Genomic DNA, 144,179 nt, shown 5'->3' on the forward strand with positions numbered 1-144,179 from the left:
TTTGATTAATTTGAATTATATTTACTTTGATTTAAAGATTAAGTTAAACTTAAACTTTAATTAACTAATTTTAAACCTAAATGCATATCATCCTTTTTCTAGATTGTTAATTAGAAAACCTTATCTAGTTTGTGAGACGGTTAATTTTATCTTTAATTTTGATTAAAATTTAATGATTGATTTATATTTGAGTTAGACTAAGGTTTAACAGTTAGTCAATTAAATATGCATTTCAATAACTGCTTTCAGGCTGTAGCGAGGCAGTAGACCTTCTTAGGTATTGGAGCAACAACCACTTCTAAACAAAGCCTTTTAAAGAAACTGAATATTTAATTTTCTTTCTGAAAATCCTAGGTCTAACTAGTCAAGTGTCAATCAAGTCTAAGTCCTTATTTACCCTAATCTAATCATAAATAAGAAAAAGCAGTAAATCAAACATCAAACGAGTCTTATTTAATAATAGAAATAGTCTTTTTCTTGACTCTCCCTAGATTATAGCCTCGATGAGGTCTATCAAGGTAATGGATTTGATCCTTGAGGATCCAATATTGATCAAGTCCAACTTGATTAGTCAAGTTAGACTTGGGGACCCATGCTTGGACTAGTTTTATTTTTGGTTGATTCACTAAGGATAAGTAAGATTTAAATTTATATTTTGCCTTATATCCAAGTCTGGATCGATTGTATACGACTCTTTATTTTCCAGGAATCAAATCAAGATTCTTGAAATCCAAAGTGAATCATTCCAACGAGTCCCTAAGTTCCTTGACTTGACTTTTCAAGTTGAAATTTTCTTCCTCAAGTTGTTGGACTTAAGTTGAAGTTCCAGTTTGAATAGATTTGATCAAGGAGCTTGAGTTAGTCAGTTCTTTGAGGGCTTTGACCTTCTCTTGGAGTGACTTGACCTAGAGGTTAGATTTAGCCAACTTTCTATATAAGTAGGAAATTAAATTTTATGATCTAATTAAAGAAATGCTTGCAGTGGATTGGGAACCTTCTGAACCGGATACAAATTTATGGCTTCACTTAGACCCAGTTTTCGATTCTGTCTCAGACTTGGATTCAATCTCGGCAACATGAGCTTGTATCGGTAGAGAAAAGAAGCTTGCTTGTTCGTGTTCTTCATCAGAGCATGTTGGGGCAATTTCCCTAGGTCAAGTTTGATCAGTTTGACTAAGCTTGAGTTGAGTCAAGCTTGAGTCAGGATTTGAGTTTTGATGTTTGACAATATAAGGAGATTGCTGGAGCAATCGTCTGGTTGTGGAAATGGTCAAAGGATTGACTAGGTTGATGAGAATACAAGTCAAGTAGGTCAAGGTTGACAGGAGACTTGACTGGAAAAGTCCTAACTGGATGTTAGGCATTTGGGAAGTCCTAGTGAGGAGTTCGGCAGGGGAAAGTCCTGGTGAGGAGCCAGGCAACGAGAAAGTCTTAGTGAGGAGCTAGGCAGGAGAAAGTCTTAGTGAGGAGCCAGGCAATTGGAAAGTCCTGGAGAGGAGCCAAGCTAGTGGAAAGTCCTGGTGAGGAGCCAGGCAGTTGGAAATTCCAAGTGTGATCTTGGCAAAGGAGAAAGTCCTGGTGAGGAGCCAGGCAATTGGAAAGTCCAAGTGTGATCTTGGCAAGGGGTGTAAGTCCAAGCATGTGATCTTGACAAGATAAGTCCTAGTGTAACATGGCGAGGAGAAGCCGACAACTAGGATGAGGCCGAAGGAAGCTCCTGAAGGCAAGGCGTGAAGGATGGGGAGATATCCGAGGGACGCAAGGCTGATGGAGGAGGCTAGAAGGCTAGTTCGAGGTTGGTCGGGCTGGCCAAATGCTAGGCATAGAGACCAAACATGTCACGGTTGACTGGGAGTTAGGTTGGAGACTTTGGACTTGAGATTGAGTCAAGTCCAGGTTGGTCAATCGATAAGGCGATCAATTGAACAGGGTCCGATCGGTCGATCGATTTAGACTGTGTTGCGATTGTGGGAAGGCCCAATCGATCGGTCGATCGATTGGGATGTGAAATCGCGAGCACAGAGACTTTCCCAATCGATCGGGCGATCGATTGGGCAGCAGAAGCTCTCACACGGACACGAGAGCACAAAAAGGCGCTGAATCGATCGGGTGATCAATTCAAGCAGTCCCAATCGATCGAGCGATCAATTAGGAAGTGTCCGTTGTGCAGGATGCAGGCGATGGACGACTGCGATGGAGTGGTGCTGACGTGACAATCGATTAGGGTTGATGTCTATCGATTAGAGACACTGTATATAGTCTGGGCGAAGCGTTTTCTTCGCTAGTTCTTTGCGAACTTCTCCTTCGATCTTCAGTGATTTCTTCAGCACTCACGCCAGTTCTTGAAGGCACTTGGGGAGCATCTCCAAGGTTCAAGAGGCAACAACAAGTAGCAAGAAGAAAGGTGTATTCACTTGTATTCTTAGGGTTTCTTCTTGTATTTGTATTTGTGTTGTGTGTGAGTTTGTACGAGGCTTCTCCGCCTCCGGCTGCGACCGAGAAGGAGTTGTTCTTAGTGGAGATAGCGTGTCGTGTGTGGATCCTTGGATTAGTCACCTCTTCTTGAGGTGGATACCAAGTAAATCCTAGGTGTTAGCGTTTTGGTTTGTTGTGTATTTCTTTCCGCTGCATATCATCAAGACTACACAAGCACGACGAAACGCTATTCACCCCGCCCCCTCTCTAGCGGGCACATTGGTCCCAACAATTGGTATCAAAACGAGGTCACTCTTCTACGGACTAACCGCCAAGAGAGCAAGAAGCTAGAGGAAGAAGAAGATGGAGTCTGAAGGACCGCTCGGATGGGATATCCGAATTCCACCTCCGTACGACAAAGAAGACTTCAATTATTGGAGGACGCGGTTGGAGACATGGTTTCAAATGGATTGGAACCAATGGGTTGCATTGGAAGACCCATTTGAAGCTCCTAAAGATAAAAAGGGGAAGCGCCTCCGACCTCGATATTGGAGCGAGGAGCAACGGGAGCAAGCGGAGGCGGATAAGGATGTAACAAAAATCTTGTTTAATTTATTACCTTCTAATATAATTTTGAGTGTAGGTGAATGCACGAGTGCAAGTGATCTTTGAAAAAAGGTCATTTCCTATCATGAGAACCCCACTCAATTTCAAGGAGTGGATATTGAGTCTAAGGAGAATGGCTCATTGGTCCAAGAAGAGAAGGACCAATTAGATGTTGACATAAGGTCAACATTCGAGGAGAAGAAGGACGAGGAGGAGAAGGAAGAAGATGAGAGATCTTCTACATCTTCAAGAGAGGAAGAGGTGGAAGTATCAACATCCTCAAGAGTCGAAGAGGTGGAAGCACCCACATCCTCAAGAGGAGAAGAAGAAAAAGAAGATGCAACCTCCACAATTCAAGCTACATTAAATGGAGAATCAAGCATCATCCTTACAAGCAAAGGTATAGAAACTTCAATTGTAAATAACAAAAATCATATCATTTACTTTGAGTGTAGAGAATATGGGCACTACAAGAGCAAATGTCCCAAATTGGCCAAGAAGAAGAGCCAAGTAGTACCCAAGGGCAAGGAGAAGCCCAAGGAGACAATCCCCACAAAAAAGAAGAGCAAGGAACGCATTGTGTGTTTCTTGTGCAACTAAAATGGACATTATCGAAGCCAATGTCTAAAAGGGAAGAAAATAACTAAAGTCAAAGGAGGAAGCACAAGTCAAGGGGAGCTTTTAAGAGCAAACCCAAGGTAAACTTCAATAATGCAATTCCTCTTAGTCATGATAAAATGCATGCTAGAAATAATTCTTATCATTTTAATGCTAATTATCATGAAAGTAGGAAGCATGATGACACTAAGGATAAATATATTCCTCCTCATGCTAGATCTACCATACCTAAGTTTAGGAAGATAGATAGCTACTTAGGCAATAATTCTAAGGATTATAGATATATGCTTAAATATAGAAATGCTCATAGGAATCAAGAAAATTTCAAGTCTACAGATTTAAGAGTGGACAATCAAGTCTTAAGGTCAAGAATTGATAATTTAGAAAGGACCCTAGCAAGAATGGAAAATATGCTTAGGGGTTAAAATAAGCATAACCTAGGAAAAATTAGACAAGAGCCATCCAATGGCTATAGGGGTTTGGGCTACAAACCTAAAGCCAAGAAAGATGTGACTTCCTTTCATAGGGTTCCATATAGCTATGGGACCAACCCTAGGTGTAGAGGTCAAGTCAAAGATACTAGGGAAGGAATCCCTAAGAGTACTTTTCACAAGACCAATGTGACTAAGACTTCTAAGAAGTCTAACAAAGTCACAAAGAAGGTCGTAAGGGAGGTCATCCCTAAAGTTGATCTAGTAAAAATGACTAAGTCTCCAAAAAGGCCTAATAAAGTCACAAAGAATGTTACAAGGGAAGTTATTCCTAGAAGTGATCTAGTAGAGGTGACCAAGGCTTCTAAGAAGCCTAAAAAGGTCCTTAGGAAGGTATCTAGGGAAGTCATCCCTAGTGAGTACCTAGAGCATCCAAGGAGTACCAATAGGTTTTGGGTTCCTAAGAGCATATTCTCTACACCCTAGATGGGTTTAGAGAGTGTCAACTCTAATTGGAAGGGTAGTCAACCCAACCTTGATGAAGTTGGCACTTAGGGAGCATTTTCAAGGTTTTACTAACCTTTGAAAATGAGAAGGATTATTAGTGTTATTCTTTGAAAGAGTAAAATGTGTCAAAATTTGAGGAGTTGAACCTAATTTAAATTAATACACTTGAGAGAAGCAAAAGAAATGCCAAATTGGGAATTTGACATTTTCTTATGGAATTAAGAGAAATGTAAACCTTAATCCAAATTGTCACTCTTGGAAAGAGTAACATGTGCCAAATCTTAAGAAATTATGTTTAAATTAAATTGGCACAATTTGGAGAATCATATGAACTACTAAGTTGAGATTTTGGTATGTTCTTAGGGAGTCAAGGGCAAATCCGGGTTTAAAATATAAGGTGATTACTCCGTTGGAAGGATAAATATGCCAAAATTTGAGGAATGTGCATAATTTTAATTGGCATAAATAAATCAAGAGATTAAAGAAATGTCAAGTTGGGGTTTGACACTTTCTTGATGAAATTGGGCAATCTAGGATTTAATTTTAAGATTAGCTAAGGTTTAAAGACACTTAGATAGGTAATCTGGGTATTTTATTTATGATAATTTGCCATGCTTTGTTTGCCCATCATATGTCATGACATCATATTTATTTTTGCATTCATGATTATTATGAAAAATATAAAAAAAAATATCATGTCATGTCATACATACATCATGTAGTTATAGGAAATTTTCTTTTGAAAATTATTTCTTTTTGATGTATGTCATAACATATCATGCATTATGTTTAATTCCTTACAATTAAGGACCAATGACATTCACTAACAAGTAACATCCTTGGCGGATCTTCATAACCATCAAAATGCCTAGGTAGATATGCATGATCCCTTAGTTTAGGGCAAAACTAAATATACATCTCACAAAGAATCATAAGGTAACTTGTATGTATTTTAGTACACATTAGATACAAGTGAGATGTTAGGATGGTGAACAAAAATCAAGATGTTGATTTAGTCTTGTTGAGTTTTAGGTTCATCAAAACACATAGTTATGTGTTTTCCAATCATTGGGAAAGCTAATGTACAAGTCATGTGCATTGAGCCCAAGGAACATGGTTGGATATTGGTGTTGAAAATGATTGTAAAAGGCTTTTGGAAAACTTTGGTGAAGACTATCTTTTGATAGTAATCATCATTGAATAGTTAAACACAAACTTGGGAGAAAACACTAAAATTTTTACAATGTCTCAAGTTTGTGTCAATTTTTGAAAATAAGAAGTATTTTCATAGAAAACTATTTTTCCTTGATAGAATATATCCTAAATAATGTCTACATGAGTTTTCATGATTTTTAGAGGTTTGTAGAATTTTTGGGGAATTTCTGAAGTTTGCTTAAATTGAATTTCAGAGAAATCAGAAACTCAATCGATCAGCCGATCGATTGGAATGGTTTTAATCGATCAGCCGATCGATTGGGAAGCTAATTCCCATAAACAGAGAGTCAGTGGATCGATCAGCCGATCGATTGACCCAGGCTGGATCGATCAGCTGATCGATTCAAAGGGAGTTTCTACAAGCAGAAGCTTACAGAATTGATCAATGGATCGATTAAAGTAGCATCAATCGATTGAGTCCCAACTTCAATCGATTGGGAAGTCTGATTATGACTGGAAAAGCCTGATTTTAGCACATTAAGTCACTTCAAATTCCAATAACCATTCCAAAATCCCTTGAAATACATTTGTATATATTTAGGGGGAGTTTTCTTGATGAAAACAGGTATGGATTGGTTAAGATAAATCAAAGTGAAGTTTAGGATGGGGTTTAGTTTCAATTTCAAATTTTGGAACCTCAAAACTTCAAGTTTTGGTGTTCAAGGGTCATTAACCATTCCTAACCCTTTGGAATACACTTGCATACATTTAGGGGGAATTTTCATGATAAAAGCAAGTATGGATTAGTTAAGGTAGACTTAGGTGAAGTTTAGGTTGGGGTTTAGTTTCATTATTAAATTTTGAACCTCAAAACTTCAAGTTTTGGTTTTCATAACTGTTTAGGAACTCCAAGTTATTGTTGGTGCAATGACAGAAGTTTGACCATGTTTTTAGGGGGAGTTACTCCTTGAATGCATAAAAATTTATCTTCAAGGACCTTGAAACGAGGTTAAACCTTCGTGATGGACAATACTCAGGGTCGAGTATTGGGGAACAATGGAAGATTGGTTATCGTCATTGCTAGGATGATAAGTGCTCTCGGATGAGCATTGTGGAGTAGGTTACTGCTCAAGGGGGAGCATTGGATTAATGAAGGGGATCAGACCTTCATTGGTAAAGTGAAAAATGCTCTTGGATGAGCATTGAGAAGAAGATTACTACTCAAGGGGGAGCATTGAATACAATGAATGAGAGTTTCATTGGGAAGTTGATGCATGCTCTAGGATAAGCATTGTGAAGTGAAGTAGAGCTCAAGGGGGAGCTTAGGCGGCAATGAAGAATATGAGATCTTCATTGTGGAGTTGTTAACAATATATGAGGTTGTAAACAACGTAGCATTAACTCTTATGGAGAAGAGTTCATTTTTAGTTTTTGATGTGTGACAAAGGGGGAGAATGGAAGGTTAAGTTAGGTATTCATCCCAAGTAGAGGGAGTTTGCCCTCTAGGAAAGGGAGAGAATGAAGGAAACCTTCATTCATGCCTTGTCATGAAAAGGTTAAGGCTATGAGATTTAGCCTAGTAATAAAGAAGATGTTAAGACTATGAGATTTAGCCTTGTGATAAAGAAGAGGTTAAGGCTATGAAATTTAGCTTTGGTATAAAGAAGAGGTTAAGGTTATGAGATTTAGCCTTGGTATAAAGAAGAGGTTAAGGCTATGGGATTTAGCCTAACATAGAGGTATTATCAAACATCAAAAAGGGAGAGATTGTAGGGGCAATTTCCCTAGGTCAAGTTTTACCAATTTGACTAAGCTTGAGTTAAGTCAAGCTTGAGTCAGGATTTGAGTTTTGATATTTAAAAATATAAGGAGATTGCTCCGCAATCGTCCGGTTGTGGCGATGGTCAAAGGATTGACTAGGTTGATGAGAATATAAGTCAAGTAGGTCAAGGTTGACAGGAGACTTGACTGGAAAAGTCCTAACTGGATGTTAGGCATTTGGGAAGTCCTAGTGAGGAGTTCGGCAGGGGAAAGTCCTGGTGAGGAGCCAGGCAACGAGAAAGTCTTAGTGAGGAGCTAGGCAGGAGAAAGTCTTGGTGAGGAGCCAGGCAATTGGAAAGTCCTGGAGAGGAGCCAAGCTAGTGGAAAGTCCTGGTGAGGAGCCAGGCAGTTGGAAATTCCAAGTGTGATCTTGGCAAGGGGTGTAAGTCCAAGCATGTGGTCTTGACAAGATAAGTCCTAGTGTAACATGGCGAGGAGAAGCCGACAACTAGGATGAGGCCGAAGGAAGCTCCTGAAGGCAAGGCGTGAAGGATGGGGAGATATCCGAGGGACGCAAGGCTGATGGAGGAGGCTAGAAGGCTAGTTCGAGGTTGGTCGGGTGTGGCCAAATGCTAGGCATAGAGACCAAACATGTCACGGTTGACTGGGAGTTGGGTTTGAGACTTTGGATTTGAGATTGAGTCAAGTCTAGGTTGGTCAATCGATCAGGCGATCGATTGAACAGGGTCCAAATCAATCGATCGATCGATTTGGACTGTGCTGCGATTATGGGAAGGCCCAATCTATCGGCCGATCAATTGGGATGTGAAATCATGAGCACAAAAACTTTCCTAATCGATCGGGCGATCGATTGGGAGCTGCCAATCGATCGGTCGATCGATTGGGCAGCAGAAGCTCTCACGCGGACGCGAGAGCACAGAAAGGCGCTGAATCGATCGGACGATCAATTCAGCGAGTCCCAATCGATTGGGAAGTGACCGTTGCGCAGGATGCAGGTGATGGGCGGTTGCGATGGAGCGGTGCTGACGTGGCAATCGATTGGGGTTGATTTCAATCGATTGGAGACACTGTATATAGCCTGGGCGGAGCGTTTTCTTCGCCAGTTCTTTGCAAACTTCTCCTGCGATCTTCAGCGATTTCCACAATGATTTCTTCAGCACTCACGCCAGTTCTTGAAGGCACTTGGGGAGTATCTCCAAGGTTCAAGAGGCAACAACAAGTAGCAAGAAGAAAGGTGTATTCACTTGTATTCTTAGGGTTTCTTCTTGTATTTGTATTTGTGTTGTGTGTGAGTTGTACGAGGCTTCTCCGCCTCTGGCTGCGACCGAGAAGGAGTTGTTCTTAGTGGAGATAGTGTGTCGTGTGTGGATCCTTGGATTAGTCACTTCTTCTTGAGGTGGATACCAAGTAAATCCTAGGTGTTAGCATTTTGGTTTGTTGTGTCTTTCTTTCCGCTGCATATCATCAAGACTACACAAGCGCGACGAAACTCTATTCACCCCGCCCCCTCTAGCGGGCACATCGGTCCCAATAGAGCCTTCCGAGGATTCAGACCACGTTGCTTTCAAAGCCTTCCATCTTCTTTGCTTCTGGTTTGGACATTCTGGATTTAACTTCTTATTTGTGAGTTTTCCCACAAGCAGTGTGATACCTTTCTTAACCCGAGTAGTATTAGTTTGTTTGTGAAGTTTGAATTCGGTAAACAACTCATTTAATCTAATTAAGGAAAGGTCCTTAGATACCTTGTAAGCATCTACCATTAATGCCCACAATGTATTTCTCGGAAGGGCGTTTAACGCATACTTGATAACATCACGGTTCTCCACTTTTTGACCAATTACATGGAGACAATTGAGTATATCTTGAATTCGAGCATGGAGTTGACTCGCTAATTCACCATCCTGTATTTTTATATTATATAATTTATTTAGAATTAGATCTCGTTTATTTACCTTAGTGTCGGAGGAGCCCTTGTGCAGCTCAATTAAGTTTTTCCATAACTCCTTAGCGATGTTGAAGGGGTCAACCCGGTTCAACTCTTCTTTGGTTAAGCCACATTGGAGAGTATATGCCGCTTTTGCATCCGCCTCGATCTTCCTCTTTGTTGATGTGTCCCACTTGTCGCAAGCAATGAGTACTCCTTTTGTGGGAAATGTGAATCTGGTTTAGATTATGATCCACATTTCCACTTAGATCTTGAGATGGTACTCCATCTGGCTTTTCCAATATCTAAAGTCCTAACCAAAGAAAAGAGACAAGCGAGCAATATTGAGCCTTCTTAGTGGGCCATTGATAGAAAATCTCGCACAAAAAAAATAACGAATGTTCCAAGACTGAGTCTTGGATTAGTAGTGCGAGAAAAAGAAAACTGAAGAACTTGAGTAGTGTTGTGCCAACTTCGAGAAACAATAACTTGATCGAGAAAATTATCAGAAGGGATAATAGCACTGATTTTGATTGACTCCAAAAATCTCAAGATACAAAAATTGGGAAAAAAGACGTAAGAATATATTTACTAGTGAAAAAACATAGAAAAATTTGCTCGAACGATGATTTCATCAATTTAGAGCGACCCCTCTCTAATACTAATTATAGGATCAAAAATGTTTGAGGGGGGTGAATAACGCTTGTGAATTTTTCACGTTTTTCACAAAACACAGAATGCACAATAGAAATAAAGAAACACAATCACAAACACAAGTAATTTTACTTAGTTCGGAGGTTATGATGATTCCTACTACAATGCCCACACGTGAGAGTACTTTCGTTGGGCAATCACTATAGTCTCAGAAAATCTTTACAAATAGAATACATAAATGACAAGTACAAGTATTGCAATGAAACAATGTTTACCAACGACTTGGAAAGTTGGATCTTTTGCATAGTCGTCGTCGGAGTAGTGTTACGGCGTTTGTAGAATCATCTTTTAAACAGCGCATACAAGAGAAGATCGTACTAAATTACTATTTTGAAGTGCTGGTCGAGACCTCCTTGTATAGACAAGTTGAATTTAATCCGATCCACTGATCTTGGGATCATTGTTTGTGACTTGACTTTTATCGGTTGATTGATCCACTTGTTCGGTTGACTGATCCTTTTGTATTAGCTTGACTTTCCATCTAGATGTTGTTGAATGCTATCACATACTCTATCTTCATTCATGTGAGGGATTGTTGGATATATGTGAATGGAGAAGAGGTGGAAGAGGAAAGAGGCTCCATTATGAATAGAATTTTAGTCCCACATTGGAAGTTTCAAGGCATATGGTTGGTTTAAATTGATTCACATGCATTGATGATGTGAACAAATGCATGGGGAGAGATTCTCTCTCACATGTGAGTGTGCAGAAGGGTGTAAATATAGGGCCCGGATTGCATTGAATGAAGTCGGACTGGTCGGGGTAAAATTTGTCCAAGTGGAACAATGAATGCATTAAATTAGAGATTAATGCAGAAGACCCGAGTAAACTTTGGTGGGAATCACGGTTAACCATTGTATCTTGGGAAACAGACGACCCGAGTAAACCTTGAAGCACGGTCGGAGGTGGGGCGAATATGTTTCAAGGAAACTGTGACCATCACAGGCCTCGGTCCATTTGCCCTCTTGGTCGTTCACTCGGTTGCTCGACTTCGCTCGGTTGCACGCCCGTCCGTCTTTTCGGTCACTCTGCTGCTCTGTCCGACCAACCTTTTTTCTCTGCTTTACTCATCCGGTCGCACGTTCGCCCGACCACTCGATTTTTTGCCCAGCCGACCGAATACTCACTCGGCCGCTCACTCGCTCGGTCGTTCACTCGCTCGACAACTCGACCGCACACTCACTCGGCCTCTTGGACTGCTCAGCTTCTCAATCCGCTCGGCTGCACCACCCGGTCGGTTGCTCTACTTTCCCCGATCAGTGGCTCTGCTTGCTTGGCTGATTTACCACTCGGTCGACTCTGCCTGATTTGCTACATAACCCGATCGGATATACTGCCTGCTTAGCCAATCTGCTCGCTCAGTCTCTCTGCTTGTTCAACCAGTCGGTACTCAGCACTTGGCAGAAACCAGCTCCCGCTGGCAACTTGAGATTATCAGCTCAGGTCATTTTAACAAATAAGTTGAATTTAATTTTGTGTATTTAAATTCGGCTAATTCCTCATAATCACCGGTAGATTATTTGTCCAACATTTTTTTGTTTAATAAAAACCTTTTTACGATGAACTAAACTTGTTACTAGATTAGAGAAGGTTTCATCTTGTTCTTTCCCACCTTCTACTTAATCTTATAAAACTTCCTTAGTCCTTATCAAGTAATCAGAAGGTGAAGAACAACTGTATAAGGAAGATCAAAATTCTAGCTAAATAAGTCTTGTGTATACTAAGTTAGACAGACATACTGTCTGGATTCTTGAACAATAGTCGGAGCATTGATTCCCTTGTGAGGTCCTTTATAGGTAAGGTTCATCGGAAAAAAACTGATTAAAAATTAGAGCAAAAAAATAGGATAACCTATCTCTTGCTTCAATGACCCAGAACAATTCCTAACTACCTCAAACCAGGGGCGGATCCAGAGGGGGGGCGGCATCGGCGGTCGCCCCCCCTTGCCGGTAATGGAACCCCTAGTAGTATGAGGTTCCACCGGTGGAGATAAAAGATACTGCCCCTTGTTCCACGTAAATATCGCCCCTCCATGCATGAATTCCTGGATCCGCCACTGCCTCAAACCAACCTCTGAGCACCTCAACTCACTCACTGGTTTTTATAAACCACTCAGAAACTTCATAGCTCCTCAAAAACATACACCCTTTCAAATCCTTTAAATAACATCAGAATTGAAGCATACATCCTTTTAATTAAATCTTTATATATATATATATATATATATATATATATATATATATATATGGGGCACCTAACACTCGGCGACGAATGCGCTGACGCTTTATCTACTCAACACCGAAATTCATTATGCATACGTCATCTTCAAAAATCAATGTGACGTTGATTTTTAAAAATCATAACTACCTTTTAAAAATCAACACTATTTTAGTAATGCTTAAATATTAAAATCAACGTTATGTTAATTTATAAAGTAAAGCATCAGAATGATTTTATTCTTTGAATAGAGTATGTAGTGATGAATGAAAAAGAATAAAATAATAAACAAATACTTCTTTGAAAAGTTTAAAAATTAGGTGAATTCCGCAACTTTAAATCTTTGTTCAGTTACCGTTAATTGCTGTCTTTGGTCAATTACGGTAGAAGATTAATTAATTCTCGTTGTGGGTTTGTTTCTTCCGATCATTTGGCATGCCGTTCATATCTCAGCCATTCATTTAATTGTGGAGACCCTGCGTCCGCTTGTTATGTTTCCTTGCCATGGGCCCATGAGAAAGAATTAATGGATCGTACGTTAAGTAGATCCCAAGCAGTTTAATATCAGAGATATTTTATATGTTAAATGCTTTTGAGTCGTACTATATTTTTATTTTTTATAACATTTTGACAAAAATATTATATAATCATAAAGAAGTTAAAAAAAAAGACATTAGGAGGGTCAAAATCCACTTCTTTATTTATTTATTTATTTATTTTATAAGTATTAATGACCTTTCGCATAAGTGACGTAACAAACTTGAATACATAAAAACAGAAGGAAAAAAAATACTCATAAGGGCTAACAAGCGCTTGCAATGTTAACAGGCTATGTTTGCAACAAAAATGTGCAATGGTCTAATAAAATTTAAAGTCTATCAATATTTGGTGGCTTCGGATGCCCCATGCGATGTAGAGGTAAATCATGAGTAATTTTTTTTATCTTTTGAATAGTGACATTGCATGGAAATTGCATGGAAGAGAATACAAACCTAACAAGTATTTTGCTGTCCATAATTGACCTCTAAATTTTTTTGATGGTGACGTCCCATAAGGTCTATCAATATTTGGGTGGATGTTAGGTGGTGTAGGTAAGATAGGTACAAATTTATTTATTTGATTGTTTAAGATGGGAAGATAAAGGTACTATATTTTAAAGGAGACCTGACTTAGGGAATCGAGGATATCTATAGTAGTGAGAATTTTCTAATAATTTTCTTAGGGTGTGTTTGATTTAAGTCATCATGTATAATCTTGGTTATGTGATTACCAGGTAATCACATAACCAAGGTTATGGGGAATAAAACATAACCAAATGTTGTTTGGTTCAACATAGGTAATGCAATAAAAACTTGTTTGTTTGAAGGTTTTAATGAATACCCTAGTTTAATATTTTATCGTATTACCCTCAATTACAAAACCAACTATATATAATGTTATTATTATTATTATTTATTTATTTTTTAATGTTTTTTACTTTTCTTTTTCTTGTATATTTTTTACTTTTTTATGTGTTTTTTTGTTTTTTTAATGTTTTTATATTTTTATATTATTTATATTTATATTTCTTTATTTTTTTACATTTTTTTAATTTTAATTTTAATTATTTTATTTTAATTTTAATTTTTTTTATTTTATTTTTAATTTTTTTATTTTAAATTTTTTATAAATTTTTTATTTTTTTAACATTTTTAAAATTTTTAAATTTTTTATTTTTAAAATTTATATTTTTTTTATTTTTTTAAAAAAATAAATTTTTTAATTTTAAATTTTTTAAAACATTTTTTTTTTTTTTACATTTTTTTTCTTTTTTTTTCATAATTTTTCTTATCGGAGGGTTTTTTTGGTAAAAAAAATTCGTTAACCCCGGAATCAAGAAAAACCTTAGTTTTCTAAGGTTTTCCGATTCCGGGCTACATGACCCTTTTGCTGACGTGTCGGGAATGGAACATTACTTGGGAATCATCGAATACCTAAATCAAACAAGGTTTTTGTTGATAACCTTGGATGGATAATCAAAGTTATCAAAATAACCCTGAACCAAACACACCCTTAATATCATATTAATATAACATCAAAAGTAAAAAAAATTTACACATCTCTTAGTTATAAAAAAATCTATCAATAACTATTTTACGAGTCCCACACTTTTAGAAAAGTCTCACTCTCTTATTATTTTAATTTTTAAAACAAAACTAAAATAAAAAATCATTTTAACTAAAAAAAATATATATCAAGGAGAGGCTCCTTTTGGAAAAACAAGGAGCTTCCTCACCCAATCCATAAGGAACTCCAAAGGATACTCCAAGAATAATCTTGAACCTAAACAGAAAGTCATCCTTTTTCCCACTAGATACAGTACAATAATAGAATATATAGGAGTATTCCATTTAGAATTCCGTCTAAAAAGTAATTGTCTATAGTGGAATTATCATTCACGAATATCCGATGTCAGGTATATGATATGAGTATTTTTTAAATTTATCTGAATGATCGATAAAAATTTTTTATCGGATTTAATCAATCACCTCTAGAATTAATCCGTTCGAAAAATTATATATCTTAATTATAAAGAAAAAGTGACGTTTTTTTTTTCATGATAACTTCAAACTCATACAAAATTTGGTAAGAAAGAAACCATCCTTTAAGTTTTACTCATGTATATATGATTTTTTTGTTTAGCTTATCAGATATCTCATTCTTACTATTCGACTAATCATAGTGGTCATCGGCTCAATCTTACAAAAGTTTTCCACTGACCATTAGGATAAATCGAGAATAGATGGTTCATGGCGGACAATTCAGTCTCACAAGTAATTCGAATTCTTCATATGTAATCAGATATAATTTATCTTGGATGAAATTCGAACCCTCATAACCTATAAAGTCCATCCCACCATTTAGTCTAGGGGAGTATTTATTATTTTTTTAACTAGCACCCAATATCCTGTCTTTTGAAAAAAAAAATGATAAACTCATTTAGTAGAAAAATTTCTACAAATTCATTATAGCTAGGGGATTGAACCGCATGCCTAGGTAACAACCTAAATATCTTGTCGATGCACCATAGCCCCAAGATAGATATCTCGTCTTTCGAGTTGATTAATTATAGGGATAATTAGATTGATCCACAGAAATTTTCATTAGCTAATTAAGATAAATTAGAAAATATTTTATAGTATATCATAGCTAAAAACGTGGATAGTTTCCTATTGCTGCACCATAGCCCGGGCACCAACATTCCCGGTAACCCTTTCCAAGATTAACACGGAGGAAGTAAATCACGGGTGACTACTAACCTTTGTAATAGTGACTAGCGCATGAGGGGGAAGGGGGGCATTTACCTCGACTATGTCAAGATTCAAACATCAGATCTCATGATGATAACATCTTATACACTAGCCACTAGATTATCCCGAGGGGACTGTGTCACTTTTGTTTATAGATCATTGGTATGGTAGCTAAGATTTTTAATTCAATAAATTTTAAAAATTAATACAATATAAAATTAAATTAGCTAACTTTAAAAACTCAAAAATATTTTTAAAAATAAATTAAAATTTTTAAAATTTCAAACATTATTATAGGTCAATTTTAATAATTCAAAAACCTAATTTTTAAATTTGAGGGGCTGAAACAAATTTAAATTTAAAATTTTTGACCTTAATCCTTAGTTCTAATTGAAATAATGATTCGTTGATTCCTATCTATAACTTAAAGTTATAGAATCATTTATAATTTTACTTTTTCATAATATTTAATATTATTAGAGACTTCCATTCAGATCTAAATAACCATTTTAACTAACAACCTAAAATATTTATACTTTTACAACCCTCTTGTGATTAATAAAACAAGAACAAAAGAAAGAAAAAACTTAAGTGGTTGGACAAAGGGGGAAAAGAAATACTTGTAAAAGGCTACTAGTTAGAAAAAATTTAAAAAAAACGTTGCTTTTGAGAAAAAAAAGATTAGGGAGAAAGAAGAAAAAAAGATTAGTAATCTCGATTAGTTTTAGTGAGCTCGGTAAAGACATAAAGAAAGCAAGGCAAGGTAAAATTAGGCTATCTTGTGGTACCACCAAAATTCTAGAGAACACGAGAAGAGGACGAAGGTGAGTCTTATTGCTATAAGAGGACAGTAGTTGATGCTACATTTCTTGTTTGCTGGAGAAGAGAAAGGAAAAGAAAAGAAAACTCATGTGTTTGAGAAGAGGAGAGGGAAAAAAAATACAAGTTCATTGTCATTGGTGAAGAAAAGGGGAAAAAGGAAATGAGGAAGAAGATGAATGAAAAAACGAAAAGAGGGATGAGCAATAGGCGGCGGTGTATCACGCAGGGCTATTGCGTGCATAAGGAGAAAAGAAAGAAGAAAGAGAAGACTTCCTCAAAAATACCCTTGATGTGACGATAAGGAGGAGCCTACTTGGCACGGGTCAATTACCACGGTGTAGGTCAAAGTTAAGGCGGTCAACACTAGGGCTTAAGCAAGACTCGTCTGCATGACCCGAGCGAGAAGTGGCTACATCGCCCGATCGGAGGAACCATTGTTTGGTCGGCCGTCTAGATGAACCAATGTCTGATTCGCCTGGTCGGGAGGAGAGTGGGCCGAACGAGACACCCATCAAACTCGGGGTATAACATTGACATTGTACATATTAGTAATGAACCGATAAAATAATAAAAGAGGAAAAGACTGAGATATTTAATAAGGGAAAGAGAAAACAAAGGAAAACACTCCTTCTATCATTGAATGTGAAGAAGCCAAGACAAAAATGCTTTCTTTCAATAATTAATATCATTAAATAGGGGAAGATGGAAGGTCACTAAGAAAGGTATAAAAGAGTATGCTAGGTATGAAAAAAGACAAGATTCATCTCTGTCTCTATTATTCTCGATTTCTCTTCTTATCATTGTTTCTAACTTGAGCATTGGAGGACCAACGTCAGGGACCCCTTCCTTGGTTTGGTTTATTTTGCAGCAAGAAGCGAGGTCTTCACCCAGTTAGTAGAGTCGTCACCTCCCTGGCTTTCCAGCTTCATACTTTCGGACATGATCAACCCTAATTCATTTTAAACCGATCGAATCAATTTAAACCTTAAACTTGGTTCGACTAGGCCAAATTAATTTCAAATCAATTCTAATTTGAATTAACGTAATCCTTATTTTCGCAACCTCACTTCGTGTTCTACGATTTAGTTCATCCATTTATTATTATATATTTTATTGTTAAAATTCAATACTTAACATTCTAAGTCATGATATTTTCTTATAAAAATGGTATCGATGGATAGTTTAGGTCGAGGACTTTCTAAATATGTGGTTAATTTTAAATTTTCGACGATAAGATGATGAATCGGCAAGTCAAAATGGCGGTAAAGATTTAGTATTAGATGGCGTTTGGTTTACGGGTTTGGGAATGAGGGAATGAATTCATTCCCAAACCTTATGTTTGGTTGATGAGAATGGAATTAAAATTTTGAAATGAAACCTAAAAACTTGGGTATTAATGAAACCCGCTTCATCCCTTGAGTTTTGATGAGAATGAGAATTAAATTTTGGACGAAAATACCATTAATATATTTGTTCAATTTTTCTTAATATCACTTTCTCTCTCCTTTTCTCTCTCATTATACTTTCTCTCTCCTCATTCTATCACCACACTTTCTCTCTCATTGTACTTTCTCTCTCCTTATTCTCTCCCATTATACTCTCTCTCCTTATTTTCTCTCATCACACTTTCTCTCTCTATATTCTCTCCCATCACATTTTCTCTCTCCTCATCCTCTCTCATCATGCTTTCTCTCACATCACACTATCTTTTCTTTTCTTTTTCTCATCATTTTTTTTTTCATCATACTTTCTCTCTCCTAAATCTCTCCCATCACACATTCTCTCTCTTTATTTTTTCTTATCGTCTCTCTTCATTCTCTCCCACTATATTTTCTCTTTCATCATAATTGATTTCTCCTCATCCTCTTTTATCATGCTCTCTCTATCACACTCTCTTTCTTCATTTTATCTCATCACACTTTTTTTCTTTTTATTCTTTTCCATCACATTTTCTCTTTCATGATACTTTCTCTCTCACATTCAACTTTCTCTCACATCTAATTTTTTTTCTTATTTTCCTTTAATGGTAATTTTTTTAGTTTATTCTAATAGAAAATATTAAACTAACCAAACATTGTGTTTAAGAGTGATATCCGTGCTCATACCTATTTCTATTCCATAATACTATGATTCTCATTCTCATTCCGATTTCTAGGAAAGAGCCAAACACCACTTTAATTTTTTTAAAAAAAAATCTCAAGAGACGGTCACCCCCTCCGATCCCCACATGGCTACCCCACTTAGTACAATTGTTATAATTGTGTGGTTACTTATGCTTGTATAAGATTAACACCTTTTTGTGGCATATAAGTGAACTACCAACTTTTATAGGGAATGTTATGATACGATGAAATTCAACCAATTATCAAATTATAGATCATCTAACATCTCACAAGCTTTGCAAATTGCAAACATATTTATCCTTCATGTTAGAGCAATTGTGCCGAAGATACTTGGTAAACAATTAAAAATACTTGGGAACAACTCAAAAGTAGAAAAAAAAAAAGTCTTAGTAAACAATTGAAAGAGTTGTGGTCTAGATCAAAGATAGTCGTTATGAAAAATTTATATAATGCAAAAGCAGAGACGGATACACCCAAGGGTTATCCTGGGCCATAGCCCAACCCTACTTATAACATAAAGGGCAAAAAAACTAATCAATCGATTCCTTAATGTAAAAAAATACAACTGTTTATACAAAAAGAAAAGGGGATTAGTATTTCTTCTCTAGTGAAGAGGAAAATGAGAGGAGCCTCAGTCAACTTTGACAATGTTCAACAGTGGTAGATCTTGTTACTTTGCTCAACAAGAAAACAAAGAAGAGAAGAATTAGTGCCAACTGTTATGGATTGGGAAAAAAATAAATGGAAGAAGACAAGAACACTATTGTTCTTGCTCTTGCTAAACAAAATGACAAGTGAAATCTGTTGCTTAAGCTGACCAGATGGCTGTTGCTACTGTTGAAAGAGGGCAGCAAGGTGCTGCCTTACTGCTTTTATTGTTGAGAAAGAGCAACAACGACTGTTATTTGAGAGGAAGGAGGAGAGAGCTGCAAGGGCTACTGCTACTGAGAAGAGGAGAGTTGGAGAGGGAAAGGATGCAGTTTGGTAGCGGAAGAAGAAGAGAGGAGAGGTTGCAGTCGGGAAAAATAGAGAAAATAAATGAGGAGGAAGAAAAGAAAGAGAGAAAAAGAGAAGAAAAGTAGGCATCGTGAGGCGATGAGAGTGCTGGTACGTGGAAAGAAAAGAGGAGATAAAAAAAATCTTGCCCAATTTATTTTAAATTGACCGAATGAATGCATATATTTGATTCGATTTTAATTTAATTAAATTAAATCCATCAAATCAACTTAATTTTTTTTTATCTTTACACCTATCTAATGAATTTAAATTTTAATCACTTAGTGTTTGATAATTTAATTCTCATCTACAATGAGATGATAACTTGCTCATGCAAAATGAACTCAAACTTTTTTTATAGTATTCCTAGAGACTCAACCAATTTAGAATCAGCCCTTCTTGGATCCGTCCCTGATGCAAAGGCTGAATTTAAAAGTCAATAGCAACTTAATAAGAAAAGCTTGAAAGACAATTCTTAAATTAAACTTATTTTGATTGCTTTATTTTTTTTATTCTACATATTCAGATCTTTTAATTTTGACATAGACGGTGTGAAAATTAAACCTTCGGACTCAGATTACTTTATCTGACTATCTTAAATGCCAATCTAAATCACATATAGGTACCCAATTATTTAATGGGCCAACTTCTGTAGATAAGTGGGCCGCAAGATGGCCCGTAACGACATTAGATGGAACCCTCTTCTTCTGCTCCAGTGGCGAAACGCTACCTCATGTCATCTTCGCCGCCGCTCGCTTTCTCCACCGGCATCCATTGCAGAGGCGCCACAGCCGCCGCCACCGCTCTACTAAGACTGTTCTCTCGCATGTCATCAGGCGGCACCTCTAGCCATGCTAGATTACCTTTCGCCGTGGCTGCGGAGGCTGAGAAAACCCTGAACCCTTACCTGCAGCACCACCACCACCTTAGCCTATCCAGCACTAGCCAATTTCTTCCTAATCCTAAGTTCTTCCAGATTTCAGCTCCTCGTATTACCGTGGGGGTTTCCGGGCGGAGCATGTCGAGGTCTGTTTCGAGCATCTCCTCTGAGGCGGCGGATGGTTCAGCTCCTCCTCTCGTTGTTCTTTCCTTTTATAAATTTGCAGATTTTCCGGATCATGCCACAATGCGGAAGCCGCTGAAAGAGCTTTGCGAGGATGTGGTGAGCGCAAAGATATCACCTTTTGGGCCATTTACTATTCTCGCATTGTTTGACTTCCACTGATTTGAGTGTTTGAAACTGTTTTATTTTTCATTTTTATGTGAACACAATTGATATTTGCCTGACTTTTACAGGAGACGGTGAGGATGCGATCTTATTTGTTTTGCATATATTTTCCACCATGATCCATCTTGAGCATATGCTACATGATCTTATTCGCCTGTATGCATGTTAATGGTAACTCTGGTGATAAGTCATGATTAGTAAATGGCTCAAGTGAATCTAGACTGTATTCCATATATTATTCCTGATTAGAACATTCGCCTACAATGGTGCATACACATCCCAAGCTCATTTGCAAAGATCCTAAGTTGATCACTTGAACATGTCTAGTCTATGAGGGTAAAAAAAACATAGATATATAGGACATGATTCTAAATAACCATATGGTGGTACAAAACTGAATCCATTGATAGTTAAATACAAGGAGTGAAAGAATGTTCTTGTAAAGGAAGGTAAGCTGAAGCTAAGTTTCCATGTTAACCCTTGAACACTGTTGAACTTAATGCGGGGTTAACAAATTCTAGATTGCTAGTTGTAATTTATTACTGAGAAGGGTATTGGTATTTATCGTTTAAGCTATCAATGACTTAGTTGATAATTTTGGTAATAGGAGTCCAACCATATGTCTGGATACTTAGTTTTCAAATTGCTTTGATGATGGTTGATATATGGTTTTAAACAGATAATACATCGCATAGTACTCAACTTTCAGGTGATGCTTAGTAGCATGATTCTTACCAACACTTCTATCTCAGAATATGTTTTTGTTCTTGACAACTATATCTTGGAATGTGATTTTAGCCTTGACAATCTCTTCATCCACGAGAGTGTTGACTGTAACGCCCGCCCTTCAGGTATGACGGGGTTACGGGAACATACATGCATATTAATCTATTTCTAAAGCAGCGGAAGTATTTATTTATATATTCTTTTATGTTTTTAATTTACTTTTCTTTTTAAACACCAATAACTATTTATCTAAACATTTATAATTATATGAGCATGTTAAGCATAATTTTAAATTTAAAAAGTCATGATATCAATTTCCAACATAAGCATGAATAAGTATTAAGTAATCATGCAAAACATTAACATAAGATAGGTATAGTTCATATCAAGCATAAATTAACATAAGCAGGTCTTTTTCCTTAGCAGAGCCACCACCACACATATCTCTTGCCCCTCCTGCTGTTCCCTTAGTTTATCCATCCTTTACCTTTATCTGCTATACAAGAAAAGTAAACTATAAGCACAGGCTTAGTAAGATTCTTTCCTACTCACAAAAATCATGTATCATAGCATAATCACATAAGCATATAGCATGGAGACATAATCATCTAAAACATCATATCATGTAAAAGAGCATCATAACATATCATATCATATCATTCTATATAAAAGCATCATGTCATACCTATCATATCATGGAAGAGCATCATGTCATATCATATCATATCATAAAAGAACATCATGTCATATCATATCATAAAGAAAGCATCATGTCATATCATATCATATCATAAGCTATCATATCATAAAAGTATATGCAAGATGTCTTTCAAAAACATGCGTCATGTCATGCGCAAGATGTCTTTTTTTTAAAAAAATATCATATAATACTTAAATATAATCTCAACATGAGGGCCCGGCTATGTACCACATAACATAAATGCGCGCAATCTCTAGGACGGGGTAGCTAGTCCCGAACCTGCTAGGGAAGTAGGTCCGTACTACGTCCGTTGACCTAGGGGCCAACTAAGGAGCCCATCCCTTGGACACTAAGGTCCGATACAAGCCACATAAAAAGTAAAGTAGCATATCATATTTACTTATCATATCATGAAGAGTGCTCTTAGTCCCAACTAATAGGGAAGCAACTCTTAGGCCTTTACTTGTCATATCATAAAGAGTGCTCTTAGTCCCAACTAATAGGGAAGCATCTCTTAGGCCTTTACTTGTCATATCATAAAGAGTGCTCTTAGTCCCAACTAATAGGGAAGCATCTCTTAGGCCTTTACTTGTCATATCATAAAACATGCATACTTGAGCATATAGCCCATCATAAGAGTCATTATCATGCATGATTCATAAGCATACATAAATGAGCATATGACATATCATAGGGAAACATAATCATGCATGGAAAACATTAACTAGCATCTCCTAATTCATATCATAGTATGTGAGACACATAGTAAATCATAATTGGGTCTCTAACCCTAATTCCATGGAGTGGCCGAAACATGCAAGGTATTGTCCTAGGCTACAAGTAACATAAAAGCATTTGAACCCTAAACCAACTTCATAACACTTATTATAAAGAACATCATGAGCATGTTTAGTTTAGGTCCTAGGTCCTTTAATCTTGTTATGGCCGAAACTTGCCAAGCATGAATCTAGGTTACAAGTAACATGAAAGCATATGAACCCTAAACCAACTTTATAACACTTATCATAAAGAACATCATAAACATGTTTAGTTTAGGTTCTAAGCTTCCTAGGTCTTTTAATCTTGTTATGGCCGAAACTTGCCAAGCATGAATCCAGGTTACAAACAACATGAAAGCATATGAACCCTAAACCAACTTCATAACACTTATCATAAGGAAATCATGAACATGTTTAGTTTAGGTTCTAAGCTTCCTAGGTCTTTTAATCTTGTTATGGCCGAAACTTGCCAAGCATGAATCTAGGTTACAAACGACATAAAAACATGTGAACCCTAAACCAATTTCATATCATATATCATAAGGAACATTATGAGCATGTTTAGTTTAGGTTCTATGCTTCCTAGGTATTTCAATTATGTTATGGCCGAATATTTAAGGAGCATGAAACTAAGTCTAAGCAACATACAAGCATAAGAATATCAAGCTAACTTCATATCATATCATAAGGAAAACCATGAGCATGTTAGATTTGATTTTTAAGTTTTCTTAGACCCTTAATCTCATCATGGCCGAACCCCTAAAGTGGGATGCATCTAGGTTCCAAGCAACATGCAAGCATGAAAACACTAAGAAATCTTCATACCATATCATAAGGAAAGTCATGAGCATGATAGATTAAATTTTACACTCTCTTAGGCCTTCATTTCTATCATGGCCGAAATCCTAAAACCCTAAAGTGGCATGGATTTAGGTTCCAAGCAACATACAAGTATAAAAACACTAAGAAATCTTCATACCAGATCATAAAGAAAGTCATGAGCATGATAGATTAAACTTTAAACTCTCCTAGGCCTTCATTTCTATCATGGCCGAAACCTACTAGGCATAGATCTAGGTTACAAGCAACATAAAGAAGAAAAAAAAAACATTAGAGTTCTAAACAGAACTCATATCCTAAGTTACATATCATAAGGGACATCGTGAGCATGTTTAGTTAGGTCTTAAGTTTTCCTAGGTCTTCTTTTCATACCTTGGCCGAAAGTTTAAAGAACATAAATCTAAGTTCTAAGCAACGTACAAGCATAAGAACACTAAACTAATCTCCTATCATAGGGCACATATCATAAGAAACATAGCGAGCATGCTTAGTTTAGGTCTTAAGCTTCCTTAAGTTTTTTTTTTATACTTTGGTGGCCGAAAGTTTCAAGAAGCAACCCTAGATTTTTAAGCAATCTAAACTCATGGAAAAACACATGAACTACTTGTACCATAGGTGAGGGTATACTTACTTCCTCTTGCTCGGTTTTTCTTAAAAGAAGGTACCCTTGTGAAGAGGAAGAAGGAAGCTTCTCCTTCTAATTTTCCCTTTTGCTTCTCCTCAAGATCTTGCTTGCAAGGAGTAGATCTTGAGGACTCCTTCTTGTGAATTAGTTTTCTTAGGGAGAAAACCTTAGCTTGGATTCGGAAATGGGAGAGGGGAGAGTTTTAGGTCTCGGTGGAGGAGGAAAAAGGAGAAAGAAGGAGGAGGAAGAAGAAGGAGGAAGAAGTAGCCAACCTTTCTTTCCCTTCTCTTCTCTCATTCCTATTTATTCTCAATGAGGAAAAAAAAAGGAAACATATCCCAATTCATCCCCTTGATTCCTCTATTCCCTCACCCTCATTCATTCTCACGAAAATAGAAAGAAGAAAGAAAAAAAACAACTTGTCTTTGTCTTTTGCTTGCTTCTTCTCTTAACCAAGAGAAAGAGGAGGAAAGCTACTTGACATTTTTTTGCTTCCTTACTTAATCATACTCTTACTTTAAACTACAATTTCCATTCCTTGCTAATCATATGTCATTCATGACTCTATTGGTTATCATACACCAATTTAGCTTTATCTATTGTGAGGGGTTCAAAGTTCAAGCCTTAACTTCTCTCTCTTTTTATTTATTTATTTATTTTTTTGTTCTATTTCCCTTTTCCTTTTATTCTAGAAGAGAATACCCCATATGTATAGCTAAAAATTTCGCGGGTGTTACATTGACACTGTTGAAATGAAATTTCATACATTTATCAATTTCAGGAATAGCCATTCTTCATAATTTCTTATGCATGGTATGGGAATATCTTGTGATCTATACTATCAGAAGCATTGACATCTCTATGGTATACCAAATATATGGAATAGAGAATGATGATATTATTTCCCATTCATGTAGTTACATGTTATTGTCTACAATTGTGCCATATTCATTCAAATATTCCATGTGACTATGCTACTGTATTGTGTATGTCAACATCACCAGGAAGATTTTTCTTTCTTCTTGTTGCAAGTTCCAATTTTGTGTAAGTCAATTTTTGTCTCACATGGCAGATTCTATTCAGCGTGTTTCAGGAGGTATCATACTTGCACCAGAAGGAATCAATGGCAGCATATGTGGCACTCCAGAATCTGTGGAGAAGGTTTTGAACTTTATTCAGGCTGATGAGCGGCTAAGAGGCCTTAGATTAGTAGAGTCACCTGTTAGCCCTGAGGATGAGGCTATCCACCATGGACACACTAGCGATTCCCCTCTCGGAGCAGGGGAAGATGCACCTTTTCGCTGGGACCATGTTAGAGTCAAGCTGAAGAAAGAGGTATTGCTAACTGATCTTGAGATTCCCCATTCATTCTTGTGTGAATTGAGGATAGCTACATAGTATTTGTTTGCTATATCAGGGATTTACTTGCAAAATTCATGGTGTGATGATTTGTTCCTTCAGATCGTAACTTTTGGAGATCCAAGAATAAGGCCTACTAAGATGGTGGGTCGGTATGTAAATCCACAGGATTGGAATGCTTTGATAAGTGATCCTGATATTGTGAGTTGTTCTTTCTATTGCTTAATTTCTTTGCAACTGTATGATTTGATGTTGCCTTGAGATGCTATGTGCGTTTATCTTGTCTTCAAATAACCATTTTGTTAATTGATTTACATATTTCTACATTATAGATGGAACAATTGGAAACAGAAAGAGGTCAATAGTAAGCACATTTTTCTGAATCACAGTTAAATAGAAAAATACTCCTGTGTGAATATGAAAAGGAAAAGAGAGGATTGAAACGAATAAGTAATTTTTTATACTTTTTGATTCTTGCCTAAGCGATCTTTGTTTGCATTCTCATTTTCATCAAAATTGAACCTAACAGAATTAATTAGAAAGTTTCATAGAGCTTTCTCTCGTTTCCCAAAAGAAAAATAAATAGATCTAAGGTCATGGTCAATATTTTTTATTATTCATATATTACAAATGGACAAACAATATTTTGTTGCTCCTTTTTTTTTGCTTTTTTGTATTGGATATACAATTGTAATGTTATTAGGCACATTGTATCGTTGAATATGGGTGCTCCTATATAGATCATGGTATTTGATAAATCCAATTTTGTTGTGAAATGGGTACAAATAAAATACTGAAATCCCTTTCTACTAGTATAGGGCAACTTGGATCGTATTTGACAAGGAATGTAGCAGGTGAATTCTAATCTTAGGATTGCATTTATTTATGAATGGGGGTTTGGGTTTTCATTATTGCAAACGCTAGGGCTAAGCAACAAGAATGGAATTAACTGCAACTAATAGAAAGGTAAACAACTAAACTATGAACACAAGCAATTCATGGAAATATGAACTATGCAATCTAATCAAACCTAATCTTCATGCAACATCTTATCTAACCAACAATGCTATGTAAACAAGATTTTAAGGAAATTAAACCAACTTGAATGCATGACTATTGTATCACAAACATAACCGAAATTGGATCAATCCTAGTGCAACAAATAAGAACTAATGAAAGAAATCAAGACACCTATGATATCCTAAACTACTGCAATATAGGAATCAAGAATTAATAGTAACATTAAGAACTTTTAAATGCAAATCAACACCACTATTACAAAATCTCCAACAGCAAGTTAAGCAAATACAAGAGGTAGCACGAGAAATAAAAAAGCAATTTGCATGAATTTGCCTCCATCAGCTACTTCAAAGGAATATCTGGAAGCACTTGAAAATACAGAGACTATTAGTAGTCCTGCTATCGGTTTTATCTTCGCTAAAGAAGCTGCAGTAAAAAATATAAATATGCAGAATAATACTATTATTGAATTATTACTGTCTATCAATACGAAGCTTGATCTAATTCTAAAAAAACCCGTTGAGACTAACAATCAGGTTGCAAATCTTGCCAAACAGCTTGAAGGATTAAATCTTGGAAAATCCAAAATCAAGAAATCAGAGCCTTTCTTCATTTATAAAGATCCGTTGAAAATATTAAAAGAAGAAAAGGAGAAATTAAGGAAGAAAGATTCTGAAGAAGCTAATGGCAAATAGCAGGAGGCCTAATATCACTGAAGCAGTAACTGAAGTTTCTCAACCAGTAGTATCATCCCAAGAAGATCAGATACGAAGCTATAGAAGAATGGCAAGACTAAGGCATGAAGCACAAAGAAGATTTTATGGGCGAAGAAATAATGTAAGAACGCTTGAAAGTCAACTTAATCCAGAAGCGGAACTTGAATTTTCTCAGGAGAGCATCTCTGGTACCTGCTGAGACACTCTATAGTACACAATGGTCTGAGCCAAGGCATAGAGTTTACCAACATTATTCAGAAACCAGAATCTTGGTTACAGAAGGGCAACAAAACCTACCATTAATCAATCCTGAAAGCTATTCAATTCTCAGACAAGAAGGTATGCAATTAATCCATCTAGGATTAGTAATGATTCGTATACATGCCCTTCATCGCAGAAATGCAGGCACTAATGCACTTGTGGTCTTACGAGACACAAGATGGATCGATGAAAGATCTATTATTGGAACAATGGAAATAGATCTATCAGAAGGATTTCGATATAACATTCAAAATGTAGCAGATTACCTTGCTAGTACAGGAATCAATGCGGTGCCAGCAACACCTAGAACAACAGCAGAGCTACAAGGAATGAGGTGGATACTTCAACCACCTCTAACACCACAAATTCGGAATCCACAGGCTGTGCGAACAACTACCCTGATGGATGGATCAATTTCATTAGCCTTTTTAGGATATCAATCCACAGGAAATCCTAAGGCTAGCAGGTTTAATGAAAAAGATATTCAAGACATTCATGATGAAGAATTTGCGAGTGTTCTTATTAATGAATTTCCTAAAGGCAAGAAATACAAGACTGGAAGATGGGATACCCTTGGGCAACCAAGTGGTAAGTTCGATTATTATGTTAATTATGACATTCCAAAGGGATTTGCAGATATTGAACTTCCCCCTCCAACTCGATGGGATGATGAGGAAGACAACAATGAGTTTGTTTTCCCAAGCATTTGGGAAGACACGCCCTGGGAGGAAGACCCAGAATTCGATCCAAATGACTTAACACCACCAGATCTTGCCCTCAAGATCTAAACATTGAAGAATACGAAGATGAAGAGGATGGACCGGAAACATATTTTCTGGGACTTTAAAAATCAAGAAACTGATTATCTAGTGCAAGCTCCACTGCACCCAGATCAACAACCAATAAATTGGGAAAATTCAGATGCAGAATCAGATTTATATTGGCAACAGGTTGTTCAGCATGTTGAACAGATAGAAGCTCAATTACCCCTGGCCAATGGTTGGTATGACCCTACACCACATGATGCAAATGTTGAAGAATTCCTAGACAGAATACAACAAGAAGGGCCTGAAAGCCTGTGGTATGAAATATATGAGTATCCAGAACAAAATGAAGAACAGCAAAATCCCAATTGGGTAAGTGAAACCTCCCAATTAACTGATAATATTGCAAATCTTAATATCTATCAGGATATAGAAGAACAAGAAGCAGCCCATGTTAATATAGCACAATTACAAGCACTGGAGCAATTGGAATATCCAATATTGCGAAGACTAATACAGAATACAAAGGAAAAGGCTTTTGCTTCAACTTCTGACTCGGCTATCTCAAATTACAAACAACCAAATGAACCATTGATGGGACAAATCAACTATCCGCCAGCACAAGGAACAACACCTCAATTTCCTGATAATGGGTAATATAAAGGCAAATTCAAAGGAAAACCTATGGAACACCAAACATGGACACTCCCTTCGGCACAACAAAATACTGGAGCTATGCTCGTCTTACTAGATGATATAGGTCAGTATCATGATATTATTTCCCGATGGGAATATATTACTAACAATTTGGTGAATGAACGTACCTGGCTGGATAATAAGCAAAAGGTACAGTATATTGAAAATCTTCTGGGAGAAAATGAAAAGAAGATGTGGATTCAATGGAGAATGATGTATGCGCAAGAACATGAAGAACTAATACAAATGGCAGGAGAAACCCAGAATGTATTATCAGCCATAAGACGATTTATTCTACTTGAGGATCCTTACCAAGGTACGACAGTAGAACAAGATCAAGCATATATTGATCTTGAAAGACTTACTTGCTCTAACATGAAGGATATATTCAATTTCTTAAATGATTATAAAGTGTTAGCACCAAAGTCAGGAAGGATGTTCATCAATCCAGAGCTATCAGATAAATTATTCAGAAAGCTTCCACCCTTAATAGCAAATGACGTCGAAGCAGCCTTTAAGGTACGTCATGCGGGTAATCAGATTGGAGTTATGCCTAGAATACACTTCATTTATCAATATTTAGCAGAAATATGCAAACGAGCTGCTATCCAAAGAAGTGTTAAAGATCTGGCTTTCTGTAGTAAAATATCCATTCCTGGTTATTATGAAGGAAAGCAAAAGAAATATGACCTACGAAAATCAAAGACATATAAAGGAAAACCACATGATACACATGTTCGGGTATTTAAAAAGAAGAAAGCTGAACAGCAACATAAATGTAAATGTTTTATCTATGGAGAACCAGGCCATTTTGCAAGGGATTGCAAAAGAAAAATAGGAAACATTGCTAGAGCAGCTATAATGGACCAACTAGATTTACCTTCTGATTATGATATTCTTTCTGTTGACTTAAATGAACCTGATTCTGATGCTATTTGCAGTCTTTCGGAAGGAGAAGTAGGTCCTATTAATTACGCTAAGTATGCTCTAGATGATCTACAATGGGAAGGAGTCTTTATGATGGGAGATGAAGAATGCGGATGGCGATCACGAATCTATGTTGGTGATCTAATGAAAAACTGCAAGCATACTTGGGAAGAAAATAATATTATTTCTGATACAAAGTATCTTTACTGCACTTTTTGCAAAATGATTACTACTGATTCTATGTGTATTCACTGTCTAACTTGCAAAATGACAGCATGCCCATCCTGTGCTAAGTATTACTTGCACAAAGTAATTTCTTATAAGGAACCCCCACTTATTCCTCCTTACCCAAAGCAAGAAGAAATAATTCAAGAATTACTGGATTATACGCAACATTTACAGGCAAGTCTCAATAAACAAAAGGGGAAATCTATTATGATTCATGACACAGATGATGATGAAGACTTTGAAGACAAGGAATTTATGCCGTCTTATCTGGTGAAGGAAAAGAAGGAGGTAACATTTAATTTTCTCAAGGTCAAAAAATTAACAGCAACGACAAAAATTCCGGAAAGGCAAACTGAAGGAGCAGCAGGATATGATCTCTTTATTGACCAAGACATAGAAATTCCTGCTAGAGATAGAAGATTGGCAAAAATCGGAATAAGTATTGAATTTCCAGAAGGACATTATGCAAGAGTTACCGCAAGATCCGGAGCAGCAATCCATTTAAAAATGGATATTGGAGCAGGAGTAATAGATGCTGACTATCGGGGTGAAATACAATTATTAGTTATTAATCATTCTAATAATGCAATTTCACTTGAAGCAGGTGATAGTATTGCTCAACTTATCATGGAGAAAATTATTACTCCTCAAATAGAAGAAGTGGATTTTTTATCAGCTACTACCCGAGGAGAAGGATCTTTTGGCTCTACAGACACCAAAAAAGAAGTAGCATTTTCAGCTCCAACAAAATCTTTGTTGAATAGACTATATAATATGGAAATTATTTTTCATATTCCTGGAATTCCGGATACCAAGGTGCAAGCTATCCTAGATACTGGAGCAACCAAGTGTTGTATTTGCAAGGATGCTTTTCCTGAAGGTGCTTTTGAAAAAATAAACTATAAAGTGGTATTTTCTGGGATAAACTCACAACAAGAGACAAAGAAAAAGGTTAAAGATGGTATGATGACCATAAGCACTCATAAATTTCGAATTCCTTTTACATTCTAGCTTCAAATGAAATTAAAGGATGGAATTCAGGTGCTGTTGGGATGTAACTTTATCAGAACAGTAGCAGGTGGATTAAGAATTGAGGGATCTGAAGTAACATTCTACAGAGGCATTACAACTATTAAAACTACTCCAGATGTCAATACCACAGCACATGCGATACCAGAGCTGGAAATGGAAGAAGAAGAGTTCATAACTCTAAATGAGGAACTCAATTCTAAGGTATGCTACGGGCTTAATATCAACTTCTCATTACAATTTACACCTGTCATACAAAGATTGAAAGATGCTGGATATATTGGTGATAATCTCATTTTGCATTGGTCAAAAAATAAAGTAATGTGTACTTTAGACATAATTAATCCGAACTTGACTATTCAAGATAAGCCACTGAAACATATTACACCTGCCATGGAAGCTAGTTTTAAAGTACATATTGATGCTTTATTATATCTCAAAGTTATCAGACCAAGCAACAGTCGGCACCGAACAATGACTTTCATTGTACAATCAGAAACAACAGTTGATCCAGTAACTGGTCAAGAGAAAAAGGGGAAAGAAAGGTTAGTATTCAACTACAAAACTTTAAATGACAATACTTATAAAGACCAATATTCGCTGCCAGACATTAATCTTATTCTGAAGAAGATAGGATCTTAAGTCATGCTTTCATCAAGTAATGATGAATCCAGATTCAATTCCCTGGACAACATTCCTGGTTCCACAAGGTCTTTATGAATGACTAGTAATGTCATTCGGTCTTAAAAATACTCCAGCTATTTTCCAAAGAAAAATGGACAATTGCTTCAAAGAATGTGAAGAATTCTTGTAGTATATATTGATAATATACTGGTGTTCTCTGCGACAGAAGAAGCTCATATCCAACATTTAACAAAAATGTTGGACATTTGTGCAAAGGAAGGATTAGTCCTATCACCTTCAAAAATGAAAATAGCTCAGCCAGAAATTGAATTTCTAGGAGCTACGGTGGGAAATCGTAAGATAAAATTACAGCAGCATATTATTCGAAAAATTATAGATTTTGATAAACAAAAGCTGCAAACTTTGAAGGGGTTTAGGTCTTGGCTTAGGATTCTAAATTATGCCAGACCATATATTCAAAATCTAAGTACTTTATTAGGCCCTCTATATTCCAAGACATCACCAAATGGAGATCGAAGATTTAAAAATTCAGATTGGGAAACTATAAGGAAAATCTGAAAGATTATCCAAGAACTCCCGGACTTAGAATTGCCTCCTATTAATTCTTATATTATCATTGAAACAGATGGTTCAATGGAAGGATGGGGAGGAATTTGTAAGTGGAAAAAATCAAAATATGATTTCAGAAGTACTGAAAGAATTTGTGCGTATGCAAGTGGCAAGTTTCCTTCTGTAAAAGCAGCCATAGATGCAGAAATACATGCGTGCATGGAAGCTTTATCCGCTATGAAAATACATTATCTGGATAAAAAGGAGATCATTCTTAGAACGGATTGCCACGCAATTATAAAATTCTTTAATAAGACCACCCAGAATAAACCTTCACGGCTGAGATGGATATCTTTTGTTGACTATATAACAGGAACAGGTGTGGACATTCAATTTGAGCATATTGAAGGATCAAATAATAAATTAGCAGACGCCTTGTCTCGCTTAGTTCATTATATGATAACTATTCAAGATATCCCTAATAATCAAGAGAATCTATTCATGATAATTGATGCAGCAGTTGATGAGACCAAATATGCCTCACTTTTTATCAGCACTCATCAATAAAGAAGGAAGCTATACATGCCTATGTTCAATTATTGCAGCACTCATCAATAAAGAAGGAAGCTATACATGCCTATGTTCAATTATTAAAGTTCATTCGGAAAAGGAAGGGACAACAATGCATGCTTTATCAAAGCACGAAGACAGCTGTAAACTTAATAAAGGCGGATTCATTCTGTAAAGTTTAATTATTAAGTTATGGATGAATGCTTAGGAATGGGTCACAGATAACCCGTTCATCATGTTGCCAATTACTTATCAAATTGATGTATGTCTTCTTAGCGGGTTAATGACATTATATATTAAGTAATAAAGATAACAAGTATTTTATTTTTTAAGAGGCTAATACCGGCCGAGGTTGTCGTTAAACAATCCAGTGACCGTTTAGAGTCTCGCCTTGGTAAGACAAGGTCTTTACCCTCGTGGGGTGATGGCTCGCTACCTCTTCTGTTAGGGGCCTTGATGATACTACAGGCCCAAGAAGAAAGAATTGATTATTATTTTGAAGTATTAAGTATAAGATTTTAAACAAGTGAAATAAGTTTCCATGGGTTTAAAATCAGCAGTTTGTTTTTATGCTAGCGTGATTGTATAGATTTGCTTTACGTATTTAGCATTCCAGTTATTGTTCTTTTGCTATTAGATGAGCATGTGTAGTATTTTCTTAGCATTGAGTTCTTGGATTGTATATACATACACATTCGAGTTTTGTGAGATAGATAAGCGCTTCTTAAGCAATTTTGCTTATAGATTGCATTTCCTCATCTGAGATAAAGGAAAGAAAAATAGTGAAGGAAGGCGACGATGATGTGTTGATGTGTGATCACTATGGGAGAGACTTGGGGGATTATTAAGTTTCCGTGTTTTAGTGGTTAAGAAACATTTGGGATTGTACCTTATATTCCATGTCAGAGATTATTCTTGTTTTAGATCGCGTGCCAAGATGAGTTTTGTTTAGTAAGTAGATACATTTGTGTTTGCGTTAAGATTTAATGTTTACATGCTATTATGAGTTATATGTATGTTCGAATTTAGAGTGTTGTATTGTATTTTAGTCCCTTGAGACAGCATATACTCTAAAATTTTAAGTTTTGGAAAAATTTAAAAGTTTGTTATACTAGTTAAGTAAGAATCTATAGTAGTTATATGTAGCACCTTTAGAGTAGTGAGAAAGGTGGTGGTTATAAGTTAATATCAGGCGGTTCTATTCTCTACAGCATCCATCATCGACCTTGCCGTCTTGAGTGAAAGTATTTAAGTTCTTTTATGTCTTTCCTTATTATTTGCAATTATAGTATGCGCTTTTATGTGCTTAAGTAAGATAGAAGTTCTTGTTTCTCTTTTATTTATATATACAGGAAGAATAGAGATGATTTAGTTTTCTCTTTTCATGCTAGATGTCGAGAGAAACGTCCCGTACTACTGCGTCTTGAAGATCGAGCGGCGAGCAGAAGAGTGGGCGAAGTCGAATCTCTTTGAAGTTGTTGCTCGACTCGAGACAGTGGCGGCTGACAGTGATGTCGACCGATGGCGAATCAATGTCCTCTCTACCCCTCCTTAAGCTGCTCGTGGCGCAATCTGGGTGTTTCCAGGTGGTCGATCGGGGCGAAGGGTTCGATGCACTCCAGCGTGAGCGTCAGCTCGCAGCCGGTGGGTCAGTTGCCGGAGCCGATAATCAGAGTTTCTCGATGTTGAGTCATGCTGGGGCTTAGTTGAGAACATTGGAGAAACACCATGGAGCTTCTTGGCGGCGAGAAGGTCAGTGTCTCTTTACGCTGTCTGGAGATGCTCGTATGTGGTGGGAGAGAGTTGAAAGCAAGCGGGTCGGATGGTGGGTGACTTTGAGGGCAGAAGATTCATGACGGATGGCAGCAAACATTATGAGGTTTATAGAATTCGAGACAATTGACGTGCGTGGAAAGCAGTTAAAAGATTGATAAGGTAGCTTGTCTTTGCTGGGCTTGTAAAGAAGACGAGTTAGATTGATGCTGGATCTTGAGACCAGATGATAGCACTTAATGTAGTGAGTGAATTCACCGTTTGGCGAAGAGTTGGTTGTGAGCATTAGTCGTGAGCCATCGGCATGGGCAACGAGCCGCACAGGCGGGTCGAGATCGATGCTTGCTAACGGCTCCTGGTCAAGATCGATGCATTGTTAATCCGGCCCCAACAAGTATCGATCTTGACTAGGAGCCGTAACAAGCGATCTTGATCGATCTTGATCGTTCGCTTCGCCAGCCTCTGTTGTCAGATAGTCTCACGACCAATGCCCGCTAACCAACTCTTCGCGGGCCGTGAGTTTCACTCCACATTGCTATCACGGCGTCTCAAAGATCATGCATGACTGCCCTTCTCCGCACTTACTAGCTCAGGCGCAGACAAGCTAGCTGTGGTCTTTAACCGCTTCTTCGGCACCACCTATGTCTGCAATTCTATAAATTCTCATGCTTGTGCGATCCGTCATAAGAATCCGGAAACTGCGTGCGAGTCCGACCATCCGGACGATCGCTTCTTGCTTTAACTCTCTCACTGAGCATCTCCAGAGAGCGTAAAGAGGCACTGACCTCTCGACTCGGCTCCATGGTGCTCCACCGTGTGTTCAATGAGTCCCAGACTCAACGTTCGATCGTCCTCTCGACTTCACCACCGTGTCGTACGCTTATTGTTTTCTAAGGCCGTGGCGACTCAGTATGGCCGGTGGAACCTCACCACCACCGGAGTCTCCACATCGATAGTCGGAGGAGTAGAGGGACCGATCACGATTCGCCATCGATCGACGATCACTGTGCCGCCCGCCACTTGCCTCCGGAGTGCAACAACTTCAGAGATTCGTTTACTGCTCGGCTCTTCGTCCCGTGCTCGATCTTGCACGGACGCCCTCGACATCTTGCAAGTAAAGAAAACTAAAATCATCTCTATTCTTCAGTATATATATAAATAAAAGAGACAAGAACTTATCTTACTTAAGCCATACGAGCAGATCATCTATATTGCAAATAATTAGGAAAGACATAAAAGAAGAACTTAAATACTTTCTTACTCAAGACCATATGTGATGTGTGTGTGATGCCAAAGAATAGCGCCTCGATATTAATCTGACCACCTTCTCACTACCCTCTAAAGGTGCCCGCTACATAACTACTATAGATTCTTACTTAACTAGTATAACAAACCTGTACTTAAATTTTTCCAAAACTTAAAATTTGGCAGAGTGGCGTGAGAGGACTAAAATAAAATACAAAGACTCCAAATTCGAACATACTTATTATATAACTCATAATAAAGGTAAACATATGAAACTATATCTTAATGCAAACACAAATGTATCTACTTACTAAACAAAACTCATCTTGGCATGCGATCTAAAACAAGAATAATCTCAAATGACATGGAATATAAGGTACAATCCCAAATGTTTCTTAACTACTAAAACACGGAAACTTAATAATGCCCCAAGTCTCTCCCATAGTCCTGGCATCACACATCATCGAACACCTCATTGTCGCCTTCCTTCACTATAGCTTTTTCTTTCCTTTATCTGCAGTATGAGGAAATGCAATCTATAAGCAAAATTGCTTAGTAAGCGCTATCTATCTCACAAAAACTCGAATGTGCATGTAAATATACTGAAATCCAAGAACTGAATGCTCAGAAGAAAATACTACACATGCTCATCTAATAGCAAAAGAACAAAGCATACTGGAATGCTAAACATGTAAAGCAAATCTATACAATCATGCTAGCATAAAAAACTAAACTTGCTGAATTTTAAACCTTTGTGAAACTTATTTCACTTGTTTAAAATCTTATACTTTAATACTTCAAAATAATAAACAACTCTTTATTCTTGGGCCCAGGTTTAGTACCATTGCGCGCTCCCTAATAGAAACTGAGGTAGCGAGTCATCAGTCCTACGAGGGTAAAGACCTCGGTCTTACCAAGGCCGAGACCTCGGAAACGGTCACCTGGATTTGTTTAACGACAACATCGGAAGTCGGGTATTAGCCTCTTAAAAAAAAATAAAATACTTGTTATCTTTTATTACTTCTAATATATAATGCCTCGGACTTCGAGTTTTTCTCGCTTGTCTTGCTAAGTCATATGCTGAGGTTTTTATACGCTAATTAAGGAGACAATATGATAAGACCGGGTGCACATTATGGGCCTATCGCATCTTATCGTAACACTCCTTTTACAGCTGCCTCTTATTCATGCAAACTTAATAATTAAACTTTTTACAAAGGAACGGCTCCCCGGGGCTCAGTTCCTATTAAGTTTACAGCTGTCTTCGTGCTTTGATAAAGCATGCATTGCTGTCCCTTCCTTTTCCCAATGAACTTTAATAATTGAACATATGCATGTATAACTTCCTTCTTTATTGATGAGTGCTGCAATAATATCATAAATCGTATTGGCCAGCTGACTTCTGATAAAAAGTGAGGCATCTTTGGTCTCATCAACTGCTGCATCAATTATCATGAATAGATTCTCTTGATTATTAGGGATATCTTGAATAGTTATCATATAATGAACTAAGCGAGACAAGGCGTCTGCTGATTTATTATTTGATCCTTCAATATGCTCAAATTGAATGTCCACACCTGTTCCTGTTATATAGTCAACAAAAGATATCCATCTCACCCGTGAAGGTTTATTCTGGGTGGTCTTATTAAAGAATTTTATAATTGCGTGACAATCCGTTCTAAGAATGATCTCCTTTTTATCCAGATAATGTATTTTCATAGCAGATAAAGCTTCCATGCACGCATGTATTTCTGCATCTATGGCTGCTTTTACAGAAGGAAACTTGCCACTTGCATACGCACAAATTCTTTCAGTACTTCTGGAATCATATTTTGATTTTTTTCACTTACAAATTCCTCCCCATCCTTCTATTGAACCATCTGTTTAAATGATAATATAAAAATTAATAGGAGACAATTCTAAGTTCGGGAGTTCTTGGATAATCTTTCAGATTTTCCTGATAGTTTCCCAATCTGAATTTTTAAATCTTCGATCTCCATTTGGTGATGTCTTGGAATATAGAGGGCCTAATAAAGTACTTAGATTTTGAATATATGGTCTGACATAATTTAGAATCCTAAGCCAAGACCTAAACCCCTTCAAAGTTTGCAGCTTTTGTTTATCAAAATCTATAATTTTTCGAATAATATGCTGCTGTAATTTTATCTTACGATTTCCCACCGTAGCTCCTAGAAATTCAATTTCTGGCTGAGCTATTTTCATTTTTGAAGGTGATAGGACTAATCCTTCCTTTGCACAAATGTCCAGCATTTTTGTTAAATGTTGGATATGAGCTTCTTCTGTCGCAGAGAACACCAGTATATCATCAATATATACTACTAAGAATTCTTCACATTCTTTGAAGCAATTGTCCATTTTTTTTTTGGAAAATAGCTGGAGGAATGACATTACTAGTCATTCATAAAGACCTTGTGGAACCAGGAATGTTGTCCAGGGAATTGAATTTGGATTCATCATTACTTGATGAAAGCATGACTTGAGATCAAATTTAGAAAATATTTTACTATTTCCTATCTTCTTCAGAATAAGATTAATGCGTGGCAGCGAATATTGGTCTTTATAAGTATTGTCATTTAAAGTTTTGTAGTTGAATACTAACCTTTCTTTCCCCTTTTTCTCTTGACCAATTACTGGATCAACTGTTGTTCTTGATTGTACAATGAAAGTCATTGTTCGGTGCCGACTGTTGCTTGGTCTGATAACTTTGAGAGATAATAAAGCATCAATATGTACTTTAAAACTAGCTTCCATGGCAGGTGTAATATGTTTCAGTGGCTTATCTTGAATAGTCAAGTCCAGATTAATTATGTCTAAAGTACACATTACTTTATTTTTGACCAATGCAAAATGAGATTATCACCAATATATCCAGCATCTTTCAATCTTTGTATGACAGGTGCAAATTGTAATGAGAAGTTGATATTAAGCCCGTAGCATACCTTAGAATTGAGTTCCTCATTTAGAGTTATGAACTCTTCTTCTTCCATTTCCAGCTCTGGTATCGCATGTGCTGTGGTATTGACATCTGGAGTAGTTTTAATAGTTGTAATGCCTCTGTAGAATGTTACTTCAGATCCCTCAATTCTTAATCCACCTGCTACTGTTCTGATAAAGTTACATCCCAACAGCATCTGAATTCTATCCTTTAATTTCATTTGAAGCTGGAATGTAAAAGGAATTCGAAAATTATGAGTGCTTATGGTCATCATACCATCTTTAACCAGAAAATACCACTTTATAGTTTATTTCTTCAAAAGCACCTTCGGGAAGAGCATCCTTGCAAATACAACACTTGGTTGCTCCAGTATCTAGGATAGCTTGCACCTTGGTATCCGGAATTCCAGGATTATGAAACATAATTTCCATATTATATAGTCTATTCAACAAAGATTTTGTTGGAGCTGAAAATGCTACTTCTTTTCTGGTGTCTGTAGAGTCAAAAGATCCTTCTCCTCGGGTAGTAGCTGATAAAAAATCCACTTCTTCTATTTGAGGAGTAATAATTTTCTCCATGATAAGTTGAGCAATACTATCACTTGCTTCAAGTGAAATTGCATTATTAGAATGATTAATAACTAATAATTGTATTTCACCTCGATAGTCAGCATCTATTACTCCTGCTCCAATATCTATTTTTAAGTGGATTGCTGCTCCGGATCTTGCGGTAACTCTTGCATAATGTCCTTCTGGAAATTCAATAGTTATTCCGGTTTTTGCCAATCTTCTATCTCTAGCAGGAATTTCTATGTCTTGGTCAATAAAGAGATCATATCCTGCTGCTCCTTCAGTTCGCCTTTCCGGAATTTTTGCCGTTGCTGTTAATTTTTTGACCTTGAGAAAATTAAATGTTACCTCCTTCTTTTCCTTCCCCAGATAAGAAGGCATAAATTCCTTGTCTTCAAAGTCTTCATCATCATCTGTGTCATGAATCATAATAGATTTCCCCTTTTGTTTATTGAGACTTGCCTGTAAATGTTGCGTATAATCCAGTAATTCTTGAATTATTTCTTCTTGCTTTGGGTAAGGAGGAATAAGTGGGGGTTCCTTATAAGAAATTACTTTGTGCAATTAATACTTAGCACAGGTTGGGCATGCTGTCATTTTGCAAGTTAGACAGTGAATACGCATAGAATCAGTAGTAATCATTTTGCAAAAAGTGCAGTAAAGATACTTTGTATCAGAAATAATATTATTTTCTTCCCAAGTATGCTTGCAGTTTTTCATTAGATCACCAACATAGATTCGTGATCGCCATCCGCATTCTTCATCTCCCATCATAAAGACTCCTTCCCATTGTAGATCATCTAGAGCATACTTAGCGTAATTAATAGGACCTACTTCTCCTTCCGAAAGACTGCAAATAGCATCAGAATCAGGTTCATTTAAGTTAACAGAAAGAATATCATAATCAGAAGGTAAATCTAGTTGGTCCATTATAGCTGCTCTAGCAATGTTTCCTGTTTTTCTTTTGCAATCCCTTGCAAAATGGCCTGGTTCTCCACAGATAAAACATTTACATTTATGTTGCTGTTCAGCTTTCTTCTTTTTAAATACCCGAACATGTGTATCATGTGGTTTTCCTTTATATGTCTTTGATTTTCGTAGGCCATATTTCTTTTGCTTTCCTTCATAATAACCAGGAATGAGTATTTTACTACAGAAAGTCAGATCTTTAACACTTCTTTGGGTAGCAGCTCGTTTGCATATTTCTGCTAAATATTGATAAATGAAGTGTATTCTAGGCATAACTCCAATCTGATTACCCGCATGACGTACCTTAAAGGCTGCTTCGACGTCATTTGCTATTAAGGGTGGAAGCTTTCTGAATAATTTATCTGATAGCTCTGGATTGATGAACATCCTTCCTGACTTTGCTGCTAACATTTTATAATCATTTAAGAAATTGAATATATCCTTCATGTTAGAGCAAGTAAGTCTTTCAAGATCAATATATGCTTGATCTTGTTCTACTGTCGTACCTTGGTAAGGATCCTCAAGTAGAATAAATCGTCTTATGGCTGATAATACATTCTGGGTTTCTCCTGCCATTTGTATTAGTTCTTCATATTCTTGCGCATACATCATTCTCAATTGAATCCACATCTTTTTTTCATTTTCTCCCAGAAGATTTTCAATATACTGTACCTTTTGCTTATTATCCAGCCAGGAACGTTCATTCACCAAATTGTTAGTAATAGATTCCCATCGGGAAATAACATCATGATATTGATCTATATCATCTGGTAAGACGAGCATAGCTCCAGTATTTTGTTGTGCCGAAGGGATTGTCCATTTTTGGTGTTCCATAGGTTTTCCTTTGAATTTGCCTTTATATTACCCATTATCAGGAAATTGAGGTGTTGTTCCTTGTGCTGGCGGATAGTTGATTTGTCCCATCAATGGTTCATTTGGTTGTTTGTAATTTGAGATAGCCGAGTCAGAAGTTGAAGCAAAAGCCTTTTCCTTTGTATTCTGTATTAGTCTTCGCAATATTGGATATTCCAATTGCTCCAGTGCTTGTAATTGTGCTATATTAACATGGGCTGCTTCTTGTTCTTCTGTATCCTGATAAATATTAAGATTTGCAATATTATTAGTTAATTGGGAGGTTTCACTTACCCAATTGGGATTTTGCTGTTCTTCATTTTGTTCTGGATACTCATATATTTCATACCACAGGCTTTCAGGCCCTTCTTGTGGTATTCTGTCTAGGAATTTTTCAACAGTTGCATCATGTGGTGTAGGGTCATACCAACCATTGGCCAAGGGTAATTGAGCTTCTATCTGTTCAACATGCTGAAAAACCTGTTGCCAATATAAATCTGATTCTGCATCTGAATTTTCCCAATTTATTGGTTGTTGATCTGGGTGTAGTGGAGCTTGCACTGGATAATCAGTTTCTTGATTTTGAAGTCCCAGAAAATATGTTTCCGGTCCATCCTCTTTATCTTCGTATTCTTCAATGTTTAGACCTTGTCCCTCAAGATCTGGTGGTGTTAAGTCATTTGGGTCGAATTCTGGGTCTTCCTCCCAGGGTGTGTCTTCCCAAATGCTTGGGAAAACAAGCTCATTGTTGTCTTCCTCATCATCCCATCCAGTTGGAGGGGGAAGTTCAATATCTTTAGGAAATTCATTAATAAGAACACCTGCAAATTCTTTATCATGAATGTCTTTAATATCTTTTTCATTAAACCTGCTAGCCTTAGGATTTCCTGTGGATTGATATCCTGAAAAGGCTAATGAAATTGATCCATCCATCAGGGTAGTTGTTCGTACAGCCTGTGGATTCCGAATTTGTGGTGTTAGAGGTGGTTGAAGTATCCACCTCATCCCTTGTAGCTCTGCTGTTGTTCTAGGTGTTGCTGGCACCGCATTGATTCTTGTACTAGCAAGGTAATCTGCTACATTTTGAATGTTATATCGAAATTCTGCATGACTAGTATTAGTCAATCTTCCTATTAGTCCCCTTGTTATTAATAGATTACTTTCAGCAGAGTTCCAATTTTCATATTCATGTGTTTGTATGGCAAGTTCTATATGATGAAAGAAATCTTCTATGCTGATTAACAAATTTGGAACAATATAAACTAACTGAGTACCTTCTGATAGATCTATTTCCATTGTTCCAATAATAGATTTGTCATCGCTCCATCTTGTGTCTCGTAAGACCACAAGTGCATTAATGCCTGCATTTCTGCGATGAAGGGCATGTATACGAATCATTACTAATCCCAGATGGATTAATTGCATACCTTCTTGTCTGAGAATTGAATAGCTTTCAGGATTGATTAATGGTAGGTTTTGTTGCCCTTCTGTAACCAAGATTCTGATTTTTGAATAATGTTGGTATACTCTATGCCTTGGTTCAGACCATTGTGTACTATAGAGTGTCTCAGCAGATACCAAAGATGCTCTCCTTTGCTGAGATAATTCAAGTTCCGCTTCTGGATTAAGTTGACTTTCAAGCGTCCTTGCATTATTTCTTCGCCCGAAAATCTTCTTTGTGCTTCATGCCTTAGTCTTGCCATTCTTCTATAGCTTCGTATCTGATCTTCTTGGGATGATACTACTGGTTGAGAAACTTCAGTTACTGCTTCAGTGATATTAGGCCTCCTGCTATTTGCCATTAGCTTCTTCAGAATCTTTCTTCCTTAATTTCTCCTTTTAATATTTTCAACGGATCTTTATAAACGAAGAAAGGCTTTGATTTCTTGATTTTGGATTTTTCAAAATTTAATCCTTCAAGCTGTTTGGCAAGATCTGCAACCTGATTGTTAGTCTCAACAGGTTTTTTGAGAATTAGATCAAGCTTCGTATTGATAGACAGTAATAATTCAATAATAGTATTATTCTGCCTATTTATATCTTTTACTGCAGCTTCTTTAGCGAAGATAAAACCGATAGCAGGACTACTAATAGTCTCTATATTTTCTGCTTCCCGATATTCCTTTGAAGTAGCTGATGGAGGCAAATTCATGCAAATTGCCTTTTTATTTCTCGTGCTACCTCTTGTATTTGCTTAACTTATTGTTGGAGATTTTGTAATAGTGCTACAGCTTGTTCTTCAATCAGCTTTGGTTGTTTTGTTATTTCAACAACTAATTCCTTTATATCCCTGGCTGTAAAAGGTTTACAAAGTAATAATTCTTTTTGTATTTCAAAAACAGCCTTTTGTAATCTCTGTTGAATCTTAAAAGATTCTTCCAGAGATCTTGTTAATTCACAATGATTTTCTTTGACAATTTTGAGAATCGTATGATACTCATTTCGAGATATTTTGGAGTGTAATATAAGACGATCATAGATTATATCTATATTATGAGAGATGTCTTTGAGTTTTACCTCAGTTGCAAGATTCAGGTACTCTAGATCAGCGGTTCTTGAGTTTTGATACCAATCCTTTATTGCCTGTTCAAATCTTTCAGACATGGCTAGTATAAAACTGTAAATTAAATATGTTAACTATGGTACCTTGTTCCAGGTCTTTTCTTGTGTCCCTGCACATAATGACCTTACTAAAGCCTACCATAATAACATATAATAATTTTATAGCTTTAAATAGCCATATCTAAAGTATTAGAACAAGACTGCAAAGTATTAGATCAATAACTCTTGATGCCTTTACCAGAGTACCTGCAAAGGATTTTAGCCAGACATCGCTCTGATACCAAAATTAAAAAGGTAATACTCACTTGATAGTCTTACTTAGTCTGGTTTTTAGCCTTCTCTTGAGTTCACGAGCTATCCTAGCCCATACTCAAGACGATCCCTATATCCACGCTTTGTAAAAATTTCCACTGGTATTGTAATAATATCAAGTGAGTATTACCAAAATTAAAAAGGTAATACTCACTTGATATTATTACAATACCAGTGGAAATTTTTACAAAGCGTGGATACAGGGATCGTCTTGAGTATGGGCTAGGATAGCTCGTGAACTCAAGAGAAGGCTAAAAACCAGACTAAGTAAGACTTCAAGTTTTTCTCGCTTGTCTTGCTAAGTCATATGCTGAGGTTTTTATAGGCTAATTAAGGAGGCAATATGATAAGACCTGGTGCACATTATGGGCCCCATCGCATTTTATCGTATTACTCCTTTTACAGCTGCCTCTTATTCATGCAGACTTAATAATTAAGCTTTTTACAAAGGAACAACTCCCCGGGGCTCAGTTCCTATTAAGTTTACAACTGTCTTCGTGCTTTGATAAAACATGCATTGCTGTCCCTTCCTTTTCCGAATGAACTTTAATAATTGAACATAGGCATGTATAGCTTCCTTCTTTATTGATGAGTGCTGCAATAATATCATAAATCGTACTGGCCAGCTGGCTTCTGATAAAAAGTGAGGTATCTTTGGTCTCATCAACTGCTGCATCAATTATCATGAATAGCTTCTCTTGATTATTAGGGATATCTTGAATAGTTATCATATAATGAACTAAGCGAGACAAGGCGTCTGCTAATTCATTATTTGATCCTTCAATATGCTCAAATTGAATGTCCACACCTGTTCCTGTTATATAGTCAACAAAAGATATCCATCTCACCAGTGAAGGTTTATTCTGGGTGGTCTTATTAAAGAATTTTATAATTGCGTGGCAATCCGTTCTAAGAATGATCTCCTTTTTATCCAGATAATGTATTTTCATAGCGGATAAAGCTTCCATGCACGCATGTATTTCTGCATCTATGACTGCTTTTACAGAAGGAAACTTGCCACTTGCATACGCACAAATTCTTTCAGTACTTCTGGAATCATATTTTGATTTTTTCCACTTACAAATTCTTCCCCATTCTTCCATTGAACCATCTGTTTCAATGATAATATAAGAATTAATAGGAGTCAATTCTAAGTCCGGAAGTTCTTGGATAATCTTTCTAATTTTCCTGATAATTTCCCAATCTGAATTTTTAAATCTTCGATCTCCATTTGGTGATGTCTTGGAATATAGAGGGCCTAATAAAGTACTTAGATTTTGAATATATGGTCTGGCATAATTTAGAATCCCAAGCCAAGACCTAAGCCCCTTCAGAGTTTGCAGCTTTTGTTCATCGAAATCTATAATTTTTCGAATAATATGCTGCTGTAATTTTATCTTACGATTTTCCACTGTAGCTCCTAGAAATTCAATTTCTGGCTGAGCTATTTTCATTTTTGAAGGTGATAGGACTAATCCTTCCTTTGCACAAATGTCCAGCATTTTTGTTAAATGTTGGATATGAGCTTCTTCTGTCGCAGAGAACACCAGTATATCATCAATATATACTACTAAGAATTCTTCACATTCTTTGAAGCAATTGTCCATTTTTCTTTGGAAAATAGTTGGAGCATTTTTAAGACCGAATGACATTACTAGCCATTCATAAAGACCTTGTGGAACCAGGAATGCTGTCCAGGGAATTGAATCTGGATTCATCATTACTTGATGAAAGCCTGACTTAAGATCAAATTTAGAAAATATTTTATTATTTCCTATCTTCTTCAGAATAAGATTAATGTCTGGCAGCGAATATTGGTCTTTATAAGTATTGTCATTTAAAGTTTTGTAGTTGAATACTAACTTTTCTTTCCCCTTTTTCTCTTGTTGTGAGTTTATTCCAGAAAATACCACTTTATAGTTTTTTTCTTCAAAAGCACCTTCGGGAAGAGCATCCTTGCAAATACAACACTTGGTTGCTCCAGTATCTAGGATAGCTTGCACCTTGGTATCCGGAATTCCAGGAATATGAAAAATAATTTCCATATTATATAGTCTATTCAGCAAAGATTTTGTTGGAGCTGAAAATGCTACTTCTTTTCTGGTGTCTGTAGAGCCAAAAGATCCTTCTCCTCGGGTAGTAGTTGATAAAAAATCCACTTCTTCTATTTGAGGAGTAATAATTTTCTCCAGGATAAATTGAGCAATACTATCACCTGCTTTAAGTGAAATTGCATTATTAGAATGATTAATAACTAATAATTGTATTTCACCTCGATAGTCAGCATCTATTACTCCTACTCCAATATCTATTTTTAAGTGGATTGCTGCTCCGGATCTTGCGGTAACTCTTGCATAATGTCCTTCTGGAAATTCAATACTTATTCCAGTTTTTGCCAATCTTCTATCTCTAGCAGGAATTTCTATGTCTTGGTCAATAAAGAGATTATATCCTGCTGCTCCTTCAGTTCGCCTTTCCGGAATTTTTGCCGTTGCTATTAATTTTTTGACCTTGAGAAAATTAAATGTTACCTCCTTCTTTTCCTTCCCCAATGCATGAAATTAAACCATCAATTCATCACATGAAAGGGAATCTACAACTCACCTAAAAGAATCTAAGAATTTGATGGTGCTTACGAACCAAACTAGGGCAGCTCAAATTGGATTGAGATTATAGGAAAATGACTTGGCGATGACGATTGATCGGAGATGCGAAGATAGCACTGCTGGACATCAAAGTTGTGAAGATGTGAAGTTAGGGTTTTGGTGATCTGGAAAATCCCAAGGAATCGTCGAATTTGGATCACTATTCTTCCTCTTCGTTCTATGTCGCACCTCGTTGATGGTGAAGATGATGCCAGAGCTTCAATGGACGCGGAAATGAAGATGGACAAGGTAGGAAAAGCCATAGACCTCAGTGGATGGGAAGGATCAGGCTCTGGTGGCTGGCGGACATGGTGCAATCGTGATATCCTCTTCCTTTGCTTCCTGTTTTGTGGACAGAAAATGCTGATCACCGGTGGATGAATGCGGAAAGTGATAGATCATCGGACGGAGGAAGGAAAAACCCTTGACCCTCACTGGTGATGATGGTGATGAGATCCAATGGAGGTGGTCAGCGATCGGCGATGGAAGAAGCTCTCTCTCGCGTGCCTCCCCCTGTTTGATGATGGATTACTATTGAAATTGACGATCTTTTACTACAACTTCCCTTTGTTATTTGAATTTGATTTAGATTTGAATTAATGGCTAGGGTTGCTCTAGTGGTCGAATTAAACCTTCGGATCCGATCTAGTGGTCGAAGTTGCTCTAAATCCGGTCCAAAGACTCCAGATCTTGATCAATGGTGATGATTTACTTCCTCTTAAGTTGGATGGACTGGATCATGATGGATGGCTTAGATCCCTTCGAATCTTGGATGGATGGTCTATAGGGATGCTAATTTCATCCGAATCCGATGGGTGATCTATCGTCCGACCCGAATAGAAGAGGATATGGAGAGAATTTTTATACTCGATTATAGTAAATGAGTATTCGGGTATGGATATTTTCTGGTGTGGGTATGGAGGTGGATGTCGTAAAATCCTACCCATACTCTACCCGATTATATATATATATATATGCCTCATTTTTTATTGGGAAAGAAAGAATTTAGCTTGTTTTCAATCTCGGGAAAAAAAGACTTAGTTTGTCTCTTTATCCGGTCGTTAGCACGTATCTCATCTTCTTTTCCACGAGAAATATTCACCCGGTCGAAGGAGCACGAGACGAGGAAGAGCGGACAAGTACATTGAAATATTTTTTTTTTAAAAGAACGAGAATGGTAGGGAGTAATAGGATGATGGGTAGAATATGGATACCTGAACCTCCGACCAGTATGGGGATGGGTATTAAAGTTAAATACTCGATGGGTATGGGGATAGATATAATAAATGAGGATGGGTAAGGAGGATATGAAATCCTACCCAAATCCTACTCGTTGCCATCCCTAACGGTCTAGATTTCTCTAGTGCTTGATCTCTTCCTTTAGCCCTAGTTTTGACTCCAAATTCGGTCCGACTTGAGTCCATGGTCCCTTGACAAAGAAGATCATATTCAAATATTTAGCAATAACTCCACCAATATAAGATAAATCACATCAAAACTCAAAATGAATCTAAACTCGTAAAATGTAATATAAATGCAAATTTAATACATGAGAAGATCAAAAATCATGAATATAAAAGACAAAATATCATTACAAAATGACGGTTATCAGGATTCTTACTAAGATGTATGAACTCATGTAAAATGTCATTGTTCCCTATCAATTTTCTTGTAATAATGTTGTGTTTGTTTATTCAAATTAATGATGCTATTAATTCTTTTTCAATTTACTCAGCAATAATTTTTTTTTGTAATTAGAATAAATGTATATTCAAGTCTTCATAGCTATAATGGGTTGATACAATGAAAATTAGACCACTTACCCTGCTAGTCTTCTCTACTTATGTATGTTATTAATCAACATAAATATTGTTAGGGTCAATTTGTTGCTAGACCGGGGGGGGGAGGGCGCGGGCTTGCTTCGTGATGATGATATACAGCGGATAGAACTCGAAGCAACACTCATAACGCTAACACAAAGGATTTACTTGGTATCCACCTCAAGAAGAGGTGACTAATCCAAGGATCTAGACACGACACACTCTCCACTATGAAAAACACTCTTTCTCGGTAATTACCGAAGACGGAGAAACCTCTCAATACAAGAAGAAGAAAAGAAGAAGCGAATACAAAGAAAATCTTACAAGATTTACACAAATGAAACCCTAGCTAGCTTCTTCTTCTTGTGTGGAATGCCTCTTGACCTTGTAAGTGCAACAACATTTTGCTTCAAGAAGCTTCAAGAACTGGCGAGATCACCTCAGAGAATCGTGAGAAGAGGAAGTGGAGAATCGCTAAGGAAGAAAGGCTCACCGCGGCTTTTTATGCGCTTTCTTCACAATGATCATATCCCAATCGATTGGTCAATTAATTGGGGAGACTTGAATCGATCGGCTGATCTATTCAGAGCGCCTCTGTGTTCCGCTGGAAAAGGCCTGAATCGATCGCCCGATCGATTCAGCCTTTCTCGCATCGCGTGAGATTTCCAGCCCTAATCGATCGATTGTCGATGCCCCAATCGATTGACCGATCGATTGGGGAGACTTCTGTGCTCGTGATAATGCTTTCCAATTGATCGCCCGATCGATTGGGCTGCTGTTTATTGCAGCGTTCTCCTAATCAATCTGCTGATCGATTGTGCTTCATTTCGATCGATCGGTTGATCGATTGACCTCCTTGACTTGTTTAACTCAAGCTCAAGGGTTTCTAAATCCAATATCCGGTCAACCATGACCTGTTGGAACTCTTCGTGCCTAACATCCGATCAACCTTGACCTGCTGAGATTTCTTTACCAAGTGTCCGATCAATCCTTTGACCCACTTGGACTTACCGTCTCATGCCAAGTGTCCAGTCCTCCATGACCTACTTGGACTTCCTTCCACCAGATGCCCGGTCCATCTGGATTTCCTTGTGCCAAGTATCCGGAGTGCCAAGTATCCGGTCACTCATTTGACCTACTTGGATTTCCCAATACCAGGTGTTCGGTCAACCTTGACCCACTTGGATTTCCAATGTCTGGCTTCACTCACAAGGTCTTTCCATTTATCTAGCTTCACTCACCAGGACTTTCCATCTGCCTAGTTTCACTCACTAGGACTTTTCGTCTGCCTGGCTTCACTCACCAGGACTTTCACCTGTCTGGCTTCACTCACCAGAATTTTTACCTGCCTGACTTCACTCACCAGGATTTTTATCTACCTGACTTCACTCACTAGGACTTTCACCTGACTTCACTCATTAAGATTTTCACTTGGCTTCATTCACCAAGATTTTCCCATTGCCCGACTTGACTCACCGGGACTTTCATCACCAAGTGTCCGATCCTCAATGACCCACTTGGATTTTTACTTCTGCCAACCTTCCTGTTGGATTTGCCTTTGTCTAACTTCCAGTTAGGACTTTCCCAGTCAAGTAACTAGTCAACCTTGACCTACTTGACTCTTCTTCACATCTAACTGGTCAAACCTTGACTAGAGGGGAATTGCACCAACAATCTCTCTAATCGGACGATTGCACCTGTAATCTCCGTATATTGTCAAATATCGAAACTCACACATCAAGACTCAAGTTTGAGCCAACTCAAGGTTAGTCAACTTGGTCAACTCTGACCTAGGAATATTGTACCAACGAATATCACAAGTGGGCCCTTGATATTTATATTGTTTACATTGAGGCATATGACATACATTCTTCTTAAGCTAGTTCAAATATATTATGACCACTTAAATTATTATAAAAATATTCAATTCTAGGATGGATTTGGTTAGGTGTTGATTATTCAAGCTAACAACTAATGATTTGGTAATCAATTTCTAAGCATTTTTGTTTTTTCATGAAATGTTGCAATAAAGGCTTTATACACGACAAACTAATTGTCATAATAGAGATTCGTTGGCTTTATATGAGCATGTACCAACTTAATCATCATCTCTTTGACATGGTAGAGCTCCCGTTGCTAGCGTCTTGACCCTTTACTTTACCTTTTGCCTTTGCACTGTCTTGTTTACAAAGTCTATTTCTTGCTCTTTTAGAAAATTAAGTAACCTCAAACCAAACAAAAAGGTTTGATGTGGATTATCTATTAATGGAGAATCTACTAAATCTTCATCACTGTACCACACAATCCGTAGATGATATTGAGTGCAAAATAAGATGTCTTTACTTGAGGTATTGTAAATTATTAGGGTCTCTTTTTGATCATCATAAAACGTGATCTCTTTAGAAGCTGATTAATTATACTTACTATAAATACAATTTTAAGTCTTAATCCATAAGGCAGTAGTTGTTTTAACAGTTTTATATTTTCTAAGATCAATTAGTAACTCCCTTTGTTCTTGTACTAACATGACTTTAGGATCCATAATAGTGCCAACTTGTTTGCTCCTTGACCTAAAACCTCAAGTATGTCAAGTTCATCTCCTATTTAGAAATACAACTAGCTTCCCTAATATACTGTGCAAGTACTTAAGTCTTCAATATGATAATGTTGTTGGTGGTTCTCTTTCAATTGTGGGATCCTAATGGAATCATACTAGTGATGATAACGCCTTTATGACTGGAGATGAGGTGAAATATGGAAGCATCCATCATGTATGCTCATGGTCATGCCATATCATACAAGAGCAGAATCAAGATTTTCCAAGCCAAGCCTTCACATATTTGTTTCAATTCATACAATGAAGATAGAGTGATGCAGGATTGCTTGGATAAGCTGAAACATAATGATGAAGGCTCTATTATATAAACCATGTTTTCCATGTATTCTTTGTCAGATGGTGATTGATGTCCGTAATACCTATGAAACTCGAATTGGAATGTTTAGAAGAGCAGTTGATCCATGCACCACAGCATTTCGGGAGTTCGCATCTTGGATTGACAATCAATTTCAATTTCCTGAATCAGATGGCAAGTCGGACTCAGTTTTGGGCAGCAACTTTGAACTGAATGAGATTCAAAGTCTAGAATCTAAGAGATTACCTCGTGTTGCAATGTACTGCACAGGTGGAATAAGATGTGAAAAGGCTTCAAGTTTTCTTCTTAGCAAAGGTTTCAAGGAGGTATGCACCATGTTCAATTTTGATCATTGAGGGTTTTACTGAAAGTATTCCAACAATGTAGATTATTAGACATTCACTACTCATGCATATGGTGCCTACATTGCTTTTGAAGATCACTTCTGAGAGTTTAGACATTTGCTATTCACGTAATACTATTTGCTTTGTGACATTTGTCATTTAATTGGTCATATTTAGACTACTCAATGTTGGGTGGATCTTTTTACTGCAAACTGTGTAATTAGTCCACTGAACACAAAAGAATAAAACAGATATGATGATTTAATGTAGCTTCTATATACAAAATATTTGTTCCACCCAAACACTTGCCCCCTCCAATCCTTTTTTCCCCTTGAAATGTTTCACTGAATAAAGATTTGTCTTCACAAGTATTGCCCTATGTATTAATATCTTGATCATTTTTTTTTTATAATTTCCTAAACTATTTAGTCATCTCATGCATCTTAAAATTTCCATCCTATGGGCTCCAGATGAGACCCCACAATTAGGACAATGATGGTCATGTCTCATTTTGCCTAGTTGAAAATATGAAATATTCTGCCCCACATGTAGGGGTGTCAATTCGGGTGGGTCGGGTCGGGTTGGGTCGGGTTGAGTTTTTTTTTTTTTTTTTAACCCAACCCGAACCCGACCCGAACCCGAGTTCAACCCAAAACACCTCAACCCGAACCCGACCAACCCGATCAACCCGAATCCGACCCATATAACCCGAAAATTCGATTCAAAACGACTTTTTTGGACTATTTTCCCTATAATTCTTCACTTTTATCTCAATATTCCATCATTATCATACAAACATGATATTAATATACATAAAAACATCTAAATTTTTAAAATAAAATTTGATTTAACCCCAAAAAACCCACAAAATCCTAGGGGTGTCAATTCGGGTGGGTCGGGTCGGGTTGAGTTTTTTTTTTTTTTTTTTAACCCAACCCGAACCCGACCCGAACCCGAGTTCAACCCAAAACACCTCAACCCGAACCCGAACCCGATCAACCCGAACCCGACCCATATAACCCGAAAATTCGATTCAAAACGACTTTTTTGGGCTATTTTCCCTATAATTCTTCACTTTTATCTCAATATTCCATCATTATCATACAAACATGATATTAATATACATAAAAACATCTAAATTTTTAAAATAAAATTTGATTTAACCCCAAAAAACCCACAAAATCCTATATTTAAGCCAACCCGGGTCAACCCGGATCAACCCGAACCCAACCCGACCCAACCCGAAATTTTTTACTCTCCAACCCTCCAACCCGAACCCGACCCGAACCCGAAAATGCCCAACCCGAACCCGATTTTTTTCGGGTCGACTCGGGTTGGGTCGTCGGGTCGGGTTCATTTTTGACACCCCTACAAAATCCTATATTTAAGCCAACCCGGGTCAACCTGGGTCAACCCGAACCCAACCCGACCCAACCCGAAATTTTTTACCCTCCAACCCGAACCCGACCCGAACCCGAAAATGCCCAACCCGAACCCGATTTTTTTCGGGTCGACTCGGGTTGGGTCGTCGGGTCGGGTTCATTTTTGACACCCCTACCCACATGTAACTAGCTTTCTTTATAGAAGTTACATCAACTGTTAGACTTGATCTGATAAACAGATAATTTGGCCAGGTGATTTGTGCCTCCCTGTCGTTTCATTAATCACAGCTCTTTATACTGATCATTCAAACTATTTAAAAAATGAAAATAAAATTTAGTTGCTACAATAAATCTATATAATACATCAATTGAGCTTCATCACTTGCAGGTTTATCATTTGGAAGGAGGAATTTTGAAGTATCTGGAGGAAGTTCCAAAGGAAGAATCCCTGTGGGAGGGTGAATGCTTTGTGTTTGATAAACGAGTTTCTGTGGAACATGGATTAGCCCAAGGAACATATAAACTGTGTTATGGGTGCAAGAAACCTGTGAGCGATGCAGACATGGAAGCTCCAGAATGGGAGTACGGTGTCTCTTGCCCTTTCTGCTTCTCAATGAAATCAGCTGAAGAGAAAGATAGAGCAAGGGCCCGACAAAGACAATTCAAGGCATGGGGGATCATCGGCGGTCCAGATAAAGGTCGCCGGAAGGTTGCTATGCCCGATAACAATAAGCTCCTTTCTGGCTCAGTCTAGTGCCTTTTTCTTGATCAAAAGTATCTTATGGTAGCTTTCATTGTAACTGTAGACCTATCGAAAGTCTTTGATCCATTTTGTGTACACAAGACAGATAGCCAATGTTTTTTTTTTCTTTATTGATCTGGTGTAACTACTCTATCCACATCTACATGTGGAAAAGCCTTCTGCCAAACTAATTTTGTCATTCGTCTACCTAAAAAACTTAGTCGGTTGCCCAACTGGCCAAATTCTGTCCAAATCTCACAGATGCCTTAGTTAATCATTTTGATGCATGAACTTGTTGACCAGGTTGAGAAGAGAAGGGGTGCTAACATTTCAACAAAGTAGAGATTCTTGGGCATCAATGGCCATTTGACCTAAGTTAGCCCAAAATTTGGGATATCTTTCAAACTTAGTCGGTTAATAATGGAGTGTTTCGCAGTCTAAGAAATGCCTTGTGAACGTTGTACATCGTGTGGACAATAGATTTGTCCGAATTCATTATATCTTTTTGGCATATTATATTACAATATATATAACATTGTCATACAAGGAGAGTAATTTAGCAAATAATGCTAGAGCAATCTCATTATATGGTATTAAAAACATCTCCAATCTCAACAAAAACTCCCTTCCGGTATATTTACATTTCTTTTATCCCAAAATCTTAATACACTCAAATAACAAATGGATAAAATTGATCAAAAAAAAGAAAAAAAGAATTCCCATCACATAAAGAGACAAATGTAGAGAAGTACTTTTCCTTGCAAAACTAAGGGTTATTCTCATTGATGCCTCCAATCGGACTCGACGGTGGCACACGGGCTCTAGGAAGCATAGTGCACACCACTGGTTTTTCCTCACTTACAGACATCTTTGAGCTCAAGTTGATCTTCATCGCCATCACAATTGCCATTTGTCTTCTAAAGGAGTGTCCTTTGAAATGGAGGAGGCCGCGGCTTGCTGTCGATTTGTAAAAGATATTGGACACAAGGAGAAGTAGAAAGATGGTGGCCACAGCTTTGGAAGCCATTGCCAAGCGGAAGAATTGGCAGGGGAGTTTATTACAAGAATAAGAGTGCAGAGAAGGGCTTTAAATAGAGAAGCTGAAGCAGAAGATGAACTTATGCTCAGTGCCGTGCACAAGTAATGAAACAATGAATTTATAAGACTGATGACTGACGGTCAAAGTCAAGCTTGAAAATTTCCCATATCTTTCCCAAATTCATGTCTTAATTTAAGGACAACATTTTCATTGCAAGACGCTTCAATTAATTTGACAATGAAATGAAAATGTATCTTGAATGATAAGATTTTGACTTTCAGGGATCCAATTCACAGGTCAAATGTGTTGGTGTTACACATATTTAAAATTTCGAAGTGTCATTGGAACGATACAATTTTAATATTTATGATATTTTTTAAAATGTAAAATATATTAATTTGAAAAATATGATTATAATATTTGATTATTATACGCATTTACTATTAGTTTAAATTAATATTTTAAAATTAAGAGTGAAGAAAAGTTCCTTTAAGAGTAACTAAAATTTAGACATGAAAGGCTTAGTCATTCAAAATATCTCAGTAAAAAACATAAAAAAAATTAAATTGAAAAAAAAAATCAGCCTCGCACGATGCCGCAGGGCTCGTATGAGGCTTCCATGCAACCGTTAAGGCGCTTGCGTGAAGCCTTCGCACAGTTGCAAGGCCTTGCATGAGCAGTTCGGATCCTCTGTCCTTAAATTTCTCTGTCTTCGTGTCCCCTGCTGATCGGACGGACTAGATTACATCTCAAGACATCATGATATCCTTAAGATGTGTACAGTATCCTTGTGATGTGCAAGACATTCTTGAGATGTAATATGGTCTGTCCGATCGGTAAGAGGACACGGGGATAGAGAAATTTGGAGACAGAGGATCCGAAGGCGTTCACGAGGCCGTGAGGTCCTTGCGCGACCATTGTAGGGCTCATGCGAGGTCTCCATGCGGCCACAGAGGGACTTGCTCGAGGCCTTCGTGCTAGTGCAGGGCCTTGTGCAGAGCCTGTTAGTATCTATGTTGTGCTAATTGTCGGGCAAAAGGATATTTTGTTGGTGTCTCCCGGTACAACATTATATTTTAAATTACGATGTTAATCTTCACTCGAATCATTTAAACTTTATAAATACATTTCAATCTGAGATATATAATTCATTTAATAATATTTCCTTCGATCCCATCAATCCAGACCGTCCAAATTCAAATGGATGGGGTATATGTCGACCGTACATCATAACTCCGCATCGAAACAACCGGTTCGGATAAAGACCGACCTGAACCGGTTGCAGACGATAGAGCAGGAGGCAGCTGAAGACTTTCCTCTTTCTACCCGTTGAACTCTTCCCGACGTTGGGGGAGGTTAGGGAAGAGAAGACTCGTGAGGAAGGATCTTGGATTGAGGGAGAGATAGCGAAGAAATGGATCAGATAATGAACAAGGTGGGATCCTATTGGATCGGCAGGAGAGCGGACAAGGAGATCTCCTCCGTCGGCGACGACATCAACGTAAGTGCTACTTCAATCTGTCCCTGATAGCGATGGACACAATCGAAGGGCCGCTTTGTGTTTTGAATTGGTAGATTTTGAAACTATTTCTTGCTGTTGGCTTCTTAGTGAATTTCTTTTCTTTATTGAACAATTTATTGCTGGACAGTTCTAATCAATAAAGCAATTATTTTATATAATCTTCTTCGTAAAATTGCCAACTTTAGGAATTGGTGTTATGATTGAAAATTGACGTATTGATTGGCGATACTGAGTTTCAAGATAGATGATTTCCTGAAGAGAGATCTGAAAACACTGTGCTTGGTTTTTCAGTAACTTGAGGACTTTTAGGTTAAAACCGATGGAATGAATTAATCTAAAAATTCAGTTCAAGAAGAATAAGAAAGAGAATTTTGTTATTATTGTTGTGTAAAATAGGTGATAGCTTCTCTTAAAGAAAGGACCAAGTTAAAGAAAAGATTTGACTTGGTAAAACTTCAATCGAGCACTTTCGATAGGAATATCTTGCTCAGTGTAAGATTTAATTGGTAATTAAATATATAATGGAAAATAATAAAATAGTTTAATATAATGCTGATAGATAAAAATAAATTTTTTTTTTTTTTTTAAAAAAATCTAATAATCCCCACAAAATTCAAATGATACCTTTAAACAAATAAAAAAAATACATCAACTCAACTACTTAGATTTGATATACACTATGGTTAGTGAGGTGCTTTCAAAAATTTACTTAGTAGAATAGCTTTTGTTAGTAGATGTAGAGTGATACAGGTCTTGTACTATGCCACCTTTTGTTTGGTCCTTTATTGTTGATGCAAACTTAGTGCAGGTAGAATGATGGTATACCACCGTTTTCGACTAAGTCGAGGCTAGAGTTAGACTCTATCTCTTTAAAACGAATTTGCCCCGCACACGGTGCTCACGGAATACGACAATCGTCTCCCAAGATACAACGACTTTTATCTTGCGATAGTAGCACTGCAAATCGCAAGACCTCCGAACCGAGGAAGCTTCTTGAACTCTCCAATGCAAGAATGCAATGTTTGCTTTGCTTGGAAGGAAGTGAGTGAATGAATGAGTATGTGAGGGACTTTATTTATACATATGAAAGGGTTTAAGAACCTCTTGGTTCAATTAGATCTCATCCATCCATTTCAAAATGGGTGATGTAGATCACATCCTTTCCTAAGAGGCATACTACCTCTTCATTAGATGCACCCTTTAATCATCCAAAAGACATTTAAACCTTTTTGATTATTTTTCCATTTATATTTTCTAACAATCTCCCACATAAATGAAAATAATGCATGCATGTTATCACCTAAGGAGAGTTCAATCGATAAGTCAATGCATCGGGAGAGGTAGCTTGTGGCTTTGAACCTTCCGTAGTGGAATGCTATCGAGCATACTAGGCTGCGCAGTGAACGTGATGTCTTGAACTGCTCAGCTGTTTGTGTATACTAAGACAATAACATCCACAGAAAGATTTATCTCACTTACTTTGGGTTCTCATGATTGGTTCCGTTTTGGCCATGGATACTATCTTGGATTCATGAGTGTTTCATTGAAACGACCAGTTTTCACACTCACATAAGTGACACTTCTATCAAGAGTATCCTACCATACTCCACCTTATAAAGGTATAGAAGTCATTAAAAGCATAAGCTTATCCTCACTACATATGGTAGGACAGCACAAGTTCATCCTAGGATTGAGATAGAGATAATGATAATATATCTCGTGTGCTGTAACACAACTTCTGTAACTTCGTTGTCCTATTGAACCAAGATCTTAGGATCTCCAGTCAACAATGTTGGGTTACCGCTACAGTCGTTTTTAGTTGTAGATTTTTAATCTCATTCCTCTCGATGAGCAGTATACTTGATCTTGACTTAACTCCTTCGTAAGAGGATCTGCCAAATTATCTTTGGACTTGACATAGTTGATTGCAATCACTCCGTTTGAGATCAACTGCCTAATGGTATTGTGTCTACGACGTATATGTCGAGACTTACCATTATACATACTACTCTGTGTCCTTTCAATCGCTGATTGACTATCACAGTGTATAAGTACGGCGGGCACAGGTTTCGTCCAGCTCGGAATATCTTCCAAGAAATTCCACAACCATTCAGCTTCTTCAGCTGCTTTGTCTAATGCTATAAACTCGAATTCTATAGTTGACCGAGCTATGTATGTCTGCTTTGTGGATTTCCAAGATACCGCTCTTCCACCAATTGTGAATACATACCCACTAGTGGATTTGGAATCTTTTGTATCTGATATCCAATTAGCATCACAATATCCTTCTAAGACAGCGGGATATTTTCCGTAATGTAATCCATAATTCATAGTATATTTCAACTATCTAAGAACTTACATCAATGCTTTCCAATGGGTGTCGTTTGGATTACTCGTAAAACGACTCAGCTTGTTGACCGTACAGACAATATCCAGACGTGTACAGTTTGTGAGATACATTAAGCTGCCTATTATCCGAGAATATTCCAATTGCGATATGGGTTCACCATGGTTTTTCGCTAAATGTTGACTTAAATCCATAGGTGTTTTCACTGTAGAGAGATCGTTCGCATTGAACCTTTTCAATACTGACTCTATATAATGGGATTGTGTCAAAACTATCCCATCGGATGTCCTGAGAATTTTAATTCCCAATATAACATCTACTAGACCCATGTCTTTCATATCGAAATTCTTGGTCAACATTTTCTTTGTACTCATGATTACTGCCCATTATAAGCATATTGTCTATGTATAGACAGATCATTACGTGACCTTTAAGTATGTTTTTGACATAAATACATTTGTCACATTCATTTATTTTGGATTCGTTTGACAGCATTATTTTGTCAAATTTTTCGTGCAATTGTTTAGGCGCTTGTTTAAGTCCATACAACGACTTAATAAGTCGACACACCTTTTCTTGGAGCTACGAACCCCTCGGGTTGCTCCATATAGATTTCTTCTTCCAACTCACCATTTAAGAACGCAACCTTGACATCCATTTGGTGTATTTCAAGGTCATTCAGTGCTGCGATGGTTATCAACACTCGTATGGATGTAATCCTTGTCACCGGTGAGTAGGTATCAAAATAGTCAAGGCCTTCCTTTTGCTCGTACCCTTTGGCTACAAGTCTGGCCTTATACTTTTCAATTGATCCATCAGCTTTATACTTGCGTTTTAGTATCCACTTACAACCTAATGGTTTGATACCAGAAGGAAGGTCTACTAGTTCTCAAGTATAGTGATTCATGATGGACTCGATTTCATTATTGACGGCTTCTTTCCACATTGGGGTGTCGGGACTAGAGAGAGATTCGCTTAATGTTCTTGGGTCCATTTCCGACATAAAAGTCATGAAGTCTGGCCCGAACAATTTCTCAACTCTAGCTCGTTTGCTCCGACGTTGCTCTTCGCTTTGATTGTCAATAGTCCTTTTACGACAACTAAGTTCAGAAACGTAATTTTCGTTAAAACTTCCGTTGTTATCACTTTAAACGTTTCCCTTCTTATTTGGGAATATGTTTTCAAAGAATATCGCATTCCGAGATTCTGTGGTTGTTCCCATATGAATATCAGGAATGTTTGACTTGTGAACTATGAATCGATATGCACTACTGTTATGAGGATATATGACAAATATCGCATCGAACGTTTTAGGTCCGATCTTTACTTACTTTGACTTAGGTACTTCGACCTTTGCTAAGCCCCCCCCAATACCTTTAGGTATTTGTACGATGGCTCGTGGTCTTTCCATAGTTCATATGGTGTTTTATCGTTTTTCTTGTGAGGGATTTTGTTGCGAATGTGGTTTGCTGATAGTATAGCTTCCCCCCACAAGTTCTGGGGTAAGCATGAATTTATCAACAAGGTATTCATCATTTCTTTTAGTATCCGATTTTTACGTTCGGCAACACCATTTGATTAAGGCGAGTAAGGTGCCGTTGTTTGATGGATAATGCCAGATTCTGAACAAAACTCATCAAACGGTGCACCATATTCTCCTTCTCTATCGCTACGAATTATTTTAATTCGTTTATCAAGTTGATTTTCAACTTCTGTTTTATAGGTTCTGAAAGCTTCTAAGGCTTCATCTTTACTTCTTAAAAAAAAGACATAACAGAACCTCGTGCAGTCATCGATAAAAGTAATAAAATACTTTTTACCTCTAGTATGCACGAATTTTAAGTCACATAGATCACTATGTATTAACTCTAAAGGAGTTGTTGACCTTTCCACCGAATGAAAAGGTAGTCTCGTCATTTTTGCTTCCACACACACTTCACATTTGTGTGTTTCGTCAACATTGATGTTTGGTAATAAATTTAACTTGACGAGACGTTTCAGAGTATTATTATTGACATGCCCAAGTCGATCATGCCACAAATTAAAACACTCAACAACATAGTTGGAAGTTTTTATTTTATTATCATCAAATTCACGGTGTACAGTCATTACAACCATTTTGAACAGACTCTGTTTTAAGTACCCTTTACCTACGAATACACCATTTTTCGTAAGTACAAAGTTGTTTGACTGGAAAACTAGTCTGAAACCGGTCTTAACAAGTGCTGATCCAGAAACTAGGTTTTTCCTAATGTCAGGAACATGGAGCACATCAATGAGCATTAGCTCTTTCCTAGACGCCATTTTCAGAACAACTTTCCCGAGTCCGACAATCAGGGATGTCATGGAATTGCCCATATAGAGCTTTCTTCCACTTATCGGAGTATACTTGGAGAACATCGCCTTATCAAAACAAATATGACGGGTTGCTCCAGTATCGATCTACCACTGCTTCGGGTTATCCACCACCGTGTTGGCTTCAAACACGACCGCAGTGAGATCCAATTCCATGTCGTCAGAAGTTACGACTTGGTTCGCAACATCCTTCTGACTCTTGGTTGGTTTCTTCGGGCATCTGCAATCCTTGGACATGTGTCCTGGCTTTCCGCAGTTGTAGCATGTGCCCTTGAATTTCTTGCCTTGAGCATTCTTTTTGGATTGCTTTGGCTTTTGGCTCAGCCAGGTTGGACATCTCATCGATTGCCCGCTTCGTTCCTCTGGAGTCGGACATCTTTCGATTATCTTCCTCTATTCGTAGCCTCAGGATTAGGTCTTCAAGTCCCATCTCCTTTTGCTTGTGCTTTAGGTAAATTTTGAAATCCTTTCACGACGGAGGGAGTTTCTCGATTACCGCGGCTACTTTGAACGACTCGTTCAGCTTCATGCCTTCGACATCCAGATCATGCATTATCAGTTGCATGTCTTGGACTTGAGATGTTACACCCTTGGAATCCAACATTTTGAAATCCAGAAACCGGCCGACGATGAATTTCTTCAACCTGGCGCTTTCGGTTTTGTATTTCTTTTCAAGTGACTCCTATAGAGATTTTGCTGTCTCTATTGAACAATACATGTTATACAACGCGTTGTCGAATGCGTTGAGAACGTAGTTACGACGCAGGAAATCTCCGTGCGACCATGCGTCGCATGCAACCTTACTATCGGAATTTCCTTCCGTAGTGGCTGGCAGGTCTTCATGCAAAAATCGTACGAGGTTTAATGTTGTCAGGTGGAACAACATCTTCTGCTGCCATGTTTTGAAGTCGGTTCTGTTGAACCTTTCCAGCTTCTTTCCGGTTGGAACGGCGGTTGGAACGTCGTTGATTCCAACCATCAGTTTGCACGAAGAAAATTCGTCTTAAAAATGTTGGGTCCTTTATTGCTGATGCAAATTGAGTGCACGCAGAATGATGGTATACCACCGTTTTCGGCTAAGTCGAGACTAGAGTTAGACTCTATCTCTTTAAGACGAATTTGCCCCGCATACGGTGCTCACGGAATACGACAATCGTCTCCCAAGATACAACGACTTTTATCTTGCGATAGCAACATTGCAAATCGCAAGACCTTCGAACCGAGGAAGCTTCTTGAACTCTCCAATGCAAGAATACAATGGTTGCTTTGTTTGGAAGGAAGTGAGTGAATGAATGAGTATGCGAAAGTCTTTATTTATACATATGAAAGGGTATAAGAACCTCTTGGTTCAATTAGATCTCATCCATCCATTTCAAAATGGGTGATGTAGATCGCATCTTTTCCTAAGAGGCATACTATCTCTTCATTAGATGCACCCTTTAATCATCCAAAAGACATTTAAATCTTTTTAATTATTTTTCCATTTATAATTTCTAACACCTTTTAACCCAGCTTCTTCCATTAATTGCTAATATGGGAGGGCCCCTACTAAGGATGTTTGTAGAAACACATTTTATAAAAATGATCACTTTAAGTCGCTTATAGAGTTATAGATTCCTCTAAATATAAGTAGAATGCATCACGATAAGAATAGGGTATGGATATATGTGTACCTAATAAGTTTAGCGACAGAGAAGGATTTAGAGAAAAAAGAGAAAGAGGATTTTGTTATTATTGTGTAAAATAGGTGAATGGCTTCTCTTAAAGAAAGGACCAAGTTAAAGAAAAGATTTGACTTGGTAAAACTTCAATTGAGCACTTTCAATAAGAATATAATTTAATTATTACAATAACAACAATAACCAAGCCTTTTCCCACTAGGTGGGGTCGGCTGTATGAATCCTTTTACGCCATTGAGCTCTATCTCTTATTATATCATCATCTATATTTAAATAAATTTTATCTTGTTTTATTGATGCTAACCGAGTCTTTTTTGGTCTTCCTCTTCCTCGTTTGATATGCATGTTTATCATAGTTTCACATCGCCTAACTGGAGCATTTATTGGTCGTCTAAGTACATGTCTGTACCATCTTAAACGTGCCTCTCGGAGTTTGTCCTCAATAGATGCAACTCCGACTTTCTCTCTAATACTCTCATTCCTTATTTTGTCTATCTTCGTATGTCCACACATCCACCTTAACATCCTCATCTCTGCAACTCTCATCTTATGCTCATGTGCTCGAGTCATAGCCCAACATTCAGCTCCATATAATATAGTAGACCTAACTGTTGTTTTATAGAACTTACCTTTAAGTTTAAGAGGTACTTTATGGTCACATAAAACACCCGACGCTCCCCTCCATTTCACTCATCCTGCTTGTATTCTATGTAAGACCTCTCTCAATCCCTCCATCATTTTGTAAAAATGATCCTAAATATTTAAATCTCTCGGTTCCGGACAACTCGTCCTCTCCTATCTTAACAATTGTTTTATTACTTCTAATATTGCTAAACTTAAATTCCATATATTCTGTCTTTAATCTACTAAGCTTAAAACCTTTCCCTTCTAGTGTTTCCCTCCAAGATTCTAGCTTAGCATTTACTCCTTCACGTGTCTCATCTACCAAAATAATATCATCTGCAAACAACATGCACCACGGTACTGTGTTTTGAATGTGCGCAGTGAGTTCGTCCATAATTAGTGTAAAAAGATAGGGACTTAGGGTTGATCCTTGATGTAACCCTATCTTTATTGGAAATGCTTCAGTTACTCCACCTGAAGTCTTTATTCCGGTCGTTACATCCTCATACATATCCTTAATTAGTTCAATATATGTTACGCTAACACCTCTCTTTTCTAAAATTCTCCATATAATTTCTCTTGGGACTCTATCATAAGCTTTTTTTAAGTCAATGAATACCATGTGTAGATCTTGTTTTTGCTCCCGATATTTTTCAATTAATTATCTAAGGAGATGTATAACTTCTATTGTCGACCTTCCAGGCATGAACCCAAATTGATTTTCTGTCACTGTGGTTTCCTTCCTTAATCTTTTTTCTATTACTTTTTCCCAAAGTTTCATAGTATGACTCATTAGTTTAATACCCCTATAGTTTGCACAATTTTGTATGTCTCCCTTGTTCTTATATAAGGAAACTAGAGTACTTATCATCCATTGATCAGACATTCTTTTCGTTTTCAATATCATGTTAAATAATTTTGTAAGTCATTCAATACCTTGTTTCCCTAAGCACTTCCATACCCCTATCAGAATATTATCTGGTCCAACGACTTTTCTATTGTGCATCTCATTTAAAGTTTGTTTTACTTCTGAAGTTTGAATTCTACGATAAAAATTAAAATTTCTATGCTCATTTGACCTAATTAAATTGCCTAAGTTAAGTTGGTCACCTAAACCTTCATTAAAAAGTTGATGAAAGTACCTCTTCCACCGCTCTTTTATTTCTCCATCATTACTAATATCCTATTACATTCATCTTTAATACATTTTATTTGGCTAAGATCTCTTGTTTTCCTTTCTCTTACTTTAGCTATTCTATAAATGTCTCTTTCCCCTTCTTTTGTATCCAATTTTCGATATAACTGTTCAAAAGTTTCATTTTTTGCTTCACTCACTACTTTCTTAGCTTCTTTCTTGGCTATTGTATATTTTTTTAAGTTTTCCTCATTCTTACAAATATATAATTCCTTATAAGCTATTCGTTTTTCTTTCACTTTCTCTTGTATTTTCTCATTCCACCACCAAGATTCTTTACTTAGTGGTGCATGTCCCTTTGACTCACCGAATACACTCTTAGCTACTATTTTCAACTTTGATACCATCTTATCCCATATTGTATTAGAGTCATCGTATATTTCACCTAATGCTTGTACTTTTACCTTCTCCTTAAATATATTTTGTTTCCTATCCTTTAACTTCCACCACTTAATTCTAGGAATTGTATATATTTTCTTTCTATTGATACTATGTTTGAGGCGTATATCCAACACTACTATCCTATGTTGGGTAGTTAAGCTTTCTTCAGGGATGACTTTGCAATCTTTACAAATCTTTCTATCCTTCTTCCTAACCATAAGAAAGTCAATTTGTAATTTATTATTCTCACTTTTGAATATGACTAAGTGTTCTTCTCTTTTCTTAAAAAATGTATTAGCTAATATAAGGTCATATGCTATTGCAAAATCTAATATAGTTTTCCCTTCCTCATTCCTCGTTCCAAACCTATAACTCCCATGTACTCTATCATATTCCTCACTTTTCACTCCAACATGTCCATTTAGATCACCTCCTATTAAAATCATTTCATTTGGTGAAATATTTTGTAATATTTCATCTAAGTCCTCCCAAAACCTTGATTTGGTAGCTTTATCTAATTCTACTTGTGGTGCATATACGCTAATTATGTTCATAGTTTCTTTCGCTACTATTATCTTAAGGGCTATAATTCTATCCCCTTTTCTAACTACTCCTACAACTTCATCCTTTAACAAATTATCTACAATGATACTCACTCCATTTCTTGTTTTACTTTTTCTAGTGTACCATAACTTGAAACCTGAGTTCTCTATCATCTTTGCCTTCTCGCCTATCCATTTTGTTTCTTGTACACACAAAATACTAATTTTTCTCCTAATCATCATATCTACTACCTCCATTGATTTACCAGTGAGAGCTCCTATATTTCATGTTCCAAATCTTAGATTATTAGTTTTCCTATCATATATGTTCTTATCTAACCTATGGTGTGAGAACTTTTGCCTATTTAACACTACACCGTTCTCATGGAGATGTAGCGGTCCTTGCTGAGACGTTACAGTCGAACCCTGTAACGCGAACTTTTGTATATTTATCACTACACCCGAGTTCTGGAGATGTAGCGGTCCTTGCCGAGTCGTTACAGTCGGACCCTGCAACGCGTTCCTTCCGGGGAACAACCTAGCATTAGCACAATAGCACAATAATTTAATTATTAATTAAATATATAATAGAAAATAATAAAATAGTTTAATATAATGCTGATATATATATATATATATATATATATATATATATATATATATATATATATATATATATATATATATATATATTTTAAAAAAATAGAAATTCTAATAATCCCCACAAAATTCAAATGATACTTTTAAACAATTCTACTACTTAGATTTAATATACACTATGGTTAGTGAGGTGCTTTTAGAAATTTACTTAGTAGAATAGCTTTTGTTAGTAGGTGTAGAGTGATGCAGGTCTTGTACTATGCCACCTTTTAACCCAACTTCTTCCATTAATTGCCATGCATAAGTACAACTGTACAAATATTCTAATATGGGAGAGCCCCTACCAAGGATATTTGTAGAGACATTTTATAAGAATGATCACTTTAAGTTGCTTTTAGAGTTATAGATTCCTCTAAATATAAGTAGAATTCATCACCATAATAATAGGGTATGGATATATGTGTACACCTATTTGATCAATTAGTTGGCTTGTAATTACCTCATTAAACCTCCTTCAGGTCATCGCCTATTGCAGAGGTTGAAATGCCACCATTTGAAGGGTTATTGTGGATAAATCTGCATTCCCATCAAAGAATTAAGATCATTATCCCATTATATATACTTAAAATTTTAACACGTGCACACATTTAACATGACAAGTAGAATAAAGAATATGCTTTTAAAAGAGATAATGCATGATATTTTATTCATGATTACAATCAAAATTGTAAATCATGCAAAATTAAATATTCAAATAAATGATATGTGCCCTTGCATTTTAATCATCATGAACAATGCTCTATGCCCTAGAGTCTGCCTTGTATTAGACCTTCATCCATCGACTGCACCAAGCTCCTGGAGCTCGATTCATGTCATTAAATCATCCATCCATACAAGTCCACCTTGTTCTGTGTTGCCCTAAAGTACTCCTCGCGTCAAGCCTTCATTGAACCATCAAAGTCTCCAACTCTGTTCCATGCCATCTAATTCTCGATGCGTATGAATATCCTCATTTCAAGCCATAAAACCATTGGAAACATGATCTCCATGATCACAATTGCAACTATTTAATGCTTGATGTCGTAGAGTCCACCTTGTGTCAGGTCTTCAGTCTCCATACTTTCCTATCCTCCATGCCTATGAATTCATCTTGTATTGTACTGTTGATTCATTCAGCACAAACAATAATTTGACTGCATCAAGTTAACTAGGTCCTTGAGTCCTACATGTACTATTCTAAGTTCTGCTCAGTTGATGCACATATCAATATACGGTTAAAACCAAACTTAAACCCTACTGCCAAAAACTGAAAAACATGAGCAAATTTGACCACACATAAACATTATTTTCCTTGTATGATTGCTATATGCATTGCTCCAATATAACATATATCTCAAACTTGAGTTCATGTACTGTCATATTGGTCCCATTCCATTTCCGTTCCACCCTATAAGCCTCATCTCTACTAATTTGCATTTTTTCAATAATCTTAGCCACCCTCCACAAATCATTTTGTTCTGGCAACCCACTAACTGCAATTTCCAATCCCAGTAATTCCTTTATGTCTCCATCTGTTTGTCATTTTTGTTCATAGCTGTTGCATATACTTTTTCCATCTCGCTGTAAAGCAATTTATCCTTCCATCATCTGTCTTTCCAGAATCTGATAGTTATGCCATTTCCTGCAGCAACTCTGATTCCTCGAACAAATAATTCCCTTACCAATAACAGATCCCTCCATGCATATGACTATCTAGAATTTGCCTTTGCTTCTTCTCATTAATGAGCATTGGCAAAGTAATTCTGGTAACCAATCTTCTCCAGGCTACAGTCTCTACAGTCTCATTTGTGTTAAGAATCCTCCACCACCACTAGCATAATAAACTTTTGTTTTGTATTTCAATGTCCTCAATTCCTAAGTCTCTTATCTATTTTAGTCTGGTAAGCACATCCCATTGGCCTAAAAATGTGATTATCCTCTAAAATTTCACCCATCCGTAAGAATATTCTTCTCAACTTGTCAATTTCTTTAGTCACCCATTTTGGAAAAGAAATATAAAAGCTTGGTATAACTGCAAGTGGCTTGAGCCATGGTTCAGCCTTCCCATTTACTAGCAATGCAGACTCATCAGTAGTCACAATCAGTTCCATCCATCTCATCCACCCTGGAGGAGAACCTAGCAAGTTTAAAATAAAAAACAAAATTTCCCTATTCACCATATCAAAAACTTTTTCATATTCACATATTTATCATGACTACCGCTAATCATTCTTTATGCACCTGCTGTTTGCATACAGAAGCATTATTTGGTACTTCTCAAGCAAGTTGATTGCCTGAGATGATCTTTTGTATCACCTGCTTCTGCATGTTTGCTAGAACTTTGGATATTAACTTTACAATGCTATTTTCTAGAGGGAACACTCTGAAATCTTTGGCATATTTAGCCCCTTCTTTCTTTGGTATCAGAGTTACCTTCTTTCTTTGGTATCAGAGTTATGAAGACAAAGTTGAGTCTTTCATATTCCAGGGTACCCTCATAAATCTTTAGAATATATCAAAATTGTCATTTTTCACATGTCCCTAAAATGAAATCATGAATTCTTTATTGAAGCCATCTGGTCTTGGGGGTTTCATTCTGCCCATATTTTTAACAGCCATTTCAACAACCGAGAAGGACTTTTCACTAATATATTTAGCAGTTGATTCTCCGTGTACAAGTTCAGTCAATACATATAGTAGTTGTTTCTTCTAGTTATGATTGCATCAATGATGCCATATCTTTTATTTCTTTGAGCAGTCACTCTCTAGCAGCATCGAAGGGGGAGCAAAATGGTTGGTAAATAAGTTCAAAGGTGCAGTCACTAAACTTCTGTGATGTTCCATTTTCTGTTATTTTTTTTCTTTTTCTCTGTGTGCGTTTGTCTGCAGATTTTGTTGTTTCAGAGATTTTATTTACTACTGATTTGATTGTCCACATGTCTGTATTTTCCTTCTACTGCAGATGAAATTCTCTCTTTATTTGTTTCTTTTAGGAATTTTTCATTTTGATTCATGAACTTTCTCTTTTAAAATCTTCTCTTATTCATTATATTTATGATGATATCCTTAATCCTTACCCTATTTGGCCATTGCTTATCCATTTCGTTTTTTCTCCTTTTTAGTCAAATTCGTCCTTAGGTTCACCAGCTTGCATACTTCTTTACTTATTGTTGCAGACTATTATTTAAATTATGCCTGAAGGTAATCATTTGCAGTGATTTGTGAAATGGTTTCATAAGACTTCTATTTTATCCAATAAGCCGCTAATCTAAACTAAATCTAACACCAGAAGCTACGAGGCCTCTCTCCATTCATGTTGCGGTCCAATCTTCTATATTGTTTCCTTAGTAGTTCAGATTAAAGTTTTGTTAGGATTAACTGACCTTCCTGCTTTAGCACAAGCTCGTTATGTTGCAAGTGGGCATTTATTTGCCACTTTCTGTTCAAGGTATTGGTGTTTTCTTGTTGAACAAATGCATCATGAAGAACTTGATTTCTTTCTTTCTTTTTTCCCAGGAAAGATGCAGAAACCACTAACTGATCTGCTGAAGGAATATGATTTGCCAATAGGCCTTTTCCCTCAAGATGCCACTCACTACGAGTTCAATGAAGAGACAAGGAAGCTGACTGTGTTCATACCTGAGGTATGTGAGGTTGGCTACAGAGATTCTTCGGTCTTGCGCTTTTCTACCACTGTGACAGGGTATTTGGAGAAAGGAAAGCTTTCGGATATTGAGGGAATCAAAACCAAAGTGCTGATTTGGGCAAAGGTGACTTGCTTATCCACTGAAGGTTCCAAAATTCACTTCACAACTGGTGTTAAGAAAACCAGGAGCCGCAGTGCATACGAGGTTCTTAGAGGTGGTATTGTGGTGGATAAATTTTAGGTTATGATATGGCTATATTGTCGTGTTGATAACTTACCATGCCCGAAAGAGATTCCTGGTATATTTAAGATATCTCTCTATCTACATTGATCTGGTTCTATTTGTAATTACTGGCGTGCAACTTATCTAGTATCTTTATGGATTGTGGTAATTAGAAATTAGATTATATTGCTGTGTTCTTGGAAAGTATGGCTTAATCACTATTAACTAATTGCCAGCAGCTTAGGCAGCGATCTTGGCCAGGACACTGACGAGCGGTGCATTACCTGCTACGGTAGGCTTCCCCGACCGCTGGGCTTCTAAGAAGAGCAGCGACTTGGTGAGAGCTTGGCCGTAATCCAATTGGCTAAACACCTGCTCTGCAAGGCACAACATCATCCCAACAACAACTTTGATCATCGCCATACTCGATCTATATCTCTTGATTGACCCGTAAAATTAAATGAATTAGTGGGTGTCTACGGGCCAACAACTTAACCACATTTATATTTGATGAGATAACTGATAAAATTTGGCCAAGGGAGAAGGCAACGACACTAATCTGATGATATCGTTATGATTTGAAATCTTAGGTTACCTTTTGATAAATGATTAATTTGTAATCATTTTCAAAACACAAGAATTATTTATTATTTTTACATTCTCCTTTATTCATTTAATTATTATTACCATTGATCATCTCCGGAATCTGAGTCAGACGGATTATCAGATGATGTGAAAGGAATGTTGACGGAGTTACGACATCTCGGAGGAGGGGGTGTGTTGAGATGGTTTCTATGTTAACCAAGTCGTTAGAAGTTCTCTGGTCAACGCTATCTGCAGTTAGCAATTGGGTTGTCCCCGTCTCTGATACTCCGAAGCTCGAGGCAGATTCAACGAATATATAAGTAACAGATTAATATGTATAATAACGAAATACACATAGACCATGAATAGAGAACGCACCCTAGTCCGGGGGCGCCCTCGGATGGGACGCTACTCGAGTGGTCGTGACCTGGAAGAGTAGATGACTCCGAGTCGGATGAAGAGCTGGATCTGATGAAGTGGAGCCGGATGCGGCACAGAGCCGGATGCGACCTCGGCACACATGTCGGGTTATAACATTGACACGCAGGCCGGACTAAGATATCGGCATGCAGGTTGGGATAAGACATCGGCACGTAGGCCGGGATAAGACATCAGCACACAAACCGAAATATGAAATCGGCTCGCTGGCTGGATAGCCACAACGATGTACAGGCTAAAACATCATATAGGCACGAAGGCAGAAACACCACAATGACATAGAGCCAGAACGGCGGTGGCCCAAGGGCCGAATCAGTGCTGAAAACATATGTCAACAGGGATCGGATACTGAATCAGCGTAGGAAATGTACGACAACACAGGCCAGAGGATGACAACGACTATGGGTGCCAGAAGGGAGGCATTGTCGGCAGTGGCGACACAGAGGCAGCGGTAAAAAGGGGGGAGAGGGGATTACTTTGGAAGCATAAACGATGCCAGATCTACGTTGAGAGCATCGACAGCCATGTCGACAACTGATGTCTACTCGTCGAGGGTCGTGGAGCGGCACTAAGGTTGTCACGGGAGCCACAGTAGGTGACTGGAGTGTAGCGGGGAATGAGGGAGAGTGGCGGCACGAGGCGGTCATGGCTACTCATGGTTGGCAGCGTCAGCAAGAGGGAGAAGCAGTGCTAGCAACAGCGTGGAGAAGAGAAAGGGGAGGAGGTTGCGACGTCGAGATAGGAAGCGGTGACGGCGTTCACGATGAAAGTCGCGTGGGTGAGGAGAAGGGGCGACCAAAGACGCCCGCCGACGAGAGGTGAGGGAGTGGGGTGCGGTGGCTTGTTGGCGAGGTGTCGACGAGAGCCTTCGGTGAGGCGGTGCCGATTGGAGGTGGCAGCATGCTTCCCTCGTGACCCTCCTGGTGGCGGAAGCAGAACCACGAAGAACCCCCCACCCAATCATCAACGCGATGAACAGTGTCACATAAAACCCCAAAAACCCTCCACATGTGAAAAGACCAAATTGCCCCTCCTCTTTTCCCTAATTTCCTCTAAGCCCTCTAGATATATGCACATCATAAGCCTCCCCTTCAAGTCTAGTTGAAAGAGGCGTAAGTTCTATTGACTAGACCCATCCAAACGAAAAGCGGAATCCGTCTTGAATGCAGAGTTCGATCCCTGGGCTTGTCGTATAACATTAAACAAATAGCGACGAACGTCAAGCACTTGGCAGAGCGACGAGTGAGATGCGAACGATGAGTGACGAGTGAGATGCAAACGATGAGCATTGGGCAGAGCGACGAGTGAGATGCGAACGATGAGCGTTGGGCAGAATGACGAGTGAGATGCGAATGATGAGCGCTCGGTAGAGCGACGAGTGAGATCCAAACGATGAGCGCTTGGCAGAGTGACGAAATGAGGTGTGAGAAATGAATGAGGTGAATGTCGACCAGGCCATAGGGAGAATGTCGAGCAAGTCGAAAGATGACAAGCAAAGGGTTCCGAGGGCATGACCGAAAAAATGGCGACTGATGCAAAGCGAACAACCGAGCAGATGACCAAGCGATACTGATCGGTCGACTAAGAGAAGGCCGACCGGGTGATCGAAAGAATGCCGAGTGGGCGCGAAGCCTGTGCGCTGGATAGATACGGAGCCTAAGATCAGATGAGAATGGGAGCAAAGCCCGTGGATCGAGCGCGAATGGGAGCAAAGGATCTGTGAGCTGAGTCCGACGCGGATCCCAAGAGACTGAAAGCGACCGAGAGCAGAGCCGATGGATTGGGTGCGAACGTGAGCAGAGCATGTGAATGGAGGGCTAATGGGAGCAGAACAATCAGGCGGTAATGTGAATGCCAAGCAAGGAGGAAAGCGGGTATCAACCGAGCAGCCAATGCTGGGCAAAACGATGAGTGAGACGTGAGGGACGAGTTCTGGGAAAAGCGGCAAGTGAGGCAAGAGTGGTGAGTGTCGGGCAGAGCGATGATTGAGATGCGAATGGTCAATGCTGGGCAGAGCGGTAAGTGAGTTGCAAACGATGAGTACCGGGCCAGTGCGGGGCAAAGCGATGAGTGGAGCGAGTGTGATGAGTACCGGGTAGAGCGGCGAGTGAGGCGAGTCCCTGACTAGGGAGGAACCCGTCCAACTTGTAGTTGATCGTGAGAGCCTGACCGGGAAGCCATTGGTCGTGGGAGCATGCTCACTTATAACTCACACTGGGAAGAGAGTCTGGAGCCCGACCGGGAGGTCGTTGGTCGCGAGAGCATGCTTGCTTATAACTCGCGCTGGGGCGAAAGTCTAGAGGCGTGAGAGCATGCTCACTTATAACTCGCACTGAGGTGAGAGTCTGGAGGCGTGAGAGCATGCTCACTTATAACTTGCGGTGGGGCGAGAGTCTGGAGGCATGAGAGTATGCTCACTTATAAGTCGCGCTGAGGCGAGAGTTTGGAAGCGTGAGAGCATGCTCACTTATAACTCGCGCTGGAGCGAGAGTCTGGATGCGTGAGAGCATACTCACTTATAACTCGCACTGGGGAGAGAGTCTAGAATCTGAACTGAGAATCTGACCAGGAAGCAATCAGGGGGCCTGCCCAGGACTTGATCTGGAGACCTGACCAGAAATGGGTCTAGAGGTCTGTCCAGGAATGGGTCTGGAGACCTGACCAGGGATGGATCTGGAGGTCTGACCAGGCATGAATCTGAAGACCTGACTAGGGATGAATCTGGAGGTCTGACCAGGTAGTGATTCAGACGAGTAATATCTGTGACTTGAAGGGATCGTGCTCGAGAACTTAGCTTAACGCTCCTGCGATCACAAAGTGCAATTCATAAGGCTTTAGTCAAATTTAATCCTTACTCTGATTTCGAGGAGCCACAAAGGCATCAAATTTGGAGCGACACTTCCCGTCGCCTTCTTCCTCGTTTCTCGAGGAAGTCGCATGGAATTTTCAATCTTCGAGGCATGTCCGGAATCTGAGTCAGATGAAGGCCGGGTGAGCTATTGCTGTCATTGATGGAGGGGCGACTGAGACACCTTTCTCGTATGCTCTTCCGAAAATGGACTCCCATGTGACGCTGACGGACGATGATGACTAAGTCGACGGTACCTGAGCTCTGCGCACACTCAGACAAGCACACGGGCGTTAGAGGCCAGAAATCAGAGAAAAAGTCCTCGGAGCAGGCCATTCGACGCTCAAGTCAGGTACTTTTTCCCCAGAAGAACAGTGTATGAAAGAGAAAGAAAGTAGAAGACAAGTGCGAATGTGCGAGAGAGCGTACCTGCGTAAGGGAGAGGACTTCCCTTTTTATATGACAGTGCGTACCTTCTGGAGCCTGACTGATGTCAGAAAATGTCGGGTGTCAGGATTTGTCGGGTGATGGAGTACATGTGACATCCTCCTGTAGCCTGAAGGAAGGTTCCATTCGCAGGTGACTGCAGACCGTTGGAATATTACCTGACACTTAGTAGTTATTCTCTGACAGGTAGTTACGATTCCCTAACCTTATTGTCCTGTAGCGCTTTCTGTTCCGACCGGGAAGGAATAGGACAATCCGGGTTGATCAGTCGGGTATAACACCTGGCATAACCTTGGGGGGTCGGGGCCGTGGAGAGATCATCCAAGCGCTGACCGGGAGTTTTAGCATACTGAGAGCACTGGGCCTAAGTACCACCAGGCCGTGAAAGCCCAACCTGTCAAATCCCGATTAGGTGTCATCCGACTGTCTACCCAGGTGTCTCAGATCTGGAGTTCCGGTTTGTGAGAACCCGACCGGGAATTAGGTTGCTGACGTCGTTCCCGAGTCTTACTTCCTCTTTCCATACCTGTTGACTGTCACATCCCTTTGATTTCGGACTGCCACGTCCCCTGGACTTCAGACTGCTACACCCCCTTAACTTCTGACTGCCACGTTCCCTTGACTTATGACTACCACGTCCCTTGGACTTCTGACTACCACGCCCCTTGACTTCGGACTGCCACGCCCCCTTGACTTTTGACTACCACGTCTCCTTGACTTCTGACTGCCACGCCCCCTTGACTTATGATTACCACGCCCCTTGACTTATGACTGTCACGCCCCCTTGACTTCGGACTGTCACACCCCCTTAACTTCGGACTGCCACGTCCCCTTGACTTCAGACTGCCACGTTCCCTTGACTACCACGTCCCCTTGACTTTTGACTGTCACACCCCTTTAACTTCTACTACCAATTCTTATCGCACTCCACCGTTATGCACCATATCAACCATCATTATTTTATTTTACTAGTGAGCGTACATACGTTTCATATTTCAAAATATAAGAAATCAATATTCTTATAATATGAGTAGATCCTTTGGATCACTTTTTACGGTCCAGGGTATGACCCCTTTACATGTATTGATGGGATGGAAGTAGGAAATAAGTAGGGGCCATCCATCTCATCAATGCATATAAAGGGACCATCCCCTGGACCGTAAAAACCGATCTAGAGGATCTGATCCCCATTTTTGTGGAATTAACTCTATAACTAAAAATGTATTAAAAAAAATAATACATGCCAATACTGTCAAAATAAAATATACGAATCTTTTACCAAGAATATTTCATTACAAAATTTAAAAATATAAATAAAGGAATATTGTTCGAATGGCAAAGAATGAAAAATTACTCAATTTACAATTCTTCAACATTTTAAATCGACACAATTATAGGATTTTTTTAATTACAATCTATTCAAAGATAATATATATAGTTAAAAAAGATTTTATTTATTTCTATCACAGCTACATTGTCAAATTAATATTTTACGAGTGTTTTTGGAAATGGTTTTATAGGACCAATCATATGTAATTCCCTACCAATTAATCATTTATCGAAAAGGAACCTAAGATTACAACTTGTATGGTTAACCATATTAGCGTCATTACCTTCTCCTTGGCCAACTTTTATTCGTCTCACGATCACCGCAGTATAAATGTGGTGGATCGGAGTTGCTGATTCATTCATTCTCAGATCAAAGAGAGAGATATCGATCAGTATGGCGATGATCAAAGTTGTCCTTGTGCTGATGTTGTGCCTTGCAGGGCAGGCGTTTAGCCAAATCGACTACGGCAACGCTCTCACCAAATCGCTGCTCTTCTTTGAAGCCCAGCGGTCGGGGAAGCTGCCGGCCAACCAGAGGGTGACTTGGCGCGGGGATTCTGCCATCGGAGACGGCAGTGAGGCCGGCGTAAGACTCAAATCCATAGCGTGCATATATAATTATAATTATTATTATTATTATCTTATATATATATTCTACGTGCATGTGTATGTATTTGTGCGGCCAGGTCGATCTCGCCGGAGGATATTACGACGCCGGCGACAACGTCAAGTTCGGCTTCCCGTACGCCTTCGCCGTAACCAGCCTGGCGTGGTCCGTCGTCGAATTTGGCTCCCAGCTTCAAGCCAAGAACGAGTTGAATAACGCGCTGGCCGCCGTGAAATGGGGGACCGACTACCTCCTCAAGGCTCACGCCGGTCCCCAACTTCTCTACGTCGAGGTCGGCGACGGCAACTCCGATCACGCATGCTGGCAGCGGCCGGAAGACATGACTACCCCGCGCACGGTTTATAAAATCGACGAAGCCAACCATGGTTCTGACGTCGCGGCCGAGACCGCCGCCGCATTGGCCGCCGCTTCAATTGCCTTCAAGTCTTCCAACGCTGGCTACTCTGCCACTCTCCTCAGCCATTCCAAGCAGGTCAAACTCTTTAATTATATTCTGTGCAACATTTATATATATATTCTCTAATTATATTAATATATTTTACACGTTCTTGGTGCAGCTATTCGATTTTGCGACGAACAACCGCGGTCTTTATCAGAACAGCGTCCCAGTGGCCGGCGCCTTTTACAGCAGCAGCGGAGATGATGTAATTAATCAGCTGCATGCATATGTTCTAAATTTAATAAATGATTAATTAATTACTAATTAAAAGCAATTATATATAATATTAATTATTAACAGGATGAAATAGTTTGGGCGGCCGCATGGCTACATCGGGCCACCGGAGATCGGGCCTACTTGGACATCATCGGTAGAGGAAACCCCGGCGGCGTGCGGACGATGTTCTCCTGGGACGACAAGTTCTTCGGCGCACAGCTCCTTGTCTCAAAGGCATACATGGACATATGATCACTCATCCGTATTTAATTTAATTTAAATTAAATTCAATTGTATTTACTGATCAAGATCTGCATGCGCACGTACGTGCAGCTGATCATGGAGGGAGTGGTTCCCAATGAGGGTTCATGGGCGGCCTACAAGAGCAACGCAGACGCCTTCATGTGCAACTTGGTGCAGAAGGGCAACGGCAACGTCAAGAAGAGCCCCGGCGGCCTCCTCTGGTTCAACCAATGGGCCAACAGCCAGTACGTCACCTCCAGCTCGCTTGGCCTCGTCTCCCACGCCGACCATATCACCGCCGCAAAGGGCGCTTGGCTCCAATGTCCCGGCGGCACTGTCTCTCCCCAACAACTCATCGACTTCGCTCGATCCCAGGTCAAAATTAATTAATTCAATCTATACTATTGGAATCAATCGATTAACATTTAGTTAGTGATCTCTTCTATTAATTAGATGGACTACCTTCTCGGTGCCAATCCGAGCCAGATGAGCTACATGGTGGGATTCGGTTCCAATTTCCCCCGGAAGGTGCACCACAGGGGTGCCTCCATTGTGTCCATCAAGGCCAACCGAAACCCCATCGATTGCAAGGGCGGGTTCGATTGGCTAAACAGTGGCTCCAACGATCCCAACGTGCTTGAGGGTGCCATCGTCGGCGGACCTGACGCAAACGATGCCTACTCTGACTCCAGAAACAACTTCCAGCAGGCAGAACCTTCCATAGGTGGTAACGCACCGCTCGTCGGTGTCTTGGCCAGGATCGCCGCCTAAGTAGCCGGCCCCGGCCGGCAATTAGCTAGTTAATGTTGATATTGTGTCCGCCGCGTCGATCAAATTGATGCTGTGAAGTGGCATGCATAAGTAGCGAAGTCGTTGGTCTAGCCATAGATTTAATTCCGAGTTAATAATTTCGTGCTCATCGAAATTGAATGTGACCGTATGAAACTTTTCAATGAATTATCTCATTTGCCTTTTAATTGATTACGGTTAATCTTAATTTACTAAATCTATCATGCCAGTAATTGATTATGTCAAAAATTATTTATTTAAATTTGAATTCAATAGCTAGGATGATGTACGTACGTTGAACAAGACGGGGAATCATTGGCGACCCTCTGTCTCCTAGGGATGTAAATGAACCAAGCGTTTGTGAATAAGTTTAGTGTTCAACTTGATAAGAGTTTATTTATGTTCGTTCAATATACGTAAGATTAATTAAACAAACAAACCTGAATAGCTCGTTAAGCTAAACAAACAAGCTTGAACACATATGTGTTCAGCTCGTTAACGTTCGTGAACAACGTTCATGAACAATGTTCACGAACCATATTCATTAATAAAATTCTTTTCAATATGCTAAATAAACAATAAAATAAAATAAATAAATAAATTTAAATTATCAAGCTCAATAACCAATCAAACTACTAAAAGTTTCAAACAATCAAACAAACTTGAATTGAAAGCTTGATAATATCTAAATGAACCAAGCTCAAGCAAAGCTTGAACCAAGCTTAAGCCAAGCTTGAACCAAGCTTAAGCCAAGCTTGAATTGAGAGCTTGATAACATCTAAATGAACCAAGCTTAAGCCAAGCTTCAAACAAGCTCAAACTCATAAAACATAAACCAAGCTAAGCTTGAACACTCATTTCAAAAGCTTGGTTAATTTTAAACTCAGCTCGGCTCGGCTTGGTTACCTTATCAAACAAGCTTGAACACCCCAAAGCTTGGCTCGACTCAGCTTGTTTACAACCCTACTCTCTCTCTCTCTCTCTCTCTCTCTCTCTCTCTCTCTCTATATATATATATATATATATATATATATATATAAGCGACTCTTCGTGTACAATCGTAAACGAAATCTAACGTGAACTATTTGACGTGGCCAAAACCTATTTTTTTTAATCCCCTCTCTTATCTGCATCTAACAACTTTTCTCTCTTTCCTTTTAAATTAAAATAAACAATATTTCTCTCTCATATGATTGCATGCAATAATCACTATAGTGCTAATTTTTAAAAATGGTGTAGTTACTACAATGTTGTAGCAGCTACTATACAATAACGACTACACATTATAGCAGCTACTATATAATAGCTATTACAACATGTAGCAGTTATTATATAGCTATTGCGTTGTACCAACTATTGTGTTGTAATTGCAACAATGTGTTGTAGTAGATACTACATCATCGTAGCAGCTACTGCATAGTTGTAGTAGCTACTGCATAGTAACTGCTACAAGTTGTAACAACTATTATACAGTTATAATAGCTACTACATAGTAACTACTACAAGTTGTAGCAGCTACTGCATAATAACTGCTATAAGTTATAGCAGCTATTGTAACGTTGTTACATCAGTACCACAATAATTGTTGCATGTAATAATAGGGGAGAGAAATAGAATTTTATTTTAATTTAAGAGGAAAAAGAGAAAAGTTATTACATACAGATGAGAGAGAGATTAAAAAAATTGAATTTTAACCGCGTCAATAGTTCATGTCAAATTTTGCTCATGGTCGTATATGAAGAGTTACTTAGCATATCAATTCTCCTATATATATATATATATATATATATATATATATATATATATATATTTATAAAATCGATTGTGAATCAACAGGCGAGGAATCCTACTAAGAATGTGACGAACAGGTATTTGGAGGAAGTGTCTAGCTAGTTCGCGTGTGAAACTGGGAACAAATTTAAAGTAGAAACCAATTTGAACACTCACAATTAGCTAAAAGTAACTTTCAAATGAATTAATGAAAAAGAAGATAGAGAGTATGGGATCATGAAGCGTAGTTGACAAAACTCTGCAATTAAGGCACACAGAAGCGTCTCTTTCCACCCGCTCAGTTAATGTATTCTTCTTCTCAGCATCTCTTCGCTCACACCAGTTCAGATAGAAATTGTATTGAAGTTTTTTGTGTTATAAATGGAGGAGTCATGGCGTGTGGCCAACAGGTTAGAAAAGATAACCGAACTAAAAAGAGAAAATATGTGAAGAAATAAACTTCTTGATTTATTATTTATTTATAGAGGCATTAGGTGCTCGTCAATTGACAAATTAATAAAAAAAAATTGTCAATTGACATATCTTAATAAATGAATAGTCTAATCTAATAATTAATATGTTCTAATATTAATTTAATTTGGTCTTGTAATAGTTCTCTTTTACCTTTGATAAAATCAACGAGAAATCTCGAACGTTTAATTTGATTGCTAGCCTATTAAAATATTATTTGGATAATCACTTAATAAAGATATCGATAATTTAATTCTCTATAGAAATATAAGAGATAAATAATTATTGAGTCCTCACATATTCTCGAATAAAATAAAAATCAATTTCACATGTTTTGTGTCAGTATAAAAGAATATATTTGCTGTGAGATATGATATTTCAATATTATCATATCAAATTTTGAGTGCGATATTTAACGCAAGATGAAATTCAGAAAGAAGTGATTGAAGCTAAATAATTTCAGAAGTTGCATTTGCTATAACTTTATATTCAACCTCAATACTTGAATGAGATATTATAAGTTACTTTTTCAAAATCCATAAGATAAAGTTTCATCTAAGAAATATTGCATATCCACTAATAAAGTACCTATCTTCAGGATAACTGGCTCAATCCACGTCATTATAGGTATGTAAATTTTGAGATGATTAACAATATAAAAAAAATCATGCAGAATATTACCTTTAAGATAACAAAATATTCTTTTTACATTTTTTCAATTTTATTCAGTAGAAGCATGCATGAAATAGCAAGCATGATTTATTGCAAATGTAATATCAGGTCATGTCATATGATAGTGACATATTGTAAAGTTTCAACAATACATAATTAAATCTAGGGGTTAGACATAGCAAGAGAAGATGCAGAGAAGCTGCTTATAGCAATTGGTGTGGAGACCAGACATGCTCCATCTATTTTAGCACTTCAAAAAAGTTTAGTAATGTATTTTCTCTTAAGAGGAGACAACCTTCATCATGCGGGATAAGTTCAATACCCAGAAAAAAAATGAGCATTGTCCAAATCTTGAATAGGAAGTTATTGATTAAGAAGACTAAATAGAGTTGTGATGTCCTTTTGATCATTATTAGTTATTAAAATATCATCTATATAAATAAGAAAAAATATCATAGATCTATCATTGTATTTATAAAATAAAGAAGAGTCAGTTTTTGATGTAGAAAATCCTTGAGCTTATAACTAGTTAAATAAACGATGAAACCAAACATGAGGAGCTTGCCAAAGACCATATATGAATTTCTTGAGTTGGCAATTGTGCATGGATGAAACTAAATGGTTGCTCCTTAAATACAATTTCTTAAGATGATCATGAAAAATACATTAGAAACGTCTAGTTATCGTATAAGCTAATTAGAACAAATAGCTACTGATAATAATACTCTGACAGATGTGATTTTGATGATTAGGTTAAAGGTGTCATTAAAGTCAATACCTGATTGTTGACTAAACCCTTTAGTTACAAGTCAAGTTTTGTATCATTCAAGAGAACCATTCATAGATGGAGTATGTTGAACTAGGCTTCATGTTCCATTATAAAGAAGTACATTAAATTCTATAGTCATTATATTATGACAGTTTGGATCTTTATTCGCTTGTGAAAAATAAGTTGGTTCAACAGATTTTGAAGAAACTACTAGAGCTTATGGAAGAGGATAATTAGGTTGTCATTGTTGAACATCATGCATAAATGTCACTTAAAAGAAGTGTATGCCACGGAGAATCTTGATGAGAGTCACTTATTAAAGAGGGTGATGAAATAGGTTGAGATTGTAAAGATGTGATATGTGGCTCATCTGACAAAGGAAGTCGAGCATTTTCTTGATTGGATGATGTAGCGAAAGAATTAATAGGAGAGACCCCAAAGGGAAGTGGCAATAGTAAGGGACCTAAAATACCATCACTTCCAGTATTAGCATTATTTCTAGTTGAAGGAGTCAGATATCTAGGATCTGGTACAATATTAGATGACATTAATAAGCTGTCACTTGTATTTCGAGGGGAAATTGAAGAAGCTACTAAAAAGGGGAATAGAGACTTATCAAAGGTAACACGACATAAAATATATATTCGTCTTGTTGGTATATACTGTTGGGACACTTCGGAGCTAGAGGGGGAGGGGGGGTGAATAACTTGTCGCGCTTCGATGATGATGATTACAGCGGATAGAATCGAAGCTAAGCTCTCCAATGCTAACAAGTAGATTTACTTGGTATCCAACTCAAGATGAGGTGACTAATCCAAGAATCCACACTCGAGCACATTCTCCACTATATAAACACTCCTTGGAACAATCCGGAGGTGGAGAAACCTCGTATAAACTCACACAAGCATACAACTCAAAACAAGAAGTAAATACATAAAAATACAAATGAAAACCTTCTTGCTTGATCTCTTGTAGCTTGTAGATGCCTCTTGTAAGCTTGGAAATGCAGCAGTACTTCAATCCTAAGCTTCCAAGAAACTGGCGGTGAGTGTCGGAATTGTGAGCTCTACTTAGAACAATTCATGACTAGTTTTTCAAACTTAATCGACTACCCTAATCAATTCAGCCTTCCTAATTGATTACCATAATCAATTAGGAAGTTTTCTATTCGCGAGAGAACAAGCTATAAGCGATTAAGCTTTCCTACTTAATAGCTTACCAAACTCTCTGTTCATTCGCGAACGTTGCTTAATTGATTACCTTAATCAATTAAGATTCGGTAATCGACTAACCTAGTCGATTACCAAACCCTAACTTTCAAACCAAAGTTTAGAGTTCCCTTATCCAACATTCGATCAATCTTGACCTGTTGGGACTCCTCATTGCCTAACATCTGGTCAACCTTGACTTGTTGGGATTCCTTCACCAAGTGTTCAGACAATCCTTTGACTCACTTGAACTTTTTTCCTTGTGCCAAGTATCCGGTCAATCCTTTGACCTACTTGGACTTCCAATCAGCAGGTGTCCAGTCAACCTTGATCCACCTGAATTTCCACATGTCTAGCTTCACTCACAAGGACTTTCATCTGCCTAGCTTCACTCATTAGGGATTTTCACTTGATTTCACTTATCAGGATTTCCAACTGCCTGACTTCACTCACCAAGACTTTCACCTAGCTGTTGGTGTAATATTCCTCAGGTCAAGGCTGACCTGGTTGGCCAAGCTTGAGTCTTGGTTTGAGTTTCGATGTTTGACAATGCAGTTGTGCATTTGGGGAGATTGTCTGGTGCAATTCCCCTCTGATCAGGGTCTGATCAGGTTGGATGAAAAAGAGTCAAGTAGGTCAAGGTTGACCGGATACTTGACTGGGAAGTCCTAACTGGGATGTTAGGCAGTAAGGAAATCCTGGTGAGTGAAGTCAGGTGAAAGACCTGGTGAGTGAAGCCAAACAGAAGGAAAGACCTAGTGAGTGAAGCTAGGTGAAAGTCCTGGTGAGTGAAGCTAGGCAGAGGAAAGTCCTAGTGAGTGAAGCTAAGCAGTTGGAAGTCCTGGTGAGTGAAGCCAGGTGAAAGTCCTAGTGAGTGAAGCTAGGCAGTTGGAAGTCCTGGTGAGTGAAGCTAGGCACGGGGAAAATTCAGATGGATCAAGGCTGATCGGACATCTGGTGTTGGGAAGTCCAAGTAGGTTAAAAGATTGACTGGATGCTTGGCACTGGAAAATCCAGATGGGTCAAGGTTGACCAGACATCTGGTGAAAGCCCAAGTAGGTCAAAGGGATTGACCGGATACTTGGCAAGAGGAGAAAAGTCCAAGTGGGTCAAAGGGATTGACCAGACACTTGGTGAGAGAGTCCTAGCTGGTCAAGGGTGACCGGATGCTAGGTTTTATGTATCAACAAGTCATGGTTGACTGGATGTTGGTTTAGGGGGCTTTGGACTTGCTTTTGGGCAAAAACTAAGATCTGGATTGATCAGCGGATTGATCCAGCAGATCTGGATTGATCAGCGGATTGATCTAGTAGATCCGGATCAATCAGCCGATCGATCTAGCAGATCTGAATCGATCAGCCGATCGATTGGATCATGCCCAATCGATCAGCTGATCGATCGGGTGAGTCCCCGCGAACAGAACCTCTTTGGATCGATCCGTGGATCAATCCAGAGGTCCCAATCGATCAGTGGATCAATTGGGAGCTACTGTTTATGAGCGATAAGCCCTGGATCGATCAGCCGATCGATCCAGGCTGTTCTAGAGAGCACAGAGGCGCTCTGGATCGATCGGTTGATCGATCCAAAGCCTCCCCGATTGATTGGGAGCAATTCAATCGATCGGGATCCGACCGTTGGCGTCGTATTTAGCTGCAGGCGAGCGTTTCCTTCAGTAGAACTTCACCGATTCATCTCAGATCACTTCAGCGCTTCCACAGCTTCTCCACAAAGATCAGATCACCAGTTCTTGAAGGTTCTTGGAGGTTTTCCAAGTCAAGAGGCGGATCTACAGCTGAAGAAGAAAGCTAGGGTTAGGGTTTCTATACTCATTGTAAGCTTTTGCTTGTATTTGTGTATTCTTTCCCTTTCTTCTTGTAGTGTGAACTTGTAGGGCTTCTCCGCCTTCAGTAGTTACCGAAAAGGAGTATTTTATTAGTGGAGGTGTGTGTGTGTGCGTGGATCCTTGGACTAGTCACCTCTTGTGAGGTGGATACCAAGTTAAATCCTAAGTGTTAGCGTTGTATGTTTTTGTTTCTTGTATTACCGCTGCACATCTTCGAAGAAACAAGCAACGTCAAGCACCAAGCACGCGCCAAGCTATTCACCCCCCTCCCTCTAGCTACTTTTTGGTCCCAACAAGTGGTATCAGAGCGAGGTCGCTCTTCACCGGAATCATCGCCGGAAGGGGCAAACATAACAAGCAAAGCTAGAGGGTGAAGAAGTTGGAGAAAATTCATCAAGTCAAAGAATTCAAGAAGCTCAACTTCAAGATGAAATTCCAAGATGGACTTGGATTTGACACAAGGGTGGCTCCACCGTACACATCTACAAGCTTCGATCTTTGGAAATCAAGGATCGAAAATTTCTTAATGGTGGAAATAGAGCAATGGTTTGCTCTTATGGAAGGCTTCGAAGCTCCAACGAATTCAAAGGGAAAAGTTCTCAAGAGAAGCAAATGGAGCCCGGAGTAAGTCCAAAGGTGCGAAGCAAATGACAAGGTAACCAAATTATTGGTTAATTTATTGCCTAGCACAATTCTATGCAAAATTGGAGAGTTCAAGGATGCCAAGGAGCTATGGAGCAAATTGGCATCAATGCATGAGATCCCCTCCACTGCACCAATCCAAGACGAATCCAAAGAGGGCGACTCATTGGAGCAAGACCAAGAGGAGGACTCCGAAGTTGAGAGATGCTCAACTTCCGAAGAAGAAGTCCAAGAAGAAGAAGCTTCATCTTCGAGGGAATGCAATGAAGAGGGCAAGGTGTTGGTCCCTTTGGAGGCCGGCAAGAGGGGAGGGGTGAATTGCCCTACAAAATAAAACTCGAACCTTTCTCGGATTTCAACTATATCATAAACACTTGTAATAAAAAGTAGAGACTAACTAAAGAAATCATACACCAGAGATTTACTTAGTTTGCAATCAGAGGATTGCTAATCCAAGGAAAGTAAGTGCACTATGATCTCCTCTGGGCGGAGAAGCCTCTTTACAACGTTGACAGCACAAATGAAAAGAACACAACTGAAAGCACAGAAAGAATTGATACAAGTGAGTTGTTCTGAATGTGCAGATCAGTACTATATTTATAGTACTGGTCCGGGCGCCTGGAAGGAGTTCCGGGCGCCCTGGAGGGGATAAAATTCTATCCCCAACGATCAGATCGCGTTTGACGCGATCCTGGTCAAAATCCAGCTCCGGGCGCCCGGACCCTCAATAGCGCCCAGGGCGCCCGGACCTCTTAAGTCAACTTTGTTGACTTTTTGTGGTCCGGTTCCACTGCTCCGATTTAGCTCGTTTCGGTTCGGGTCTGTTCGCTCCGGCTCCGCTAGCTTGGGTGATCTCGGCCTTCCGGAATAGGGCTCACCCGAACCCATGTTCCGGCCTTCTCCTCGAGCAGCCTTCCTTCCCGGTTTCTCGTCCCTCGAGCACCGCGCACGCTCTTCTCGTCCACCGGTGTACTCTTCCGCGGACACCTCGTCCCTCGGACGCACCGAGCCCGTCGGCTCTCTCCCGTGCCGTCCTTCTCGCTAGCCGTGTCTTCCGCTCGACTTCCTGTGTTCCTAAGCTCCTGCACACTTAGACACAAGGGTTAAACAAACGCAGGACCTAACTTAGCTTGTTTGATCACATCAAAACATCTTGGGGTTCCAACAATCTCCCCCTTTTTGATGTGAGCAACCCAAGTTAAGTTAGGGTAAACATATGCAATAAAAACAATTTATATTCAAATAATTCCAAGTATTTTTCAAATGAAAAATTATATTACCTCCCCCTAGACTTAACATACTTCTCCCCCTTTGATCACATAAAAATTGGGGTTATAAACAATTTAAGTAAAATATTTTTCTTTCGAGACACTTTTCAGAATTTTTCTTTCGAGAAAAAAATTTAAGTAAAATATTTTTCAGATAAAAACAGTCACAAGTGTTGGCAATATTATAAAAAAACTCTAAGTTTACTTTTATAAAAAAAAATCTAAGTCAATTTTCATAAAAATTTCTAAGAAATTTTTTTTAAAAATATTTTCTAACACAAATTGAATAACTCTTTTAAAGCATTAAGTAATTTAAATTAATACTTTTTCAGTTAATCAATTAAACTTTTCATTTTGATACTTGGCTTCCAGGTCGTGGCGATGCACTAGGCCTTATTGGTTATTGGAACAACAACCACTTCCTTAGACAAAGCCTCATAAAGAAATTAGTTGTTTAATTTCCTTGCTGAAAATGCTAAGTCTAATTTTAATTTTAAATTAAATAGGTTTTTGGAACCCAATAGAGGTTCCTACTTACAGGATTAACCAAGTATTTCCTAGGTATATAGATTTTTGATATATTTCTAATTTGACTTTGATGAAATCTATAATACCAATTTAAACATTTATAATTTCTAAAAGTAGAAATATTTGAACAATTAGATTTTTTCAATCTTTCTATTTCTTCTTTTAGTTTTTCATTTTCAATTTTCAATTTTTCAAAATCCTCTATAAGACATGATTTTGCCAAAATTCTCTTTGTTTCTAAAATTTCATTTTCTAATTTGACATTTTTATTTTCTAATTTATACATGGATTTAGTCATTGCCTTAATGCCAAAGTAAAGTTCATCAGAGGGTAAGAGGCATACCACACTTACCATATCAGACTTGAAGCCTGAATCTCCCCCTGCTTCGCTACTTCCATCTGAGGTCGCTCCCCCTTCATCGATGCTGGGTTCTTATGTACTTTGTCCTTCGTGGCTTGCCATCAGTGCAATCCCCGCATATTCTTGAGCTTCTAATTCAGATGAAGAAGTGTCATCCCAAGTTGCTTTTAGGTTATGTTTCTTGGATGTCTTCATTTTGACCTTCTTGAGTTCTGGGCAGTCTTCCCTTAGGTGTCCCTCCTTCTGACACTGGTAGCACCGTACCTTTCTTCTACCTTTTTGATTCTTTTTATTCTATATTTTAAATTTATTAGATCTAAAAAACTTTTTAAAATTTCTTACCATATACGCTTCTTGATCGTCTTCGGAGTCTGACTCGGGTTCATCCTTGTTGGTTGCGTTCAGCGCCATAGTCTGGGTTGTGTCCTTTGATATCTCTGCATATCTAGTTTCGTGTAATTCAAGGGTAGAAAACAACTCTTCTAAAGTACTTACCTCCAGGTCTTTTGAGATGTAGTAAGCATCGACGATTAATGTCCACTCCAGAGTTCTTGGAAACGCGTTGAGCGCGTAGCGTATAGTGTCCCGGTTTGTTACCGTTTCACCAAGGTTTTCGAGACCAGTAACTAGTTCTTTTACCTTTGCATGTAGACCGGCTACTTTATCACCTTTCTCCAGACGGATATTCATCAGTTTGTTGCGGAGGATGTCCCTTCTAGCGAGCTTTGCTTCGGACGTACCTTCGTGGAGTTCCAAGAACTTCTCCCAAAGTTCTTTAGCAGATAAATAGTTTCCGATGCGGTTAACCTCTTGAGGCGGTAACACGCTCAGCAGGTGATGTTCCGCACGGCTGTTTGCTACCGACTCATTCTGCTCCTTTTTTGTCCAATCGCTCTCTTCTTTTTCTTTTCCATCTTTATCTATTGGAGCTACAAAACCATATTTCATAATAAACCGGATTTCAAAATCTGTTTTTAGGAATACCTCCATACGACGCTTCCAGTCTGCGAAGTTCCCCTCGAATTTTGGTGGGACGATGCTTGGTCCGGCCATCTTGTTGCTTCGATCGGCGGTTAGTCCTCCTGAAGCGCGCCTTGCTCTGATACCACTTGTTGGTCCCTTTGGAGGCCGGCAAGAGGGGAGGGGTGAATTGCCTTACAAAATAAAACTCGAACCTTTCTCGGATTTCAACTATATCATAAACACTTGTAATAAAAAGTAGAGACTAACTAAAGAAATCATACACCAGAGATTTACTTGGTTTGCAATCAGAGGATTGCTAATCCAAGGAAAGTAAGTGCACTATGATCTCCTCTGGGCGGAGAAGCCTCTTTACAACGTTGACAGCACAAATGAAAAGAACACAACTGAAAGCACAGAAAGAATTGATACAAGTGAGTTGTTCTGAATGTGCAGATCAGTACTATATTTATAGTACTGGTCCGGGCGCCTGGAAGGAGTTCCGGGCGCCATGGAGGGGATAAAATTCTATCCTCAACGATCAGATCGCGTTTGACGCGATCCTGGTCAAAATCCAGCTCCGGGCGCCCGGACCCTCAATAGCGCCCAGGGCGCCCGGACCTCTTAAGTCAACTTTGTTGACTTTTTGTGGTCCGGTTCCACTGCTCCGGTTTAGCTCGTTTCGGTCCGGGTCTGTTCGCTCCGGCTCCGCTAGCTTGGGTGATCTCGGCCTTCCGGAATAGGGCTCACCCGAACCCATGTTCCGGCCTTCTCCTCGAGCAGCCTTCCTTCCTGGTTTCTCCTCCCTCGAGCGCCGCGCACGCTCTTCTCGTCCACCGGTGTACTCTTTCGCGGACACCTCGTCCTTCGGACGCACCGAGCCCGTCGGCTCTCTCCCGTGCCGTCCTTCTCGCTAGTCGCGTCTTCCGCTCGACTTCCTGTGTTCCTAAGCTCATGCACACTTAGACACAAGGGTTAAACAAACGCAGGACCTAACTTAGCTTGTTTGATCACATCAAAACATCTTGGGGTTCCAACACAAGGAGGTAGCATACTCCTTATTCCATGTACAAGATGAAGATGAAGAAGCCTCCACCTCTAGGATTGAGGGGGAGCAACCTTCATTGACACCGGATCAAGAGCAAGAAGAATCTTCTACATCCGGGTCAAGAAGAGAAGAGGATGAAGTAGCTTCCACCTCTACAAGTCAAGCTAAATCAAATGGAGGAGCATCACTATCGGATCAAGAGGAAGCCTCTACATCCACATCACATGGAGGACCAAGTGTCATCCCTACATGTGAAGGTATAAACAATTCAATTAAAAATAAAAATCACATTATATGTTTTGAGTGTAGGGAGAATGGGCACTACAAGAGCAAGTGTCCCAATTTGGCCAAGAAAAAGGGCCAAGTGGCATCCAAGAGCAAGGAGAAGCCCATGGAGACGATCCCCGGAACAAAAAAGAGCAAGGAGCACATTGTGTGCTTCTTGTGCAACAAAAAGGGACATTACCAAAGTCAATGCCCTAAGGGGAAGAAGGTGGTCAAGGCTCAAGGAGGAAGCTCAATTCAAGGGGGAGCCTCCAAGGTAAAAAAGAAGGTAACTTTTATTGAGCCTACTCCCTTGAATAATGGTAAAAAGCATACTAGCACTAATTTATATTATTTTAATGCTATTTACCATGAAAATAGGAGGCATGATAAAATTAAAGAAAATCATGTAGCTTATCATGCTAAAACCACTACACTTAGGGTTGGGAATGTAGGTAAAAGTCTAGGCAAGAACTCTAAGGATTTTAGCTACAAGCCTAGAAACAAAAATGCTCATGGATTTAATGGAAAACCAAAAACTAAGGACTTAGTGATGGAAAATCAAGTCTTGAGGTCAAGACTTGACAAACTAGAAAAGACCCTAAAAAGGATGAAAAATATCCTTAAAGGGCAAAATGAGCAAAATCTAGGTTTAGGACAACAAGGGTTATCCAAGGGCTATAGAGGTTTGGGATACAAACCTAAAATCAAAAGGGATGTACCTACTTACCATAGGGTTCCATATAACTATGGAACCAACCCTAAGTCTAGAAGTCAAGTCAGGGATACAAGGGAAGTCATCCCTAGAAGTATCTTTGCAACAACAAATGTGACTAAGACTTCTAAGAAGTCTAAGAAAGTCACTAACAAGGTCACAAGGGAGGCTATCCCTAGAGTTGACCTAAAAAAGGTGACCAAGGCTTCTAAGAAGCCAAACAAGGGCACTAGGAAGGTATCTAGGGAAGTTATCCCTAGTGAATACCTAGAGCATCCAAGGAGCACCAATAGGTTTTGAGTTCCTAGGAGCATTTTCTCTACCCCATAGATGGGTTAGAGAGTGTCAACTCTAAGAAGAAGGGTAGTTAACCCAACTTTGAAGAAATTGACACTCAAGGAGCATTTTCAAGGTTATTATTAACCTTTGAAAATGAAATGGATTTATGATTTACTCTTTGAAAGAGTAAAATGTGCCAAAATTTAAGTATTGATTTTATTTTAAAATGACACATATTGGGAAAACATAAGGAAATACCAAGTTAGGACTTTGGTATTTTCTTAGTAATTTAAGGCAAATCTAAGCCTAAATCTAAAGTGCTACTATTGTGGAAAAATGAAATATGCCAACAGTTGAGGGATATGCTTAATTTCAATTGGCATAAATTAATCAAGAAAATTAGAAATGTCAATTTTAGGTTTTCGCACATTCTTGAAGCACTTTGGGCAATCTAGGGTTTAAGTTTTAGGATTAACTAAGGTTAAGAATACTTAGATAGATAATCTAGGTATATGTTATTTATGCTAAACCTTGCCATGATTGTTTGCCCATTATATGCCATGACATCATGATTATTGTTGCACTCATGCCTTATTGTGAAAACACAAAAATATCATGTCATAACATACATACATCATGTAGTTATAGGAACATTTTTTGGAAATTATTTCATTTTGATGTATGCCATAACATTATCATGCATTATTTTTAATTCCTTAAAATTAAGGACAAATGACATTTATCAACAAGTACCAACAAGTGGTACCAACAAGTGGTACAAGTGTAGCAACAAGTGACATCCTAGGTGGATGTCCAATATCTACAAAATGCCTAGATAAATATGCATGATCCCTAGATTAGGGCAAAACCAAACTTTACATCTCACAAAGACCTATAAGATGACTTGTATGTGTTTTGTGCACTTTAGATACAAGTGAGATGTTAGGATGAGGAACAAAACTCAAGATGTTGATTTAGTGCATTCTTTTGAGTTTTGAGTTCATCAAAACACATAGTTATGTGTTTTCCCATCATTGGGAAAGCTAATGTACAAGTCATGTGCATTAAGCCCAAGGAACATGATGGGATATTGGTTTTGAAAAGGTTTTTAAAATGATTTTGGAAAACCTTGGTGAAGGCTATCTTTTGATAGTAATCACCATTGAATAGTGAGACACAAACTTGAAGAAAACACTAAAGTTTATGCAAGTTTTCAAGTTTGTGTCAATCTTTGAAAATATGATGTATTTTCATAGAAAATTATTTTTCCTTGATAGTATATACCCTAAATAATGTCTACACAAATTTTCACGATTTTTGAAATTTTGTAGAATTTTCTAGGGGTTTCTGAAGTTGACCGAAATGGAATTTCAGCAACTATCAGAACTCCAATCGATCAGTGGATCGATTGGAGTGCCTCAATCGATCAGCCGATCGATTGAGAAGGCATTTCTTGCGAGCAAAATCTCGCTGGATCGATCAGTGGATCGATCCAAGAAGTCTGAATCGATCAGTGGATCGATTCAGCCGGGTTCAATCGATTGGAACCCAACTCCAATCGATCGAAGATGCTGATTTTGGCTGGGAAAGCTTATTTTCAACATTTTGAACCTATTTTAGTCTAGGTAACCATTCCTAACCCCTCAAAATACATTTGTATACATAAAAAGAGTGTTTTCATGTTGAAAACAATGATGAATTGGTTAAGGGAGACTAAGTTGAAGTTTAGGTTGAGGTTTGCTTCAAATTTTTGAACATTTGAACCTCAAAACTTCGTAATTTGGGTTTCCTAAAGGTTTAGGGATTCCAAATCATTGTTGGTGCAATGATAGAAGTTACTACCATGTCTTTAGGGGAGGGACTCTTTAAAGATATGAAAATTATTTTTCATGAACCTTGGAAGGTGGTTAACCTTCTTTTCAGAACATGCTCAAGGTTGAGCGTTTGAACTTTAATAGGGAGTGGATATCCTCATTGAACAAGTGGTTTAAGTTAAAAATGCTCAAGGATGGGCATTTGACTACATTAATGGGAGAATGTAGGGTTAAGGATAATGAAGGGTATGAGACTTTCATTATCGTGTTGTTCACAACGAGTGAAGTTGTGAACAACGATGAGCAACTCTTCAGGGGGAGAGTCTCAAAGGGAAGAGTTTTCAACAAAGTGAGTTTGTTGATGTGTGCCCAAAGATAGGGCATTTGTGATGTGTGTCAATAGGGGGAGAATGAAGGGTTTAAGTTAGGACTTCATTACCTAGAGGGAGTTTGCCCTCTAAGGAGGAGAATGAAGGGTTTAACTTATGCTTTCATTACCTAGTGGCATGAAGGAGGTTGAGGCTATGAGATTTGCCTAACTTAAATGTGGTATTGTCAAACATCAAAAAGGGGGAGATTGTTGGTGTAATATCCCTCAGGTCAAGGCTGACCTGGTTGGCCAAGCTTGAGTCTTGGTTTGGGTTTCGATGTTTGACAATGCAGTTGTGCATTTGGGGAGATTGTCTGGTGCAATTCCCCTCTGATCAGGGTCTGATCAGGTTGGATGAAAAAGAGTCAAGTAGGTCAAGGTTGACCAGATACTTGACTGGGAAGTCCTAACTGGGATGTTAGGCAGTAAGGAAATCCTGGTGAGTGAAGTCAGGTGAAAGACCTGGTGAGTGAAGCCAGGCAGAAGGAAAGACCTAGTGAGTGAAGCTAGGTGAAAGTCCTGGTGAGTGAAGCCAGGCAGAGGAAAGTCCTAGTGAGTGAAGCTAGGCAGTTGGAAGTCCTGGTGAGTGAAGCCAGGTGAAAGTCCTAGTGAGTGAATCTAGGCAGTTGGAAGTCCTGGTGAGTGAAGCTAGGCACGGGGAAAATCCAGATGGATCAAGGCTGATCGGACATATGGTGTTGGGAAGTCCAAGTAGGTCAAAGGATTGACTGGATGCTTGGCACTGGAAAATCCAGATGGGTCAAGGTTGACCAGACATCTGGTGAAAGTCCAAGTAGGTCAAAGGGATTGACCGGATACTTGGCAAGAGAAGAAAAGTCCAAGTGGGTCAAAGGGATTGACTAGACACTTGGTGAGAGAGTCCTAGCTGGTCAAGGGTGACCGGATGCTAGGTTTTATGTACCAACAAGTCATGGTTGACTGGATGTTGGTTTAGGGGGCTTTGGACTTGCTTTTGGGCAAAAACCAAGATCTGGATTGATCAACGGATTGATCCAGCAGATTTGGATTGATCAACGGATTGATCCAGCAGATCTGGATCGATCAGCCGATCAATCCAGTAGATCTGAATCAATCAGCTGATCGATTAGATCATGCCCAATCGATCAGCTGATCGATCGGGTGAGTCCCCGCGAACAGAACCTCTTTGGATCGATCCGTGGATCGATCCAGAGGTCCCAATCGATCAGTGGATCGATTGGGAGCTGTTGTTTATGCGCGATAAGCTCTGGATCGATCAGCCGATCGATCCAGGCTGTTCTAGAGAGCACAGAGGCGCTCTGGATCGATCCAAAGCCTCCCCGATCGATTGGGAGCAATCCAATCGATCGGGATCCGACCGTTGGAGTCGTATTTAGCTGCAGGCGAGAGTTTCCTTCAGTAGTACTTCACCGATTCATCTCAGATCACTTCAGCGCTTCCACAGCTTCTCCACAAAGATCAGATCGCCAGTTCTTGAAGGTTCTTGGAGGTTTTCCAAGTTAAGAGGCGGAAGAAGAAAGCTAGGGTTAGGGTTTCTATACTCATTGTAAGCTTTTGCTTGTATTTGTGTATCCTTTCCCTTTCTTCTTGTAGTGTGAACTTGTAGGGCTTCTCCGCCTTCGGTAGTTACCGAAAAGGAGTGTTTTATAAGTGGAGGTGTGTGTGTGTGCGTGGATCCTTGGACTAGTCACCTCTTGTGAGGTGGATACCAAGTAAAAACCCAAGTGTTAGCGTTGTATGTTTTTGTTTCTTGTATTACTGCTACATATCTTTGAAGAAACAAGCAACGTCAAGCACCAAGCACGCGCCGAGCTATTCACCCCCCCCCTCTAGCTACTTTTCGGTCCCAACACTAGCTCCACTCACTAGAATTTTCACATGGATTCACTCACCAGAAATTTCTCACTGCCTAACTTCACTTACTAGGACTTTCACCTAACTTCACTCACGAGGATTTTTCTTCTGCCTAGCTGCACTCACTAGGACTTTCTAATTGCCTAGCTTCACTCACCAGGACTTCCCCACTAAGTGCCGAGTCAACACTGACCCACTTGGGTTTTCATCTTTTGCCAACCATCCCGTTGTACTTGTCATTGCCTAACCTCCAGTTAGGGCTTTCAGTCAAGTATCTGGTCAACCTTGATCTACTTGACTTTTCTTCACATCAAATTGGTCAACTCTTGACTAGAGGAGAATTACACCAACAATCTCCCCAAATGGACAATTGCACATCTCCATATATTGTCAAACATCAAAACTCAAGCTTGAGCCAACTCAAGCCTAGTCAACCTGGTCAACCTTAACCTAGGAGAAATTGCACCAACATTTACGAGTAATGATATCCATGGTGCAAATTACTATAACTAAGAAAAACATATTGTAGTGAATGAGAGTCAAATTTATGTTTAGAGCAGGGGAGTAACCACGGATAACATGCACAATAAAAAATTCATAGAAAAGTGTAGTAGGAGTCTGAATATAAAGTTTTTCTAAAGGATACTTATGATTGAGCAATGGGTAGAAAGTCGATGTATGAGATATATTGTAGTGCAAACAGCTTTATCCCAAAATTTACGTAGAACTGATGCATGATGGAGAAGAGCTAAGACAATTTTAGCTATATGTCAGTGTTTTTCTCTTAGTAAAGTCATTTTGCTCTGGAGTGTGAGGGCAAGAGACTTGATGAGCAATTTCACAAGGGGAATGATAACGATGGAGAGCTTGCTATTCGCCTCTCCAATCAGAATGAAGAGAGAGTATTTTATAATTAAAATATCATTCAACTTATTTTTAAAATTGACATAATATATTTAATAAATTAGATTTTCTTCTCATAGGATAGAATCAAGTATATTTACTAAAATGATCAATGAAGGTAACATAATATAGAAAACCTTGGTTAGACAAGATAGGTGTGGATTCCAAATATCTGAATGAATTATTTCAATTGAAAAATTAGAAATACATTCGGAAGAAGAGAAATGTATCTTATGACTTTTAGACTTCATGCATGCTTTACATGAATGAGATAGAAAGGAGGCAAAGGAAGTAGGTAAATCATACCTATTGATGTTTGACTAAACAATACAAAGAGAAGTTGAGCATGCTAAACTGGTTTATTTGGCATTCTCGAATGAAAGTTTTGATTGAAGAATTTTGAAGATAGTAGAGATCTTTTTTAATTTTCTCATAAAATAGGGTAATATCTATTCCTCTATCTTTTATAAGATAATGATTATGATAAAATTTAAAAAATATATTATTATCAAGACAAAATTGATGTGTGAAGAACAAATTTTTAGTAATGGATGAAACATAAAAAATGTTATATATATGAAAAGTATGATTAGATAAATGGATATATGTGTTTCCAAGATTAGCAATTTATAAACCTGAGCCATTGCCTACTTGCATCATATTTGAACCATAGTACGACATTACTTCTATAATGATATTATAGTTTGATATGATATGATGAGTTACTCTAGTATCAATATGTCATTCAATAGATGAAAACTTTGATAGTATACCAAGAGTAAACATAGACGAGAATAATTTAGAATGTACTTATGAACTTGTTGATTGTCTTAAAGCTATAGGACCATTGATAAAATTTATATCAAATCATCTAGGACATTGTTGAGTGTCAATATACCCAACTTTGAAACAAATTTGACCACTTCTCCGAGTATTTGACATTGAAAATAGAAACAAAAGGAAAAAAAACGAAAAGGGAGGAAGGAAAAATGACCGTGAGGGATTTAGGAAAAGATGTTAGAAAGGAAGGGAAAAATAGTGAAGAGAGAGAAAAATATATGGGTGAAAATATGTCGTTATTAGAAAATTGAGAGAGAAAAAAAATTAGAAGGAAGAGGAAAAAAATCTTGTGCGTTAGAGGAGGAGAAACACAAGGGAGTTATGTTGGAGAACTTCAGAAAGGTTTTGACTATCCAACTAAAGAACTTCACGATGAAGAGAAACTAGTGAAGGTGAAGATTATTAGATTATATAATTTTATTAGAATTATTTGTTTATAGTTTTTAAGATAATTTTATCTTTTACCTTTTCAATTTAGGGTTTAAGTTTTCTTGTAATTAACTATATAAGACTTTGTACTCTTTATGTCTTAAACACTTTTTGAATTCATCAAATTAAGACAACTACTTTTTCTTTGGTATCAATTTTTACATGGTATCAAAGCCTTCATCTCTATATTTTTTTGATAATTTAATTAAAAAACTGTTAATTTGATTTATAGTTTTGGTGCAACTGTACATTTTTGATTGGGGTTCTTTTGTTTTCACAAACTTGGCTTTGTTTGATGTTCGATTATTCGTGAGCACAATTCATTCTATCATCATGAGTGGTCACACAGAAGATTCGCTTCAATCAATCAATGTCCGACTGGATGAAAAAAATTCTTCATATTGGGAATATGTTATGAAAAATTTTTTGTGAGGAAAATCAATATGGAGATATGTTTCAGGTGTGCGAGTTTAACCTATGGACATTAATGCTGATGATTATACAAAGTTATTGGATGTTTGGGAGATCGATAATGCGAAGATTATTATGTCGATCAATAATTCTGTTTTACACTTCATTGGTGCTCAGTTGGTCAAGTATGAGATAGTCAAACAATATCAATTGGAAGAAGATATCTGTGCACTTCGACAACACGATATGGGCATCCAAGATTTTTATTCTACCATGTCAGAACTATGCAACCAGTTAGCACTCATAGAATCCTCAAAATTACAAGCATTCTCAGCTTATGTCACTCGTAGAGAAGAACAACGTCTGATCCAATTCTTAATGGCTCTTCGTGATACTTTGAAGGATTGCGTGGAATAATTTTACATCATAGTCCTTTTCCTTCCGTTCATTCAGTAGTACATGAATTGCTAGCTGAGGAGATTCGTCCTAAGTCTCAAATTGATAAGAGGACTATTGCACTATTTATGCCATCTATTTTTGCAGGACCACGGCGGTTTATGCCACATAATCAAAGTAGGCTGACTTCAAAGGTTTTTAGTGATGAGTGTGCTTATTGTAAAGAAAAAGTAGTTGTCTTAATTTGATGAATCAAAAAAATGTTTAAGAAATAAAGAGTACAAAGCCTTATATAGTTAATTATAAAAAACCTAAATCCTAAATTGAAAAGGTAAAAGACTAAATTACCCTAAAGACTATAAATAAATAATTCTAATAAAATTATATAATCTAACACTTCATTCAACCTGTCGTTATCCAGAAAAAAGGATAAGAAGAAGGTTGCTAAGAAACCAGAGAAGAAACTGGTGGTGGAGAGGAAAACAAAAAATAATAGAAGGAACCCAACTTATGATGGTGGTAGAAGAAAAACCACAACAGAGAAAAAAATATATTTAGAAAAATAGTAGCTCTAATGCCATGTTAGTGTATAATCAAAAAGCGCTAGAGGGGGGGGGGGGGGGGGGGGGGGGAAATAGTGCTCGTGGCTTTCACTTTCGTTTTGAAATAATCGATCAAAGATATGTAGTAGAATAATAAAAATCAAACATAAACTCCAAGATTTTACTTGGTTCAGAGCTTGTGGCGACTCTTACTTCAAGGCCCGCACATAAGAGTGCTTTCGATGGACAATCACTATAACTTCGGAAATTTACAAATCAAAGACACTTTAAATGCAATAAATAAAAGTATACCGACAAGTAATAAAAGAGAATTTAAGGCTTCCGGTTGTCGGAGTCGAGTTACGGCTTTGTCGGATTGTCCTTTGAGCAGTGTATAGTAGAAAGATTGATGAAGTCAAGTCTGTCTTTGCCTCTGCTCAAACCAGGCTTAAGTAAGTCATTGAGCAAATCAAGTTAAGATAGGGTAAAAAGACATAAAATTTAAAACAATAAATTCTGCAATAAAGTCCAAAAACAAAAAATTATAATCTACCTCCCCCTAGACTTAATCTTTTCCTTCTCCCCCTTTGATCATATAAAAAATGGGGTACCAAGAAAAATCTAAGGGTACTAATTTTAAAAACTTTGAAAAAAAATTTGAAAATTATTTTGTTATCACCAAAAATTTGCAACAATTCTAGAAAAAAAATTTAAGTAAAAGAAATTTCAAGCAAAAAAAAAAGAATTTCTAAGTTAAACAAAAATTTCTAAGTTATACAACTTTGTAAAAAATTTTTTTTTGAGAAATTTCAAAAAAAAATTGAGAAACCTTTTAAAAAAAAATTAGAAAATTTTCTAAGTTTTCGCAAAAAAAATATTTTTGGCAATTAAAAATTTTTTTTTTAACCCTTTTAAAGTATTATCTAATTTCAATTTAATGCTTTATCAGTTAATCAATTAAATTTTTTATTTCAATACTTGGCTTCCAGGCAGTGGTGAGGTACTAGACCTTCTTGGTTATTAGAGCAACAATCACTTTTTAGACAAAACCTCATAAAGAAATTAAACGTTTAATTTTCTCGCTGAAAGCGCTAAGTCTAATTAAGGTTTAAATTAAACAAGACTTTGGAACCCAATATAGGTTCCAGCCAACTGGATTAATTAAGAAATTTTTAGGGACATATTTCTTTGAGATTTTCCTAATTTGTTCTTTATGATATTTAAAATACTAGTTGTGGTTATATTTTCTAACACTTGTATTATATGTACATGTATGATTTTTCAAGTTATCTACTTATATTTTCAAATTATTATTTTCTAATTTTACTTTGTCTAACTCTTCTAATGAGCAAGATTTAGCTAGAATTAATTTTAAATTTTTAATCTCTTTTTCTAATTTACAACTATCTTTAGTTAATAATTTAACAAACTTAAATAATTTATCGGGAGGAAGAGATCATACCTTACTTACCTTGTCAATCTCGTTATCCGTGTCTCTCCCTGAACTACTACTTTTTTCCGACGTAGCTCCCCCTTCATCGATGCTCTCGATGCTCATTTCGGATGAACTTGAATCATAGTCCTCCTCTTGATGACTTACCATTAATACAATCCAGAGAAGGCCTCGAGTTCCGATTCGGACGACGTATCGTCCCACGTAGCTTTTAGTGTCTTGAATTTGTTTGTTTGGACAGACTTCTTTCCTTTGTCCTTGTCCTTGTTCCTTACCTTAGGGCAGTTGTCTTTGACGTACCCTTCTTCGTTGCAGTGGTAGCATCTAATCGTCATTTTCTTTCTACCCTGCGAATGATTAGATTTTCTTGATTTAAATAATTTTTTAAAGTGTCTTACCATCATTACCATTTCCTCATCGTCGAGAGAAGATTCTGACTCATAGTCATCTCTCGATGCCTTGAGGGCGATGTTGTGTTTTGACTTCTTCGTACCTACACATCTCGATTCATGCACTTCAAATGTTGAAAATAATTCTTCTAAGGTAATATATTCCAAGTCCTTATAGATATAGAAGGCATCTACTAGTGATGCCTATTTTATATTCCTAGGGAATGCATTGAGTGTGTACCTTAATGAATCTCGATTATTTACCTTTTCTCCGAGATTCGAAAGTCCGGTGATGAGCTCCTTGACCCTCAAATGAAGGTGTGCAATTGTTTCGTCTTCTTCAAATCATAGGTTGTTGAGCTGGTTGCGAAGTAAATCCTGTCTCACGAGCTTGGCTTCGGGCGTCCCTTCGTGTAGCTCAAGGAACTTCTCCCAAAGCTCCTTTACTGAGTCATAGTTGCCGATCCGGTTGACTTCTTGTGGCGGAAGGACACTCAGCAGATAGAACTCTGCTTTGTCGTTTGCCACGTAGTCGGCCTGCTCCTTTTTCATCCATTGATATTTTTATTTACCTTCCGGTGCTATAAAACTGAATTCCATTATTAGAAGTAAATCAAAATCAGTTTTAAAAAATACCTGCATTCACTTTTTCCAGCTAGCGAACTCCCCTCGAACTTTGGTGGGTATATGCTTGGTCCGACCACCGTCTTTGCTTCGATCGGCGGTTAGTCCTTCTGAAGCATCCTGGCTCTTATACCACTTGATGGTCTCCGATTGGTCGTCTAGAAGGGGGGTTGAATGGCCCTGCACAATATAAAACAAATACCCTTCTCGGACTTTAAAATAACACTTGCATAAATAATTAAAGAAATGAACTAAAGGACGAGGCTCACAGTTTTTACTTGGTTACAACCGGGGAGGTTGTTAATCCAAGGAAGTTAATGCACTAACGATCTCCTTCAGGCGGAGAAGCCTCTTACAACAGTGACAACACAGAAAATGAGAAGTTAAACTAACAATGAAGAGCGCACAAGTGTTGTATTACAAAATGCTTGTTGTTTTAAGCTTCTGGACCAAGATTGTATTTATAACCTTGGTCGGGGCGCTTGGAAGGGTTCCAGGCGCCTGGAGCGGGATGAAATCTTATCCTCGACGCATAGATCGCATTTGACTGCATTCTGGATAAAATCCAAGTCCGGGCGCCCGGAAGGGTTCCTGGTGCCCCGGACTGGGTTCAGGCCCTCTGCTCCAGTTTAGCTCACCTCGGTCCGAGTCTTCCACTCCGGCTTTGCTTTCTTGGGTGATCTCGGTCATCCGGAATATGGCTCACCCGAACCCAACTTCCGGCCTTCTCGAGTAACCTTCCGTTCCGGCTCTCGTCCCTCAAAAACGTCGCGCGCCTCCTTCTCGTCCGCCCACGTACTCTTCCGCAGCACCTCGTCCCTCAGATGCACCGAGCCCGTCGACTCTCTCCCGTGTCGTCCTTCTCACTAGCTGCGTCTTTTTCTCGACTTCCTATACTCCTAAGTTCCTGCACACTTAGACACAAGGTTAAAACACTACAGGACCTAACTTAACTCGTTTGATCACATCAAAACAACTTTGGAGTTCCAACAATGGTTGATCTTGTTGCACCTGAGTAGGCATTTGAGTTTGCTCGGCTGGGAGTTGTAAAGTTCCTGACTGCAGTTCGGTCGCATGATACTCAATTTTGAACGGGCTATTTCTTCATGGATATAGTCAGTGATTTGGGACTGGGGAACATCGACGATATCTGGGATTTGCTTCTTGCTGATTCCGTAGAGTGTAACACTCTTCTGTGTTGTGAGTGGTTGTCTGATGATATGTGTACCACTTTCGTGGGGTTTCTCGAGGAACCCCCACATGTTGTATGACTTGAAGTCGCAGCTCCGGATGACGATATTGAGGACCTGCACAAGGTCCTTTGGGTGGAGGAGCAGGTACCACTGGACATTCAGGGGCTGGAGCGGCAATAGGTGCAACACCCTCTTTCTTTCGAGCAGCCTGAGCTTTTCCAACATTGATGAATTCAATTGCTTGTTCACTCAGTAAGTCGAAGTTAGCTGGAGTGTTTCTAACCAAATTTTTGAAGAAATCATTATCATTAAGTCCCTGACAGAAAGTATATACTAAAATTTCTGAGATGACCGTAGGAACATCCATAGCCACCTGATTGAACCTCTTGATATAGGCTCAAATAGTTTCTTTCGGCCCCTTCTAAAGTGAGAAGAGACTTCAAGGGATTTTATTATATTGCCGATTATTGGAAAAGTGGTGGAGAAATACCTTTTGAAAGTCCTTAAAGTGACGAATATAATTATTTGGCAACCATTTGAACCATTGACAACCTTTTGAAAGTCCATAAATTGCTGAAGAAGGGTGATGCGCTCAAATTTGAGGAGATGATCCTCCGGGTCAGTGGTTCCGAAATATTCTCCTATATTTAGGTTCTGATAACGCTTGGGTAATGGATCATCCAACACCCTCTAAAAGAATGAAGTAACGATTCGCTCAGGGGAGCTATCACTGGCCACCGCTTTTCCTCTATACTCGTCTCGCACAAGGACCTCCCCGAAAGACTCCTAAGGTATTATTCCTTAGCCCAACTATTCTAATGGTGTGCGAAAAAGAACCCAGAGGTGTCGAGTTGGTGAGAGAGGCACAGGAAGCAAGCGAACATGGCCCTCCTCCTGAACCCCTCTTTCTCTTTAATGAGCAGTTGTCGATGCTTCCGGATTTGGTGGTGGCAACATACCACTAGTGTTGGCTTGTTATTATTGTTGGAGTAATTTCTATGCCCTGGCGTTGATGAGCAACTCCAGATCTTCTTGCGTTAAGGTTATAGTATTGAATTTTCCAGCTTCTTCCATCGCAAATCTTCATATCCAGGAGAAAAGTTCCCATAGACGGTGCCAAACATGATCCTGTCTAAAGGCGATGAGATGGTGCACTGGCTCTGATAGGTGGTTGATCGACGAATAATAAGCTTCTCAAGATCTGAAGGAAACTCCTCAACGATCCTGCGCACAGTCAGACGAGCTAACAAAGTGTTAGTGACCTAAGTCTGGGGTGGAAATCAGTTTCCTCTCTTGAAAGGTGGAAGAATAACAGTAATGGAAAAATACAGGAAAGTAGGGCTTTAGATGCAAATGTTTGCTTTGCGTACCTTACCAGCGGAGAGGATTTCCCTTTTTATACCACCTTACATAACCTCCGTGATCGTGAGGTGGTTCCCAATTTGTTAGAGTTTGTTAGAAGATGAGAAAAGTATAAACTAGATGTCGTGCATAGGCCCTTGATGAAATACTCAAAGGAGTATATCATTGTAACTGATTAATTAATAAAAAAACTTCGAGAGAATATTTCCCAACTGTTGGTGCAATCGACCTCCAAGGTTTCAATGTAAGACAAATATGTTTAAGTATGCTTGATCTAGGGAAGTCCTAGTTGTAGGCTAGGCAAGGGAAATCTCGGTATATCGTGGAAGCCAGGTGGATAGGTCTGGAGGACCTGATCTCTGGGTAGCCGAATACTGAGGCAAGAGAAATCTTAGTATATCGTGGAAGCCAGGTGGATAGGTTTGGAGGACTTGATCCCTAGGTAGCCAAATACTGAGTCTTGGTGAGTGAAACCAGGTGGAGAAAACCCTAGGGGTGATAACCTTAGGTAACGAGAAGTCTTGGAGGAGTGAACTCCAAGCAAAGTTGATCGGATGGTTTTCGGTCGACCGCGCACGGTCGACCGGACCAGCGAATCTCGGTAAATCTAAGTTTAGGTTTACCATTATATTCTATATTACTATTATTACGGTTGGCTAATATAGTAGTGCAGGAAAGGTCTTAGTGGATCAGGCGATCAAACACTGAGCAGGCAAAGTCCAAACATATCTGGAGGACCATGTTTGGCAGGTAGGTTGAGGTAAACAACTGGAGGAGCAACAGTGAGGTTCGGTTCCCGAAGGAAACAACCTTAGGTCGCTGATCCAACTGAAGAAACCGGGAAGGTTTCAAAGTTGAGATCAAGACAGTTCTACTGCCATATATTACTCATGCATTATTATATTGTTGTGCTAACATCTGTTTTGCAGGTTTAGTGTCTAACACTGTTTTGCAGGTTTGGCTGGATCGGTCAACCGAACCGGAGAATCGGTCGACCGAACAAGAAGAGATCAAAGCAGTGTTCAGATCAGACCAGAACAGACCGAGTTCGATCAAGCCATGATCGGTCGACCGAACCATTATGACTCAGCACAGACAGCAACGATGAGGAGCAGAAGGAAACTACACTGATCGGTCGACCGAACCGGATGATCGGTCAACCGAACCAATCAACATTAAATGCAAATCTCGGTGAATTTCAACGAACAGGGAAGGAGCCTATTTGGTCGATCGAAAAATGAGATTGGTCGACTGAACCCTTTATGATTAATTAATGCCAGAGATCGAGCCATCGTCAGACTCCAGCCAGGAAGGAAGGGAGCTGGTTTGGTCGACCGAACAGAGGGATCGGTCGACCGAACCACAAAGGTACTTATAAAAAGGGGAACGAGGTCTTGGGCGAAACAACATAGTTTTTTGATCATCTCAAAGTTTATCTCTGCAAGCTGACTGTACTGCACGTCTTCTACGTCTCTTCAAGCTACTCCGTCCGGAAGAATCGACCGAGCTTCAACCTTTACTTACTACTGTCGGTATATTTTATTTGTATTGCATTTTCATATAAGATAGTAGGGTTGTTACTATCTTATATCTTTGTATCTGCACGATCTGCTTCTTTCCGAGGATCTCGGAAAGAAGGATTATAGTGATTTGTCCATCGGTGCGATCAAGGATCGCGGGCCTTCGAGTAGAAGTCAACCGAGGCTCCGAACGAAATAAACAAACTTGTCTCTCTCTTTACTTTTCGCTGCACAACTCTGTTTTCCAAAAAGTAAAAGTTTTTAAAAAGCACGATATTCACCCCCCCCCCCTCTATCGCACTTAATCAATCTATCACCAACAAGTTCGCCAAGCTGTCATAAGGTTGTTGACTACTTGCCTGCTAAATATATCTCGGCCAATCTTTAAGCTGGTCGTATATTGAGAGTACCTTTTGTTGAATATATCTCGACCGGTCATTAACCCAGTCGTATATTGAGAATACTTTCTATTGAATATATCCCATCAGACCATTAAGCCAGTCGTATATTGAAAATACCTTCTGTTGAATATATCTCGGCCGGTCATTAAGCAGGTCGTATATTGGGATTCTTATAAGGCTAAGTACCTTTAAGATCGCTCGAGCTTTACCCGATCGAGCACACACAAGCAACCTTATGTTCGTTCGACCTTCACTTGACCGATCGTATGCTAAGAGCTTTATAAGGCCGAGTACCTTTAAACTCGCTCGGGCTTTGCCCGGTCGAGCATACACAAGCAACCTTATGTTCGTTCTGCTTTCGCTCAGCCGATTGTATGTTAAAAGCTTTATAAGGTTGAGTACCTTTAAGCTGGCTCGGGCTTTGCCCGATCGAGTGCACACAAGTAACCTCATGTTAGATCGGGTTTATAACTAGTCGGCGTTATCTAAACATCCTGCTCAGGAAACACTCGCATACACTTTCAGGACTTTGATGCAAGGCGATCAATAGAATTAGGTAATAAACATCACCATATCCCAACCTTGATCGCCATGTCACATTGACTTTAATATCCATGTAGTTTCCTGAACTCGCTCATCATAACCCGTATCAACACTGCTTAATAGGAGATCATGTGAAGAGTTGGGACTAAAAGCTGTGTCAAGTGGAATTTGCTTACAACCATGTTGTGAATCTAATAATTGGTTTCAACCCATTCTAGGTAGTTTACTCGACCCAACCTCATGGTCCACTAGATTTGTTGACATTTCCTAGTAAGAGTATAGTACATGAAAAATCAGCTGACTTCGTGGACTGCTTATAGGAGATCCATAAAACAGTACATGGTCATCTGCCCATCTCTAATTCCAAGTACAAACACAAACAAACCAAAAGCGGTGGCACTTAGAGTTTGATATTGGCAACTTCATGTGGCCAGTTTTAGCTATAATGATTGGTTTGCCATGGGGGATTACAACAAATTATCAACCAAGAAAATTGGTCCTATCGAGATTATTGAGAAGATAAATCCTAATACGTATCATTTAAAGCTGCCTAGTCAAGAAGATTGGTCCTATCACACTATTGATGTTTTTTATGTGAAGTATTTGATTCCCTTCCTTAGTGATTCTTCTAATGATGATGATGTGATCGACAATTTGAGGGTGAATTTTCTCCAACCTAAGGAGAATGATGCAGGAATGACATAGGGGTGTCAATTCGGATGGGTTGAGTAAGTTTGGGTTAGATTACAAATCATTAAAAAATATCTCAATCCAAACCCGAACTTAATCCAAAATTTCTAAATTCAAATCCGAAACCAAATAACCTGAATAACCCACCCAACCCGGAAAAAATAACTTTTTTTTATAATTTCCCTATAATTTTTTTTCACTTTTATCTCAATATTTTATTATTATTATACTATATTCTATTATTTAACATCTTAATTTCTAAAATAAAATTGTATTTAACTTAAAAAATCCTAAATCCTAAATTTAGGTCAACCAGATCCAAACAAAATCCCCAACTTGAACTTGTAAATTTCAACCTGAACCTAATTTTTTTTCGGATCAAATTAGATCGAATCGGATTGAGTTCATTTTTTACACCCCTAGTTTTATCGTTGGAGACTACAATAAATTATTAGCCAAGAAGATTAGTCCTATCAAGATTATTGAGAAAATAAACCTAATACATATCATTTGAAGTTGTCTAGTCATATTCGCACTGTCGATATTTTTAATGTGAAACATTTGATTCCCTTCCATTGTGGTTTTTTGATGATGTGATTGGCAATTTGAGGGTAAATTTTCTCCAACCTAGAGAGAATGATACGAGAATGACATAACAAATTTCAGGAGGATATAATTTTTAACTGAAATATTAGAATGATGTTGTATTTTTTTTTCACTTGTAGCTCTCTCATAGATCTTTATTTGTTATTGAGTAGAATCCGTAATTAGTAAACTTTTAAATCTAAAAAATATCATTTTAGGGTCTTTTCGGAGGATTCGATTTTTTTTACTATTTTTAGTATTTTTTTATTTCTTGTATTTATGGTATTTTTGATATTTCCCTATTACAATTAGAGTTTTGTGTAGGGACCTTTGTGCCCGATAAAGGGGGGTGAATAACAGTTCATCGTGCGCTTGCGTCGTTTGCTTCGTCTTGATGGTTTGTAGCGGAATACAACTCGAAGACAAACTATACAATGCTAACAAGTAGGATTTACTTGGTATCCACTTCAAGAAGAGGTGACTAATCCAAGGATCTACACACGACATGCTATATGAAACACTCATTCTCGGTCGCAATCGGAGGCGGAGAAGCCTCGTACAAACTCACACACAACACAAACACAAATACAAGAAGAAACCTTAGGAATACAAGTGAATACCCTTTCTTCTTGCTACTTGTTGTTGCCTCTTAAACCTTGAAGATGCTCCTCAAGTGCCTTCAAGAACTGGCGTAAGTGTTGGAGAAATCGCCGTGAGAATCGCTGTAAGCTCGCAGAAAATAGATCGCAAAAATCTGCGGAGAAAATGCTCCGCCAAGGCTTTAAACAGTGCTCTCAATCGATCCAATCCATCCCCAATCGATTGCCACGTCAGCACCGCTCCATCGTAGCCATCCATCACCTGCATCCTGCTCAACGGTTGAATCCCAATCGATCGGCCAATCGATTGGGACAGCCTGAATCGATCGGTGGATCGATTCAGACGCTTTCTGTGTTCTCGCGATCGCGCGAGAACTTCCCTGCCCAATCAATCGGCTGATCGATCGGCAGCTCCCAATCGATCGCCCGATCGATTGGGAAGGCCTCTGTGCTCGCGAATTATGGTCCCAATCGATCAACCAATCGATTGAGCCATTTCTTCCTTTGCAGCACACTCCAATCGATCCATTGATCGATTAGACCCTGGTTCAATCGATCGCCCAATCGATTGACCAGCTTGGACTTGACTCAAACTCAAGTCCACAGCCTCTAACCCAACTCTCGGTCAACCGTGACCTGTTGGGTCTCAGTACCTAATATTTGGCCACACCCGACTAACCTCGAACTAGCCTTCTAGCCTCCTCCATCAGCCTTGTGTCTCTCGGATATCTCCTATCCTTCATGTCTTGCCTTCAAGAGCTTCCTTCGGCCTTATCCTAGTTATCGAGTTCTCCTTGCCAAGTCACACTAGGACTTACCTTGCCAAGACCACATGCTTGGACTTGCACCCTTTGCCAAGATCACACTTGGACTTTCCAATTGTCTGGCTCCTTACTAGGACTTTTTCCTTTGCCAAGATCACACTTGGACTTTCCAATTGCCTGGCTCCTCACCAGGACTTTCCAGTTGTCTGACTCCTCATCAGGACTTTCTCCTTTGCCAAGATCACACTTAGACTTTCCAACTGCCTGACTCCTTACCAGGACTTTCCAGTTGCCTGGCTCCTCACCAGGACTTTCTCCTTTGCCAAGATCACACTTGGACTTTCCAATTGCCTGGCTCCTCACTAGGACTTTCCACTTGTCTGGCTCCTCACCAGGACTTTCCAATTGCCTGGCTCCTCACCAGGATTTTCCCGTTGCCTGGCTTCTCACCAGGACTTTCCCTTGCCTAGCTCGTCACTAGGACTTTCTAATTGTCTAGCTCCTCACCAGGACTTTCCTGTTGCCCTGCTCCTCACCAGGATTTTCCTTTGCCTAGCTTCTCACTAAGACTTTCCAAATGCCTAACATCCAGTTAGGACTTTCCCAGTCAAGTCTCCTGTCAACCTTGACCTACTTGACATGTATTCTCATCAACCTGGTCAACCCTTTAACCATTTCCATAACCGGACGATTGCTCCAGCAATCTCCTTATATTATCAAATATCAAAACTCAAATCTTAATTCAAACTTAACTGAACTCAAACTTAATCAAACTGGTCAAACTTGATAAAAAAAAAATCGCCACAACATTTTGTGTCTAAGTAAACATTCTATTTAGTTGTTTTAAAACACTTTTGATGTAATAATAGTTTCGGCCATGCTATTCTCTTTTTGTGAAGGATGAGTTTGATTGTCTTTTTTTCTAATATTTTGTTGACTCAAAGGGGATTAAAAATTTATTTTTGATATTATAATAAATGCAATATCTTAAGCCGCATTAATACTTATAAGAAAATTCAGATATGTGTGTGACTCAAAGGGGATTAAAAATTTATTTTTGATATTATAATAAATGCAATATCTTAAGCTGCATTAATACTTATAAGAAAATTCAGATATGTGTGTATACTCATTCTATGAGATATGATGAGGATGTTTAAGGTGAACATTGTAGGCTGATATAAAAATATTTACCTAACAAAAATTAAACATCAATATCATGCTATATTTATTATTTCTTATTATCTTCTCTATTTTTTTAACAATACTACAATAAATAACTAGTATTTCTTATGATCATATGGCAATGTAAAAAACTAAAGAATTAGGCATCAACATCTTTTTTTATAAAAAATTAATTATTTTTCTTGAGGATATATTTTTTTTAAAATATGGTTATAAGTACTTTTTGATTATACTTATTAAAAATTATTAATCCTAAAAATAAAAAAAATCAAATAAGATTATGATGATAATTTTCACAAATGCCATCTATCATTATTCATAGATCAATTATATTCTTGCTAAATGGAAACGCCTCTAAAATTAACATTTATATTTTATAATATAATGATGTTATAAATAAGACAGACATTTAAGTAGATGACACGATTCTCTGTATTTTTTTCTTGGTCCGCTCTTGGATTAGAAAAAAGAGATTGGTAGAAGACAATTACCTCCACTATTAACAAATGGGGACTATTACCCTCACCAATCCATTGAACCGTCTTTAAGGACAGAATTCCATCCCTTAAAAGTAGAGGGTGCTTATTAGTGATGTCAAATATTAACATCTTTAGAAGTATACGGCATTTATTCGTACCCTTAAAGAGTTTTATTATAAGCGTGAAATTGTATTTTAATCTTTATTCCCGTCTAAATTGAGAAATTAGAGGATAGCTTCCAAGCATATGTATACATATATAGCTACTGAATTTTATAAGATTGCTTGTGCAGATCTTCAAAACCCTAGTTTGTTTTTCATTTCCTTCAACATTTATGTTTTTCAAAACCCTAGTCTGAACTCTCCAAGGTGAAGAAAAACACACAAGAGGGCATAAGAACAAATTGTCTTGAAGAACAAACACATCACAACGACGGGAAAATTAAAATCACATCTTCTTTTTGCAGATTTCAGAGTAGCATTATTTAAGCTCGTCAATCCTGGAGACGATCATCGCTTCAGACCCAACAAACGGAGAAGAAGAGAGACATAGTCGAAGTGGAAAACAGAGCGCATGAAGGGAAGTTTCCAGCCATCCCATGGCGGGTATCTGAAAGAATACTCCAACAGGAAGCTCCTCCTCATCACTGATTTCTTGTGGCTGAACATGTCGAAAGAGAACTTGCCATGATACTGTCCAAATCCACTTGCTCCAACTCCTCCAAATGGTAAGGTGTCAATAGCAAACTGGCACAGCACACAGCAGCAAAAGCAGACCGTACTGTTTAAGTGTGCGAAATCATGTAATGAGGTTTCAGAGATATTTATATCTAAAGGACAGAACAACCTGTAACATAGTGTCGTTGAAGGTAAGGCTCCCTGATGAAGTCTCAGAAACAAGTCGGTTTTTCAACTTTTCATCTTGAGTGAACGCGTATATGGCCAAAGGTTTAGGCCTGGTTCTTATGAAATCAATACTATCCTCGATCTTCTTTACCTGCAAATTAAACATGAACAAGTTCGATAAGCCAAGGTCCCGCAAAACTCTGAAGCAATGCATAACATGTAGGAGATAGCCAGTTCCTCACGGTGATGACTGGAAGCAACGGGCCAAATATTTCTTCAGTCATAATCTCAGCATCTAATGGGGGATCCAACAGTATTGTTGGCTCGATAAACCTGCAGAGATAAGTTGATTCTTATGTATGCCATTTATTTGAGAAGCAAACTTTAGAGTAACTTACAGTTTGTCTGAGTCCATGGAACCACCATGGACAATCGTATCTGCGACCGATGGATCTTTGATAAGACTCGCTAATCTCTGAAAATGGTGCTTATTGATGATTTTGGATAAGGTATCAAATGCTGGGTAGAATTTCTCAATTGTTGCTTTCAGCATATCAATCTGCAAGCGAAGTGAAAATTATTGTCACCAAAGCATGCATACTGTTATGGATTGATTTAGTTCAATAGAAATTGTCATACCAAAATTGGTGCAAATTTCTCTTCGACAAGAATATAGTCAACACCTATGCATGCTTGTCCAGAGCAAGCGACCCATTTTCCTCCAATTATCCGTCGAACAGCGATCTATGCGATAACAAGGGTGGACAAAAACATAAGAAAAACTAAACCATAACATGAGCTTCAATTCCAAACTTGGAATTTCAAATGATTTGAGCATCTAAATTAAGATTGCTGTATAATTTCAATGCTCCAACAAGTAGAACAGGCTGAATATAAAAGGACTTATTCACCAAGTTCATCAACAGGTAGTCAAACTGGGGAAACAAAAAAGCTTACTTCAAGAATTAGTTGCTTGCACGAGAACTGATGGCAGTCGGACACAAATACACTCATGAAAGTTATTTATCGATGATTCTTCCTTTTGAATCATTTACAATGTCATTTTAGTTGAATCAAAGCGAAAAAAGAGCAAACTATGAGATTATAAGATTATATTCAAAGTAACAAGGCTTAAAACTTCAGTGACAATTTATATTGATGCGGTACCTTTCTATCTCTTGCGTTGGTAAGTGAATCAATGATGGCTGGGCATTTGCCCCCCAGCTCAAGACTAACCGGTGTTAAATGCTTGGCAGCAGCTGCCATTACGATGCGACCAACACGAGGACTCCCTGCATCATACAAACAGAGAGGCGAAAACTTCAGTGTTCACTCTGGAAAAGAAAAGAAAAGAAAAGAGAAGAAAGGAAAATTGTTGCTAGCTCCTTATGCAGTCCACTTTCCTGTGAAAAATATCTTGTCCCATTTGTGATCCAATAGTTTCTGGCCAGCATCTGGACCACCCGTGATCACCTTCACCAGTTTGTCGTCCAGATACTTGGACACGCTGCGTGCTAAAAATTCTGCAGACTCGGGAGCTAATTCCGAAGGTTTAATAATGATGGCGTTTCCAGCTGATATTGCTCCAATCAATGGTTCCAACGATAGACCTGTACCATGAATTTTCATACAAGAAGTTGACTATTAAATCAATACACTTCATTAGAACAAAATAAGAGCACCTATTGGGAAATTCCAAGAAGAGAAAATGAGAACAACGCCGAGCGGCTCCGGCACGATATCTGCGCGCGATGGAAACGCCACCAGAGGCACCGAAACCTGTCGACATCAGATAGCCATGCACCCATCATATTAGAAGTAGAACCTCTCCTCCAATGCACAAGTGGACGTACAGAGATCAAGACTGGAGGATAACCTTGTTTGGAGTCATCCATTTCCGCAGATTGCCTATTGCGTAATTGACGGACTTGATCAGAAGACCCACCTGAACGCAAGTAATTAACATCACAAAAGAACAAAAACAAAAACAAAAAGGTTTCAGTTGACAAGACGCGAGATTTATGTTTAAAAGGAGTAAGTTACATGCCTCGTCTCTGTAGGCTTCCGCCCGGTGTTTGCCGAGGTCTTGCTCCAGGGCCTTAAATATGTCATCTTCTTTGTCGTAGAGGAGCCTGAGCAGCGCTTTGAGCTGCGACAGCCTCCAAGATAAGCTCCTCGTCTTCCCGCTCTCATACGCTTCTCTCACCTCCTTCAACTCCCCTTCCATTTGATCCTCGATCTCCTTTCAATTTCCTCTTGATCAGTTCCCTTTCGATCAAGTGGACTGCTACGGCAACACCAATTGGCATGCCCCTTGTGATCGGATAGTTTTAGACGATCGATGAGTGATGTTGGGGTAGTTGATTGCAATAAATGCCAGCGAAACTATAAAAGGAACACAGTATGCACGCAATAAGTAAGCGGCCAACAACCGCCAACCGACTTCGGCATATAATAAATTATGGTGCAAGCCTAAATGCTGCATTGATGGAGCTAGAAAGACGGCAGAACAATCAGTTGAAATAAAAGAAAGAAAAAAAAAAATAATGCATCGGCGAATAAGATAGGACTCCGAAGATTAAGGTCGGAGTTAAAAAAATTGATTGATACGATGGTTAAAGTTAAGGAGATGAGATTCGGGGTTAATATAGTTATATGGCATAATCAAGTAATTTAGCCGATCGAACTTTTGGTCAAATCAAAGCTCGAGTTCTCATGACTCAAGAAAATACTGAGCCTAGCCATTTTAGTTCAATTCAGAAGCATACGATCACATTGTTCAACTAAGAGATCTCGTCAATCAGACCTTTGACAATCAAATCTCGAGCTCTCCTCAACTTGATCGAACTCCGAGTCCTTAAAGAGGTAGAACCAAGTCCTTAAAGAGACCAAGTTGAGTCCTCAAAGAGGCCAAGCCAAGTCCTCAAAGAGGTCGAGCTGAGTCCTCAAAAAGGCTGAGCTGAGTCCTTAAAGAGGTCAAGTCAAGTCCCTAAAGAGGCAAAGCTGAGTCCCTAAAGAGGCTGAGCCAAGTCCTCAAGGTGATCTACATCCTTTAGCCGAGCCGACCCCATATGAGAGCAAGGTCCAATCGGATGATGGAAGAGACATAGTCGACCTATCATCTCAGTGCATTAATAGTCCACCAGCTCAACATTCACTTTTGATGTTTTGTGTAACCATTATCATAGAATCAGAGGAATATTCCCTGTGCTAGTTGTATACCAAAATCTTCTACCCTGCAAAGCGTTGAAATTACAGACCTATTCCAAGAAAGGTGTCAGAGTGTCATAATGATTGGCTCTATTCTAGACAGGATCAAATTCATAAATTTAATCCTGTCTAGAATCAAGGAGGATGGTGCACTAGACAGGTGACTTCAATGTTGACCGTGAGGAGACTTCTGATGGGAGGGACCTGGTGTTGTGAGCAAACCTGCGTGTCAAGGAGAAGAACTAGAAGCAAGAAACATCAATCACTGGCCCAATGCAGACACTTCGATGCACAAGTCAGGCAAGCAGTGGTGGAGAAGATGAAGAATAGTAACGATGAATAATGAACTTTGATAGCGAAGCCTCGCATACCTGTGTCTATAAATGAAAACCCCCTTATATAGTGTTATTTTTCCCCTTTTCACAAACTTGATGTATTACTAAAATAGGGCTGATCATTACAACACTTTGACACCTTTCCTAGAATAGCTTCGCAATTCCAGCACTTTGCAAGGTAGAAGCTTCCGATGTACAGCTGGCACAGGGAATATTCCCCTGATTCTCTGATAACGATTACACAAAACATCAAAAAGGAATGTTTGGCTGATAGGTTATTAATGCACTGTGATGATAGACCGGCTAAGTTCCCTTCATCATTCGATCGGATCTTGCTCTCGGAGGGGGTCGACTCGGCTAAAGGATGTAGACTACCTTGAGGACTCGACCTCTTTAAGGACTCGACTCAACCTCTTTGGGGACTCATTTCGTCCTCTTTAGAGATTTAGCTCGACTTCTTTGAGGATTTGACTCGGCCTCTTTGAGGACTCGGAGTCCAGTCAAGTTGGAGGAGAGCTCGGGATCCGATCGATTGAAAGGTCTGATCGACTAAATCTCTCGATTGAGCCATGTGACCATGTTCTTTTGAGTCGAACTAAAATGACTCGGCTTAGGAATTCCTCCAGCCATGAGGACTCGAGCTTTGATCGAACCAAAGGTCTGATCTGCTGGACTACTTGGTTGAGTCATGTAACTGTGTTGGCCCCTCAGAGTGTTATCTCTTCCTTGAATTTGACTACTACATCAGCCAACTTTCATGACTCCAACCCTAACTTCGGGAGCCCTACTTTATTTGTTGTTTCACAAACCTCCCCATCAAGTCTAGTCGATGGAGGCTATAAGCTTGACTGACTAGACATTGTTAGAGCAATTGCCACTAATAATTAAACTTTGATTTTGATGAATGACACATGGTTAAAGTTATATTCTGTGTGATCTGATACCTTTACCGATCGAGTGTGCAGGAATTGACAGGTTTAGAGGACTTGATACCAAGCTGAAGCCCAATTAGGTCTAAGGACCTAATAACTGGCATGAAGTCTAAATAGGTTAAGGTGTGACATGGTATCTGGTAGGAAGTCTAGCTAGATTTGTGGGATCTGACAGTTGGCTAAAGTCCAATTGGGTCTATAGACCTGACAACTGGCAGGAAAACTTGGTGGGTCAAGAGGCAAGTCAAGTGTCTGTAAATGGTAAGTGAATGTATGTCTTGTTGGGCTATCGGATGACCGGCTAAAAATGGGGTTGAATAGCTACACCCCAATTCGTTTGCTTTTTCTTACACTATTAGTTGCGCAAGAGGAATAGAAACAATACAAACACAAATATGAAAGCTAAAGACAAGAAGAAACAAGCAAACCACAACATGCCAATTTACATAGTTCGAAGATAAAACTCTTAATCCACGGCTATCCGTAAGGTGGACGATCTCAATCCATCGGTGGATGACTCCCCGACAAACTCTGGCTAACTCACGTAGCTTTTTGTGGGTGGAGAAACATCACCACAACTCTCATAAGAACTCTTGAGAAGCTAGGATACTTGGAAGACTACTAATAGGGGTTAATTACATCTATTTCATCAACCTTACCCAAGCACCTCGAGCTCTCTTAAATAAAGCCCGGGAGGAAATAGTTAGCTATGTTTCTCACCACTAGTCGACTGGTAAAAATATTAGTCGACTGATCCTAAGTGGAATTCGATCGTTACAAGTCAATGGCTCGATATCAGTCGACTGATGAAAATACCAGTCGACTGATCCACATGGGTTGAGCAAAAAGAGGCATTCTATTCACTACCAATCGACTGATGAAAACACTAGTCGAATGCTACAGTAATTGCTACAGTGCTATTACATTAACTGCTACAGTGAAACCCTAAATTTAGGATTTTACCCTGAGTACAATCTCTCATACACTCTCCATTGCTCGCACAATCTAGATCTAGCCTTCTAGCCTCCTCCATCAGCCTCACGTATCTTGGATGCCTCTCCATCCTTCACGGTTTGCCTTCTGGAGCTTCCATCGGCCTTGTCATTATTGTCGGGTCTTCCTTTACCAAGAGATTGTGCCTCCGGGACTTCATCCATTGTCAAGTCACACTTGGATTTATGTTGTCAAGACTACATGCTTGAACTTACACTGTCAAGAATCAACTTGGACTTTCTCTTTGCCAATATCGCACTTAGACTTTCCTTGTTATACTTGTATCCTGCACACTCACAATGCATATCAAATACAACAATTAACTTAACTTAAACTTTTTCCTAAATATCAAAACCTAGGGCACATAGATTGCTCCAACATGTCATGGAGAGTTATCTAGTGAGGGCTGTTAGTGCAGTTGGCACTAATAATTGAACTTTGGTTTTGATAAATGATAAATGGTTAAAGTTAGATTCTGTATGATCTAATACTTTTACTAAATGTGCAGAAATTGGAGAGTCTATAAGACCTTACACTAAGTTAAAGCCTAGTTAGATCCGAGGACCTGATAACTGGTACGAAGTCCAGATAGGCTAAGGTGTGACCTAATATCTGGTAGATAATCTAGCTGGGTTTGCAGGACTTGACAGCTGGTTGAAGTTCAGTTGGGTCTACGGACCTGACAACTGGCAAGAAGACTTGGTAGGTTAATAGGCATGTCAAATGGTAAATGAAGGTATTCTATTGGAGGAAAGTGATCCGGTAAGGATGAGTCCCAGTGGGACTATAGGCGCTAATTCAATTTAGAGTCATTTCGGATGTCTAAGGTGAGACCATGACTAGATCCTGATCTTAGGAAGACAGGATCTAAGTCATAAATTGATCATATTTTTAATTTGCTAACTTTATTTTGCAAGGTAATTTTTGTTGCTTGGACTAACGTGTTTTGTAGGGAATCAAAGCTATAAATTAGCTAGAAAAAGGATCTCCAGACACTTGGGAAGGGTTCAAGCGCCTGGAGGTCCAAGCGCCTAGACCGAGTCTAGGCGCTTGGATTTGCTCGAACCTAGGCACTCACACAGATGAGTTGACACACGTTGATTGGCCAACACACGTTAGGGTCCAAGTGTCCGAACTGATCCGAGCACCCAGAGATGGATAAAATTTTAAAGATAAAGCTTTGTCAACGTGCGGCCACATTGGCAGTATTGGCACCTGGAGGTGGTTGAGGCGCCCGAAGGTGGATAAGTCAGCGAAGTCATAGGATTGGATAGGCCTCGTTAGAGGTGCCCGAGGTGGTCCGGGCACTTGGAAAGGCTTATAAAAAGAACCTCAACCAGAAGCTTCAATAGATCATTGGCTTTGACTTTCGTACTCACGTGCTGCTCCGAGAAGATTCCTACGATAACGAAAGGCTGCTCTGACAACCATCACACTCAAGCAATTATTCTTCCTGTTGTCAGTATCATTAGTTAATTGTTCTTATACTTAAATTTTGTAAACTTATTCAAGCTTATAGTGATTTTCCAACCAAAGCACTCAACGAGTGCAAGCCTTGAAGTAATAGTCGTTGAAGGCTCTGAACCAAGTAAAATGAACTTGTGTTTGCATTTGATTCTTTCTTTCTTTTTCTCGAAGTGCATTCTCGTGATTTTTGAAAATGTGAAAAAGTGACTCACGCTATTCACCCCTCCCTCTAGTGCTTTACGGTCCTACAAGGATGAGTCCCAGTGGGACTGTAGGTGCTGGTCTAGCTTAGAACCATTTTAGAAATCTAACTTCAGACCATGACTAAATCCTAGTCATTATAAGATAAGATCTAATTAATAATTCTATTTTATATTGTCTTAACTCTGTTTTGTAAGTTATACTTTGTATTTGGACTAATGTGTCTTGCAAGAGTTAGTTGGCAAAAGTTCACCTCAGATGAACAGTGTTCAGGGCGCCTCAGAGCTGAAGGGGGCGCCTTGGAGCTTGAATGAAGGTGCCCTAGATAGGGTAGAGGTGCCCTCACGTAGAGAAATTTTGAGGATAGAAGTTTTCTATGGGAAGGCACCCTAGAGCGTAATGGAGGCACCTCGGAGAGCATTCGAGGCACCTCAAAGCGTTTGGAGTCATCCTCGCGCCGATAGAAACCACAGGCATCAGAGCTGATAGAGGTTGAAGATTACGAGATGAAGTTTGAGGTTAAAGGCGCCTCGTATGAGGTTGGAGGAGCCCTCAATACTCCTTAAAAGACCTCTTCGACCAGCCACAAGATAACATCTTCTATACGAGCTCAAACGTTCATTCTGCTACTTTATTTTCATGTTATGGCTATATTACTATCCTAGTATGCCCGACCATTGCCAGAAGACTGACACCAATACATGAGCGCATTTGGATTTCCAATTTTTGTTGGTAAACTTTAATTTACAATTATTTGCTTTATTGTTAAGGAAAGTGTAGGGTTGCTATACTTTCCTATTTCTCTATTTGTATTTGATTACTCTACCGGGAGTTTACCAATAGAGAATTTAGTGGATTACCCGTCAGAAAGATCCAAGAGACTTGAGTGTTGGAGTAGGAGTCATCAAAATCTCCGAACCAAGTAAAAATCCTTGTGTTCTTTCATTTGTGTTTTTTTCGTTTATTCTACTGCACACTTTGTTTTAAAAAGTCGAACAAGAAAAGATTTTTAAATACACGTGATTCACCCCCCTCCCCCCCAACTCTTATGTGCACTGATCCTACACTTATGTCATTTTATGTTTCTCATTTTCTGATCGAACGCTCAATCCTTGACCATTCGCCTGCTAGGGATGATGTCAGTCTCCCACTTCCGTACTTACACCTCGAGAATAGGGTACATCATTCACCATTAATGCTTAGTGTGGCCAACACATCTTTTGACCTCATGATTATCGTTTTCCATCTCTAATAAATGCGGGTCATACTTTTCTACCATGTGTTGTACACTTGCAAAAAATATCAGGAATGATAGGCTACTGTGGAGATTTGATGTGACCTCCAACGATTCAAATTCAACGGTTATGATCTTCTCCTCTTGCCCTCTCTTCGGATCGAATGGTTCTAGTAGAGCCTCTTTAGGGTTTTTTAAGGTTTCGAATATTCCTTTCAACCCTTACTCACTTTTCATTCTCCTTCGTGATTTCTTCTTCCTCCTAGACCCTTCTCGTTGTGACCTATGATTGCCTAGGGTTTCCTCTTTCTTTTTGTTGTAAGTCTCTTTTTCCCACCTTCTCTACTCCTTTATCATTCGCAATGGCCTCTAATTCCTCCGCACCCATACCTGGTCTCTAGTACACTTCCACCACCTTGAACTTCAACGGAGTAGAGGTGGATTAGATTCACCTTACTAACTTTCCCGTTACTGGGTATATCACTCTTTTCAAGGACCAAGTCCTAGTTGGTCTTCATTTTCCCTTACAATCCTTCTTCTCTGTCATCTGTAGTTACTTTCACATTCACCTTCTGCGGTTAGTTTTGAACTCCATAAGGCTATTATGCGAGATCGTTATTCTCTTTCAATTATATTGTATCCATCTGAGTCATCATGTCTTCCATTATTTTTATTATCCTAAACAGTCTGACCCAGGCTTCTTCCTTTTCCAAGCCTCAGTGAGTTTTGTCTTTTTTGACAAAATGTCTACCTTCAACAAGGGCTGGAAGTCTCACTATTTTTACATCCGACCAGTTCCTCCCGTATCATTCCTTATCGGCTAGCAGATGGAGTTATCTCCTGCGCTAGAACTATTTGAGTATCGCGGCATGCCTGAGCATACCTAGGCCTTTGGGACTTTGTCTGGATTAAGATTCAACATACACAAGTTGCTCTTCGAGGGCATCTTGTACATCTTTAGGCCTAGTCCTATCCTAGCCAACTGCCTTATAACAGTTTCGATAAGAAATTCAACCCTCTTCTAATGTTACTTCTAATTGATTTCATCTTACTATTTTACAGATGAAACCATGTGGAAGGTGTGCTTATCCAATTCCATTAGATTGGATGATGCGAAAATGAATAAGCGAGAGGAAGCCGAGCTAGTTTGTTGTGATGCTTTGCGGGTCAGGTCAGGAGAGGGTCTAACTAGAGAGGAGGGTGCAGGTGAAGCTGCAAACAGTGATGTGGCGGCCAATACAGAAGAGCTCCAACCCCCTTGGCCTCCTTTAGTTCCCGAGTTGATCCCTTCCAATTCCAACACATCTAACGTGCCTCTGCACATTCATCGCAAGAGACCCTGACCGGATGTGCCTCCACCTCCGACTTCAACCACCATGCCTTCTCCTCATCCCCAATCCGAGCGAGGGGAGAGTTCTGTACCAGCTTCTCCTATGCATGAGAGCAGTCCTTCTGATTCCGCTCCTTCCGCTAGAACACTAACAAATCCTTCCATGTTGACTGTCCCCATTGCGGCACCACCGATTTGTCTCTGGCCTCCTCGCAAGGTGGACCTTACATCTACCCCAAACCATGTCCTCCTCATTCAGACCCAGGTCCCATAAGGTCAGCACTACACTTAGGTTACCCTCTCATAAATAGCTTTGCACCAATCCTTCTGAACCCCTCGCCCCTCATCATCTAATAAAGATAAAATGCCCCCTAGCATAGACTTGGGCCAACAGTGTGGTACAAGTAGTCGAGCAGACTCCCGAAGAGCTAGCCGATCACTTTTCCCAAAATGTCACTGGGGTATGTTTTTTCTATTAGTAAATTTTCCCTTTCATTTTTCACTTTGATTTAAACTTCCCTTTCTTCAGTTTTGGGTTCATGGGTTGGCCTTATGCAAATATATGGTATAGATGAACCATGCTTATCAAACCCTAAAGCACTTTGCTGGGGAAACTGGAACTTCCCAAGCCCCCTCCGAGCAACTCCAAGAAGAAGTGGTTCTTCTAAAGAAGGAGCTAGAAGACCGGCACCACCTGCTGCTATGGGCCGAGCGGGTCCTTTCTGAGGAGAAAGAAAGAGGACTCGCCCAGTCAACATCCATGGAAAAATTTTAGAAACAAATCCAAATGCTGAGTCCCGCCTAAAATCTGAGAATACCCACAAAGTAAGGGCTATAGAGGACCTAAACAAGAAGAATGCTAAGGCCAGAGCCCTTTCTTTGTAGCTAAAAGAAGCAGAGAGCACCCATGCCCTTGAGCTGGTGGGAAAAATAACCAAGCTGACTGAGAAGGATTTACAGCTTGAGGAGAAGCAATAGGCTCTGGAAGCCCAAAGTGTCAAGATGGAAGTGTCAAAAGCTGAGCTGGCTAACAGCAAGGCACGAGAAGCTGAGTGGCTTGAGGCCCATAGAGTGGCTTATCTACGTTAATTCAACATGATGCTTGGCCAACGAACTTCAAAAATGTTTGGTTATGGGGTGGAGGGAGCCATAAAGAAACTCAAAGAAGTTGGTCATCTGACTACGACTCTCCCCCAAAATTTCATCAACCATCAAAAGATTTTAGAAGACATTCCAAATGACGCTTTCCTGAACTTGGCTTGAACATTACTTAGTGTCTTCAGAATAACTTTTCTTTTAAGGTCACAGCCCCCCGGTCGTTGTAAAAACTTATATTATTTTGATGTAAATACTTCTTGTTATTGTTGGAGCTTTGTATGATTCTGTTTATGTTGTGCTTGGTTCTATGCACGAGTTTGTGCCAGTAGGGCTTAAGCATATGTCAAATACTTAAGCATATCTTTCTGATAGCGTAAGTTGAGAATCGTCTAGACCGTCCAACTGGCCTATCAACTTCGATTCGGGGTATCTCGGATGACCTCATCCTGGTTGTGTTACCAGCATTTCTTTGGTGTTATGTCGACCAAATGGATAGTAAGCATATAGAAATTGAGCATTTCATCTTTAATCACCTTGTCTGGTCAAACAAATGAGTGATGCCAAGCGAGTGGCTAAGTAGTACCGAGCAAGAGGCTGAATGTTACATGGATAACCCCATCTATGACTTGGTGCTAGGGCATAAGAGTCTGAGGATTAGGCACGTGATCAAGTATGCTTATAACTCAACCTAAAGGTCCAAGAGTCTGTAACTTAGGCGCATGAGCAAGTAACTTATAACTTGGTGAAACGACATGAGAGTCTGGAACTAGGGCGCGTGAGCAAGCACGTTATAACTCGGTTGAATGGTCTAAGAGTTTGGAACTTGGGAGTATGAGAAAGCATGCTTATAACTTGGCCAAATGGTTTGAGAAGTTGGAGCTTAGGCATGTAAGCAAGCACACTTATAACTCAGTCAAACGGTATGAGAGTTTAGAATTATGGTGTCTGACCAAGCATGCTTATAACTCGGCTAAACAGTCTGATAGTTTGAGACTTAGGGTGTGAGAAAGCACGCTTATAACTTAGTCAAATGGTTCAAGAGTTTGGGACTTAGGCACATGACCAACATTTATAACTCGGCTGAATGGTTCAAGAATTTGGAATTGGGGTTCATGAGTAATTATGCTTATAACTTGGTCAAACAATTCGAGAGTCTGGAACTTGGGCACGTGAGCAACCACGCTTATAACTCAGTCAAACAGTTCGAGAGTCTAGGATTAGGCACATAAGCAAGAATGCTTATAACTCAGTCAAACGGTTCGAGAGTCTGGGACTTAGGCACATGAGCAGACACGCTTATAACTCGGTCGAACAATCTGAGAGTCTAGAACTAGGGCATGGTTGAACGGTTCGAGAGTCTAGAACTTAGGCGCATGAGCAAGCATGCTTATAAATTGGCTAAATGGTTCAAGAGTCTAGACTTGCACGTGAGCAAACACACTTATAACTCGGTCGAATGGTTCCAGAGTCTGGAACTTGGGCACATGAGCAGACATGCTTATAACTCAGTCGAATGGTCTGAGAGTCTGGAACTTGGTCACGTGAGCAAGCACGCTTATAATTCGGCCAAACGGTCTGAGAGTCTAGGACTTAGGCATATGAGCAAGCACGCATATAACTCGATCGAATGACACAAGAATCTAGGACTTAGGAGCTTATGCAAGCACGCTTATAACTCGACCGAACTACATGAGAGTCTAGGGCTTGAACCTTTTAAGTAGAGTTTGTCTACACTCATTAAACGTTAATATTTAATGGGATATGTAAATGTATTACAAGCATACTCTTGGGCCCAATAGGGCTACAAATGATTTACACTCCATGGCTGATCCAAGTTTTTCCCTTCAGCGTCTTGAAGATAATAAGAGCCGGAGGCAAACTTTTACACCACATTGTTTGGTCCGCCCCATTGCAGCTCCAACTTGCTAACATCCCCGATCGGCTTGATCCACTTCCAAACTAGGTCACCCACCTGAAAGAATCTCAGGATGACCCTCCGATTGTAATTTTGCTTCATCCACTGATGATACACCACCAGCTGAGGCATTGCTTTATTCCTAACATCATCCACCATATCAAGCTCTATAAAGTGCCAACTAAAATTATCTCCATCATACAGTTACCTCCGATCGAACTTGAGGTTGACTTCCACTAGGTTGATTACTTCTCCACCATAAACAAAATTAAAGGGGATTATACCTATGGCTTCTGGAGGCATAGTATGATAGACCCACAACACACTGGGCAATTCATCCACTTGACCTCCTTCGACATGATCTAGCTTTGTTTTGGGTTCTCTGATGATTTTCCTGTTGGTGACTTCCACCTGACCATTACTCTGAGGATAAGCCATGGAGGTGAAGGATTGCAAGATGCCATAACTTGAGCACCAATCTCAGATTTTTTTACCCTAGAACTACCTTCCATTATCCGAGACAAGATTATAGGGAATTCTGAATTGGCATACGATGTTCTGCCATAGGAACTTAATAACATTTTGCTCCATCGTCCTTGCTAGCCCTTCGACTTCCAATCACTTGGGGAAATAATCAATGGCCACCAAAAGAAATATTATCTGAGTATGGATCATTGGAAAGGGTCTTACAATATCAATTCAATATTGGTTGAACGGACATGAAACAATTAAAGTCTTCAATAATTTTATGGGGTGATGGTAGATGTTCTGGTACTTTTGACATCATAAACAAGTGGTTGTCATCCGAGCCAAGTCGGTTTGCAAGGTGGACCAAAAATACCTGCCTAACAAAATCTTTCGAGCGGGTAACCGACCGCCTATGTGACTCCCACATGTTTCTTGGTGAACTTCCTGTAAAATGTACTAGGCATCTTCCGGGTCGATACACTTAAGTAAGGGGTGAGAGAAAGTCCTTTTGTACAAATGATCTCCCACCAAGGTGAATTGAATGGAACTCTTCTTGATCATACGTGCTTGTTCTGGGTCAGCTGATAAACTCCCTTGTTGGAGGAACGAAATCAATGGAACTCTCCAGTCACTTTGCAATTCCAGCTTGGCTTGCCTTGATGTGAGATATCAACAATGTTAGCTCCACAAGCTTATCTAAAGTCCATATAATTTAGGAGCCAACCAACTTAGTTAACTCGTCTGTCTTCTTAATTTTCTCCTGGGGGATTTTCTGTAAGGTCACTTCTTGAAACCTTGCTTTCAACTTCTCAAATGCGTCCACATACAACCTTAGCCATTCACTATTAATCTCAAAGTTTCCTGACAACTGCTGAGCTACCATCTAGGAATCTGTGTAGATTAGGACTCGGGAGGCTCTCATATGCTTCACAACTTATAGGCTGGCTATCAATACTTCATATTCTACTTTATTATTAGTGACTATAATCTAGCTGAATGGACAACTGTAACCTATCTTCATGGAGTGATATCATAATAATTTCGACCTCATTGCCTAACCGAGTGGAAGACCTATCCACGTAGATCTTCCAAGTTTCTTCTAGTTTCGGGCTATGTATCTCAGTTATAAAATTGGCTAAAGCATGAGCCCTGATGGTTGTTTGGGCTTGATATTGTATACCATACCCGCTCAGCTCTGTAATTCACTTGATCAATCTTCTAGAAGCTTCCGGGTTAATAAAAACTCAACCCAAGGTGTTATTAGTTAATATGATAATTGGATGAGAGAGAAAATATGGACGTAACCTCCGAGTAACTAAGACTAGCTCATATGCTAACTGTTGGTGCAACCTTAGGTCAAGGTTGACCTGGTTGACCAGACTCGAGTTGACTTGACTCGAGTTGTGTTTTGATGTTTGACGAGTTATGTTTGACAATGTTTGACGTGAACAGAAAAGTTGTATCTTGATGATTGACAAGGATACAAGCTTGGGAGATTGTGGGTGCAACCCGTGGTCAAGGTTGACCTGGTTGACCCGAGGTGAGTTGACCAGACATTTGGTGAAAAGTCCAAGCAGGGAGCTTGGCACGGGAAAAGTCCAAGTATGGAGACTTGGCACGGAGAAGTCCAAGTATGGGAACTTGGCAAGTGGAAGTCGGAGAGGGCTCGGTAGCTCATTCTCCGGACTAGGTCAGAGAGGGCTCGGTAGCTCGTTCTCTGGACCGGATGTGGAAAGTCCTGGTGAGTGAAGTCAGGCAGACGGATAAGTCCTGGTGAGTGAAGCCAGGCAGTGGGAAAGTCTTGGTGAGTGAAGCCAGGCAGTTGTGAAAATCCTAGTGAGTGAAGCTAGGTGAAAGTCCTGGTGAGTGAAGCCAGGCAGTGGGAAAGTCCTGGTGAGTGAAGCCAGGAAGTTGGAAAGTCTTGGTGAGTGAAGCCGGGCAGATTGGAAATCCTGGTGAGTGAAGCCAGGTGAAAACCCTAGTGAGTGAAGCTAGGTGAAAGTCCTGGTGAGTGAAGCCGGGCAAGGAAAAATCCAGATGGATCAAGGGTGATCGGACATCTGGTGTTGAGAAGGTCAAGTAGGTCAAGGGAGTGACCGGATACTTGACACGAAGAGAAAAGTCCAAGTGGGTCAAAGGGATTGACCGGACACTTGGTGGGGAGTCTTAGCAGGTCAAGGGAGTGACCGGATGCTAAGCATGATGTACCAAGAGGTCAAGGTTGACCGGATATTGGTTTGAACTTGGTTTGGGCAAAAACCAAGACCTGGATCGGTCTGGAGACCGATCAGAAAGCGATCAGTGTGCCTCTGTGAGCTTACTGATCGGTCTGGGGACCGATCAGCAGGAAGCTTGATCGGTCCCCGGGACCGATCAGGGTACGCACAGAGAGTTGGGCAACTCTCTGTGAAAGCATTCTGATCGGTCTGGGGACCGATCAGCATAGAGCTTGATCGGTCCCCACGACCGATCAGATCAGCCCCAGATCGATCAGGGTGATGCCTGATCGGTCTGGCCCTAGCCGTTGAGAGATAACAGCTAGATTCTTCTGCTGTTTTTGGCCTCTGTTCTTCTCGCAGGTGGATGCAGGCTATAAAAGGGCTGAGGGCTTCTACAGTGGAGTCTCTCTCTTACTCTTCTGCTTCTCCGAAGCTTCTGCTTCTTCTTGTTCCTGCCTCTTCTTCTTGCTGCTGCAAGTTCTTCTGCGAGCTTTGCTGAGCTCTTCGTTCCTGAAGCTTTTTGTGAGCTTCCACTCGGCTGGGACCAACTGTTGTGGCGTCTTGTGAAGCTACTGCTTCATCCAGTCGAAGAGAAGGCAAGTAAGCGAAGGTGTTTCATACATTTGTATTGTATTTTGCTTCTTGCTGCTTTCTACTCCTGTATTGCTTTTGTAAAACATTGTGGTGAGGTTTATCCACCCAGAAGGAGTTCTTATTAGCCGGTTTTCCGGGGACTCATCCACCGACGGATTGATAGGCTTCGTCCACCTTACGGACATGCCGAGGAGTAGGAGTTTCATCTCCGAACCTCGTTACATCGTCGAGTTCGAGTTTGAGGTTTGATCTTTCCTTTTTGCGTTTCTATTTAGTTATTTCCGCTGCGCTAACCCTAATCGTAGGAAGAAACGAGCAATTTGGGGTCGGCTATTCACACCCCCCCTCTCTAGCCACGATCATCGGTCCTAACACTAACTTCTCAAGAGAGAAGTAGCGACATTCAATGTCTTTCAATAAATGACTCAAGAAATATATTGATTATTGTTCCTTGTGTAGGATCGAGGTATGTGAGAGGGGGGAGGGTGAATCATGTGTGTTTAAAAACTTTATTCTTTTTCACTTTTAAAAGCGAAGTACATCTGCAAAGTACACAGCGGAAAGATAGAAATTGAAAGAACAAACACACAAATACAAGGTTAGTTACTTGGTTCGAAGTCTTCGGCGACTTTTACTCCAAGAACCATAGCCCTTCAGACTGTATCATTGGGAAATCCACTAAAGAACTCTTCCAGAACTGCCAAAAGAGTGAATCGAGTACAGGAACACAAAACAAGGACAGCCTAATAGACTACATTGCCTTAGCAGTAAATTAAATATCTTTAAGTAAATTTTTACCAGTCATAAAGTATGTCAATGTGGGTGTTGGGACCGTTGGGTCAGTTAGAAGGGGGTTGAATAGCTATGCACAAATAAAAACAAAAACCCTTCTCGGACTTTTAAAAGAACACTTGCGTAAATTAAATAAAGAAAGAAACTAAAAAAATGAGGTTTGCGGATTTGACTTGATTACAACCGGGAGGGTTGTTAATCCAATGAATGGATCGCACTAAGTATCTCCTTCAAGCAGAGAAGCCTCTTATAGCAGTAAAAGCACAGAAATGATAAGCTAAACTGAAAGAAGAGCGCACAAGTGTTGTATTACAAATTGCTTGTTGATTGAAAAGCTTCTGTACCAAGGCTGTATTTATAGGCTTGGTCGGGGTGCCTAGAAGGGTTCTATGTGCCTAGAGGGGGATAAATTTTTATCCCCTTCACAATGGATCGCGGTCAAAATCAGGTTCCGGGTGCCCGGAATCGCTCTGGGCGCCCAGACCCATAAAGTCAACATAGTTGACTTTTTCGATCCGGGCCTTCTGCTCCAGTTTTGCTCGCCTCGGTCCGGGTCTTCTACTCCAGTTTCGCTCATTTGGGTGATTTTGACGAACCGAAATAAGGCTCACCCGAACCCAATTTTGGCCTTTTTCTTGAGCAAGCTTCCGCTCCAGCTTCTCGTCCCTCAAACGTCGTGCACGTTCTTCTCGTCCACCGGTATAGTCTTTCGCGGTGCCTCGTCCCTCAAATGCATCGAGCCCGTCGGCTCTCTCCCGTGCCATCCTTCTCGCTAGCCGCGTCTTCCGCTCGACTTCCTGTACTCCTAAGTTCCTGCACACTTAGACACATGGATCAAAAATCACAGGACCTAACTTAACTTGTTTGATCACATCAAAATAACCTTGGGATTCCAATAATCTCCCCCTTTTTGATGTGAGCAACCCAAGTTAAGATAGGGTAAACAAACATAAAGTAAAAATAATAAATTCTTCAATAAAGTAAAACAGACATAAATTTACATCTACCTCCCCCTAGACTTAATCTTTTCTTTCTCCCCCTTTAATCACATAAAAAAAATGAGGTACTAAGAAAAATCTAAGGGTAGAAAATTTTTATAAAATTTTGATAATTCCAAAAAATTTGTAAAAATTTCTAAATAAAAATTTCAAGTAGAAAAATATTTTTGACTAACTATTTAAATAAAAAAATATTTTTGACTAACTATTTAAATCAAAAAATATTTTTGAAAAATTTTGCTAAGTTTTTGCAAGCAAAAATATTTTTGAGAATTTTCAAAAAATATTTCAAGCCAGAAAAATTTTCTAAGTTAAAAGAAATCTAAGTTAGACATTTTTACAAAAAGGTAATTTTGAGACATTTCCAAGTAAGAAAAATGTTTGAAATACTTTTTAAAGTATTAACTAATCTCAATTTAATGCTTTATCAGTTAGTCAATTAAATATTTTATTTTAATATTTTGACTTCCAGACTGTGGTGAGACACTAGGCCTTCTTGGTTATTGGATTATCAACCACTTCTAGACAAAGTCTCATAAAGAAATTAAACATTTAATGTACTCCCTCAAAGCCCTAAGTCCAATTAAATTTTTTAGTTAAGATAAGACTTTGGAACCCAGTAAAGATTCCTTCCGATTGGGTTAACTAGGAATTTCTTAAGGACATATCTCTTTGAAATATTTCTAATTTATCCTTTATGATATCTAAAATACCAATTTAGATTATTGAATTTTCTAAAACTTGTATTAGATGAGCATGCATGATTTTTCAAATGATCTATTTGTATTTTCAAATTATCATTTTCTAATTTTACTTTGTCAAACTCTTCTAGTGGGCACGATTTGGCTAGAATTAATTTTAAATTTCTTATTTTTTTTTTCTAATTTGCAGCAATCTTTAGTTAATAGTTTAACAAATTTAAATAATTTATCGGGAGGAAGAGATCGTACCTGACTTACCTTGTCGATCTCGTTATCCGTGGCTCCCCCTGAACTGCTGCTTTCTTCCGACGTAGTTCCCCCTTCATCGATGCTCTTGATACTCATTTTGAACGATCTTGAATCGTAGTCCTCGTCTTGATGACTTGCCATTAATGCAAGTCTGGAGAAGGCCCCGACTTCCGATTCGGACGACGTATCATCCCATGTTGCTTTTAGTGTCTTGAACTTGTTTGTTTAAACAAGCTTCTTTGCTTTGTCCTTGTCCTTGTTCCTTAGCTTGGGGTAGTTGTCTTTGACATACCCTTCTTTGTTGCAGTGGTAGCATCTGATCGTCTTTTTCTTTCTACCTTGGGAATGGTTATCCTTTCTTGATTTACACAATTTTTTAAAGCACCTTACCATCATTACCATTTCCTCGTCATCGAGAGAAAACTCTAGCTCAGGTTCGTCTCTCGATGCTTTGAGGGAGATGTTGTGCTTTGACTCCTTCATATCTGCACATCTCGATTCATGCACTTCAAATGTCGAAAATAATTCTTCCAAGGTAATTGTTTCTAAGTCCTTAGAAATATAGAAGGCATCCACTAGTGATGCCCATTTTGTATTCCTAGGGAATGCATTAAGTGTGTACTTTAGCGAATCTCGGTTACTTACCTTTTCTCCAAGATTTGAAAGTCCGGTGATGAGCTCTTTAGCCCTCGAGTGAAAATGTGCAATCGTTTCGTCTTCTTCAAGCCGTAGGTTCGTCAACTGGTTGTAGAGTAAATCTCATCTCGTGAGCTTGGCTTCCGATGTTTCTTCTGTTGGTGCGGGAAGCATCCGACGATCGAACTCATGTTTTGATAATGGCTAAGGAATTTAAAGGTAAGTTTAATTATTATCTAATGTGTATGATTGAGTGTTTCAGGAAAGTCCTAGCTGTGGTCAGACAAGGGAAAAACCCTAGGGGTGGTAACCCTAGGTCATAGGGGGTGGTAACCCTATGCGGAAAGTCTTAGCGGGTCGGAGCTTCGGGCAAAAATTCTAGGGGGCGGTAACCGTAGGTTGAAATCCTGGTGTCGCGAACCAGGTAGAAGTCTGGACGGGTCGTGGACCGGACGTCCAACATGACGACCGGAAGCATCGGACCGGACGCTGAGCAAAGGTAAAATCTTCTGAGCGGAGTAGGTGAGGACGCGTTCCCCGGAAGAGGGAACAGTAGGTGTCGGTTTGACTTAGGATTTTCGGACGGAAATCTGAAGTCAGAACCGGACAGTCCAGTGACTGTCGATTACTTACTTTATCATATTATGTGCTAACTTTGTGTTGCAGGGTATTTTTGGGACTAACATATCTTGCAGGTACAAAGGAGCAACCTTAAGCCTCGGATGAACAGTGTCCGAGACACCTCCATGGAGCTTGGAGGCACCTCAGGTGTAAAGGAGCAAACTTCGAGCACTATAGAGCTTGAGGCGCCTCAAAGGGAGTCTAAGACGCCTCAGACTGCTGCTTTGAGGCGACTCAGATGGTCATTTGAGGCGCCTTAAGGATGGATAAGCAACATAGAGGAGTTTATCGCAGCGCACGTTTCGTGATAACTTTTTTCACATTTGAGGCGCCTCAATGGGGCATTTGAGGCGCCTCAAGCAGTGTTTATAAGGTGGCTTCGAGCAGCTTTGAAGAACATCAAGTCTAAAGCTATATTCCTTCGTGTGCTGCTCAAGAAACGACTCGACGAAACTACGACAAGTCCCCGACGACCCGAAGCTACGAAGATTTCTACTTTAGTGTTGTCGGTATAATTTTTCTAAGTACTTTTTATTGTAATTTCATATTGTACTGAATATTCGAGATTATAGTTGTTGCCCATTAAAAGCGATCAAAGATCACGGGCCTTGGAGTAGGAGTCGTCATAGGCTCCGAACCAAGTAACCACTTGTGTTCGCATTTGTCTTTATTATTTCCGCTGCTTTACTCGTTGAATTTTACGAATTCGAAATACGTGAAAGCCACGAGCGCTATTCACCCCCCTCTAGCGCTTTCAATCCAACACCTTCGTGTAACTCAAGGAACTTCTCCCAAATCTCCTTGCTGAGTTGTAGGTGTCGATCCGGTTGACTTCTTGTGGTGGAAGAACACTCAGCAGATGGAATTTTACTTTACCATTTGCTACGTAGCTGGCCTGCTCCTTCTTTGTCCACTGGTATTCTTCCTTACCTTCGAGTGCTACAAAACCAAACTTCATTATTAAAAGTAATTCAAAGTCAGTTTTAAAGAATACCTGCATTCACTTTTTCCAGCTAGCGAACTCCCCCTCGAACTTCGGTCGGTATATGCTCGGTCCGACCATCGTCTTTGCTTCGATCGGTGGTTAGTCCTCCTGAAGTGTCCTGACTCTGATATCACTTGTTGGGACCGCTGGGCCGGTAGAAGGGGGGTTGAATAGCTCTACACAAATAAAAACAAAAACCCTTCTCGAACTTTTAAAAGAACACTTGCGTAAATTAAATAAAGAAAGAAACTAAAATAAATGAGGCTCACAGATTTGACTTGGTTACAACCGGGGAGGTTGTTAATCCAAGAAATGGATCACACTAAGTATCTCATTCAAGCGGAGAAGCCTCTTACAACAGTGAAAGCATAAAAATGATAAGCTAAACTGGAAGAAGAGCGCACAAGTGTTGTATTACAAATTGCTTATTGATTCAAAAGCTTTTGGGCCAAGGCTGTATTTATAGGCTTGGTCGAGGCACCTGGAAGGGTTCTAGATGCCTAGAGGGGGATAAAGTTTTATCCCCTTCGCAACGGATCACGGCCAAATGTGATCCGGTCAAAATCAAGTTTCGGGCGCCCGGACCCTTAAAGTCAATATAGTTGACTTTTTCGATCCAGGCCCTCTGCTTCGGTTTTGCTTACCTCGGTTCGGGTCTTCCGTTCTGGTTCCGCTCGTTTGGGTGATTTCGGTCAACTAAAATAAGGCTTTCCCGAACTCAATTTCGACCTTCTCCTCTAGCAGGCTTCCGGTCTGGCTTCTCATCCCTCGAACGTCGTGCGCATTCTTCTTGTCCACCGATGTACTCTTCCACAGCGCCTCATCCCTTAGACACACCGAGTCTGTCGGCTCTCTCCCGTGTCATCCTTCTCGCTAGTCGTATCTTCTGCTCGACTTCCTGTGCTCCTAAGCTCTTGCACACTTAGACACAGGGATCAAAAACCACAGGACCTAACTTAATTTGTTTGATCACATCAAAATAACCTTGAGGTTCCAACAATGGGATGCTCATGTGTTAGTGTCGGTCTGCCGGCATCAGTCGGATGTCTCATAGCAGTAGCACAACAATAGAGTATATTCAAAGCAGCAAAAGAGTCGTTGTACCTTGTATTGAAGTTCTATATTGATGCCTAGTAAAATAGGGCTTTTATGAAGCATTGAGGGTGCCTCTAGCCTTATCCAAGGTGCCTTCAGCTGTAAAAATTATCCCCCAAGCTTCGAACTCAATAAGCTATATAGACTGCACTTTTTATCGGTGCTAAGGCGCCTTCTAAGCGCTCCAAGATGCCTCCCATGCACTCTAAGGTGCCTCCAGCATACTCCAGGCCACCTTTCGACTGTGAGAACTTTATCCTCGAAGTTCATCCATGCGAGGGCACCTTCTTTGGATCCAAGGAGCCTCCATGCCACTCCGAAGCTCCTCCTTAACCCTTCAAAGTGCCTCAGACACTGTTCATCTGAAACTTTATTTTATTTTTGCTCCTGCAAAAATATGGTAGTCAAATAGAAAAATATTTACTTGCAAAATAGAGTTAGCATAATTTAATAAGATTATTAATTAGATCATGCCTTCTCGAGACCAGGATTTAATCATGTTCTCAGGTTAGAGTTCTAAAATGAATCTAAGCTGGAGCAATACTTAAAGTCCCTAACTGGGACTTGACCTCACTAGATCACTCTTCTCTAGTGACTTACCTCACTTACCATGAAAAATTGCTTGACTTTTCTTTGACCCACTAGGTATTCCCATCAGTTGTTAGGTCCGTGGACCCAATTGGACTTCGACCAACTGTCAAGTCCTACAGACCTCAACTAGACTTCCTACTAGATATCGGGTTACTCCTTGATCTATCTAGATTCCCCACCAGCTATCAAGTCTAGTAGATTTAGTTAGATTTCAACGTAGTGTCAGGTCCTCCAGACATGTCAAGTCCTGCACACTCAATAATAAGATTAGATGATACTAAACCTAACTTTAACAATTTGTCATTCATTAAAATATAAGTTTGGCCATTGGTGTCTGCTGCATCAATAATCTCTCCTTTTTGATGCAATAACAACCTAGTTAAAGTTAGAAAAAATTGAATAAAAATAAAGAACAACATTAGCATGTATGACAAAATAATTAAATTTTGTTGTTCTCTTTAAATGTCGTTTGTGGTTTATGATTTTTGTTATGATTTTTCATTTTTCTAATCTTAAACCCTTACCTTTCTCCTTTGGCATTCATCAAAAATAAATATGTAACCAAGTGACATCAAAAGTATAAAACAAGTAAAGGCGTCATGTAAACTTAGTAAAGGTTTTCAGGTCTATTTTAGGAAGAGTTTGCAATCGTTTTAAAAACATTTTGCAAGTATTTGTCATAAAATTTTTAAACATAGATCTTTGCAGAATATTTTTCAAGTTTTTTCAAAGAATCTTTTCACAGTAATTTACAACAGATTTTTCAAAGTGATTATCAAAACAATTTCAAAAGATCTTTCAAATTAATTTTTTTTAAAGAATTTCCAAATGATAGTTTTTAGGAAAATTTTCAAAGTAATGTTCAAGATAATTTTCAAAACATCTTTCATTTTAAAATATTTTCAAAGTATTTTTTAAAATAATTTTTAAAGCATTTTTAAAAACATCTTTCAAAATATTTTTCCATATACTTTCAAATAGATTTAAAATAATTTTCAACATATTTCAAAAATATATTTTTTTTAAAAAAATCAAGTATTATGCAAAATATTTTTCAAGTATAAAAAAATTTCAAGTGTTTTTCAAAGTATTTTTCAAGTATAAAAATATTTTAAGTGTTTTGCAAAGCATTTTTCAAGTATAAAAAATTTCAAGTATTTTATAAAACATTTTTCAAGTATAAAAAATTTCAAGTATTTTATAAAACATTTTTCAAGTATAAAAAATTTCAAGTATTTTACAAAATATTTTTCAAGAATAAATAATAATCATTTACAAATCTATCCTTAAATGTCAAACCTTTAGTTACAAACTAATTACCAGAAGATAGTAGTGTTCATTTGGTTAGTCAAGTTAAGTACATTTATCCTGCTAGTTATTCACTTAGAAGGATTACTTAACTTGATCAATGTATTTTGGTATTTTTCGCCCAGACTTATATTGATGCACTAAAATAAGAATTCAAAATTCAGACAATACTCTATGTGTCTCGTACCATTCTAGACCCTAATGTGCTTGTGAAATGTTGGCTATATAAAACTATAGGTGTATGCTTTCTAAGGGGAATAACTAGGCTAAGCCCATAACAAGTTTTATAAATACTAGGAAAAAATGGGATTTTTATAAAATATAATTAAGTAGCCTAGAATTTAAAATTTATTTGAAGGTTATTTGACTTTTAAAAAATAAGAAAAAATAAATTCTAGTCTATTATGCACATTTCTAATTATTGTCTTATATTACTAAATTTGGATTTTGAGAGTGGTTTAGTAAAAATGTCAGCTAGATTTGATTTGGGCTCAACATAGTTGAGTTTAATGTTTCCTCTAGCTACATGATCTCTTACAAAATGGTGTTTTATTCCAATATTTTTTTTTCGTGAATGATGCACTAGATTTTTGGTTAAGTTGACTGAGTTAATATTATGAATAAAGATTTTTACATGTTTAAATTCCAAGTTGAAGTCTTTTAAAGTGTGTATCATTCATAATAATTGTGCTATACACTCACCCATTACTATATATTCTACTTCAGTGGTAGATAAAGTAACACAATATTATTTTCTACCAAACTAGCTAACAAGTAATGGTCCAAGGAGTTGGTATCCACTACTTGTACTTTTTCAATCTAATTTACAGTCGACATAATCTGAGTCAGAATAGCCTATAAGTTCAAAACTATGTGTTCTAGGGTACCAGATTCCTACATGGGTGTGTCTTTTAAATATCTAAAGATTCTTTTTACATTAGTTAGGTGAGATTCCTTAGAATAGGTTTGGTATCTAGTACACATACTAACTGTAAATAAAATATCAGGTTAGCTTGCAGTTAAGTATAACCAACTACCTATGACACTTCTATAATATTGTAAGTCTACTAGTTTTTCATTTGGATCACTATCTAATATTATGTTAGTTATCATTGGAGTTTTTATTTCTATAACATTTTCCATTCCAAATTTTTTAATAAATTCTTTTGTATATTTTTGTTGATATATATAATTTTCTTCATTGGTTTGTTTAATTTATAGGCCTAAGAAAAATGTTGGTTTACCTACTAGACTTATTTCAAATTCGTGTTCCATTAATGTTGTAAATTCTTGTAAAAATTCTAAGTTAGTTGACCTAAATATTATATCATCTACGTAGACTTGAGCTATAAAAATATCGGACTCAAGGGTCTTTGAGAAAAGAGTCAAGTCAACTCATCCTTGATTAAATCCTTTAGATATAAGGTAGATGGATAATCTTTCATACCATGCCCTAAGCGCTTGTTTAAAACCATATAAGTCTTTCTTTAACTTAAATACGTGGTCAGGATGGTTAAGTCTTCAAACATAAGTGGTTGACTTACATAAACTTTTTTCTTAATTAGCCCCTTTAGAAAAGCTGATTTTACATCCATTTGGTAAAGTTTAAATCCTTTTTGGGATGCATAGCTTAGTAGCATCCTAATAGACTCAAGTCTAGCTATTGGAGCATAGGTTTTATCATAGTCAAGTTCCTCTACTTGACTAAACCCTTTAGCTACTAACCTAACTTTGTTTCTAATGATATCTCCTTTTTCATTTAGTATGTTTCTATAAATTTTTTGCCTTTAGGTAATAGTACTAAATCCCATACTTCATTTCTTTTAAATTGGGCCAATTCTTCTTGGATGACTATGATTCAGTCTGGGTCAAGTAAAGATTCTTCTATAGTTTTAGATTCAATCTTAGAAATTAAGGTAATTTGACTTAAGTTTCTAAAGGTTGATCTAGTTTGAACCCTTAGATCTGGGTCACCTATTATTCGATCAACTGGATAGTTTAAGCTAACTCTTATTGCTCTAAACTCAGTTTGTGTTTGTTGATTTTCTTCTCGATGAGTTAGTTTATTTTATTGTTCTTCTATTTGATTTAGGATTTCACTATCTCCCCCTTAATTAGAGCAAGATCTGACAAAAATCTATTCATTCAAATTGGGTTTGACTTTGGTCAGGTTCTTCATAGTTAGAGGGTTCATCAAATTTTAAATCCTTTGTTTCCTCAATTCTTAGGGTACTTTTGTTGTATACTTGGTAGACTCTACTATTTAGTGAGTACCCTACAAAAATTCTATTTTTAATTTTTGATATAAATTTTATAAGTATTCTCTTGTATTTAAAATATAAATATTACATCCAAATACTTTAAAATAATTAATCTTAGGTTTTTATTATAATAAATTTCATAGGAAGTTTTATTATGTATTTTATAAATTGTTATTCTATTTTAGACATAGCAAATTGTACTTACAACTTCAGCCCAAAGGTATTTGGGTAGTTGATATTCATTAAGTATTGTCCTAGTGGCTTCTTGATTCAACTACTCCATTTTGTTAAGATATTTTAGGACATGAGAATTCTTAGTGATAGCCATTTTCTAAATAAAATTTTATAAACTTGTGGTTTTTAAATTCCCCACAATTATAATTTCTAATTCTTTTGATTTTAATTCTTTTTTATTTTCAATTTGCTTACAGAAATTACTAAATGTTTCATCTTTGTTTCTTAAAAATTTTATCCAAGTGAATCTTGAATAATCATCAATTATTACTAAGCAATATAGGTTACCATTAATTGACTTAACTCCATATGAGTCAAATAAATCTAAATGTAGTAATTCTAGCATAAAATTCATTTGAGTTTGATTAGTTGGTTTGTAAGTTGATTTGGTTTGTTTTCCTTGTTGGCAAATATTATAAATTGTTGGCTCAAGGTTAGGTAATTTTGATAAACTTCTAACTAAGCCATTTAATTTTATAATATTTCTAAAGTGAGTATGGGATAGTCTTCTATGTCATAGCTAGGTTTTCTCTTTTTATGTCAAGTGACACTTAAGTGAGGAGCTAGTTAGGTTAATTACATAGATGTCTGGGCAGCCCTTCGACCCGTCTGAACTTCATGTCAGCTATCTGGTCAGCCCGTCTGTAACACCCCACCCTCCTCACTACTGGACTGTGAGGGCGAAGCGCTACTGGACTACTAGCTTTACTTAACTATCCTTGTTCACATGTTGATAGTAATTCCTAAAACTCTCGAAGAACTCAAAACATACAATTAACTAGCAGCGGAAGACTAAATGACTCATCTAATACATTCTTAATAAATGACAATCTTAATAAATTCTTATGCTAGGTCCCAAGGCTTCTATAGTCCAGGCATCACACATCCATCCGCACCTCCTTGTCGCATTCCTTTGCTATAACTTTTCCTTTCCTTTATCTGCAGTAAGAGGAAATGCAATTATAAGCAAAATTGTTTAGTAAGCGCTATCTAACTTACAAAACTCGAATATGCATGTGAATAAGATAAATCTAAAACTGATTTGTGAAGTTTTGAAAACTATTTTCATAATAGATAAAAATAATAATAATCAAACTGCTGATGGGCCCGACAACTGTACTTGCTATGCACGCATCCCTAACTAGACCCGAGGTAGCTAGTCCCGAATCTGGTAGGGTTTACTAGGTTATCTAAACCTAGGGACGACTATGGGAGCCCAACCCAAGGACAACTGTGAGTCCAGCATACTAGGTTATCTAAACCTAGGAACGACTATGGGAGCCCAACCCAAGGACAACTGAGAGTCCAGCACAATGCCACTGATAAAAGTAAAATACTGATTTATAAGCTGATTTATCTTAATTACTTCTTCTTTAAATGCCTTGGCATTTTAACGAGCACCTTGTGTGCCAAAATCCCTAAAGTCTTGACTTTGGGATCTATTTAAGGCCTTAGCCTTTTTCTTTCTTTTCTTTATCTTTCTTATACTTGTTAATACCTCTAATAAAAGAATGCTTCTTTAAAAACTGAAATGTTTAAACAAATTCTAACTTTGAAATGCATAAACAAAAATCTGCATACTATGCTAATCAAAATTCTGCATACTATACTAATCAAGATTCTGCATTCTATGCTACACTATTTCTGCATACTATGCAAACATAAATTCTACACTATAATACTTAACCAAACTGCATTATAATCTTTTTCTTTAAAAACTGCACTATAAGTTCCACCAAAAATCTGCACTACAAGTTCCACCAAAAATCTGCACTATAAATTCCACCAAAAATCTGCACTACAAGTTCCACCAAAAATCTGCACTATAAACTTTAAAGAAATCTGCACCATAAGCTCTTAAGAAATCTGCACTACAAGCTCTAAAGAAATCTCTAAGAAATCTGCACTACAAGCTTAATTAAAATCTGCACTATAAGCTTACATAAAAATCTGCACTATAAGCTTAATTAAAATCTGCACTATAGGCTTAATTAAAATCTGCACTATAAGCTTAAATAAAAATTTGCACTATAAGCTTAATTAAAAATCTACACTATAAACTTAATTAAAATCTGCACTATAGGCTTAATTAAAATCTGCACTATAAGCTTAATTAAAATCTGCACTATAAGCTTAATTAAAATCTGCACTATAAGCTTAATTAAAATATGCACTATAAGCTTACATAAAAATCTATATTATAAGCTTAATTAAAATCTGCACTATAAGCCTACATAAAAATCTGCACTATAAGCTTAATTAAAATCTGCACTATAGGCTCAATTAAAAATCTGCACTATAAGCGATTCTCATGCTTCGAATTCAAGAAGAACAAAGGTCCGAAACTACTCCTACTGCAGGTGAGAATCACTTACCTTGCTTCTTGGACTCACAACCGAACAAGAAGGGCTTCTAGGACCTTGGCCGGCCGCCGGAGACGATGCCCTAACTCCCTTTTGTTTTCTGCCTGAGCTCCGCCGTCGCACGCAGAAGAGAAGGAGAGAATGGTTTAGGTCACGGGAAACAGAACATCAACTTATCCCTTTTTATAACTCAATATTTCTGTTAACTCCTTAAATAAATTTTTCTATCTTTTCTAAATAGAACCACTCGCTTGGGCACTTGGTCAGTCGGATCCGCTTAAGGTTCGGGTCGGGTTGGAGGTTGCGGGTTCGAATCTCGGCTGCATCCCTTTTATTCCTATTTATTTTCTGTTTTCCTATTAACTATTACTTAAATAAATTTCATTCCCATTTTTAATTGGCAACGCTCGCTAGCACACTTGGTCAACCGCACTTTAATTTGCTAAATCTTGACCGGGTCAAAGGTTGCGAGTTCGATTCCTCAGCCACCCCTTTTATTCCTATTTATTTTTTGTTTCCTATTAACTATTACTTAAATATATTTCATTCCCTTTTTTAACCGGCAACGATTGCTGGGACACTTGGTCAGTCGTGTTTTGCTTAAGGCTTGGCTCGTGGGTTCAAATTTCAGCTGCAACCCTTTTCTTTCTATTATTTCCTGTTATTAACTTCTACTACTTAAATATATTTTATGCTTCTTTTAATTAGGAACGCTTGCTTGTGCTCTTGGTCAGCCGGATTCGCTTAAGAGTTGGCTCAGCCGGAGGAGGTCTCTGGTTCGAATCTCGGCTTGGACATTATTTTTGTCGAAACTTCTTTCATTTAGTAAAAATACCAAACGACCTCCAAAAATTACGTAAAAATACTCTAAAGATTTATAAAAATCTCTAGAATTTTTCTAAAGTATTTCTAAATATTTTTACGTACTATTAGGACTCATAATGAGGAATTTTGGGTTGTTACATAGTCGACCTAGCTGGACTTCGTGTCAAACGTCCGGTCAGCCCGTCGACCCATTTGGACTTCGTGCCAGCTATCCGGTCGGTCTATCGACCTAGCTGGGCTTCGTGCTAGACATCCGGTCAGCCCGTCGACCTGTCTGGACTTCTCCTGCACACTTGATCAGAGTGTTAGATCAACAGCAAAACTAACTTAACCTATTTTGTCATTCATCAAAACCTAGGTTCGACCATTAGTGCTAACCGCACCAACAATCTCCCCATTTTTGATGGAATGACAACTTGGTTAAGTTAGTGTAAAATGCAAGTAAAACAAGCATTAACAGGTTTTTAAGTTAGTTTTCATTTTCAATTTTGTTTTAGCTAACTTAACCACCTAACCCTCCCCCTTTGGCATTCATCAAATGTAAACATGGATCAAATAAACATAAATACAAAAACATTGCAAAAAGAATACAAACACAAATCAGATCGACTCAGGGGAGTTGAATAATTAGAAATTTTTCTTTAAAATGTGTCTTTTATCCTTTTCAAAATAGCTAAGTTATAAGAAAGATAACTTAGAAAGAGTAATTTTTAATAAATTTTCCAAAATAGCTAAGTTTTGAAAAACGACTAATTTAGAAAGATAACTAATTTAGCAACATATCTTACTAGTAAGTTTGCAGGTTAATTTTCAAAAGACAACTATTGCAAACATAAATTTATAAAAGCTAATTTTTCAAGTATAGGTTTGAAGTTAAAAAAAAAATCCAAACTTCCAAACATAAGTTTATATGTTTCAAAATTTTTCAAAATAAACTTGAACTTGAAACATTTTTCAAACATTAACTCTATAAAGATAATTTTACAAAAGTAAAATTTTCAAAAACTAGGTAAAATTCAATGTTCAAAATCTAATTTTTCAAAGTTAAGTTTATGGTTTTTATTTTCTTAAATTAATTTTTAATATTAAGTTTGTAACAGTCGATTTTCAAAACCAGTTTTCAAACCAAGTTTATAACATACAATTTTCAAAACCAAGTTTTAAAAAACATAAAACTTAGTTTTACAAAGGTTGGGTTTCATAAACACATTTCTAAAACATTTTTAAAAGAATATTTTCCAAAATCTAATTTCAAAAATATTTTTAATAAAAAATGTGAAAATAATTATTGCTCCCCCTGAACTGAACCTGACATTATTAAAATAAAGCTTTTGAAAATGTTTGCTAAGAATATTTAATATAAGATTTTTAAAGTAATTTTTTTTGGGGATAAATTGAGGTAGAATTTTCTAAAGAGATTTTAAAGAGAAAATTATAGAAAATAACACTTAAGGTGACAATTAAAAAAAATAAGCCTCCCCCTGAATTTGATACCCCTTTAATTTATTACTCTCACTTAATTTATTAATCTTCCTTATTTTATTAATCCCCCTTAATATAATGCTAAGGTTTGGGTGTGTTAAATTTCAAAGCCCTAACACATTTTTCTACCTAAGTGTTCTAGGGGATTTAGTAACACTTATATTATTTACATAATTTTCTCTGTATCCTTGGTATAATTGTTTATTTGAGTTTGATTAATTAATAATTAATTTTAGATTCAAGTGCTTAACTTCAGTTTAATACTTAGTAAAATAATTTAAATTTCGTATTAATTGATTGAGTTGGTCAATGACAGTGTTAGTTATAATTGTTTTTATTTACTTCCTTTTAAGTAGGATTAATTTAGTTTGAAGTTAGCATGTAGTTAAAGTTATTAATTAAACACAGTTAAGTAAGGTTTAATTCAAGTCAATTTTAGTTTTCAAATAAAGTTAGACTTAAACAATTAAGTTCTACTTATTAATTACATAATTAAATTTAAAGTTTAAGTTAATGGAATTTACGTTTTTAAGTTAGGTGTTTAAGTTTTAAGTTTTAAATGATACCATTTCTAACAAGATTTCTAAAACAGTGTTTAAAAGTATTTTAAAATGATTTTTATAATATGTTTAATCACAATTATCATACGTTTAATTCAGTTTTGATTTTAGATTTAAATTAATATTAGTGGTTAATTTAAGTTTATGTTTAATTTTAAGTTTAAGTTAAATTTTTAAATATTAAGTTTTAATTTTCAGTTCAGTTAAAAATAATTTCAAGGTTAAAATAATGTATAAAAATAATTTTTTTTAAGTTAACAAAATTTTATTAAAGTGAAAAATAATATTTAAAATAATTTTTCAAAATGATTTAAAGTTTTCTTAAAATAATTTTTAAAAGTGGTTTTATTTTAAATAATTTTTAAAATAATATATATACATATATATATATATATATATATATTAAAGTTTTAAAATGATTTTTAAAAGAGTTTCTAAATACTTTTTAAAATGATTTTAAAAATAGTTTTTAAATAATTTTTATTTATAAATATTTTTTTAAAATGTTTTTAAAATTATTTTTAAAATATTTTATAAAATAATTTTTAAAAGAATTTTTAAAATGCTTTTTAAAAGAGTTTTAAAATAATTTTTAAAATAATTTTTTTAAATAATTTTTTTAAAATTATTTTTAAAAAAGTTTTTTAAATAATTTTTAAAAGAGTTTTAAAATGATTTTTAAGAGAATTTTTAAATGATTTTTAAAATAGTTTTTAAAATAATTTTTAAAATATTTTTTTAAATGATTTTTAAAAGAGTTTTTAAATAATTTTAAAAGAATTTTTTAAATGATTTTTTTAATGGTTTTTAATAATTTTTAAAAGAATTTTTAAAATGATTTTTAAATAATTAAAAAAAAAATTAAAAGGTTTTTAAAATGATTTTTGAATAATTTTTTAAAAGAATTTTTTTAAGGTTTTTAAAAAGATATTTGAATAATTTTTTAAAAGATTTTTAAAATAAATAATTTTTAAAAGAATATTTAAAAGATTTT

General features: G+C 38.3%; 4 protein-coding genes across 5 annotated transcripts; 3 read left to right on the forward strand and 1 right to left on the reverse strand.

Annotated features, from left to right (window-relative positions):
- The first annotated feature begins 20,283 nt into the window (after positions 1-20,283).
- On the forward strand, positions 20,284-54,587 carry LOC121967556 (rhodanese-like domain-containing protein 7). The gene is made up of 5 exons (XM_042517860.1): positions 20,284-20,762; positions 25,582-25,833; positions 25,960-26,058; positions 51,919-52,203; positions 53,992-54,587. The coding sequence occupies exons 1-5, from the start codon at positions 20,292-20,294 to the stop codon at positions 54,355-54,357; spliced, it is 1,473 nt and encodes a 490-aa protein (XP_042373794.1). The 5' UTR covers positions 20,284-20,291; the 3' UTR covers positions 54,358-54,587.
- A 2,062-nt stretch (positions 54,588-56,649) lies between these two features.
- LOC121967557 (uncharacterized protein At5g01610-like) lies at positions 56,650-70,741 on the forward strand. The gene is made up of 3 exons (XM_042517861.1): positions 56,650-56,885; positions 69,427-69,481; positions 70,185-70,741. Exons 1-3 carry the CDS (start codon positions 56,799-56,801, stop codon positions 70,553-70,555), a joined length of 513 nt encoding a protein of 170 aa, XP_042373795.1. The 5' UTR covers positions 56,650-56,798; the 3' UTR covers positions 70,556-70,741.
- A 1,356-nt stretch (positions 70,742-72,097) lies between these two features.
- Positions 72,098-78,481, forward strand: LOC122055181 (endoglucanase 13-like). The gene is made up of 7 exons (XM_042616561.1): positions 72,098-72,378; positions 76,554-76,770; positions 76,871-77,284; positions 77,370-77,456; positions 77,552-77,701; positions 77,801-78,085; positions 78,164-78,481. Exons 1-7 carry the CDS (start codon positions 72,098-72,100, stop codon positions 78,479-78,481), a joined length of 1,752 nt encoding a protein of 583 aa, XP_042472495.1.
- A 32,455-nt stretch (positions 78,482-110,936) lies between these two features.
- LOC121967559 (aldehyde dehydrogenase family 3 member F1-like) lies at positions 110,937-113,837 on the reverse strand. 2 transcript variants are annotated; one of them, XM_042517862.1, is made up of 10 exons: positions 113,536-113,837; positions 113,365-113,433; positions 113,171-113,267; positions 112,892-113,098; positions 112,656-112,780; positions 112,128-112,232; positions 111,887-112,047; positions 111,731-111,821; positions 111,490-111,639; positions 110,937-111,389 (listed from the first exon to the last, which is right to left on the reverse strand). In XM_042517862.1, exons 1-10 carry the CDS (start codon positions 113,713-113,715, stop codon positions 111,153-111,155), a joined length of 1,422 nt encoding a protein of 473 aa, XP_042373796.1. In that variant the 5' UTR covers positions 113,716-113,837; the 3' UTR covers positions 110,937-111,152. The 2 variants fall into 2 exon arrangements, with proteins under 2 accessions (XP_042373796.1, XP_042373797.1); XM_042517863.1 differs by having other exon boundaries at positions 110,937-111,423.
- Positions 113,838-144,179: the final 30,342 nt, after the last annotated feature.

Source organism: Zingiber officinale, chromosome 3B (assembly GCF_018446385.1).
Source record: "Zingiber officinale cultivar Zhangliang chromosome 3B, Zo_v1.1, whole genome shotgun sequence".
In the NCBI taxonomy this organism is placed as follows: Eukaryota; Viridiplantae; Streptophyta; class Magnoliopsida; order Zingiberales; family Zingiberaceae; genus Zingiber; species Zingiber officinale.

Excerpts from the sequence above, each read along its gene's own strand:
- LOC121967556 (XM_042517860.1), top strand. The coding sequence starts at position 20,292 with ATGGAACCCTCTTCTTCTGCTCCAGTGGCGAAACGCTACCTCATGTCA. Across the intron at positions 25,834-25,959 it reads GAGTCAAGCTGAAGAAAGAG|ATCGTAACTTTTGGAGATCC; the intron begins GTATTGCTAACT and ends TTGTTCCTTCAG. Across the intron at positions 52,204-53,991 it reads TTAGCAAAGGTTTCAAGGAG|GTTTATCATTTGGAAGGAGG; the intron begins GTATGCACCATG and ends CATCACTTGCAG.
- LOC121967557 (XM_042517861.1), top strand. The coding sequence starts at position 56,799 with ATGGATCAGATAATGAACAAGGTGGGATCCTATTGGATCGGCAGGAGA. Across the intron at positions 56,886-69,426 it reads CCGTCGGCGACGACATCAAC|TCACTCTCTAGCAGCATCGA; the intron begins GTAAGTGCTACT and ends TTCTTTGAGCAG. Across the intron at positions 69,482-70,184 it reads GTTGGTAAATAAGTTCAAAG|GAAAGATGCAGAAACCACTA; the intron begins GTGCAGTCACTA and ends CTTTTTTCCCAG.
- LOC122055181 (XM_042616561.1), top strand. The coding sequence starts at position 72,098 with ATGTCTACTCGTCGAGGGTCGTGGAGCGGCACTAAGGTTGTCACGGGA. Across the intron at positions 72,379-76,553 it reads AAGACGCCCGCCGACGAGAG|ATCAAAGAGAGAGATATCGA; the intron begins GTGAGGGAGTGG and ends ATTCATTCTCAG. Across the intron at positions 77,702-77,800 it reads CACAGCTCCTTGTCTCAAAG|CTGATCATGGAGGGAGTGGT; the intron begins GCATACATGGAC and ends ACGTACGTGCAG.
- LOC121967559 (XM_042517862.1), bottom strand. The coding sequence starts at position 113,715 with ATGGAAGGGGAGTTGAAGGAGGTGAGAGAAGCGTATGAGAGCGGGAAG. Across the intron at positions 113,099-113,170 it reads TTCTTGGAATTTCCCAATAG|GTCTATCGTTGGAACCATTG; the intron begins GTGCTCTTATTT and ends TTCATGGTACAG. Across the intron at positions 111,822-111,886 it reads TCCATGGACTCAGACAAACT|GTTTATCGAGCCAACAATAC; the intron begins GTAAGTTACTCT and ends TTATCTCTGCAG.